The 131171-nt window shown below is 48.4% G+C and overlaps 2 protein-coding genes across 3 annotated transcripts in view; both read right to left on the bottom strand.

The window, feature by feature from the left end:
- Window positions 1-41843: 41843 nt before the first annotated feature.
- LOC142301950 (voltage-dependent calcium channel subunit alpha-2/delta-4-like) lies at window positions 41844-104514 on the bottom strand. The gene is made up of 28 exons (XM_075343012.1): window positions 104298-104514; window positions 94007-94088; window positions 86052-86168; window positions 85817-85876; window positions 83749-83911; window positions 82056-82187; window positions 81690-81750; window positions 68626-68776; window positions 68451-68525; window positions 68054-68143; window positions 67744-67857; window positions 65224-65302; window positions 64957-65090; window positions 64473-64490; window positions 63716-63793; window positions 59451-59531; window positions 59279-59353; window positions 59108-59194; window positions 57562-57633; window positions 57268-57329; window positions 56404-56471; window positions 55824-55869; window positions 55645-55742; window positions 53699-53792; window positions 53495-53587; window positions 53154-53281; window positions 42054-42134; window positions 41844-41917 (listed from the first exon to the last, which is right to left on the bottom strand). Exons 1-28 carry the CDS (start codon window positions 104396-104398, stop codon window positions 41844-41846), a joined length of 2514 nt encoding a protein of 837 aa, XP_075199127.1. The 5' UTR covers window positions 104399-104514.
- A 22199-nt stretch (window positions 104515-126713) lies between these two features.
- DCP1B (decapping mRNA 1B) overlaps window positions 126714-131171 on the bottom strand; it is a 12967-nt gene continuing 8509 nt past the window's right edge. Inside the window, exons 4-9 of one of the 2 annotated variants that reach the window (XM_075343604.1) lie at window positions 130350-130416; window positions 128755-128887; window positions 128419-128538; window positions 127643-128317; window positions 127324-127554; window positions 126714-127088 (exon numbers count right to left, since the gene is read on the bottom strand). In XM_075343604.1, coding sequence (XP_075199719.1) covers window positions 127005-127088; window positions 127324-127554; window positions 127643-128317; window positions 128419-128538; window positions 128755-128887; window positions 130350-130416 — 1310 coding nt within the window. In that variant the 3' untranslated portion in view covers window positions 126714-127004. The remainder of the gene's footprint in view (window positions 127089-127323; window positions 127555-127642; window positions 128318-128418; window positions 128539-128754; window positions 128888-130349; window positions 130417-131171) is intronic. The other variant, XM_075343605.1, reaches the window with a different exon arrangement.

Below are 131171 nucleotides of genomic sequence, written 5' to 3'. Positions count from 1 at the left end.
TGGTCGGGGTCCGTCACCAGTAAACCTGCCTCAACGCGCGTTTCACCGCTTCGGTTTCGTCAGGAGGCATAAGCCAACATAGCAGTATTGCAGGTGTATTGTTGGTTTAACTAGTCCTTCAGTACATCACCTGTACATGTTAACATATTCATGTGTGTCCTGGATCTAGTGTAACATTGGGTAGATATACCATTTTTTTCCCAGTGTAAATCTTGCACATACTTTATTGAATATTCATGCACAGCCTTTAAGTTAAAGCCAGGATTGAGGGTGTTTACATCTACATTGATAGTGTTACCATTAGACCATAACAGGTCGGTTGGCACACATGTATAATGATATCTGGGCACATAGGTTCAGTGTCTGAGATATTATTTCCCTGACAATTCTGCCGTGTGGTCTTAACTGGCAATTAATACATTGGTGGACTTATAAGGGTTCCTGCCTACTCGGGGTGCATCACCATAAACATTTAGTGTGGCTATACTATTTTCCCTCCATTTGTCACTAAACTATGGTCCTTTTGTGAAATGTCACCATTTAAAATGAAAATGTACTTTGTTTAATTAATAAAAACAATTGTTTCACTTTTTGCAAGCAATCTAGATTCCTGTGTCTTAATTGTAGGTATTAGTCTTGGATGGGAATCAATTTTTGAGATTTTAAAGGGGCTCCCTATTGGTTAAGATTATGATGATGAATTTATGGACACAAATAGCCGTATATCACGGTGGGGATCTCGTCCCTTTAAGAAAGATCAAGGGCATTCACACCATTAACCCTTTCACAGGAACAGACGTGCGATTATATAGGAGATTAAGCGCTCAGGATGACAGCACATTCTTGTTACCAAAGCAACTCGGGAGCCAGCGGCTCGTCATCTGTAGAGGTCACCGTGCACAGTCAGGCATCAGAGGGGCCGATAACGGCACAATGCCGGGTCACGCCATGCTACACCGGGGCCATCTCCCCAACTGGCACCGTCATCACCAACCCATCACCCACCGCAGCCGCCTGTATGCCTATATGTGACGAGCGCTAAATATTCCAATCACACAACCCCGGGCTCCGAACCGCCATCTAATAATGATTAATATGCACCGCACGTCTGACTGATGTCACCGAGACTTAAAGGGCAACCACACAATGATATTACTGCCACCGGGCAGCGACCATAGCCACATTACACAACAAAGACTGACTCTGATTAATACATAGGACAAGCCGAACGTCACTGACGGAGCGACCCCCCAACCAGCGAAGAGAACAGGACCCCCACTCCATCATCAGCACTGTCACCTGCCAGGCCCAAACACCTAATGCCAAGAAAAGCAAAGATATTTGTATTAAACCAGCACCGAAAACTATAATACTGCCCCACTAACTACTATAATACTGCCCCTATGTACAGGAATATAACTACTATAATACTGCCCCCTATGTACAGGAATATAACTACTATAATACTGCCCCTATGTACAAGAATATAACTACTATAATACTGCCCCTATGTACAAGAATATAACTACTATAATACTGCCCCCTATATACAAGAATATAACTACTATAATACTGCCCCTATATATAAGAATATAACTACTATAATACTGCCCCCTATGTACAAGAATATAACTACTATAATACTGCCCCTATGTACAAGAATATAACTACTATAATACTGCCCCTATGTACAAAAATATAACTACTATAATACTGCCCCCTATGTACAAGAATATAACTACTATAATACTGCCCCTATGTACAGGAATATAACTACTATAATACTGCTCCTATGTACAAGAATATAACTACTATAATACTGCTCCTATATACAAGAATATAACTACTATAATACTGCTCCTATATACAAGAATATAACTACTATAATACTGCTCCCTATATACAAGAATATAACTACTATAATACTGCCCCTATATACAAGAATAGAACTACTATAATACTGCCCCTATGTACAGGAATATAACTACTATAATACTGCTCCTATGTACAAGAATATAACTACTATAATACTGCCACTATATACAAGAATATAACTACTATAATACTGCTCCTATATACAAGAATATAACTACTATAATACTGCCCCTATGTACAAGAATATAACTACTATAATACTGCCCCTATATACAAGAATATAACTACTATAATACTGCTCCTATATACAAGAATATAACTACTATAATACTGCCCCCTATGTACAAGAATATAACTACTATAATACTGCCCCTATATACAAGAATATGACTACTATAATACTGCTCCTATGTACAAGAATATAACTACTATAATACTGCCCCTATATACAAGAATATAACTACTATAATACTGCTCCTATATACAAGAATATAACTACTATAATACTGCCCCCTATATACAAGAATATAACTACTATAATACTGCCCCTATATACAAGAATATAACTACTATAATACTGCCCCTATATACAAGAATATAACTACTATAATACTGCTCCTATGTACAAGAATATAACTACTATAATACTGCCCCTATATACAAGAATATAACTACTATAATACTGCTCCTATGTACAAGAATATAACTACTATAATACTGCCCCTATGTACAAGAATATAACTACTATAATACTGCCCCTATATACAAGAATATAACTACTATAATACTGCCCCTATGTACAAGAATATAACTACTATAATACTACCTCTATGTAAAAGAATATAACTACTATAATACTGCCCCCTATGTACAGGAATATAACTACTATAATACTGCTCCTATGTACAAGAATATAACTACTATAATACTGCCCCTATGTACAAGAATATAACTACTATAATACTGCCCCTATATACAAGAATATAACTACTATAATACTGCCCCTATGTACAAGAATATAACTACTATAATACTACCTCTATGTAAAAGAATATAACTACTATAATACTGCCCCCTATGTACAGGAATATAACTACTATAATACCGCCCCCTATGTACAAGAATATAACTACTATAATACTGCCCCCTATGTACAGGAATATAACTACTATAATACCGCCCCCTATGTACAAGAATATAACTACTATAATACTGTCCCTATGTACAAGAATATAACTACTATAATACTGTCCCTATGTACAAGAATATAACTACTATAATACTGCCCCCTATGTACAAGAATATAACTACTATAATACTACCTCTATGTAAAAGAATATAACTACTATAATACTGCCCCCTATGTACAGGAATATAACTACTATAATACCGCCCCCTATGTACAAGAATATAACTACTATAATACTGTCCCTATGTACAAGAATATAACTACTATAATACTGTCCCTATGTACAAGAATATAACTACTATAATACTGCCCCTATGTACAAGAATATAACTACTATAATACTGCCCCTATGTACAAGAAAATAACTACTATATTACTGCCCCCTATGTACAGGAATATAACTACTATAATACCGCCCCCTATGTACAAGAATATAACTACTATAATACTGCCCCCTATGAACAAGAATATAACTACTATAATACTGCCCCTATATACAGGAATATAACTACTATAATACTGCCCCTATGTACAGGAATATAACTACTATAATACCGCCCCCTATGTACAATATAACTACTATAATACCGCTCCTATGTAGAAGAATATAACTACTATAATACTGCCACCTATGTACAAGAATATAACTTCTATAATACTGCCCCTATGTACAAGAATATAACTACTATAATACCGCCCCTATATACAAGAACAGAACTACTATAATACTGCCCCTATGTACAGGAATATAACTACTATAACACTGCTCCTATGTACAAGAATATAACTACTATAATACTGCCCCTATATACAAGAATATAACTACTATAATACTGCTCCTATATACAAGAATATAACTACTATAATACTGCCCCTATGTACAAGAATATAACTACTATAATACCGCCCCTATATACAAGAATAGAACTACTATAATACTGCCCCTATGTACAGGAATATAACTACTATAATACTGCCCCCTATGTACAAGAATATAACTACTATAATACTGCCCCTATATACAAGAATATGACTACTATAATACTGCTCCTATGTACAAGAATATAACTACTATAATACTGCCCCTATATACAAGAATATAACTACTATAATACTGCTCCTATATACAAGAATATAACTACTATAATACTGCCCCCTATATACAAGAATATAACTACTATAATACTGCCCCTATATACAAGAATATAACTAATATAATACTGCCCCTATGTACAAGAATATAACTACTATAATACTGCTCCTATGTACAAGAATATAACTACTATAATACTGCCCCTATATACAAGAATATAACTACTATAATACTGCCCCTATGTACAAGAATATAACTACTATAATACTACCTCTATGTAAAAGAATATAACTACTATAATACTGCCCCCTATGTACAGGAATATAACTACTATAATACCGCCCCCTATGTACAAGAATATAACTACTATAATACTGTCCCTATGTACAAGAATATAACTACTATAATACTGTCCCTATGTACAAGAATATAACTACTATAATACTGCCCCCTATGTACAAGAATATAACTACTATAATACTACCTCTATGTAAAAGAATATAACTACTATAATACTGCCCCCTATGCAGGGCTGTGGAGTCGGTAAGCCAAACCTTCGACTCCGACTCCGACTCCGACTCCTCAAATTCTCTTGCACCGACTCCGACTCCGGCTCCGACTCCGACTCCTACATATATTGCTTATAGTTAGGTGAAAAATTTATTGTAGTACATGAATATGTGTATGTGAACATCAGACATTTAATAATTTTTATGATACAATAATCAAGATATTTGGATAGAACATAAAATATATTTATTGGAATACAACTTTAGAACACAAAAAACTGTAATAAATTGTAAATATGTAATACACTATGTAATATACAGTAGATTACATATATATCTTGTGTGTGTGTATATACACTGTATATATATATATATTATATATATTACATATTTACAATTTATTAGTTTTTTTGTGTTCTAAAGTTGTATTCCAATAAATATTTTATGTTCTATCCAAATATCTTGATTATTGTATCATAAAAACAATTAAATGTCTGATGTTCACATTGTACTACAATAAATTTTTCACTTAAATATAAGCATTATACTAAATGTTGTTATTTAGTAAAATATTCAGCACATTCTGCATTGCACTCCTGTCCCCAATTTATTATATATTTTAGGAGTCGGAGTCGGTGCATTTTATACCGACTCCGACTCCGACTCCGACTCCACCAAAATGAGCTCCGACTCCGACTCCGACTCCACAGCCCTGCCCCTATGTACAGGAATATAACTACTATAATACCGCCCCCTATGTACAAGAATATAACTACTATAATACTGTCCCTATGTACAAGAATATAACTACTATAATACTGTCCCTATGTACAAGAATATAACTACTATAATACTGCCCCTATGTACAAGAATATAACTACTATAATACCGCCCCCTATGTACAGGAATATAACTACTATAATACCGCCCCCTATGTACAAGAATATAACTACTATAATACTGACCCCTATGAACAAGAATATAACTACTATAATACTGCCCCTATATACAGGAATATAACTACTATAATACTGCCCCTATGTACAGGAATATAACTACTATAATACCGCCCCCTATGTACAATATAACTACTATAATACTGCTCCTATGTAGAAGAATATAACTACTATAATACTGCCCCCTATGTACAAGAATATAACTTCTATAATACTGCCCCTATGTACAAGAATATGACTACTATAATACTGCTCCTATGTAGAAGAATATAACTATTATAATACTGCCCCCTATGTACAAGAATATAACTACTATAATACTGCCCCTATATACAAGAATATAACTACTATAATACTGCCCCTATGTACAAGAATATAACTACTATAATACTGCCCCTATGTACAAGAATATAACTACTATAATATTGCTCCTATGTACAAGAATGCCCCCTATGTACAAGAATATAACTACTATAATACTGCCCCTATGTACAAGATTATAACTACTATAATACTGCTCCTATGCACAAGAATATAACTACTATAATACTGCTCCTATGTACAAGAATAAAACTACTATAATACTGCCCCTATGTACAAGAATAAAACTGTATAATACTGCCCCTATGTACAAGAAAATAACTACTATAATACTGCTTCTATGTACAAGAATATAACTACTATAACTATAATACTGCTCCTATGTACAAGAATATAACTACTATAATACTGCCTCTATGTACAAGAATATAACTACTATAACTATAATACTGCTCCTATGTACAAGAATATAACTACTATAATACTGCCCCCTATGTACAAGAATATAACTACTATAATACTGCCCCTATGTACAAGAATATAACTACTAAAATACTGACCACTATATACAAGAATATAACTACTATAATACTGCCCCTATGTACAAGAATATAACTACTATAATACTGCTCCTATGTACAGGAATATAACTACTATAATACTGACCACTATATACAAGAATATAACTACTATAATACTGCCTCTATGTACAAGAATATAACTTACTATAATACTGCCTCTATGTACAAGAATATAATTACTATAATACTGCTCCTATGTACAAGAATATAACTACTATAATACTGCCCCTATGTACAAGAATATAACTGCTATAATACTGCTCCTATGTACAAGAATATAACTGCTATAATACTGCCCCTATGCACAAGAATATAACTACTATAATATTGCCCCCTATGTACAAGAATATAACTACTATAATACTGCTCCTATGTACAAGAATATAACTACTATAATACTGTTCCCTATGTACAAGAATATAACTACTATAATACTGCTCCTATGTACAAGACTATAACTACTATAATACTGCTCCTATGTACAAGAATATAACTACTATAATACTGCCAACTATGTACAAGAATATAACTACTATAATACTGCTCCTATGTACAAGAATATAACTGCTATAATACTGCCCCTATGCACAAGAATATAACTACTATAATATTGCCCCCTATGTACAAGAATATAACTACTATAATACTGCTCCTATGTACAAGAATATAACTACTATAATACTGTTCCCTATGTACAGGAATATAACTACTATAATACTGCTCCTATGTACAAGACTATAACTACTATAATACTGCTCCTATGTACAAGAATATAACTACTATAATACTGCCCCCTATGTACAAGAATATAACTACTATAATACTACCTCTATGTACAAGAATATAACTGCTATAATACTGCCCCTATGCACAAGAATATAACTACTATAATATTGCCCCCTATGTACAAGAATATAACTACTATAATACTGCTCCTATGTACAAGAATATAACTACTATAATACTGCCCCCTATGTACAAGAATATAACTACTATAATACTACCTCTATGTACAAGAATATAACTGCTATAATACTGCCCCTATGCACAAGAATATAACTACTATAATATTGCCCCCTATATACAAGAATATAACTACTATAATACTGTTCCCTATGTACAGGAATATAACTACTATAATACTGCTCCTATGTACAAGACTATAACTACTATAATACTGCTCCTATGTACAAGACTATAACTACTATAATACTGCTCCTATGTACAAGACTATAACTACTATAATACTGCCCCCTATGTACAAGAATATAACTACTATAATACTGCCTCTATGTACAAGAATATAACTACTATAATACTGCCCCCTATGTACAAGACTATAACTACTATAATACTGCCCCTATGAACAAGAATATAACTACTATAATACTGCCCCTAGGTACAAGAATATAACTACTATAATACTGCACCCTATGTACAAGACTATAACTACTATAATACTGCCCCTATGAACAAGAATATAACTACTATAATACTGCCCCTATGTACAAGAATATAACTACTATAATACTGCCCCCTATGTACAAGAATATAACTACTATAATACTGCCCCTATGTACAAGAATATAACTACAATAATACTGCCCCTATGCACAAGAATTTAACTACTATAATACTGCTCCCTATGTACAAGAATATAACTACTATAATACTGCTCCTATGTACAAGAATATAACTACTATAATACTGCCTCTATGTACAAGAATATAACTACTATAATACTGCTCCTATGTACAAGAATATAACTACTATAATACTGCCCCTATATACAAGAATATAACTACTATAATACTGCCCCTATATACAAGAATATAACTACTATAATACTGCCTCTATGTACAAGAATATAACTACTATAATATTGCCCCCTATGTACAAGAATATAACTACTATAATACTGCTCCTATGTACAAGAATATAACTACTATAATACTGTTCCCTATGTACAAGAATATAACTACTATAATACTGCTCCTATGTACAAGACTATAACTACTATAATACTGCTCCTATGTACAAGAATATAACTACTATAATACTGCCAACTATGTACAAGAATATAACTACTATAATACTGCTCCTATGTACAAGAATATAACTGCTATAATACTGCCCCTATGCACAAGAATATAACTACTATAATATTGCCCCCTATGTACAAGAATATAACTACTATAATACTGCTCCTATGTACAAGAATATAACTACTATAATACTGTTCCCTATGTACAGGAATATAACTACTATAATACTGCTCCTATGTACAAGACTATAACTACTATAATACTGCTCCTATGTACAAGAATATAACTACTATAATACTGCCCCCTATGTACAAGAATATAACTACTATAATACTGCCTCTATGTACAAGAATATAACTGCTATAATACTGCCCCTATGCACAAGAATATAACTACTATAATATTGCCCCCTATGTACAAGAATATAACTACTATAATACTGCTCCTATGTACAAGAATATAACTACTATAATACTGTTCCCTATGTACAGGAATATAACTACTATAATACTGCTCCTATGTACAAGACTATAACTACTATAATACTGCTCCTATGTACAAGACTATAACTACTATAATACTGCTCCTATGTACAAGACTATAACTACTATAATACTGCCCCCTATGTACAAGAATATAACTACTATAATACTGCCTCTATGTACAAGAATATAACTACTATAATACTGCCCCCTATGTACAAGACTATAACTACTATAATACTGCCCCTATGAACAAGAATATAACTACTATAATACTGCCCCTATGTACAAGAATATAACTACTATAATACTGCACCCTATGTACAAGACTATAACTACTATAATACTGCCCCTATGAACAAGAATATAACTACTATAATACTGCCCCTATGTACAAGAATATAACTACTATAATACTGCCCCCTATGTACAAGAATATAACTACAATAATACTGCCCCTATGCACAAGAATTTAACTACTATAATACTGCTCCCTATGTACAAGAATATAACTACTATAATACTGCTCCTATGTACAAGAATATAACTACTATAATACTGCCTCTATGTACAAGAATATAACTACTATAATACTGCTCCTATGTACAAGAATATAACTACTATAATACTGCCCCTATATACAAGAATATAACTACTATAATACTGCCCCTATATACAAGAATATAACTACTATAATACTGCCTCTATGTACAAGAATATAACTACTATAATACTGCCCCTATGTACAAGAATATAACTACTATAATACTGCCCCTATGTACAAGAATATAACTACTATAATACTGCTCCTATGTACAAGAATATAACTACTATAATACTGCCTCTATGTACAAGAATATAACTACTATAATACTGCTCCTATGTACAAGAATATAACTACTATAATACTGCCCCTATATACAAGAATATAACTACTATAATACTGCCTCTATGTACAAGAATATAACTACTATAATACTGCCCCTATGTACAAGAATATAACTACTATAATACTGCCCCCTATGTACAAGAATATAACTACTATAATACTGCCCCTATGTACAAGAATATAACTACTATAATACTGCTCCTATGTACAAGACTATAACTACTATAATACTGTTCCCTATGTACAGGAATATAACTACTATAATACTGCTCCTATGTACAAGACTATAACTACTATAATACTGCTCCTATGTACAAGAATATAACTACTATAATACTGCCCCTATGTACAGGAATATAACTATTATAATACTGCTCCTATATACAAGAATATAACTACTATAATACTGCCCCTATGTACAAGAATATAACTACTATAATACTGCCCCCTATGTTCAAGACTATAACTACTATAATACTGCCCCTATGAACAAGAATATAACTACTATAATACTGCCCCTAGGTACAAGAATATAACTACTATAATACTGCCCCCTATGTACAAGACTATAACTACTATAATACTGCCCCTATGAACAAGAATATAACTACTATAATACTGCCCCCTATGTACAAGAATATAACTACTATAATACTGCCCCTATGTACAAGAATATAACTACTATAATACTGCCCCCTATGTACAAGAATATAACTACTATAATACTGCCCCTATGCACAAGAATTTAACTACTATAATACTGCTCCCTATGTACAAGAATATAACTACTATAATACTGCTCCTATGTACAAGAATATAACTACTATAATACTGCCCCCTATGTACAAGAATATAACTACTAAAATACTGCCCCCTATGTACAAGAATATAACTACTATAATACTGCCTCTATGTACAAGAATATAACTACTATAATACTGCTCCTATGTACAAGAATATAACTACTATAATACTGCCCCTATATACAAGAATATAACTACTATAATACTGCCTCTATGTACAAGAATATAACTACTATAATACTGCCCCTATGTACAAGAATATAACTACTATAATACTGCCCCTATGTACAAGAATATAACTACTATAATACTGCCCCTATGTACAGGAATATCACTACTATAATACTGCCCTTATGTACAAGAATATAACTACTATAATACTGCCCCCTATGTACAAGAATATAACTACTATAATACTGCCCCTATGAACAAGAATATAACTACTATAATACTGCCCCCTATGTACAAGAATATAACTACTATAATACTGCTCCTATGTACAAGACTATAACTACTATAATACTGTTCCCTATGTACAGGAATATAACTACTATAATACTGCTCCTATGTACAAGACTATAACTACTATAATACTGCTCCTATGTACAAGAATATAACTACTATAATACTGCCCCTAGGTACAAGAATATAACTACTATAATACTGCCCCCTATGTACAAGAATATAACTACTATAATACTGCCTCTATGTACAAGAATATAACTACTATAATACTGTTCCTATGTACAGGAATATAACTATTATAATACTGCTCCTATATACAAGAATATAACTACTATAATACTGCCCCTATGTACAAGAATATAACTACTATAATACTGCCCCCTATGTTCAAGACTATAACTACTATAATACTGCCCCTATGAACAAGAATATAACTACTATAATACTGCCCCTAGGTACAAGAATATAACTACTATAATACTGCCCCCTATGTACAAGACTATAACTACTATAATACTGCCCCTATGAACAAGAATATAACTACTATAATACTGCCCCCTATGTACAAGAATATAACTACTATAATACTGCCCCTATGTACAAGAATATAACTACTATAATACTGCCCCCTATGTACAAGAATATAACTACTATAATACTGCTCCCTATGTACAAGAATATAACTACTATAATACTGCTCCTATGTACAAGAATTTAACTACTATAATACTGCTCCCTATGTACAAGAATATAACTACTATAATACTGCCCCTATGCACAAGAATTTAACTACTATAATACTGCTCCCTATGTACAAGAATATAACTACTATAATACTGCTCCTATGTACAAGAATATAACTACTATAATACTGCCCCCTATGTACAAGAATATAACTACTAAAATACTGCCCCCTATGTACAAGAATATAACTACTATAATACTGCCTCTATGTACAAGAATATAACTACTATAATACTGCTCCTATGTACAAGAATATAACTACTATAATACTGCCCCTATATACAAGAATATAACTACTATAATACTGCCCCTATGTACAAGAATATAACTACTATAATACTGCTCCTATGTACAAGAATATAACTACTATAATACTGCCCCTATGTACAAGAATATAACTACTATAATACTGCCCCTATGTACAAGAATATAACTACTATAATACTGCCCCTATGTACAGGAATATCACTACTATAATACTGCCCTTATGTACAAGAATATAACTACTATAATACTGCCCCCTATGTACAAGAATATAACTACTATAATACTGCCCCTATGAACAAGAATATAACTACTATAATACTGCCCCCTATGTACAAGAATATAACTACTATAATACTGCTCCTATGTACAAGAATATAACTACTATAATACTGTTCCCTATGTACAAGAATATAACTACTATAATACTGCTCCTATGTACAAGACTATAACTACTATAATACTGCTCCTATGTACAAGAATATAACTACTATAATACTGCCAACTATGTACAAGAATATAACTACTATAATACTGCTCCTATGTACAAGAATATAACTGCTATAATACTGCCCCTATGCACAAGAATATAACTACTATAATATTGCCCCCTATGTACAAGAATATAACTACTATAATACTGCTCCTATGTACAAGAATATAACTACTATAATACTGTTCCCTATGTACAGGAATATAACTACTATAATACTGCTCCTATGTACAAGACTATAACTACTATAATACTGCTCCTATGTACAAGAATATAACTACTATAATACTGCCCCCTATGTACAAGAATATAACTACTATAATACTGCCTCTATGTACAAGAATATAACTGCTATAATACTGCCCCTATGCACAAGAATATAACTACTATAATATTGCCCCCTATGTACAAGAATATAACTACTATAATACTGCTCCTATGTACAAGAATATAACTACTATAATACTGTTCCCTATGTACAGGAATATAACTACTATAATACTGCTCCTATGTACAAGACTATAACTACTATAATACTGCTCCTATGTACAAGACTATAACTACTATAATACTGCTCCTATGTACAAGACTATAACTACTATAATACTGCCCCCTATGTACAAGAATATAACTACTATAATACTGCCTCTATGTACAAGAATATAACTACTATAATACTGCCCCCTATGTACAAGACTATAACTACTATAATACTGCCCCTATGAACAAGAATATAACTACTATAATACTGCCCCTATGTACAAGAATATAACTACTATAATACTGCACCCTATGTACAAGACTATAACTACTATAATACTGCCCCTATGAACAAGAATATAACTACTATAATACTGCCCCTATGTACAAGAATATAACTACTATAATACTGCCCCCTATGTACAAGAATATAACTACAATAATACTGCCCCTATGCACAAGAATTTAACTACTATAATACTGCTCCCTATGTACAAGAATATAACTACTATAATACTGCTCCTATGTACAAGAATATAACTACTATAATACTGCCTCTATGTACAAGAATATAACTACTATAATACTGCTCCTATGTACAAGAATATAACTACTATAATACTGCCCCTATATACAAGAATATAACTACTATAATACTGCCCCTATATACAAGAATATAACTACTATAATACTGCCTCTATGTACAAGAATATAACTACTATAATACTGCCCCTATGTACAAGAATATAACTACTATAATACTGCCCCTATGTACAAGAATATAACTACTATAATACTGCTCCTATGTACAAGAATATAACTACTATAATACTGCCTCTATGTACAAGAATATAACTACTATAATACTGCTCCTATGTACAAGAATATAACTACTATAATACTGCCCCTATATACAAGAATATAACTACTATAATACTGCCTCTATGTACAAGAATATAACTACTATAATACTGCCCCTATGTACAAGAATATAACTACTATAATACTGCCCCTATGTACAAGAATATAACTACTATAATACTGCCCCTATGTACAAGAATATAACTACTATAATACTGCTCCTATGTACAAGACTATAACTACTATAATACTGTTCCCTATGTACAGGAATATAACTACTATAATACTGCTCCTATGTACAAGACTATAACTACTATAATACTGCTCCTATGTACAAGAATATAACTACTATAATACTGCCCCTATGTACAGGAATATAACTATTATAATACTGCTCCTATATACAAGAATATAACTACTATAATACTGCCCCTATGTACAAGAATATAACTACTATAATACTGCCCCCTATGTTCAAGACTATAACTACTATAATACTGCCCCTATGAACAAGAATATAACTACTATAATACTGCCCCTAGGTACAAGAATATAACTACTATAATACTGCCCCCTATGTACAAGACTATAACTACTATAATACTGCCCCTATGAACAAGAATATAACTACTATAATACTGCCCCCTATGTACAAGAATATAACTACTATAATACTGCCCCTATGTACAAGAATATAACTACTATAATACTGCCCCCTATGTACAAGAATATAACTACTATAATACTGCCCCTATGCACAAGAATTTAACTACTATAATACTGCCCCTATGTACAAGAATATAACTACTATAATACTGCCCCCTATGTACAAGAATATAACTACTATAATACTGCCCCTATGCACAAGAATTTAACTACTATAATACTGCCCCTATGAACAAGAATATAACTACTATAATACTGCCCCCTATGTACAAGAATATAACTACTATAATACTGCCCCTATGTACAAGAATATAACTACTATAATACTGCCCCCTATGTACAAGAATATAACTACTATAATACTGCCCCTATGCACAAGAATTTAACTACTATAATACTGCTCCCTATGTACAAGAATATAACTACTATAATACTGCTCCTATGTACAAGAATATAACTACTATAATACTGCCCCCTATGTACAAGAATATAACTACTAAAATACTGCCCCCTATGTACAAGAATATAACTACTATAATACTGCCTCTATGTACAAGAATATAACTACTATAATACTGCTCCTATGTACAAGAATATAACTACTATAATACTGCCCCTATATACAAGAATATAACTACTATAATACTGCCTCTATGTACAAGAATATAACTACTATAATACTGCCCCTATGTACAAGAATATAACTACTATAATACTGCCCCTATGTACAAGAATATAACTACTATAATACTGCCCCTATGTACAGGAATATCACTACTATAATACTGCCCTTATGTACAAGAATATAACTACTATAATACTGCCCCCTATGTACAAGAATATAACTACTATAATACTGCCCCTATGAACAAGAATATAACTACTATAATACTGCCCCCTATGTACAAGAATATAACTACTATAATACTGCTCCTATGTACAAGACTATAACTACTATAATACTGTTCCCTATGTACAGGAATATAACTACTATAATACTGCTCCTATGTACAAGACTATAACTACTATAATACTGCTCCTATGTACAAGAATATAACTACTATAATACTGCCCCTAGGTACAAGAATATAACTACTATAATACTGCCCCCTATGTACAAGAATATAACTACTATAATACTGCCTCTATGTACAAGAATATAACTACTATAATACTGTTCCTATGTACAGGAATATAACTATTATAATACTGCTCCTATATACAAGAATATAACTACTATAATACTGCCCCTATGTACAAGAATATAACTACTATAATACTGCCCCCTATGTTCAAGACTATAACTACTATAATACTGCCCCTATGAACAAGAATATAACTACTATAATACTGCCCCTAGGTACAAGAATATAACTACTATAATACTGCCCCCTATGTACAAGACTATAACTACTATAATACTGCCCCTATGAACAAGAATATAACTACTATAATACTGCCCCCTATGTACAAGAATATAACTACTATAATACTGCCCCTATGTACAAGAATATAACTACTATAATACTGCCCCCTATGTACAAGAATATAACTACTATAATACTGCTCCCTATGTACAAGAATATAACTACTATAATACTGCTCCTATGTACAAGAATTTAACTACTATAATACTGCTCCCTATGTACAAGAATATAACTACTATAATACTGCCCCTATGCACAAGAATTTAACTACTATAATACTGCTCCCTATGTACAAGAATATAACTACTATAATACTGCTCCTATGTACAAGAATATAACTACTATAATACTGCCCCCTATGTACAAGAATATAACTACTAAAATACTGCCCCCTATGTACAAGAATATAACTACTATAATACTGCCTCTATGTACAAGAATATAACTACTATAATACTGCTCCTATGTACAAGAATATAACTACTATAATACTGCCCCTATATACAAGAATATAACTACTATAATACTGCCCCTATGTACAAGAATATAACTACTATAATACTGCTCCTATGTACAAGAATATAACTACTATAATACTGCCCCTATGTACAAGAATATAACTACTATAATACTGCCCCTATGTACAAGAATATAACTACTATAATACTGCCCCTATGTACAGGAATATCACTACTATAATACTGCCCTTATGTACAAGAATATAACTACTATAATACTGCCCCCTATGTACAAGAATATAACTACTATAATACTGCCCCTATGAACAAGAATATAACTACTATAATACTGCCCCCTATGTACAAGAATATAACTACTATAATACTGCTCCTATGTACAGGAATATCACTACTATAATACTGCCCCTATGTACAAGAATATAACTACTATAATACTGCCTCCTATGTACAAGAATATAACTACTAAAATACTGCCCCCTATGTACAAGAATATAACTACTATAATACTGCCTCTATGTACAAGAATATAACTACTATAATACTGCTCCTATGTACAAGAATATAACTACTATAATACTGCCCCTATATACAAGAATATAACTACTATAATACTGCCTCTATGTACAAGAATATAACTACTATAATACTGCCCCTATGTACAAGAATATAACTACTATAATACTGCCCCTATGTACAGGAATATCACTACTATAATACTGCCCTTATGTACAAGAATATAGCTACTATAATACTGCCCCCTATGTACAAGAATATAACTACTATAATACTGCCCCTATGAACAAGAATATAACTACTATAATACTGCTCCTATGTACAGGAATATCACTACTATAATTCTGCCCCTATGTACAAGAATATAACTACTATAATACTGCTCCTATGTACAAGAATATAACTACTATAATACTGCTCCCTATCTACAAGAATATAACTATTATAATACTGCTCCTATATACAAGAATATAACTACTATAATACTGCCCCCTATATACAAGAATATTACTACTATAATACTGCCCCCTATGTACAAGAATATAACTACTATAATACTGCCCCCTATGTACAAGAATACATAACAAGTCGTGACCTTGAGCATCAATTCCAGCTGACAAAGACACTTCCTGCTGGTCACAAGTGGCGTTATTGTCTGTGTAGGTCGGCGTCCCACTCTTCTTGAAGGGTAGACATCTGCGGTACAGAGTTACGACCTCTGCACGGCAGCTCTGCTGATCCCAAAGGTTTTCTATGGGGTTCAGGTCTGGAGAAAATGTGGCAGCTCTATTTGAGGTTCTCCAGTCTCCAGCAGCCATTTCCTAATGATGCGACCTCGATGAGCTGGAGCATAGTCCTCCATGAAGATGACATTAGCCCTGTATTGTTCCTCCAGAGGTGCAATGACTGGATTAATGATGATATCCCAGTAGTCGGTCACTGCACTATTCACACACACAGTGTAGGGCCATTCTGTAGTGATCGGCCCACACTGTAACACCAGCACCCCAAAGGCTCGTTTGGTGACAGCAGTGGTGGCCATAATTTCTGCTCAACGTGAATACACTTTCATCAGCGATCAGCACGAAGGCCCACTGATCGCTTATCCAGCGTAGATGACTGCTGTGCCTGGTGGTGTAGTTAGGTATGTAGATGACTCCTGTGCCTGGTGGTGCGGTCAGGTACATAGATGACTCCTGTGCCTGGTGGTGCGGTCAGGTACGTAGATGAATTCTGTGCCTGGTGGTACGGTCAGGTACGTGGATGACTCATGTGCCTGGTGGTATGGTCAGGTACGTAGATGAATTCTGTGCCTGGTGGTACGGTAAGGTACGTGGATGAATTCTGTGCCTGGTGGTATGGTCAGGTACGTAGATGAATTCTGTGCCTCGTGGTGCGGTCAGGTACGTAGAGGACGCCTGTGACTGGTGTTGTGGTCAGGTACGTAGATGAATCCTGTGCCTGGTGGTATGGTCAGGTACGTAGATGAATCCTGTGCCTGGTGGTATGGTCAGGTACGTAGATGAATTCTGTGACTGGTGGTATGGTCAGGTATATAGATGACTCCTGTGCCTGATGGTGTGGTCAGGTACGTGGATGACTCCTGTGCCTGGTGGTGTGGTCAGGTACGTAGAGGACTCCTGTGCCTGGTGGTGTGCTTAGGTACATAGATGACTCCTGTGCCTGGTGGTGTGGTCAGGTACGTAGATGACTCCTGTGCCTGGTGGTGTGGTCAGGTACGTAGATGAATTCTGTGCCTGGTGGTATGGTCAGGTACGTAGAGGACTCCTGTGCCTGGTGGTGTGGTCAGGTATGTAGATGACTTCTGTGCCTGGTGGTGTGGTCAGGTATGTAGATGACTCCTGTACCTGGTGGTGTGCTCAGGTACATAGATGACTCCTGTGCCTGGTGGTGTGCTTAGGTACATAGATGACTCCTGTGCCTGGTGGTGTGGTCAGGTACGGAGATGACTCCTGTGCCTGGTGGTGTGGTCAGGTACGTAGATGACGCCTGTGCCTGGTGGTGTGTGAGGTACCTTATATGTCGTCCAGTACACAGAGCACGCTAATGTAAACGCCATTAGATGCTCTGACGTGACACTTGGTACCTCCCTTAAATGTGCCTGGAGTTGTGACATTCATCATCCGGTTTTCCAGGGCACGGTTCACAGTGAAGAGGTCATCAGAGTGGGATGTGGCCAGAGCACGTCCCCTTCTCTGCCTTTGTGACTCTTCCAGTCTCTCTGTGTCTCTGTACAACCTGCGGGTGACGCTCTGTGACACTCTGAGCTCAGTGGCCTCTTCCGTCTGAGAACATGCTGCTTGAAGCCTCACAATGGCGCGGCGCTGCTGATCAATTGTTCGGAGTCCTCTGGGTCTCACGATGGGGAGGACATTTCATTCCAATTCTAATTGACCCCTAAAATGACTGTGTGATTCATGGATGGACCTGCTGCTGTGGAATCCACCATTAGGCTCCTTGTTACAGAGCAGCAAGTCCTGCAAAAAGTCCTGAAACAGTGAACAACTGGAGAAGAGCAGTCAGAAGCGTAGAAAGGTCACATTAAGGTCACCTGAGGTCAGAGGGCATATGGGGTCATCCTGAAATGTCACCGCGATATCCCTCACGTTTTGTGACTCGTGCGTTCACCTGCTTCCGCCGTTTCCTTTTTGCCTCGAGGAAGTCGCTGACATTTAGCGACAATTGTATATTTACAAATTGAGAACAGCTCGGTATATGGCGGCACACGGCCGGTGGGAGGGGGGGGTCACTGATCCCCAATGTAGAGGGGGCAGGAGCCATAATGCCGGGTGTCAGAGACCCCCCCACCATAACTGTGGCTATCACAGACCCCCCCACCATAACTGCGGCCATCACAGACCCCCTCACCATAACTGCGGCCGTCACAGACCCCCCACCATAACTGCGGCCATCACAGACCCCCCCACCATAACTGCGGCCATCACAGACCCCCCACCACAACTGCAGCCATCACAGACCCCCCCCACCATAACTGCGGCCATCACAGACCCCCTCACCATAACTGCGGCCGTCACAGACCCCCCACCATAACTGCGGCCATCACAGACCCCCCCACCATAACTGCGGCCATCACAGACCCCCCACCATAACTGCGGCTATCACAGACCCCCCACCATAACTGCGGCTATCACAGACCCCCCCCACCATAACTGCGGCCGTCACAGACCCCCCACCATAACTGCGGCCATCAGAGACCCCCCCACCATAACTGCGGCCATCACAGACCCCCCACCATAACTGCGGCCATCACAGACCACCCCACCATAACTGCGGCCATCACAGACCCCCTCACCATAACTGCGGCCGTCACAGACCCCCCACCATAACTGCGGCCATCACAGACCCCCCCACCATAACTGCGGCCATCACAGACCCCCCACCATAACTGCGACTATCACAGACCCCCCCCACCATAACTGCGGCCGTCACAGACCCCCCACCATAACTGCGGCCATCAGAGACCCCCCCACCATAACTGCGGCCATCACAGACCCCCCACCATAACTGCGGCCATCACAGACCCCCCCACCATAACTGCGACTATCACAGCCCCCCCACCATAACTGTGGCCATCACAGACCCCCTCACCATAACTGCGGCCATCACAGACCCCCTCACCATAACTGCGACCATCACAGACCCCCTCACCATAACTGCGGCCGTCACAGACCCCCCACCATAACTGCGGCCATCACAGACCCCCCCACCATAACTGCGGCCATCACAGACCCCCCACCATAACTGCGACTATCACAGACCCCCCCACCATAACTGCGGCCGTCACAGACCCCCCACCATAACTGCGGCCATCAGAGACCCCCCCACCATAACTGCGGCCATCACAGACCCCCCACCATAACTGCGGCCATCACAGACCCCCCCACCATAACTGCGGCCATCACAGCCCCCCCACCATAACTGTGGCCATCACAGACCCCCCACCATAACTGCGGCCATCACAGACCCCCTCACCATAACTGCGACCATCACAGACCCCCTCACCATAACTGCGGCCGTCACAGACCCCCCACCATAACTGCGGCCATCACAGACCCCCTCACCATAATTGCGGCCATCACAGACCCCCCCCACTATAACTGCAGCCATCACAGACACCCCCCACCATAACTGCGGCCATCAGAGACCCCCCCCACCATAACTGCAGCCATCACAGACCCCCTCACCATAACTGCGACCATCACAGACCCCCTCACCATAACTGCGGCCGTCACAGACCCCCCACCATAACTGCGGCCATCACAGACCCCCTCACCATAATTGCGGCCATCACAGACCCCCCCCACTATAACTGCAGCCATCACAGACACCCCCCACCATAACTGCGGCCATCAGAGACCCCCCCCCACCATAACTGCGGCCGTCACAGACCCCCCACCATAACTGCGGCCATCACAGACCCCCTCACCATAATTGCGGCCATCACAGACCCCCCCCACCATAACTGCAGCCATCACAGACCCCCTCACCATAACTGCGGCCATCAGAGACCCCCCCCACCATAACTGCGACCGTCACAGACCCCCTCACCATAACTGCGGCCATCACAGACCTCCCCACCATAACTGTGGCCATCACAGACCCCCCACCAAAGCACCTTATTGGGGGGGTGTCTCGGTCGTATACAGTATCTGGCCTGGTAATGGGGGGTCTCTGGGCCGTGTACAGTATCTGGCCCGGTAATGGGGGGTCTCTGGGCCGTGTACAGTATCTGGCCCCGGTAATGGGGGGTCTCTGGGCCGTGTACAGTATCTGGCCCCGGTAATGGGGGGTCTCTGGGCCGTGTACAGTATCTGGCCCCGGTAATGGGGGGTCTCTGGGCTGTGTACAGTATCTGGCCCCGGTAATGGGGGGTCTCTGGGCCGTGTACAGTATCTGGCCCCGGTAATGGGGGGGGTCTCTGGGCCGTGTACAGTATCTGGCCCCGGTAATGGGGGGTCTCTGGGCCGTGTACAGTAGCTGGCCCCGGTAATGGGGGGTCTCTGGGCCGTGTACAGTATCTGGCCTGGTAATGCGGGGTCTCTGGGCCGTGTACAGTATCTGGCCCGGTAATAGGGGGGTCTCTGGGCCGTGTACAGTATCTGGCCCTGGTAATGGGGGGTCTCTGGGCCGTGTACAGTATCTGGCCCCGGTAATGGGGGGTCTCTGGGCCGTGTACAGTATCTGGCCCCGGTAATGGGGGGTCTCTGGGCTGTGTACAGTATCTGGCCCCGGTAATGGGGGGTCTCTGGGCTGTGTACAGTATCTGGCCCTGGTAATGGGGGGTCTCTGGGCCGTGTACAGTATCTGGCCCCGGTAATGGGGGGTCTCTGGGCTGTGTACAGTATCTGGCCCCGGTAATGGGGGGTCTCTGGGCCGTGTACAGTATCTGGCCCTGGTAATGGGGGGGTCTCTGGGCCGTGTACAGTATCTAGCCCCGGTAATGGGGGGTCTCTGGGCCGTGTACAGTAGCTGGCCCCGGTAATGGGGGGTCTCTGGGCCGTGTACAGTATCTGGCCCCGGTAATGGGAGGTCTCTGGGCCGTGTACAGTATCTGGCCCCGGTAATGGGGGGTCTCTGGGCCGTGTACAGTAGCTGGCCCCGGTAATGGGGGGTCTCTGGGCCGTGTACAGTATCTGGCCCTGGTAATGGGGGGTCTCTGGGCCGTGTACAGTATCTGGCCCTGGTAATGGGGGGTCTCTGGGCCGTGTACAGTAGCTGGCCTCGGTAATGGGGGGTCTCTGGGCCGTGTACAGTATCTGGTCTGGTAATGCGGGGTCTCTGGGCCGTGTACAGTATCTGGCCCAGTAATAGGGGGTCTCTGGGCCGTGTACAGTATCTGGCCCGGTAATGGTGGTGGTCTCTGGGCCGTGTACAGTAGCTGGCCCCAGTAATGGAGGTCTCTGGGCCATGTACAGTTTCTGACCCGGTAATGGGGGTCTCTGGGCCGTGTACAGTATCTGGCCCGGTAATGGGGGTCTCTGGGCTATGTACAGTATCTGGCCCGGTAATGGGGGTCTCTGGGCCATGTACAGTATCTGGCTCGGTAATGGGGGGTCTCTGGGCCGTGTACAGTATCTGGCCCTGGTAATGGGGGGTCTCTGGGCCGTGTACAGTATCTGGCCCGGTAATGGGGGGGTCTCTGGGCCATGTACAGTATCTGGCCCGGTAATGGTGGTGGTCTCTGGGCCGTGTAGAGTAACTGGCCCGGTATTGGTGGTGGTCTCTGGGCCATGTACAGTATCTGGCCCGGTAATGGGGGGTCTCTGGGCCGTGTACAGTAACTGGCCCGGTAATGGTGGTGGTCTCTGGGCCGTGTACAGTATCTGGCCCGGTAATGGTGGTGGTCTCTGGGCCGTGTACAGTAACTGGCCCGGTAATGGTGGTGGTCTCTGGGCCATGTACAGTATCTGGCCCGGTAATGGGGGGTCTCTGGGCCATGTACAGTATCTGGCCCGGTAATGGTGGTGGTCTCTGGGCTGTGTACAGTATCTAGCCCGGTAATGGTGGTGGTCTCTGGGCCATGTACAGTATCTGGCCTGGTAATGGGGGGTCTCTGGGCCGTGTACAGTAACTGGCCCGGTAATGGTGGTGGTCTCTGGGCCGTGTACAGTATCTGGCCCGGTAATGGGGGGTCTCTGGGCCGTGTACAGTAACTGGCCCGGTAATGGTGGTGGTCTCTGGGCCATGTACAGTATCTGGCCCGGTAATGGGGGGTCTCTGGGCCATGTACAGTATCTGGCCCGGTAATGGTGGTGGTCTCTGGGCCGTGTACAGTATCTAGCCCGGTAATGGTGGTGGTCTCTGGGCCATGTACAGTATCTGGCCCGGTAATGGGGGGTCTCTGGGCCGTGTACAGTAACTGGCCCGGTAATGGTGGTGGTCTCTGGGCCGTGTACAGTATCTGGCCCGGTAATGGGGGGTCTCTGGGCCGTGTACAGTAACTGGCCCGGTAATGGTGGTGGTCTCTGGGCCGTGTACAGTAGCTGACCCCGATATACAGGACATTCTTCCGCCATCAGTGTCAGAGCCGCATCTTTCTGTTGAGGACGTGGACTTTATATGCATCAAACATGACGTGACGGACGACTGAGCCCAAAAGGAGCGTGGCTGCAGTGTAAAGCATGGGGTGTGACAATAGAACGATCCCGACCCCCTATCGAGGCTGGAGGAGCGGATTACATTAGTGCTGATTGGAGGATGGCGATCACTGACTGTAGATGAATGGAGGAGAGCGGAGAGGTCGGACCTCAGGTGTCTGAACAGTGGACAGCCCAGAAGGGGTTAACTCCGAAAAAGCCGGTGACACCAGGAAAGCCTGAAGAAAGCGACTCCGGCACAGGGGGCACGAGAAACCCATCACCATGGAAACGCAGCGACGGCCTTAATTCAGCCGTGCTGTGAAATAAGGGGGGACTCAGGGGAGATCCCGCGTCTAACGCTGAGTAATAGGAAGGAGGCAAAGGAAGCGGAAAACGGGGACCCACAAGAGACGAGGGGCGACAGGAGCATCACCCCCTAATACAGAGAGGGCAAAGGAAGCAGAAAGCAGGGACCCCCGAGAGACGAGGGGCGACAGGAGCATCACCCCCTAATACAGAGAGGGCAAAGGAAGCGGAAAACGGGGACCCCTGAGAGACGAGGGGCGACAGGAGCATCATCCCTAATACAGAGGGGGCAAAGGAAGCGGAAAACGGGGACCCCCGAGAGATGAGAGGTGACAGGAGCATCACCCCCTAATACAGAGAGGGCAAAGGAAGCGGAAAACGGGGACCCCCGAGAGGCGACAGAAGCATCCCCCCTAATACAGAGGGGGCAAAGGAAGCGGAAAACGGGGACCCCTGAGAGACGAGGGGCGACAGGAGCATCATCCCTAATACAGAGGGGGCAAAGGAAGCGGAAAACCGGGACCCCCGAGAGATGAGAGGTGACGGGAGCATCACCCCCTAATACAGAGGAGGCAAAGGAAGCCATCCCTCCTAATACACAGACATCAGGACCCCGACCTCTCCTCCTCCTAATACACAGACATCAGGACCCCGACCTCTCCACCTCCTAATACACAGACATCAGGACCCCGACCTCTCCACCTCCTAATACACAGACATCAGGACCCCGACCTCTCCTCCTCCTAATACACAGACATCAGGACCCCGACCTCTCCTCCTCCTAATACACAGACATCAGGACCCCGAGCTCTCCCCCTCCTAATACACAGACATCAGGACCCCGACCTCTCCCCCTCCTAATACACAGACATCAGGACCCCGACCTCTCCACCTCCTAATACACAGACATCAGGACCCCGACCTCTCCTCCTCCTAATACACAGACATCAGGACCCCGACCTCTCCCCCTCCTAATACACAGACATCAGGACCCCGACCTCTCCTCCTTCTAATACACAGACATCGGAACCCCGACCTCTCCTCCTCCTAATACACAGACATCAGGACCCCGACCTCTCCTCCTCCTAATACACAGACATCAGGACCCCGAGCTCTCCCCCTCCTAATACACAGACATCAGGACCCCGACCTCTCCCCCTCCTAATACACAGACATCAGGACCCCGACCTCTCCACCTCCTAATACACAGACATCAGGACCCCGACCTCTCCTCCTCCTAATACACAGACATCAGGACCCCGACCTCTCCCCCTCCTAATACACAGACATCAGGACCCCGACCTCTCCTCCTCCTAATACACAGACATCAGGACCCCGACCTCTCCTCCTCCTAATACACAGACATCGGGACCCCGACCTCTCCTCCTCCTAATACACAAACATCAGGACCCCGACCTCTCCTCCTCCTAATACACAGACATCAGGACCCCGACCTCTCCTCCTCCTAATACACAGACATCAGGACCCCGACCTATCCTCCTCCTAATACACAAACATCAGGACCCCGACCTCTCCTCCCCATAATACACAAACATCAGGACACCGACCTCTCCTCCACCTAATACACAGACATCAGGACCCCGACCTCTCCTCCTCCTAATACACAGACATCAGGACCCCGACCTCTCCTCCTCCTAATACACAAACATCAGGACCCCGACCTCTCCTCCTCCTAATACACAGACATCAGGACCCCGACCTCTCCTCCTCCTAATACACAGACATCAGGACCCCGACCTCTCCTCCTCCTAATACAAAAACATCAGGACCCCGACCTCTCCTCCTCCTAATACACAGACATCAGGACCCCGACCTCTCCTCCTCCTAATACACAGACATCAGGACCCCGACCTCTCCTCCTCCTAATACACAGACATCAGGACCCCGACCTCTCCACCTCCTAATACACAGACATCAGGACCCCGACCTCTCCTCCTCCTAATACACAGACATCAGGACCCCGACCTCTCCTCCTCCTAATACACAGACATCAGGACCCCGACCTCTCCTCCTCCTAATACACAGACACCAGGACCCCGACCTCTCCTCCTCCTAATACACAGACATCAGGACCCCGACCTCTCCTCCTCCTAATACACAGACATCAGGACCCCGACCTCTCCTCCTCCTAATACACAGACATCAGGACCCCGACCTCTCCTCCTCCTAATACACAGACACCAGGACCCCGACCTCTCCTCCTCCTAATACACAGACATCAGGACCCCGACCTCTCCTCCCCATAATACACAGACATCAGGACCCCGACCTCTCCCCCTCCTAATACACAGACACCAGGACCCCGACCTCTCCTCCTCCTAATACACAGACATCAGGACCCCGACCTCTCCCCCTCCTAATACACAGACATCAGGACCCCGACCTCTCCCCCTCCTAAAACACACACCAGGACCCCGACCTCCCCTCCTCCTAATACACAGACATTGGGACCCCGACCTCTCCTCCTCCTAATACACAGACATTGGGACCCCGACCTCTCCCCCTCCTAATACACAGACATCAGGACCCCGACCTCTCCCCCTCCTAATACACACACACCAGGACCCCGACCTCCCCTCCTCCTAATACACAGACATCAGGACCCCGACCTCTCCTCCTCCTAATACACAGACATTGGGACCCCGACCTCTCCTCCTCCTAATACACAGACATCAGGACCCCGACCTCTCCTCCTCCTAATACACAGACATCAGGACCCCGACCTCTCCTCCTCCTAATACACAGATATCAGGACCCCGACCTCTCCTCCTCCTAATACACAGACATTGGGACCCCGACCTCTCCTCCTCCTAATACACAGACATCAGGACCCCGACCTCTCCTCCTCCTAATACACAGACATCAGGACCCCGACCTCTCCTCCTCCTAATACACAGATATCAGGACCCCGACCTCTCCTCCTCCTAATACACAGACATCAGGACCCCAACCTCTCCCCCTCCTAATACACAGACATCAGGACCCCGACCTCTCCTCCTCCTAATACACAGACATTGGGACCCCGACCTCTCCTGCTCCTAATACACAGACACCAGGACCCCGACCTCTCCTCCTAATACACAGACATTGGGACCCCGACCTCTCCTCCTCCTAATACACAGACATTAGGACCCCGACCTCTCCTCCTCCTAATACACAGACATTGGGACCCCGACCTCTCCTCTCCTAATACACAGACATCACGACCCCGACCTCTCCTCCTCCTAATACACAGACATTAGGACCCCAACCTCTCCTCCTCCTAATACACAGACATTGGGACCCCGACCTCTCCTCCTCCTAATACACAGACATTGGGACCCCGACCTCTCCTCCCCATAATACACAGACATCGGGACCCCGACCTCTCCTCCCCCTAATACACAGACACCAGGACCCCGACCTCTCCTCCTCCTAATACACAGACATCAGGACCCCGACCTCTCCTCCTAATACACAGACATTGGGATCCCGACCTCTCCTCCTCCTAATACACAGACATTAGGACCCCGACCACCCCTCCTCCTAATACACAGACATTGGGACCCCGACCTCTCCTCCTCCTAATACACAGACATCAGGACCCCGACCTCTCCTCCTCCTAATACACAGACATCAGGACCCCGACCTCTCCTCCTCCTAATACACAGGACCCCGACCTCCCCTCCTCCTTATACACAGATATATTTGGCCCCTGCTTTGTCCGTTTTCCGTAACGCGGTATCGGTGATGGTGGACATGATGTCGCGGGCAATAAATCGGCATATAGATTGTGAGCAGCCGTGACTGTGAGGGGGAGACACGTGCCCGCGCCCGTCACCCCCATACCTGCACACAGTGTACAGTAGCAGCGGGTACTCCCCACTGAGAGTAACTATTGTCCCTGGAATACTGCGCCCACTCATCTTAAGAAAGTCCTGATCACTCGCGGCTCTTAACAAGCTTTTCTTAAACGTTTCCTCCGTCTAATTATTTTTATTGCTGTATGTGTGGGCCCCATTTTTCCAAAATGAGAGTCATTACTTTCTTACCCCCTCTTCCCCGTGCGCCATTAACTCCTTGTGCACGTTAAGAAATATCTTCTGCTATAAAGGAAAAATTGGGGGAATAGGGATCAAACAACCGCAGAAAACCAAGGAGCCCACCGGACGGGTCAGGGATAAAGAGGAGGAAAGCAGGGTTAGGTTATAGAAAACAGCCAAATCTCTGAACATCTCACAGAGCACTGCTCAATCCATCATCCAAAAATGGGAAGAGTACGGCACAAACACAAGCTACAGAGACCAAGACATGACGCCCACCGAAACTGTACAGCCGGTATAACCTGGGCATCTCCTGTATATAATTATATATGTACAGCTGGTATAACCTGGCATCTCCTGTATATAATTATATATGTACAGCTGGTATAACTGGGTATCTCCTGTATATAATTATATATGTACAGCTGGTATAACTGGGTATCTCCTGTATATAATTATATATGTACAGCCGGTGTAACCTGGGCATCTCCTGTATATAATTATATATGTACAGCCGGTATAACCCGGGCATCTCCTGTATATAATTATATATGTACAGCCGCTATAACCCGGGCATCTCCTGTATATAATTATATATGTGCAGCCGCTATAACCCGGGCATCTCCTGTATATAATTATATATGTACAGCCGGTATAACCTGGGTATGTCCTGTATATAATTATATATGTACAGCTGGTATAACCTGGGCATCTCCTGTATATAATTATATATGTACAGCTGGTATAACCTGGACATCTCCTGTATATAATTATATATGTACAGCTGGTATAACCTGGGCATCTCCTGTATATAATTATATATGTACAGCCGGTATAACCTGGGCATCTCCTGTATATAATTATATATGTACAGCTGGTATAACCTGGGCATCTCCTGTATATAATTATATATGTACAGCCGGTATAACCTGGGTATCTCCTGTATATAATTATATATGTACAGCCGCTATAACCCGGGCATCTCCTGTATATAATTATATATGTACAGCCGCTATAACCCGGGCATCTCCTGTATATAATTATATATGTACAGCTGGTATAACCTGGGCATCTCCTGTATATAATTATATATGTACAGCTGGTATAACCTGGGCATCTCCTGTATATAATTATATATGTACAGCCGGTATAACCTGGGCATCTCCTGTATATAATTATATATGTATAGCTGGTATAACCTGGACATCTCCTCTATATAATTATATATGTACAGCCGGTATAACCTGGGCATCTCCTGTATATAATTATATATGTACAGCTGGTATAACCTGGGCATCTCCTGTATAAAATTATATATGTACAGCCGGTGTAACCTGGGCATCTCCTGTATATAATTATATATGTACAGCCGGTGTAACCTGGGCATCTCCTGTATATAATTATATATGTACAGCCAGTATAAACTGGGCATCTCCTGTATATAATTATATATGTACAGCTGGTATAACTGGGTATCTCCTGTATATAATTATATATGTAGAGCTGGTATAACCTGGGCATCTCCTGTATATAATTATATATGTACAGCTGGTATAACCTGGGTATCTCCTGTATATAATTATATATGTACAGCCGGTATAACCTGGGCATCTCCAGTATATAATTATATATGTACAGCCGGTATAACCTGGGCATCTCCTGTATATAATTATATATGTACAGCCGGTATAACCTGGCATCTCCTGTATATAATTATATATGTACAGCTGGTATAACCAGGGTATATCCTGTATATAATTATATATGTACAGCCAGTATAACCTGGGTATATCCTGTATATAATTATATATGTACAGCCGGTATAACCCGGGCATCTCCTGTATATAATTATATATGTACAGCTGGTATAACCTGGGCATCTCCTGTATATAATTATATATGTACAGCTGGTATAACCTGGACATCTCCTGTATATAATTATATATGTACAGCTGATACAACCTGGACATCTCCTGTATATAATTATATTTGTACAGCCGGTATAACCTGGGCATCTCCTGTATATAATTATATATGTACAGCCGGTATAACCTGGGCATCTCCTGTATATAATTATATATGTACAGCCGGTATAACCTGGGCATCTCCTGTATATAATTATATATGTACAGCCGGTATAACCTGGGCATCTCCTGTATATAATTATATATGTACAGCTGGTATAACCTGGGCCTCTCCTGTATATAATAATATATGTACAGCCGCTATAACCTGGGCATCTCCTGTATATAATTATATATGTACAGCTGGTATAACCTGGGCCTCTCCTGTATATAATTATATATGTACAGCCGGTATAACCTGGGCATCTCCTGTATATAATTATATATGTACAGCTGGTATAACCTGGGCATCTCCTGTATATAATTATATATGTACAGCTGGTATAACCCGGGCATCTCCTGTATATAATTATATTTGTACAGCTGGTATAACCTGGGCATCTCCTGTATATAATTATATATGTACAGCTGGTATAACCTGGGCATCTCCTGTATATAATTATATATGTACAGCTGGTATAACCTGGGCATCTCCTGTATATAATTATATATGTACAGCTGGTATAACCTGGCATCTCCTGTATATAATTATATATGTACAGCCGGTATAACCTGGGCATCTCCTGCATATAATTATATATGTACAGCTGGTGTAACCTGGGCATCTCCTGTATATAATTATATCTGTACAGCTGGTATAACCTGGGCATCTCCTGTATATAATTATATATGTACAGCTGGTATAACCCGGACATCTCCTGTATATAATTATATATGTACAGCCGGTATAACCTGGGCATCTCCTGTTTTTAATTATATATGTACAGCCGGTATAACCTGGGCATCTCCTGTATATAATTATATATGTACAGCTGGTATAACCCGGACATCTCCTGTATATAATTAAATATATACAGCTGGTATAACCTGGACATCTCCTGTATATAATTATATATGTACAGCTGGTATAACCTGGGCATCTCCTGTATATAATTATATATGTACAGCCGGTATAACCTGGGCATCTCCTGTATATAATTAAATATGTACAGCCGGTATAACCTGGGCATCTCCTGTATATAATTATATATGTACAGCTGGTATAACCCGGGCATCTCCTGTATATAATTATATATGTACAGCCGGTATAACCTGGGCATCTCCTGTATATAATTATATATGTACAGCTGGTATAACCCGGGCAACTCCTGTATATAATTATATATGTACAGCCGGTATAACCTGGGCATCTCCTGTATATAATTATATATGTACAGCCGGTATAGCCTGGGAATCTACTGTATATAATTATATATGTACAGCTGGTATAGCCTGGGCATCTCCTGTATATAATTAAATATATACAGCTGGTATAACCTGGGCATCTCCTGTATATAATTATATATGTACAGCCGGTATAACCTGGACATCTCCTGTATATAATTAAATACGTACAGCCGGTATAACCTGGGCATCTCGTCTATATAATTATATATGTACAGCCGGTATAACCTGGGCATCTCCTGTATATAATTATATATGTACAGCCGGTATAACCTGGGCATCTCCTGTATATAATTATATATGTACAGCCGGTATAACCTGGACATCTCCTCTATATAATTATATATGTACAGCTGGTATAACCCGGGCATCTCCTGTATATAATTATATATGTACAGCCGGTATAACCTGGGCATCTCCTGTATATAATTATATATGTACAGCTGGTATAACCTGGGCATCTCCTGTATATAATTATATATGTACAGCCGGTATAACCTGGTCATCTCCTGTATATAATTATATATGTACAGCTGGTATAACCTGGCATCTCCTGTATATAATTATATATGTACAGCTGGTATAACCAGGGTATATCCTGTATATAATTATATATGTACAGCCGGTATAACCTGGGTATATCCTGTATATAATTATATATGTACAGCCGGTATAACCCGGGCATCTCCTGTATATAATTATATATGTACAGCTGGTATAACCTGGGCATCTCCTGTATATAATTATATATGTACAGCTGATATAACCTGGACATCTCCTGTATATAATTATATATGTACAGCTGATACAACCTGGACATCTCCTCTATATAATTATATATGTACAGCCGGTATAACCTGGGCATCTCCTGTATATAATTATATATGTACAGCCGGTATAACCTGGGCATCTCCTGTATATAATTATATATGTACAGCCGGTATAACCTGGGCATCTCCTGTATATAATTATATATGTACAGCCGCTATAACCTGGGCATCTCCTGTATATAATTATATATGTACAGCTGGTATAACCTGGGCCTCTCCTGTATATAATTATATATGTACAGCCGGTATAACCTGGGCATCTCCTGTATATAATTATATATGTACAGCCGGTATAACCTGGGCATCTCCTGTATATAATTATATATGTACAGCTGGTATAACCTGGGCATCTCCTGTATATAATTATATATGTACAGCCGGTATAACCTGGGCATCTCCTGTATATAATTATATATGTACAGCTGGTATAACCTGGGCATCTCCTGTATATAATTATATATGTACAGCCGGTATAACCTGGGCATCTCCTGTATATAATGATATAAGTACAGCCGGTATAGCCTGGGCATCTCCTGTATATAATTATATATGTACAGCCGGTATAACCTGGGCATCTCCTGTATATAATTAAATATATACAGCTGGTATAACCTGGACATCTCCTGTATATAATTATATATGTACAGCTGGTATAACCTGGGCATCTCCTGTATATAATTATATATGTACAGCTGGTATAACCTGGGCATCTCCTGTATATAATTATATATGTACAGCTGGTATAACCTGGGCATCTCCTGTATATAATTATATATGTACAGCTGGTATAACCTGGACATCTCCTGTATATAATTATATATGTACAGCCGGTATAACCTGGGCATCTCCTGTATATAATTATATATGTACAGCCGGTATAGCCTGGGAATCTACTGTATATAATTATATATGTACAGCTGGTATAACCTGGGCATCTCCTGTATATAATTATATATGTACAGCTGGTATAACCTGGCATCTCCTGTATATAATTATATATGTACAGCTGGTGTAACCTGGGCATCTCCTGTATATAATTATATCTGTACAGACGGTATAACCTGGGCATCTCCTGTATATAATTATATATGTACAGCTGGTATAACCTGGGCATCTCCTGTATATAATTATATATGTACAGCTGGTATAACCTGGGCATCTCCTGTATATAATTATATATGTACAGCCGGTATAACCTGGGCATCTCGTCTATATAATTATATATGTATAGCCGGTATAACCTGGGCATCTCCTGTATATAATTATATATGTACAGCCGGTATAACCTGGGCATCTCCTGTATATAATTATATATGTACAGCCGGTATAACCTGGACATCTCCTCTATATAATTATATATGTACAGCTGGTATAACCCGGGCATCTCCTGTATATAATTATATATGTACAGCCGGTATAACCTGGGCATCTCCTGTATATAATTATATATGTACAGCTGGTATAACCTGGGCATCTCCTGTATATAATTATATATGTACAGCCGGTATAACCTGGGCATCTCCTATATATAATTATATATGTACAGCCGGTATAACCTGGGCATCTCCTGTATATAATTATATATGTACAGCCGGTATAACCTGGGCATCTCCTGTATATAATTATATATGTACAGCCGGTATAACCTGGGCATCTCCTGTATATAATTATATATGTACAGCCGGTATAACCTGGGCATCTCCTGTATATAATTATATATGTACAGCCGGTATAACCTGGGCATCTCCTGTATATAATTATATATGTACAGCCGGTATAACCTGGGCATCTCCTGTATATAATTATATATGTACAGCCGCTATAACCTGGGCATCTCCTGTATATAATTATATATGTACAGCTGGTATAACCTGGGCCTCTCCTGTATATAATTATATATGTACAGCCGGTATAACCTGGGCATCTCCTGTATATAATTATATATGTACAGCCGGTATAACCTGGGCATCTCCTGTATATAATTATATATGTACAGCTGGTATAACCTGGGCATCTCCTGTATATAATTATATATGTACAGCCAGTATAACCTGGGTATCTCCTGTATATAATTATATATGTACAGCCGGTATATCCTGGGTATCTCCTGTATATAATTATATATGTACAGCCGGTATAACCTGGGCATCTCCTGTATATAATTATATATGTACAGCCGGCATAACCTGGGCATCTCCTGTATATAATTAAATATATACAGCTGGTATAACCTGGACATCTCCTGTATATAATTATATATGTACAGCCGGTATAACCTGGGAATCTACTGTATATAATTATATATGTACAGCCGGTATAACCTGGGCATCTCCTGTATATAATTATATATGTACAGCCGGTATAACCTGGCATCTCCTGTATATAATTATATATGTACAGCCGGTATAACCTGGACATCTCCTGTATATAATTATATATGTACAGCCGGTATAACCTGGGAATCTACTGTATATAATTATATATGTACAGCCGGTATAACCTGGGCATCTCCTGTATATAATTATATATGTACAGCCGGTATAACCTGGCATCTCCTGCATATAATTATATATGTACAGCCGGTGTAACCTGGGCATCTCTTGTATATAGTTATATTTGTACAGCTGGTATATCCTGGGCATCTCCTGTATATAATTATATATGTACAGCTGGTATAACCTGGGCACCTCCTGTATATAATTATATATGTACAGCCGGTATAACCTGGGCATCTCCTGCATATAATTATATATGTACAGCTGGTGTAACCTGGGCATCTCCTGTATATAATTATATCTGTACAGCCGGTATAACCTGGACATCTCCTGTATATAATTATATATGTACAGCCGGTATAACCTGGGCATCTCCTGTATATAATTATATATGTACAGCCGGTATAGCCTGGACATCTCCTGTATATAATTATATATGTACAGCTGGTATAACCTGGACATCTCCTGTATATAATTATATATGTACAGCCGGTATAACCTGGGTATCTCGTGTATATAATTATATATGTACAGCTGGTATACCCTGGGCATCTCCTGTATATAATTATATATGTACAGCCGGTATAACCTGGGCATCTCCTGTATATAATTATATATGTACAGCCGGTATAGCCTGGGCATCTCCTGTATATAATTATATATGTACAGCTGGTATAACCTGGGCATCTCCTGTATATAATTATATATGTACAGCCGGTATAACCTGGGTATATAACACATGCTCATGTCCCGGCGGGCACTGTAGGACGCGCAGTATACAGTACAGGTATGATGTGTGATGTGCGGCACTTTTTCTTGCTCCCCGTGTCGGATCTTTGCTCTCGCTCCCCGTCGGCCGCTGACATGACACGCAGCACACGCCGGGGATCACGTCTGATCGGAGGTGACAGGCCGCGCAGCCCGGAGCCAGGGACGAGCGCTCTCATCACATCCATGTGCCAGGCCGGGACGGCTTCAATCCACAGCAGCTGGGCATGGAGGGAACCCTGCCTGGGCAGCCATCCAAGCTCTGCACACGGAGGGGCGGCTCTGCCAGCCGGGCACCAACCATGCAAGGCTGTAGTAAAGCTGGGCACAGCCCGTGAAGCCGCAATGGCAGCTGTCACCCAGCTTTCTCAGAAGACTGAAAGAATTACACATTTAAAGTGACAGACACGCAACGTAAAGGGCTAATGTGCGAGACACGTTCTAAACGCGGCTGCCTGCAGGGTATTACATACAACACGCAAGGTCCTGCCTGCATCTGACAGCGCCAGAGCCTGACAGCGCCGTCACCGGTGACAGCCGCAGCGCTCCATCCTCGGTCACAGCCGCAAGACACATCTCCATCACTGTCAGGAGGCAGCGAGACGAGCGACGTACATGCTTCATGTGTCATCAGTCTCTGCACACATCCCCCCCCCCCGAGACCCTCTACACAATCTGACCCCGCTACATGATAGCCTTCTGTATACAGGGAGCTCCCCCTAGTGGTGGCTGCAGACAGGATCTTATCATGTATCTCTGTATACAGGGAGCTCCCCCTAGTGGTGACTGCAGACAGGATCTATCATGTATCTCTGTATACAGGGAGCTCCCCCTAGTGGTGACTGCAGACAGGATCTTATCATGTATCTGTATACAGGGAGCTCCCCCTAGTGGTGGCTGTAGACAGAATCTTATCATGTATCTCTGTATACAGGGAGCTCCCCCTAGTGGTGGCTGCAGACAGGATCTTACCATGTATCTCTGTATACAGGGAGCTCCACCTAGTGGTGGCTGCAGACAGGATCTTATCATGTATCTCTGTATACAGGGAGCTCCCCCTAGTGGTGGCTGCAGACAGGATCTTATCATGTATCTCTGTATACAGGGAGCTCCCCCTAGTGGTGACTGCAGACAGGATCTTATTATGTATCTGTATACAGGGAGCTCCCCCTAGTGGTGGCTGCAGACAGGATCTTATCATGTATCTCTGTATACAGGGAGCTCCCCCTAGTGGTGACTGCAGACAGGATCTTATTATGTATCTGTATACAGGGAGCTCCCCCTAGTGGTGGCTGCAGACAGGATCTTATCATGTATCTCTGTATACAGGGAGCTCCCCCTAGTGGTGGCTGTAGACAGGATCTTATCATGTATCTCTGTATACAGGGAGCTCCCCCTAGTGGTGGCTGCAGACAGGATCTTATCATGTATCTCTGTATACAGGGAGCTCCCCCTAGTGGTGGCTGCAGACAGGATCTTATCATGTATCTCTGTATACAGGGAGCTCCCCCTAGTGGTGTCTGCAGACAGGATCTTATCATGTATCTGTATACAGGGAGCTCCCCCTAGTGGTGGCTGTAGACAGGATCTTATCATGTATCTCTGTATACAGGGAGCTCCCCCTAGTGGTGTCTGCAGACAGGATCTTATCATGTATCTGTATACAGGGAGCTCCCCCTAGTGGTGGCTGTAGACAGGATCTTATCATGTATCTCTGTATACAGGGAGCTCCCCCTAGTGGTGGCTGTAGACAGGATCTTATCATGTATCTCTGTATACAGGGAGCTCCCCCTAGTGGTGGCTGCAGACAGGATCTTATCATGTATCTCTGTATACAGGGAGCTCCCCCTAGTGGTGGCTGCAGACAGGATCTTATCATGTATCTCTGTATACAGGGAGCTCCCCCTAGTGGTGTCTGCAGACAGGATCTTATCATGTATCTGTATACAGGGAGCTCCCCCTAGTGGTGGCTGTAGACAGGATCTTATCATGTATCTCTGTATACAGGGAGCTCCCCGTAGTGGTGGCTGCAGACAGGATCTTACCATGTATCTCTGTATACAGGGAGCTCCCCCTAGTGGTGGCTGCAGACAGGATCTTATCATGTATCTCTGTATACAGGGAGCTCCCCCTAGTGGTGACTGCAGACAGGATCTTATTATGTATCTCTGTATACAGGAAGCTCCCCCTAGTGGTGGCTGCAGACAGGATCTTATCATGTATCTCTGTATACAGGGAGCTCCCACTAGTGGTGGCTGTAGACAGGATCTTATCATGTATCTCTGTATACAGGGAGCTCCCCCTAGTGGTGGCTGCAGACAGGATCTTACCATGTATCTCTGTATACAGGGAGCTCCCCCTAGTGGTGGCTGCAGACAGGATCTTATCATGTATCTCTGTATACAGGGAGCTCCCCCTAGTGGTGACTGCAGACAGGATCTTATCATGTATCTCTGTATACAGGGAGCTCCCCCTAGTGGTGACTGCAGACAGGATCTTATCATGTATCTCTGTATACAGGGAGCTACCCCTAGTGGTGACTGCAGACAGGATCTTATTATGTATCTGTATACAGGGAGCTCCCCCTAGTGGTGGCTGCAGACAGGATCTTATCATGTATCTCTGTATACAGGGAGCTCCCCCTAGTGGTGACTGCAGACAGGATCTTATTATGTATCTGTATACAGGGAGCTCCCCCTAGTGGTGGCTGCAGACAGGATCTTATCATGTATCTCTGTATACAGGGAGCTCCCCCTAGTGGTGGCTGTAGACAGGATCTTATCATGTATCTCTGTATACAGGGAGCTCCCCCTAGTGGTGGCTGCAGACAGGATCTTACCATGTATCTCTGTATACAGGGAGCTCCACCTAGTGGTGGCTGCAGACAGGATCTTATCATGTATCTCTGTATACAGGGAGCTCCCCCTAGTGGTGTCTGCAGACAGGATCTTATCATGTATCTGTATACAGGGAGCTCCCCCTAGTGGTGGCTGTAGACAGGATCTTATCATGTATCTCTGTATACAGGGAGCTCCCCCTAGTGGTGGCTGCAGACAGGATCTTACCATGTATCTCTGTATACAGGGAGCTCCCCCTAGTGGTGGCTGCAGACAGGATGTTATCATGTATCTCTGTATACAGGGAGCTCCCCCTAGTGGTGACTGCAGACAGGATCTTATTATGTATCTCTGTATACAGGAAGCTCCCCCTAGTGGTGGCTGCAGACAGGATCTTATCATGTATCTCTGTATACAGGGAGCTCCCCCTAGTGGTGGCTGCAGACAGGATCTTATCATGTATCTCTGTATACAGGGAGCTCCCACTAGTGGTTGCTGCAGACAGGATCTTATCATGTATCTCTGTATACAGGGAGCTCCCCCTAGTGGTGGCTGCAGACAGGATCTTATCATGTATCTCTGTATACAGGGAGCTCCCCCTAGTGGTGGCTGCAGACAGGATCTTATCATGTATCTCTGTATACAGGGAGCTCCCCCTAGTGGTGACTGCAGACAGGATCTTATCATGTATCTCTGTATACAGGGAGCTCCCCCTAGTGGTGACTGCAGACAGGATCTTATCATGTATCTCTGTATACAGGGAGCTACCCCTAGTGGTGGCTGCAGACAGGATCTTATCATGTATCTCTGTATACAGGGAGCTCCCCTAGTGGTGGTTGCAGACAGGATGTTATCATGTATCTCTGTATACAGGGAGCTCCCCCTAGTGGTGGCTGCAGACAGGATCTTATCATGGATCTGTGTATACAGGGAGCTTCCCTTAGTGGTGGCTTCAGACAGGATCTTATCATGTATCTCTGTATACAGGGAGCTTCCCCTAGTGGTGGCTGCAGACAGGATCTTATCATGTATCTCTGTATACAGGGAGCTCCCCCTAGTGGTGGCTGCAGACAGGATCTTATGTATCTCTGTATACAGGGAGCTCCCCCTAGTGGTGGCTGCAGACAGGATCTTATGTATCTCTGTATACAGGGAGCTCCCCCTAGTGGTGGCTGCAGACAGGATCTTATCATGTATCTATGTATACAGGGAGCTCCCCCTAGTGGTGACTGCAGACAGGGTCTTATCATGTATCTCTGTATACAGGGAGCTCCCCCTAGTGGTGGCTGCAGACAGGATCTTATCATGTATCTCTGTATACAGGGAGCTCCCCCTAGTGGTGACTGCAGACAGGGTCTTATCATGTATCTCTGTATACAGGGATCCCCCCTAGTGGTGACTGCAGACAGGATGTTATGTATCTCTGTATACAGGGAGCTCCCTCTAGTGGTGGCTGCAGACAGGATCTTATCATGTATCTCTGTATACAGGGATCCCCCCTAGTGGTGACTGCAGACAGGATGTTATGTATCTCTGTATACAGGGAGCTCCCCCTAGTGGTGGCTGCAGACAGGATCTTATCATGTATCTCTGTATACAGGGAGCTCCCCCTAGTGGTGGCTGCAGACAGGATCTTATCATGTATCTCTGTATACAGGGAGCTCCCCCTAGTGGTGACTGCAGACAGGATCTTATCATGTATCTCTGTATACAGGGAGCTCCCCCTAGTGGTGACTGCAGACCGGATCTTATCATGTATCTCTGTATACAGGGAGCTACCCCTAGTGGTGGCTGCAGACAGGATCTTATCATGTATCTCTGTATACAGGGAGCTCCCCCTAGTGGTGGTTGCAGACAGGATGTTATCATGTATCTCTGTATACAGGGAGCTCCCCCTAGTGGTGGCTGCAGACAGGATCTTATCATGGATCTGTGTATACAGGGAGCTCCCCTTAGTGGTGGCTTCAGACAGGATCTTATCATGTATCTCTGTATACAGGGAGCTCCCCCTAGTGGTGGCTGCAGACAGGATCTTATCATGTATCTCTGTATACAGGGAGCTCCCCCTAGTGGTGGCTGCAGACAGGATCTTATGTATCTCTGTATACAGGGAGCTCCCCCTAGTGGTGGCTGCAGACAGGATCTTATGTATCTCTGTATACAGGGAGCTCCCCCTAGTGGTGGCTGCAGACAGGATCTTATCATGTATCTATGTATACAGGGAGCTCCCCCTAGTGGTGACTGCAGACAGGGTCTTATCATGTATCTCTGTATACAGGGAGCTCCCCCTAGTGGTGGCTGCAGACAGGATCTTATCATGTATCTCTGTATACAGGGAGCTCCCCCTAGTGGTGACTGCAGACAGGGTCTTATCATGTATCTCTGTATACAGGGATCCCCCCTAGTGGTGACTGCAGACAGGATGTTATGTATCTCTGTATACAGGGAGCTCCCTCTAGTGGTGGCTGCAGACAGGATCTTATCATGTATCTCTGTATACAGGGATCCCCCCCTAGTGGTGACTGCAGACAGGATCTTATGTATCTCTGTATACAGGGAGCTCCCTCTAGTGGTGGCTGCAGACAGGGTCTTATCATGTATCTCTGTATACAGGGAGCTCCCTCTAGTGGTGGCTGCAGACAGGATCTTATGTATCTCTGTATACAGGGAGCTCCCCCTAGTGGTGGCTGCAGACAGGATCTTATCATGTATCTCTGTATACAGGGAGCTCCCCCTAGTGGTGGCTGCAGACAGGATCTTATGTATCTCTGTATACAGGGAGCTCCCCCTAGTGGTGGCTGCAGACATGATCTTATGTATCTCTGTATACAGGGAGCTCCCCCTAGTGGTGGCTGCAGACAGGATCTTATGTATCTCTGTATACAGGGAGCGCCCCCTAGTGGTGGCTGCAGACAGGATCTTATCATGTATCTCTGTATACAGGGAGCTCCCCCTAGTGGTGGCTGCAGACAGGATCTTATGTATCTCTGTATGATCCAGTTACAGATATCTTATCTTATCGTTATTATTTTCAGATAATTGTATTTTTGACATTTTACAATCCATCATGAATACTGCAGAAATGATAAAAAATAAGATCAGACGTTTCTCTCTGAATATTGCACATTAAAAACTGAAAATAGTGAAGTCTTTTTAAAGCCTGAATCCCCCGTTACAGGTGACAGATGTGGGGGTCAGCTCCGGTCCTACCTGCAGCGATGGCGGTCTTGTTGTGGACGGTGACAGATACCGCGGTGCTGACGGTCACCACATTTGGTCTTTGTCCTCCATCTGTAATGACAGAAAAGACTAATAATACCGCGGAATAAGGGAGACATCGGCTCCGGAGTGAATATGAGGGGAGCGTCGGGCCCAGGCTCAGGCTTTATACAATTCATACAATAATATAGAGACAGTTATATTATTTGTTGGCTTTAATTTGATCAAAGATCATATAAAAAGCTGTAAATGTACTGCTAGGACGTATAGGGAAAGCCTGCGAGTCCCGCTTCCCCATACACCCATATAGAAAGCCTGCGAGTCCCGCTTCCCCATACACCCATATAGAAAGCCTGCGAGTCCCGCTTCCACATACACTCCTATAGAAAGCCTGCGAGTCCCGCTTCTACATACACCCATATAGAAAGCCTGCGAGTCCCGCTTCCCCATACACCCATATAGAAAGCCTGCGAGTCCCGCTTCACCATACACTCCTATAGAAAGCCTGCGAGTCCCGCTTCCACATACACCCATATAGAAAGCCTGCGAGTCCCGCTTCCCCATACACTCCTATAGAAAGCCTGCGAGTCCCGCTTCCCCAGACACTCCTATAGAAAGCCTGCGAGTCCCGCTTCCCCATACACTCCTATAGAAAGCCTGCGAGTCCCGCTTCCCCATACACTCCTATAGAAAGCCTGCGAGTCCCGCTTCCCCATACACCCCTATAGAAAGCCTGCGAGTCCCGCTTCCCCATACACTCCTATAGAAAGCCTGCGAGTCCCGCTTCCCCATACACTCCTATAGAAAGCCTGCGAGTCCCGCTTCCCCATACACTCCTATAGAAAGCCTGCGAGTCCCGCTTCCCCATACACTCCTATAGAAAGCCTGCGAGTCCCGCTTCCCCATACACTCCTATAGAAAGCCTGCGAGTCCCGCTTCCCCATACACTCCTATAGAAAGCCTGCGAGTCCCGCTTCCCCATACACTCCTATAGAAAGCCTGCGAGTCCCGCTTCCCCATACACTCCTATAGAAAGCCTGCGAGTCCCGCTTCCCCATAGACTCCTATAGAAAGCCTGCGAGTCCCGCTTCCCCATACACTCCTATAGAAAGCCTGCGAGTCCCGCTTCCCCATACACTCCTATAGAAAGCCTGCGAGTCCCGCTTCCCCATACACCCCTATAGAAAGCCTGCGAGTCCCGCTTCCCCATACACTCCTATAGAAAGCCTGCGAGTCCCGCTTCCCCATACACTCTATCTATAGAAAGCCTGCGAGTCCCGCTTCCCCATACACTCCTATAGAAAGCCTGCGAGTCCCGCTTCCCCATACACTCCTATAGAAAGCCTGCGAGTCCCGCTTCCCCATACACTCCTATAGAAAGCCTGCGAGTCCCGCTTCCCCATAGACTCCTATAGAAAGCCTGCGAGTCCCGCTTCCCCATACACTCCTATAGAAAGCCTGCGAGTCCCGCTTCCCCATACACTCCTATAGAAAGCCTGCGAGTCCCGCTTCCCCATACACTCCTATAGAAAGCCTGCGAGTCCCGCTTCCCCATACACTCCTATAGAAAGCCTGCGAGTCCCGCTTCTCCATACACTCCTATAGAAAGCCTGCGAGTCCCGCTTCCCCATACACCCCTATAGAAAGCCTGCGAGTCCCGCTTCCCCATACACTCCTATAGAAAGCCTGCGAGTCCCGCTTCCCCATACACTCCTATAGAAAGCCTGCGAGTCCCGCTTCCCCATACACTCCTATAGAAAGCCTGCGAGTCCCGCTTCCCCATACACTCCTATAGAAAGCCTGCGAGTCCCGCTTCCCCATAGACTCCTATAGAAAGCCTGCGAGTCCCGCTTCCCCATACACTCCTATAGAAAGCCTGCGAGTCCCGCTTCCCCATACACTCCTATAGAAAGCCTGCGAGTCCCGCTTCCCCATACACTCCTATAGAAAGCCTGCGAGTCCCGCTTCCCCATACACTCCTATAGAAAGCCTGCGAGTCCCGCTTCCCCATACACTCCTATAGAAAGCCTGCGAGTCCCGCTTCCCCATACACTCCTATAGAAAGCCTGCGAGTCCCGCTTCCCCATACACTCCTATAGAAAGCCTGCGAGTCCCGCTTCCCCAGACACTCCTATAGAAAGCCTGAGAGTCCCGCTTCCCCATACACTCCTATAGAAAGCCTGCGAGTCCCGCTTCCCCATACACTCCTATAGAAAGCCTGCGAGTCCCGCTTCCCCATACACTCCTATAGAAAGCCTGCGAGTCCCGCTTCCCCATACACTCCTATAGAAAGCCTGCGAGTCCCGCTTCCCCATACACTCCTATAGAAAGCCTGCGAGTCCCGCTTCCCCATACACTCCTCTATAGAAAGCCTGCGAGTCCCGCTTCCCCATACACTCCTATAGAAAGCCTGCGAGTCCCGCTTCCCCATACACTCCTATAGAAAGCCTGCGAGTCCCGCTTCCCCATACACTCCTATAGAAAGCCTGCGAGTCCCGCTTCCCCATACACCCATATAGAAAGCCTGCGAGTCCTGCTTCCCCATACACTCCTATAGAAAGCCTGCGAGTCCCGCTTCCCCATACACTCCTATAGAAAGCCTGCGAGTACCGCTTCCCCATACACTCCTATAGAAAGCCTGTGAGTCCCGCTTCCCCATACACTCCTATAGAAAGCCTGCGAGTCCCGCTTCCCCATATACTCCTATAGAAAGCCTGCGAGTCCTGCTTCCCCATACACTCCTATAGAAAGCCTGCGAGTCCCGCTTCCCCATACACTCCTATAGAAAGCCTGCGAGTCCTGCTTCCCCATACACTCCTATAGAAAGCCTGCGAGTCCCGCTTCCCCATACACTCCTATAGAAAGCCTGCGAGTCCCGCTTCCCCATACACTCCTATAGAAAGCCTGCGAGTCCCGCTTCCCCATAGACTCCTATAGAAAGCCTGCGAGTCCCGCTTCCCCATACACTCCTATAGAAAGCCTGCGAGTCCCGCTTCCCCATACACTCCTATAGAAAGCCTGCGAGTCCCGCTTCCCCATACACCCCTATAGAAAGCCTGCGAGTCCCGCTTCCCCATACACTCCTATAGAAAGCCTGCGAGTCCCGCTTCCCCATACACTCTATCTATAGAAAGCCTGCGAGTCCCGCTTCCCCATACACTCCTATAGAAAGCCTGCGAGTCCCGCTTCCCCATACACTCCTATAGAAAGCCTGCGAGTCCCGCTTCCCCATACACTCCTATAGAAAGCCTGCGAGTCCCGCTTCCCCATAGACTCCTATAGAAAGCCTGCGAGTCCCGCTTCCCCATACACTCCTATAGAAAGCCTGCGAGTCCCGCTTCCCCATACACTCCTATAGAAAGCCTGCGAGTCCCGCTTCCCCATACACTCCTATAGAAAGCCTGCGAGTCCCGCTTCCCCATACACTCCTATAGAAAGCCTGCGAGTCCCGCTTCTCCATACACTCCTATAGAAAGCCTGCGAGTCCCGCTTCCCCATACACCCCTATAGAAAGCCTGCGAGTCCCGCTTCCCCATACACTCCTATAGAAAGCCTGCGAGTCCCGCTTCCCCATACACTCCTATAGAAAGCCTGCGAGTCCCGCTTCCCCATACACTCCTATAGAAAGCCTGCGAGTCCCGCTTCCCCATACACTCCTATAGAAAGCCTGCGAGTCCCGCTTCCCCATAGACTCCTATAGAAAGCCTGCGAGTCCCGCTTCCCCATACACTCCTATAGAAAGCCTGCGAGTCCCGCTTCCCCATACACTCCTATAGAAAGCCTGCGAGTCCCGCTTCCCCATACACTCCTATAGAAAGCCTGCGAGTCCCGCTTCCCCATACACTCCTATAGAAAGCCTGCGAGTCCCGCTTCCCCATACACTCCTATAGAAAGCCTGCGAGTCCCGCTTCCCCATACACTCCTATAGAAAGCCTGCGAGTCCCGCTTCCCCATACACTCCTATAGAAAGCCTGCGAGTCCCGCTTCCCCAGACACTCCTATAGAAAGCCTGAGAGTCCCGCTTCCCCATACACTCCTATAGAAAGCCTGCGAGTCCCGCTTCCCCATACACTCCTATAGAAAGCCTGCGAGTCCCGCTTCCCCATACACTCCTATAGAAAGCCTGCGAGTCCCGCTTCCCCATACACTCCTATAGAAAGCCTGCGAGTCCCGCTTCCCCATACACTCCTATAGAAAGCCTGCGAGTCCCGCTTCCCCATACACTCCTCTATAGAAAGCCTGCGAGTCCCGCTTCCCCATACACTCCTATAGAAAGCCTGCGAGTCCCGCTTCCCCATACACTCCTATAGAAAGCCTGCGAGTCCCGCTTCCCCATACACTCCTATAGAAAGCCTGCGAGTCCCGCTTCCCCATACACCCATATAGAAAGCCTGCGAGTCCTGCTTCCCCATACACTCCTATAGAAAGCCTGCGAGTCCCGCTTCCCCATACACTCCTATAGAAAGCCTGCGAGTACCGCTTCCCCATACACTCCTATAGAAAGCCTGTGAGTCCCGCTTCCCCATACACTCCTATAGAAAGCCTGCGAGTCCCGCTTCCCCATATACTCCTATAGAAAGCCTGCGAGTCCTGCTTCCCCATACACTCCTATAGAAAGCCTGCGAGTCCCGCTTCCCCATACACTCCTATAGAAAGCCTGCGAGTCCTGCTTCCCCATACACTCCTATAGAAAGCCTGCGAGTCCCGCTTCCCCATACACTCCTATAGAAAGCCTGCGAGTCCCGCTTCCCCATACACTCCTATAGAAAGCCTGCGAGTCCCGCTTCCCCATACACTCCTATAGAAAGCCTGCGAGTCTATAAGAAAGCTGATAAAGCAGGACTCACAGGCTCTATAAGAGGGCGGTGGAAGCAGGACTCACAGGCTCTATAAGAGGGAGGAGGAAGCAGGACTCACAGGCTCTATAAGAGGGAGGAAGAAGCAGGACTCACAGGCTCTATAAGAGGGCGGAGGAAGCAGGACTCACAGGCTCTATAAGAGGGAGGAGGAAGCAGGACTCACAGGCTCTATAAGAGGGCGGAGGAAGCAGGACTCACAGGCTCTATAAGAGGGAGGAGGAAGCAGGACTCACAGGCTCTATAAGAGGGAGGAAGAAGCAGGACTCACAGGCTCTATACAAGGAAGGAGGAAGCAGGGCTCACAGGCTCTATAAGAGGGCAGAGGAAGCAGGACTGACAGGCTCTATAAGAGGGCGGAGGAAGCAGGACTCACAGGCTCTATACGAGGGAGGAGGAAGCAGGACTCACAGGCTCTATACGAGGGAGGAGGAAGCAGGACTCACAGGCTCTATAAGAGGGAGGAAGAAGCAGGACTCACAGGCTCTATAAGAGGGCGGAGGAAGCAGGACTCACAGGCTCTATACGAGGGAAGAGGAAGCAGGACTCACAGGCTCTATAAGAGGGCGGAGGAAGCAGGACTCACAGGCTCTATAAGAGAGAGGAGGAAGCAGGACTCACAAGGCTCTATAAGAGGGCGGAGGAAGCAGGACTCACAGGCTCTATACGAGCGAAGAGGAAGCAGGACTCACAGGCTCTATAAGAGGGTGGAGGAAGCAGGACTCACAGGCTCTATAAGAGGGCGGAGGAAGCAGGACTCACAGGCTCTATAAGAGGGCGGAGGAAGCAGGACTCACAGGCTCTATACGAGCGAAGAGGAAGCAGGACTCACAGGCTCTATAAAAGGGTGGAGGAAGCAGGACTCACAGGCTCTATAAGAGGATGGAGGAAGCAGGACTCACAGGCTCTATAAGAGGGTGGAGGGACCCTCAGGCTCTATAACAGGGTGGCGGGTCTCTCAGGGTTACCCTATGGCTCCTGGCAGCAGTATATACCCTTATTTTACCGCCTCCCCGCCATTATCGTTTGCTGCCATCAGACATATCTATCATACCTCACATACAGGTGCATTACATATGATTACTGTTCCTTTAAATGATGCAACACCCCACAGCCCCCAATGTTATGCCCCTCACCCAGCATGGAGGGGTCCGGCGGAGGTCAGGTTTCGGGTGCTGATGATATGTGATGTGTGGATGACGTATCCTCCGCTGTCAATATATGAGTATACAGCATCCGAGTGTGAATTGTGAGTAGCCTGTAATACCCTTATAATCTACCGGGGAGGATTCAGCCCCTTATAATACACAAGTGCAGATAATGGCCGTGTGTCACCGCCGGGGAGGATACAGCCCCTTATAATACACAAGTGCAGATAATGGCCGTGTGTCACCACCGGGGAGGATACAGCCCCTTATAATACACAAGTGCAGATAATGGCAGTGTGTCACCGCCGGGGAGGATACAGCCCCTTATAATACATAAGTGCAGATAATGGCCGTGTGTCACCGCCGGGGAGGATACAGCCCCTTATAATACACAAGTGCAGATAATGGCTGTGTGTCACCGCCGGGGAGGATACAGCCCCTTATAATACACAAGTGCAGATAATGGCCGTGTGTCACCGCCGGGGAGGATACAGCCCCTTATAATACACAAGTGCAGATAATGGCCGTGTGTCACCGCCGGGGAGGATACAGCCCCTATAATACACAAGTGCAGATAATGGCCGTGTGTCACCGCCGGGGAGGATACCGCCCCTTATAATACACAAGTGCAGATAATGGCCGTGTGTCACCGCCGGGGAGGTTACAGCCCCTATAATACACAAGTGCAGATAAAGGCCGTGTGTCACCGCCGGGGAGGATTCAGCCCCTTATAATACACAAGTGCAGATAATGGCCGTGTGTCACCGCCGGGGCGGATACAGCCCCTTATAATACACAAGCGCAGATAATGGCCGTGTGTCACCGCCGGGGAGGATACAGCCCCTTATAATACACAAGTGCAGATAATGGCCGTGTGTCACCGCCGGGGAGGATACAGCCCCTATAATACACAAGCGCAGATAATGGCCGTGTGTCACCGCCGGGGAGGATACAGCTCCTTATAATACACAAGTGCAGATAATGGCCGTGTGTCACCGCTGGGGAGGATACAGCCCCTTATAATACACAAGTGCAGATAATGGCCGTGTGTCACCGCCGGGGAGGATACAGCCCCTTATAATACACAAGTGCAGATAATGGCCGTGTGTCACCGCCGGGGAGGATACAGCCCCTTATAATACACAAGTGCAGATAATGGCCGTGTGTCACTGCCGGGGAGGATACAGCCCCTTATAATACACAAGTGCAGATAATGGCCGTGTGTGACCGCCGGGGAGGATACAGCCCCTATAATACACAAGCGCAGATAATGGCCGTGTGTCACCGCCGGGGAGGATACAGCTCCTTATAATACACAAGTGCAGATAATGGCCGTGTGTCACCGCTGGGGAGGATACAGCCCCTTATAATACACAAGTGCAGATAATGGCTGTGTGTCACCGCCGGGGAGGATACAGCCCCTTATAATACACAAGTGCAGATAATGGCTGTGTGTCACCGCCGGGGAGGATACAGCCCCTTATAATACACAAGTGCAGATAATGGCCGTGTGTCACTGCCGGGGAGGATACAGCCCCTTATAATACACAAGTGCAGATAATGGCCGTGTGTGACCGCCGGGGAGGATACAGCCCCTATAATACACAAGTGCAGATAATGGCCGTGTGTCACCGCCGGGGAGGATTCAGCCCCTTATAATACACAAGTGCAGATAATGGCCGTGTGTCACCGCCGGGGAGGATACAGCCCCTTATAATACATAAGTGCAGATAATGGCCGTGTGTCACCGCCGGGGAGGATACAGCCCCTTATAATACACAAGTGCAGATAATGGCTGTGTGTCACCGCCGGGGAGGATACAGCCCCTTATAATACACAAGTGCAGATAATGGCTGTGTGTCACCGCCGGGGAGGATACAGCCCCTTATAATACACAAGTGCAGATAATAGCTGTGTGTCACCGCCGGGGAGGATACAGCCCCTTATAATACACAAGTGCAGATAATGGCCGTGTGTCACCGCCGGGGAGGATACAGCCCCTTATAATACACAAGTGCAGATAATGGCTGTGTGTCACCGCCGGGGAGGATACAGCCCCTTATAATACACAAGTGCAGATAATGGCTGTGTGTCACCGCCGGGGAGGATACAGCCCCTTATAATACACAAGTGCAGATAATGGCCGTGTGTCACCGCCGGGGAGGATACAGCCCCTTATAATACACAAGTGCAGATAATGGCCGTGTGTCACCGCTGGGGAGGATACAGCCCCTTATAATACACAAGTGCAGATAATGGCTGTGTGTCACCGCCGGGGAGGATACAGCCCCTTATAATACACAAGTGCAGATAATGGCCGTGTGTCACCGCCGGGGAGGATACAGCCCCTAATAATACACAAGTGCAGATAATGGCCGTGTGTCACCGCCGGGGAGGATACAGCCCCTTATAATACACAAGTGCAGATAATGGCCGTGTGTCACCGCCGGGGAGGATACAGCCCCTATAATACACAAGCGCAGATAATGGCCATGTGTCACCGCCGTGCCGCCCCCCGCTCTTCATGGTGATATAATGTGCACACATCGGCGTGGCTTGTGTATTATAACATGGGTGAAGCTGGCGGAGGCCGGCGCGGGATGGCCGCCATGATTGTCGTCACACTGCTTTTTACTTTTTTTTTTGTTTTGCGCATTATTACTACCTGGAAACTGTCAGAATGCAGGGCGATTGCTGGTGACGGATCTCAGTATCTAGTTCTGTTACCTATCCATATTGTTTATAGGATATGTGTTTCATCACTGGGGACCCCCCACTGATCACGAGAATGGGGGGTCCTAAACTTCCCTGTGTGAATAAATCTGTAAAGAGCATGTGCGACCTCTGCTCCATCCTCCGTCTGTAAGAGGCTCGGATGCACGTCCTCACATGGGACCCCCGTTCTCATGATCTCAAAAGCTGGACTGTTGTTAATTTGTTAACAACTGTCAAAATGTTGTTATTTGCTAATATATCAGTCCGGAAGAAAGGTATCGCAAAAAAAAAAAACAACACATCGGATCCATCAACAGCAGCTTGTTGGCACTTTCCATACACCATGGTCAGATCAGAGCCGTCAACAGCAGCTTGTTGGCACTTTCCATACACCATGGTCAGATCAGAGCCGTCAACAGCAGCTTGTTGGCTGTTTCCATAAACCATGGTCAGATCCGTCAACAGCAGCTTGTTGGCACTTTCCATAAACCATGGTCAGATCAGATCCATTAACAGCAGCTTGTTGTCAGTTTCCACAAACCATGATCACAACAGATCCGTCAACAGCAGCTTGTTGGCAGTGTCTATAAACCACAGTCACATCAGTTCTGTCAACAGCAGCTTGTTGGCAGTTTAAATAAACCATGGTCATGTCAGATCCTTCAACAGCAGCTTATTGGCAGCTTCTATAAACCATGGTCAGATCAGATACGTCAACAGCAGCTTGTTGGCAGCTTACATACATCATGGTCAGATCGGATCTGTCAACAGCAGCTTGTTGGCACTTTCCATAAACCATGGTCATATCAGATCCATCAACAGCAGCTTGTTGGCAGTTTCCACAAACCATGGTCAGATCAGATCCATCAACAGCAGCTTGTTGGCAGTTTCCACAAACCATGGTCAGATCAGATCCATCAACAGCAGCTTGTTGGCAGTTTCCACGCAGGAAAATAAACAATGATAAAATATGGGAACCTCCAATAATAAAGGCCGACGCTTTTCACGACATCCTCCATCTCATGACTAATTAATGGCACACAATAAATCTATCTTTCTTTGTAGTGCGCTGTGATGAGACGTGGCGGGATGTGATGAGACGTGGCGGGATGTGATGAGACGTGGAGACGTGGCGGGATGTGATGAGACGTGGCGGGATGTGATGAGACGTGGCGGGATGTGATAAGTGTACATGGCGGGATGTGATAGATCCGTGCACGCGGAGAAGAAACACGATTTACCAATTCTTCAAAGCACGCGTTTGAGCTCGGTGACGGACGCTAATTGCCGCCATGTAGCAGTTTGTTCACCGTCAGGAGCGGCAAAAAAGGAGAAATGACGGAAAACCGGGGAACGAGGCAGAAGAAAGAGCGCAAGAACGATGGCAGCGGCAACAAGTACCAACCGCGGGGTGGAAGGACAGGCGGCCACCATTTTTGTTTTAAAGGGCCAGTGCTCAAAATAACTTGGAAGCAAGAAATAATGAGAATAGCGGAGCAGATAAAGCTGGAAACGCGTCAATCAATAGAGAAGAAACAGATTTCTACTTATTTTTTGGCTAAACTACAACCGAAAGGGAGTGGGTGATAAAGTTGGGGTCTTTTCCCCCCATTCACTTTATCTGGGGTGGTGTTGCAGCCCCCTGGTCCAGGTTTGATAAGACCTGTATTTGGCAGCCATGGCTCCTCGTTACTAACGGCCTCGGGTGACTTCATTCTAGGATGGCGGATAATGGGAATAATCAATATTAATTAGGGTGGGAGGACAGACCCCCTCGGAGGGCGAAAGGCGGCCGCTATTCCATGTAATCTGCCAGGGCAGCAGCCATGATGATGGTTTCAGGACTGGCAGCAGGGATGATCCCGCCTATGAGTGGGGTGTATGGTATAATGGGGGGCGGTGGTATGAAAAATGGCAGCGCTAGGGTCTGAAAGGGTAAAAGATGGCGGTAAAGGCCTGGTAAGTGATATTCAGGTACCCTCTGGGGTCCGCTCTTCCCATCCGCGCGGCTGGATGGCGGGGTCTCCGATGTCGTTGTCCCTAGGATTATGATCTGTAAGAGGGAAGTGAGGGAGGTAACACACAGATACAAGCAGGAGTGAAATACACCCCCACGCTGGTGTACGCAAATAGCCGAAAAAATAAATCATACTGTACATAGGGGAGAAAATGACGGCAGTTCATAATTCCCCCCAAAATCTAAATATTACATACAATGAGCGCAGTACTCATTTCTGCCAGCAGATGGCGCAGGCGCAGTATTTACCGAGAGTCTCATGTCTCTCTGCTGCCACCCGGAGGCAGTCAGGGTGAACTGCAGTCTATTAGGCCCATACAAGGGATAATACCCCCATTTATCCACCGTACCGTACCTGGGCTGTCGTCAGTCATGACGTGGTACACAAAGCTGCCGGTGAGATGTTCTGCAGCTCGTCTGTACCAGAGCGGGAAATGGTCCATAGTGAAAATACTCTCCTTCTCCTCGTAACGCAAAAACTTCCTAAAGAAAAGGACATCTCATGTATGACGGAGGCGGCAACGAGCAGGAAAAGAATAAAAAAATATTTAATTCTCGAACATTCTACAATGTGGATTTGTCAGAGGTAATTTTGTGTCACCTGCAGTTCCTCTAATCAACACTAGATGGCAATGTTGTCAATAAAATCACAAGAGTCCACCAGAGGGCGCTGTCCACACTTGTGCGGTAACTCACTTGTTTGACATCTGCTCGGGGCCAACAAACAGGTTTTTTCGGATGAGTCCAGCGCGGGTCCCCAGGAAGGCGATCTCCACCCCATTATACTCTCTACATGAGAAGGAAACACATGAGACATGGACGATCAGCTGCTCCACGCCGGAGACCCCCGTCCAATACGGACGCCAGACACAGAGGGGGGTGGGAATGGACTCTACTTACTTGGACATATTGAGAGCAAGCTGAGTCCAGTAAGCCTCCATAGGGGCCGTCACCACCGCATCAAACAGGACCTCCTTCACCAACTCCTCATCACCTGAAGAGGAAGAAGAGGACAAATACATTTACTGCACTGATCCTCCAGAGCTGCACTCACTATTCTGCTGGTGCAGTCACTGTGTACATACATTACTGATCCTGAGTTACCTCCTGTATTATACTCCAGAGCTGCACTCACTATTCTGCTGGTGCAGTCACTATCTACATACATTACATTACTGATCCTGAGTTACCTCCTGCATTACACTCCAGAGCTGCACTCACTATTCTGCTGGTGCAGTCACTGTGTACATACATTACATTACTGATCCTGAGTTACCTCCTGTATTATCTTCCAGAGCTGCACTCACTATTCTGCTGGTGCAGTCACTGTGTACATACATTACATTACTGATCCTGAGTTACCTCCTGTATTATACTCCAGAGCTGCACTCACTATTCTGCTGGTGCAGTCACTGTGTACATACATTACATTACTGATCCTGAGTTACCTCCTGTATTATCTTCCAGAGCTGCACTCACTATTCTGCTGGTGCAGTCACTGTGTACATACATTACTGATCCTGAGTTACCTCCTGTATTATACTCCAGAGCTGCACTCACTATTCTGCTGGTGCAGTCACTGTGTACATACATTACTGATCCTGAGTTACCTCCTGTATTATACTCCAGAGCTGCATTCATTATTCTGCTGGTGCAGTCACTGTGTACATATATTACTGATCCTGAGTTACCTCCAGTATTATACTCCAGACCTGCACTCACTATTCTGCTGGTGCAGTCACTGTGTACATACATTACATTACTGATCCTGAGTTACCTCCTGTATTATACACCAGAGCTGCACTCACTATTCTGCTGGTGCAGTCACTGTGTACATACATTACTGATCCTGAGTTACCTCCTGCATTACACTCCAGAGCTGCACTCACTATTATGCTGGTGCAGTCACTGTGTACATACATTACATTACTGATCCTGAGTTACCTCCTGTATTATACTCCAGAGCTGCACTCACTATTCTGCTGGTGCAGTCACTGTGTATATACATTACTGATCCTGAGTTACCTCCTGTATTATACTCCAGAGCTGCACTCACTATTCTGCTGGTGCAGTCACTGTGTACATACATTACATTACTGATCCTGAGTTACCTCCTGCATTATACTCCAGAGCTGCACTCACTATTCTGCTGGTGCAGTCACTGTGTACATACATTACATTACTGATCCTGAGTTACCTCCTGTATTATACTCCAGAGCTGCACTCACTATTCTGCTGGTGTAGTCACTGTGTACATACATTACTGATCCTGAGTTATCTCCTGTATTATACTCCAGAGCTGCACGCACTATTCTGCTGGTGCAGTCACTGTGTACATACATTACTGATCCTGAGTTCCCTCCTGTATTATACTCCAGAGCTGCACTCACTATTCTGCTGGTGCAGTCACTGTGTACATACATTACATTACTGATCCTGAGTTACCTCCTGTATTATACTCCAGAGCTGCACTCACTATTCTGCTGGTGCAGTCACTGTGTACATACATTACATTACTGACCCTGAGTTACCTCCTGTATTATACTCCAGAGCTGCACTCACTATTCTGCTGGTGCAGTCACTGTGTACATACATTACATTACTGATCCTGAGTTACCTCCTGTATTATACTCCAGAGCTGCACTCACTATTCTGCTGGTGCAGTCACTGTGTACATACATTACATTACTGATCCTGAGTTACCTCCTGCATTATACTCCAGAGCTGCACTCCCTGTTCTGCTGTACGAGTCGTCCTGAGTGTGTATGTGTCAGTGATAATAGTGTTCCCTGGTGTCCTGTGTGACGCGGGGGGCACGGTGCCCGTGTGATGATGGTGGCACTCACACTCCAGGTCGGGCTCCTCTCCGGTCAGGAAGCGGGTGACTGCCTGCAGCTGATTGAGCTTGCGGTGGTCGGGGTCGATGTCTGTGATGCAGTATATCCTGGGGGTGAGAGCACAGTCACGTGTTACCGCTGCGCACGGTGCGGAGCAGCTCCACGCGGCGCCGGGGCCAATCGCTCACCATTCATTGGCCACGCTGAGGTCCGGATGCAGCAGGTCGTGAAGCCCTGAAAATACCACAATCAGCAATCAACAAAACTCCGGCTCTCTGGTGTAACCACAGCAGTACATGCAGGCCCTGGTGTAGGAACGGCGCCCCCTGCTGGGGGAACAACACGGTGCCCCCATCATAAGAGCAGCCTCACAGTGCGGCCAGTGCCCTCCAAAATTCACTTTATAAAGTGGAGATAAAACTTTTTTATTATATTAAAATGTTTTTTGTGTCTTTTTTAATGATAAAGTGCTCTTTTCTTTTCCTCTGTTGCACGCCGGTTATTTTGACATACGACATGGCCTAGTTCGGGTCAATGGGTCAGACCAGCAGCCTGGTCATGTGATCTCTTAGTCAGCGATCACATGATCACAGGGACCAATAGAAAGCTGGGAAGGCAGAAATGGGAAAATAATGTTTCTGCGGTCTTTTTTTTATAATACCTCAGCGACCGCCATCATTGAATGGGTTTATGGTGATGTCCGTCGCCGTACAGGGGCCGTCTCTGGGGTATATATACTACAATGTGGGATGAGTGATGGGTCCTCACCTTCCTCCATGGACGTATTTCCTATGAGGATGTACTCTCCATGTCCACGGGTCAGCACCACCCCCAGACTGACAGCGAGGGAATAAGGCACAGACATTTATTTGTTACTGTTTTAGGAGAATCTGAGTCCTCCTCCCCCCTCCCCTCTACCCCTCACCCCCCCCAACCCTCCCCCACCCCTCCGCATCCCCCCACCCATCCCCTCCCCCTCCTCACCTCCCCCCCTCACCCTACCCCCTTCCTCACCCTACCCCCTTCCTCACCCTTCCCCCTACCCCTCCCCTCACCCTTCCCCACTCCCCCTCCCTCCACCCCCTCCCCCTCCACCCCTTCGCACCTTCCCCCCTCACCCTTCCCCCCTCCCCACCCTTCCTCCTCTAACCCTTTCCCTCCCCCCCTTCCTCCCCTCACCCTCTCACCATTCCCCTCCACCCCTCTTCCCCCCTCACCCCTCTCCACCCTCTTCCCTCACCACCCCCTCCCCCCTCCACCCCCCTTTCCCCTCCACCCCCCTTTCCCCTCCACCCCTCTCCCCCCTCCACCCCCCTTCCCCCCTCACCCCTCTCCCCCCTCCACCCCCCTTCACCCCTCACCCCTCTCCCCCCTCCACCCCCCTTCCCCCCTCACCCCTCTCCCCCTCCACCCCCTCCCTCCTCACCCCTCTCCCCCCTCCACCCCCTCACCCCTCTCCCTTTCACCCCTCACCCCCTCTTCCTTCTTCACCCCCTCCCTCCTCACCCCTCACCCCTCTCCCTTTCACCCCTCACCCCCTCTTCCCTCTTCACCCCTCTCCCCCCTCCACCCCCTCACCCCCTCCCTTTCACCCCTACCCCCCTCTTCCCTCTCCACCCCCTCCCCCCTCACCTGAACGGGGTCTCACTGATGTCTGTGTAGAAATAGTCGCTGGTCAGGAACAAGACTCGCTTCTGTAAGAGAGCAATGTCAGGATGGTGAGGAAGCGTCTGTGTGACGGCTCACATTACCAGGATTAGGCTGATCGCTGATGGGGCAGATCGGGAGTGTGACAAGCTCTGCTGCCGGCAAGAAGAAGAAAGCGGCAGCATCTAGGAGCCATGAGGAGAGATGGGAAATAGAGGACAAGTAGTGCGTGCATCTCTATAACGACACATGTATGATCCCAGGCGTCTGCGCACTCACCCCTTTATCAACAGTGACCTTCACCTCCATAGTGAGCGACCCGGTCTCTCCATTAATCATTGCAGTCCGGAGCTGTGTGCAAGGAAAGAAAGTGTGAGCGCATTATATATAGTATATACACACACTATGGAGAGAAAAGTACTCGCTCTCCGCCACAAGGTGTCACTGTTGCTACACACTGTTCCCTGTGGAGCAGCAGAGCTGAGCGCACACTTTCCCAGTGCAGCAAAGCGAAGCCTGCTCCTTCCAGTGCAGCAGAGCTGAGCGCACACTTTCCCAGTGCAGCAAAGCTAAGCCTGCTCCTTCCAGTGCAGCAGAGCTGAGCGCACATTTTCTAGTGCAGCAGAGCTGAGCGCACACTTTCCAGTGCAGCAGAGCTGACCAGACACTTTCCAGTGCAGCAGAGCTGAGCATGCACTTTCCAGTGCAGCAGAGCTGACCAGACACTTTCCAGTGCAGCAGAGCTGAGCATGCACTTTCCAGTGGAGCAGAGCTAAATGCACACTTTCCCAGTGCAGCAGAGCTGAGCGCACACTTTCCAGTGCAGCAGAGCTGAGCATGCACTTTCCAGTGCAGCAGAGCTGACCAGACACTTTCCAGTGCAGCAGAGCTGAGCATGCACTTTCCAGTGGAGCAGAGCTAAATGCACACTTTCCCAGTGCAGCAGAGCTGAGCGCACACTTTCCAGTGCAGCAGAGGTGAGCGCACACTTTCCAGTGCAGCAGAGCTGAGCGCACACTTTCCAGTGCAGCAGAGCTGAGCGCACACTTTCCAGTGCAGCAGAGCTGAGCGCACACTTTCCAGTGCAGCAGAGCTGAGCGCACACTTTCCAGTGCAGCAGAGCTGAGCGCACACTTTCCAGTGCAGCAGAGCTGAGCGCACACTTTCCAGTGCAGCAGAGCTGAGTGCACACTGTCCAGTGAAGCAGAGCTGAATGCACACTTTCCAGTGCAGCAGAGCTGAGCGCGCACTTTCCACTGCAGCAGAGCTGAGCATGCACTTTCCAGTGCAGCAGAGCTGAGCGCGCACTTTCCAGTGCAGCAGAGCTGAGCGCACACTTTCCAGTGTAGCAGAGCTGAGCATGCACTTTCCAGTGCAGCAGAGCTGAGAGCACACTTTCCAGTGCAGTAGAGCTGAGCGCGCACTTTCCAGTGCAGCAGAGCTGAGCGCGCACTTTCCAGTGCAGCAGAGCTGAGCGCACACTTTCCAGTGCAGCAGAGCTGAGCGCACACTTTCCCAGTGCAGCAGAGCTGAGCGCACACTTTGCAGTGCAGCAGAGCTGAGCGCACACTTTCCAGTGCAGCAGAGCTGAGCACACACTTTCCAGTGCAGCAGAGCTGAGCGCGCACTTTCCAGTGCAGCAGAGCTGAGCGCACACTTTCCAGTGCAGCAGAGCTGAGCACGCACTTTCCAGTGCAGCAGAGCTGAGCACGCACTTTCTCAGCACGACTTCACCAGGACAGAAATTGTCGTATTACATCTCTACATGTCAGAAACTGAACCCAGAACCTCGTCACGAGCGTCCGCTGTGGATTTTGTGACTCACTATCTCGTCCCGATCCTCCCACTCCACTTCGGAGAGATCCACGCTGTTGTAATTCGGCTTCGGCTTCAGTTTCTTTCCTTCTTTATACTGAAAAAAAAAATAACAAAGAAACCTGTGAGCGCAGCTCTGGATGTGACTGGAGCACAAGCCGCGATGTCACCGGAGACTCACCAGGGGGCGCAGGTCGGGGTGTGACAGTATGTAGCCGTTATTGGTGTTCAGGAAGGCGTACCCGTGCACCCCGAGCTGCAGAGACAAGAGAGGCGTAATTACACAGTGTGACCACTGGGGGCGCTGCGGGCACGTGTAATGCCGCCAGTATTTACATACGGTAATTCCTCACCTTGTACCTTGGGGCCAACTTCAACAGCTCCCGCAGGGGGACGTCAGACCCCACAACTCCCAACAGGATCCCCTCCGCTCTCTGCCCAGAAGAGACATTAATTATTACAGAAACACCAAGATCTGAGCGGTGACAGGACACAGGTCACAGCGAGAGCAGCCCCAAATATCAGGGGACACCCGTCCTACACCCCCATCACAGGAGCCTCAAATATCAGGGGACGCCCCTCCTACAGGAGCTCCAAATATCAGGGGACACCTGTCCTACACCCCCATCACAGGAGCCTCAAATATCAGGGGACGCCCCTCCTATACCCCCATCACAGCTAGAGCAGCCCCAAATATCAGGGGACACCTGTCGTACACCCCCATAACAGGAGCCCCTCCGCTCTCTGCATAGAAGAGACATTAATTATTACAGAAACACCAAGATCTGAGCGGTGAGAGGACACAGGTCACAGCGAGAGCAGCCCCAAATATCAGAGGACACCCGTCCTACACCCCCATCACAGGAGCCTCAAATATCAGGGGACGCCCCTCCTATACCCCCCATCACAGGAGCCCCAAATATTAGGGGACACCCCTCCTACAGGAGCCCCAAATATCAGGGGACACAGCTCCTACACCCCCATCACAGGAGCCCCAAATATCAGGGGACACCCCTCCTACACCCCCATCACAGGAGCCCCAAATATCAGGGGACACCTGTCCTACACCCCCATCACAGGAGCCCCAAATATCAGGGGACACCCCTCCTACACCCCCATCACAGGAGCCCCAAATATCAGGGAACACAGCTCCTACACCCCCATCACAGGAGCCCCAAATATCAGGGGACACAGCTCCTACACCCCCATCACAGGAGCCCCAAATATCAGGGGACACCCGTCCTACACCCCCATCACAGGAGCCCCAAATATCAGGGGACACCCCTCCTACACCCCCATCACAGGAGCCCCAAATATCAGGGAACACAGCTCCTACACCCCCATCACAGGAGCCCCAAATATCAGGGGACACAGCTCCTACACCCCCATCACAGGAGCCCCAAATATCAGGGGACACCCGTCCTACACCCCCATCACAGGAGCCCCAAATATCAGGGGACACAGCTCCTACACCCGAGCCTCAAATATCAGGGGACGCCCCTCCTATACCCCCATCACAGCTAGAGCAGCCCCAAATATCAGAAGACACCCGTCCTTCACCCCCCATCACAGCCAGAGCAGCCCCATATATAGGGGACGCCCGTCCTACACGCCCCATACGGGTCGAACAGAGATTACAGCGGCCCGCTGTGCTGGAGGAGCAGAGGACCTGACGCAGAATTTCCTACATGAGTGTATAAAAATGTCTTTTCTTAACTGGATAACCCCTTAAGAAAACTGGGGCGTCCCCCTGTGTGACCGCGCCCCATTCTCTCTCTCTCTGGTAATCTTGTTCTGGACATCTCATCCCCTCTTTCCCCGGCTGTCCCCTCTTTCCCCGGCTGTCAACTCCTTCCCCAGCTGTCAACTCCTTCCCCAGCTGTCCCCTCTTTCCCCGGCTGTCAACTCCTTCCCCAGCTGTCAACTCCTTCTGTCGCGGGCGGGGAGGAGGGTGTCAGCACACTACACTCTTCTGCTCGGGTCCGGCGAGACACGGACACCGTTTGTACGGTAAACCAAACAGCTGGTAGGATGGTCCCACAGACGGCTGCACCTGCACTCCCGGTAGGTGACGGTGATGTCCCTCTTCCTTGCACCTGTGTTTGACTGATGGTAGCGGTGGATTCCCTCCGGTTACCCGCTCCCCGACTGCAATCTGGGCCGGAGGAGCTCTACACTTTGCCCGCAGGCGCTGGCCCTGAGAAACTGGTGCCTTGGCGGTGGCGGTGTCTCTCTGCTTCAGGTTGGGCTGTTGCCTTCAATCGGGACTTGGTTGCTGGGGGATCTACGTCCCCTTTACTGACGGATTCAGCAAATCTGGCGACTCCTAGCCTTGCCGGGGTCCGAGAGGCCCCTGCCCTGGTGCTGACTGTCCTTCGGAACACTGCTCCAGACCACCGGGCACACAGCCAACGGGGTCCTTCCAGGAACTTCCAAACGGTCCCCCTCCGGACAGTCACCGCCGTCGCTGACCTTGCTGTTCTGGCCCTACACAAAGCTGGGCTCTCAGGCTTTGCACACTCTCTGCTCTGTCACCACTTCTTGCTTTCCTCCTTTTCCACTTTCCTTTCCTTCACTTTCCACTTGCTGTTTACTTTAGCCCTCCCTGGGCTACTCTTCACTCCTGCTCCTCCCTGAGCTTTCTGCCTGGTTTCTCCCGCCTCCAGAACTGTGATCTCCTCGGTGGGCGGAGCCAACCGCCTGGCCCACCCCCTGGTGTGAATCATCAGCCTCTGGAGGAAGGCAACAAGGATTTCTGGTTAGCTGTGATGTGCCTACCTGGAGTGTGGGGTGCGGTGGTGTTGTGACCTGTGACCCCTGGCTTGCCCAGGGCGACACACTTCCCCAGCTGTCCCCTCTTTCCCCGGCTGTTTCCTCTTTCCCCGACCGTTTCCTCTTTCCCCGACCGTTTCCTCTTTCCCCGGCTGTCCCCTCTTTCCCCGGCTGTCAACTCCTTCCCCAGCTGTCCCCTCTTTCCCCGGCTGTCCCCTCTTTCCCCGGCTGTCAACTCCTTCCCCAGCTGTCAACTCCTTCCCCAGCTGTCCCCTCTTTCCCCGGCCGTTTCCTCTTTCCCCGACCGTTTCCTCTTTCCCCGGCCGTTTCCTCTTTCCCCGGCCATCCCCTCTTTCCCCGGTCGTCCCCTCTTTCGCCGGCCGTTTCCTCTTTCCCCGGCCGTTTCCTCTTTCCCCGGCCGTTTCCTCTTTCCCCGGCCGTTTCCTCTTTCCCCGGCCGTCCCCTCTTTCCCCTGCCGTCCCCTCTTTCCCCGGCCGTTTCCTCTTTCCCCGGCTGTTTCCTCTCCCCTTTTTCCTCTGCAGTCTCATCCCTTCTTTCCCGGCCGTCCCATCCCCTCTTTCCCCGGCAGTTTCCTTATTCCCCGGCCGTCCCCTCTTTCCCCTGCCGTCCCCTCTTTCTCTGGCCGTCCTGTCCCCTTTTTCCTCTTCAGTCCCATCCCTTCTTTCCCCGGCCGTTTCCTCTTTCCCCGGCCATCTCCTCTTTTCCCGCCCATCCCGTCCCCTCTTTCCCCGGCCGTCCCCTGTTTCCCCGGCCGCTTCCTCTCCCCCTTTTTCCTCTGCAGTCTCATCCCTTCTTTCCCCGGCCGTCCCATCCCCTCTTTCCCCGGCTGTCCCCTCTTTTCCCGGCTGTCAACTCCTTCCCCAGCTGTCAACTCCTTCCCCAGCTGTCCCCTCTTTGCCCGGCTGTCCCCTCTTTCCCCGGCTGTCAACTCCTTCCCCAGCTGTCAACTCCTTCCCCGGCTGTCAACTCCTTCCCCAGCTGTCCCCTCTTTGCCCGGCTGTCAACTCCTTCCCCAGCTGTCAACTCCTTCCCCGGCTGTCCCATCTTTGCCCGGCTGTCCCCTCTTTCCCCGGCTGTCAACTCCTTCCCCAGCTGTCAACTCCTTCCCCGGCTGTCAACTCCTTCCCCAGCTGTCCCCTCTTTGCCCGGCTGTCAACTCCTTCCCCAGCTGTCAACTCCTTCCCCGGCTGTCCCCTCTTTGCCCGGCTGTCCCCTCTTTCCCCGGCTGTCAACTCCTTCCCCAGCTGTCAACTCCTTCCCCAGCTGTCAACTCCTTCCCCAGCTGTCCCCTCTTTCCCCGGCCGTTTCCTCTTTCCCCGGCCGTTTCCTCTTTCCCCGGCCGTCCCCTCTTTCGCCGGCCGTTTCCTCTTTCCCCGGCCGTTTCCTCTTTCCCCGGCCGTTTCCTCTTTCCCCGGCCATCCCCTCTTTCCCCTGCCGTCCCCTCTTTCCCCGGCCGTCCCCTCTTTCCCCGGCCGTTTCCTCTCCCCCTTTTTCCTCTGCAGTCTCATCCCTTCTTTCCCCGGCCGTCCCATCCCCTCTTTCCCCGGCCGTCCCATCCCCTCTTTCCCCGGCCGTCCCATCCCCTTCTTTCCCCGGCCGTCCTCTCCCCTTCTTTCCCCGGCCGTCCCGTCCCCTCTTTCCCCGGCCGTTTCCTCTTTCCCCGGCCGTCCCGTCCCCTCTTTCCCCGGCCGTTTCCTCTTTCCCCGGTCGTCCTCTCCCCTTTTTCCCCGGCCGTTTCCTCTTTCCCCGGCCGTCCTCTCCCCTTTTTCCTCTGCAGTCTCATCCCTTCTTTCCCGGCCGTCTCCTCGCTCTCGCTCTCTCTTACCGTCTCGTTCTTCTTGCTGAACACCGGCATGGCCACCGTGGTCATTAACAGCAGACTCTGGGCCTGGGAAGCAAAGAGCTGCGGAAAGACAGAAAAGTGTTCATTAGATGGATGCAGGCTGTGCGTCGCGGTGGGCGCCAGACGCTGCCCTCCAGAGGACGGGTCACCGCATGACGCCTTTCGTGCCCTCTAAGCAGCTCGGATGTTCAATATTCGCAGCAATCAATAAACGTCTCCCGACTCTCATATGATTTATGCTTCATTTCTTCACACTGCTTGCTGTCAGTGAATGGAAACATTCTCATCTTCCGTCTCCTTCTCTGATACAATGTATCCACCTGCGTGTGCACAATGCCAGGCGGCAGCTGGAGAGAGGTAAAGCTGTCAGGACTGTAGGGGGCGCCTCGGCAGGACAGATCTGCACCCTGTGATTGATATTAGTGATGATTCGCTTTGTGTCCGGTGATTGGGAGCAAAGTACCAAAGTCAACGCTGCCGATAAAAGCCTCTGCCGCCGGTTGCTGGGCACAGCCGCGGAGCTGCTTGTAGATTTCCCAGCAACTATCAGATCTTCTGGCGCTCGGCCGCCGGATAATCAAACATCTCCATCGATTAAACCCTAATGGTGTTTGTCACCCCCCGTCATGGAAGCCTTGAGTAAATATGTAACATGTTCACAAAACACGGACCACACGGACCACACGAGCACCACGGGGACACGGGGGGGACTCACAACACCGAAAACGGCACCCGTTACCTCTTCCGACTGCGGCAGCTGTGGCACGGGACGGATGATGGGAGTTATGGGTGCAATGGAACCAGATGGGAGGGAAAAAACGGGATGAGAATAAAATGAGAAATGAGACATGGAAACAGAAAAGTCCGACAAATTCCTCTAATCCGGCATCTGGTAATCCGGAATCCATATTCATGGCAGATTAAAGGAATTTACTGCATGGTCTATAGTGTATATGAATGGATAGAGTCAGGTCTGGGGGGGCCCGGTTCCCCCTATATTCCGAAATGGTAAATATGTGGGGGAGGGGATAATGAGTTGCTGGTATATGACGGGAGAGTCTAGAAGTGATTGATGGTTCATTATCAGCCAGGCCGGTGATAATGTGACTGAAAGACGCCCGCTGCCCCCATAATAAAACATAGGTTTATGTTAATTAGATATTTCGTGGATACGAGGGGCTTCTCTTTATAGGAAAAAGTCAATCATCGAGTGATCAACCTACCGCACTGTCCATGTAGGCTTCCGTCCAAATTATATCGTGGTCGTGGTTGATGACCATCGGCCGGCTCAGTACGTGTAGGTATTCCATCACATTCTCCTGGACATCGGCGAGCGTGCTGATTTGTGTATAATATCCTGCAAAAAAAGAAAGCCTAACTTCACTGTGCATGGACAAATACAAATAAAGCTTGTTGACACTACATGGATACTACACCCAGACCCCTCTCCACCATACACCATGGATGTGCCCTCAATCCATGTCTCATACCTTTGTTGCTACATGCGATCCATTTCACGTTTTGTGCAAACGTCACCTCTCGACCTATAAGGTATGTAAATATTCGAACCTAGAAACAAAAAATGATGTGCGATGTTAAAACGATGGAGCAGCACATGGAATCATGAAAGAATACATTTCAGGCCAAATAAGATCTAAGTACGGCCTAATACAGTCGCAATTTATTGAAATCAGAAAAAAAGGGTACCGTAACGGGCACCAAAATCGCCCATTATTAATTTTATTTCCATAAATTCTATACTTTGATCTGTATTCAGTTTACGGTTATAAGAAGTTTAGTCTATGAAGTAACAGATTTATGAGAATTCTCTTAAGAGAGATTGATACGTCTGAAAGCAAATGTCACCTTTCGACCTATAAGGTATGTAAATATTCGAACCTATAAACAAAAAAGTATGTGCGCTGTTAAAATGATGGAGCAGCACATGGAATCATGAAAGAATACATTTCAGGCCAAATAACTGTGAGCCCTCGCGGGCAGGGTCCTCTCTCCTCCTATACCAGTCTGTCTTGTACTGTTAATGATTGTTGTACGTATACCCTCTTTCACTTGTAAAGCGCCATGGAATAAATGGCGCTATAATAATAAATAATAATAATAATAATAAATAAGGTCTAAGTACGGCATGATACAGTCACAATTTATTGAAATCAGAAAAAAGGGTACCGTAATGGGCACTAAAATCACCCCTTATTAATTTTATTTCGATAAATTCTATACTTTGATCTGAATTCCGTTTACGGTTATAAGAAGTTTAGTCTATGAAGTGACAGATTTATGAGAATTCTCTTAAGAGAGATTGACACGTCTGAAAGCAAATGTCACCTTTCGACCTATAAGGTAAGTAAACAATCAAACCTAGAAACAAAATTATATGTGTGATTTTAAAATGATGAAGCAGTACATGGAGTCATGAACAATACATTTCGGGTCATATTAGGTCTAATTACAGCATGGTACAGTCGCAATTCATTGAAATCAGGAAAAAGGGTACCATAATGGGCACGAAAATCACCCTTTACTAATTTTATTTTGATAAATTCTTTACTTTTTTCTAAATTCCATTCACTGTTGTAAGAAGCTTAGTCTATGAAGTGACAAATTTATGAGAACTCTCTTAAGAGATTGACAGGTCTAAAAGCAAATGTCACCTTTCGACCTATAAAGGTATGTAAACAATCGAACCTAGAAGCAAAAAAATGATGTGCAATGTTAAAATGATGGAGACACGAAGGAATACATTTTGGGTCAAATGAGGTCTAATTACAGAATGATACAGTCGCAATTCATTGAAATCAGAAAAGAGGGTACCGTAATTGGCACCAAAATCACCCCTTATTAATTTTATTTTGATAAATTCTTTACTTTGATCTGAATTCCGTTCACTATTATAATAAGCTTAGCCTAAGAAGCAAGAGATTTATGAGAATTCTCTTAAGAGAGATTCATAGTTCGGAAAGCAAATGTCACCTCTCAATCTATGAGGTATGTAAACAATTGAACCTAAAAACAAAAAAAATCTTTGCTATGTTAAAATGATGGAGTAGCACATGGAGTCATTAAAGAATACATTTTGGGTAATTATAGCATGATACAGGAATTCAGAAAATTCACGGAAATCAGAAAAAAAAGGGTACCGCAATGGGCCCCAAAATCGCCCCTTATTAATTTTATTTCGATAGCTTTTTTAGTTTGCGGTGAATTTCATTCATTGTTATAAATAGCTTTGTCTATGAAGTGACAGATTTATGAGAATTCTCTTAAGAGAGATTGACACGTCTGAAAGCAAATGTCACTTTTTGACCTATTAAGGTATGTAATCGAACCTAGAAACAAAAAATTATGTGCGATGTTAAAATTATAAAGTCATGAAAGAATACATTTCGGGTCAAATGAGGTCTAATTACAGAATGATACAGTCGCAATTCATTGAAATCAGAAAAAAGGGTACCGTAATTGGCACCAAAATCACCCCTTATTAATTTTATTTTGATAAATTCTTTACTTTGATCTGAATTTCATTAACTGTTATAAGAAGCTTTGTCTATGAAGTGACAGATTAATGAGAATTCTCTTAAGAGAGAATCATAGTTCGGAAAGTAAATGTCACCTCTCAATCTATGAGGTATGTAAACAATTGAACCTAGAAACAAAAAATATTTTCTATGTTAAAATGATGGAGTAGCACATGTAGTCATTAAAGAATACATTTTGGGTAATTACAGCATGATACAGTTGCAATTCACTGAAATCAGAAAAAAGGGTACCGTAATGGGCACCAAAATCGCCCCTTATTAATTTTATTTTGCTAAATTCTTTACTTTGATCTGAATTCCATTGACTGTTATAAGAAGCTTTGTCTATGAAGTGACCGATTTATGAGAATTCTCTTAAGAGAGATTCACAGTTCCGATAATATATGTATGCGTGTCACAGGTCAAATAAGAAATATATGGCAGAGGAAATAGTTGGTAAAATTTAGATCTTACCTTTTTATCGGGCCAATTATATTTTTCAAACACATGCTCATAATCTTCCACGGCTCCGTCGGTGATTAACATGATCGCCTGGTTACAAAGACCGCCCTGACCAGCCTCACGGAACTACAGGAAAAAGAGGAACATTTCACTGTGCAGTTTAGGGTGGAAGGAGAAATCCACTTGGACCTCAAATGATTCAGAGAAAGAAGAGGCTGAGAGCACTTAGGCGCTGAAACAGCTGTGCCATATCACCCGGGAATGGACTATCCCTTTAAACGAAAAGGAGCCCTTAATACCCAGACCGAGGAGGGTACTGTACCTCTTTCAGGATTTTAAATGCCTCGATGAAAGCCTTGTTGACAGTGCCCACACCTTTGGCCTGTAATTCATCGACCAGCTGCTTGAAATGCTACAAATAAAAGGGAGATATATATATATATGTGGATATAGAAAATATAGAATAAAATTGGTATACAGCTCCCATGCAGAGCTATGCGTTTTCCTGGTAACAATCTCCAAGCCCTGTGCAGCCGGTGTATTACTCCTTTCCATACTTATACTGGGTAATTACACAAACTACGGGGAAAAAGAAACTGCAGGCTCAGACTACGCAGGGTTTGTTGTAGTCTGTTACCATGGAGACACATAAGTCTGCATAGGAGCTGTATACACAAAACGATTTTTATTTAGACGCCGAGGAAGAAGCAGGGACTTACCTCCCGATTATCGCGGTCCGCCTGCACCAAAATGCCCTTGAAGCAGGGCTCGATATAATGGACGTAGTCGTTGTACTGGAGAAAAGGACACAAAATGAGCGGCCGGACGTGAGAGCGGAGGACGGCGATGGCAAATGCCTAATTGCCGAATTTATAATCCCCCGCATGGACTTACAGCAATGATGTTCACAAAGTCGTTCTCGCCCAGAGTGTCCAGCAGCGTGTTAATGGTGTGCTTGGCGATGGTCATCCGCAGACCCTTCATGCTGCCGCTGATGTCCACCACAATCACAATGTCCTTGGGAGAAGTGGCTGCCTGGATGTACCTTTAATTAAAGGGGCACAGACCCTGTGATTTTATTAACTGCAGGGGGACTACAACTCCCAGCATTCACAGGACGTACAGTGATCCCTCACCTATCGCGGGAGTTACCTCACCTATCGTGGGAGTTACGTCACCTATCGCGGGAGTTACCTCACCTATCGCGGGAGTTACCTCACCTATCGCGGGAGTTACCTCACCTATCGTAGGAGTTACCTCACCTATCGTAGGAGTTACGTCACCTATCGCGGGAGTTACGTCACCTATCGCAGGAGTTACCTCACCTATCGCGGGAGTTACGTCACCTATCGGAGGAGTTACCTCACCTATCGTAGGAGTTACCTCACCTATCGTAGGAGTTACCTCACCTATCGTAGGAGTTACGTCACCTATCGGAGGAGTTACCTCACCTATCGCGGGAGTTACCTCACCTATCGCAGGAGTTACATCACCTATCGCGGGAGTTACCTCACCTATCGCGGGAGTTACCTCACCTATCGTAGGAGTTACGTCACCTATCGTAGGAGTTACGTCACCTATCGGAGGAGTTACGTCACCTATCGCAGGAGTTACGTCACCTATCGCAGGAGTTACGTCACCTATCGCAGGAGTTACGTCACCTATCGCAGGAGTTACCTCACCTATCGCGGGAGTTACCTCACCTATCGCGGGAGTTACGTCACCTATCGCGGGAGTTACGTCACCTATCGCGGGAGTTACGTCATCTATCGCGGGAGTTACGTCATCTATCGCGGGAGTTACGTCACCTATCGCGGGAGTTACGTCACCTATCGCGGGAGTTACCTCACCTATCGCAGGAGTTACCTCACCTATCGCGGGAGTTACGTCACTTATCACAGGAGTTACCTCACCTATCGCAGGAGTTACATCACCTATCGCTGGAGTTACTTCACCTATCGCGGGAGTTACCTCACCTATCACAGGAGTTACGTCACCTATCGCGGGAGTTACCTCACCTATCACAGGAGTTACGTCACCTATCGCGGGAGTTACGTCACCTATCGCGGGAGTTACGTCACCTATCGCGGGAGTTACATCACCTATCGCAGGGGTTACGTCACCTATCGCATGAGTTACCTCACCTATCGCGGGAGTTACCTCACCTATCGCAGGAGTTACGTCACCTATCGCGGGAGTTACGTCACCTATCGCGGGAGTTACGTCACCTATCGCAGGAGTTACGTCACCTATCGCGGGAGTTACGTCACCTATCGCGGGAGTTACGTCACCTATCGCAGGAGTTACCTCACCTATCGCGGGAGTTACCTCACCTATCGCGGGAGTTACGTCACCTATCGCGGGAGTTACGTCACCTATCGCAGGAGTTACCTCACCTATCGCAGGAGTTACCTCACCTATCGCGGGAGTTACGTCACCTATCGCAGGAGTTACGTCACCTATCGCGGGAGTTACGTCACCTATCGCGGGAGTTACGTCACCTATCGCGGGAGTTACGTCACCTATCGCGGGAGTTACGTCACCTATCGCGGGAGTTACGTCACCTATCGCGGGAGTTACGTCACCTATCGCAGGAGTTACGTCACCTATCACAGGAGTTACGTCACCTATCGCGGGAGTTACGTCACCTATCGCAAGAGTTACCTCACCTATCGCGGGAGTTACCTCACCTATCGCGGGAGTTACCTCACCTATCGCAGGAGTTACGTCACCTATCGCGGGAGTTACCTCACCTATCGCAGGAGTTACCTCACCTATCGCAGGAGTTACCTCACCTATCGCAGGAGTTACGTCACCTATCGCGGGAGTTACCTCACCTATCGCGGGAGTTACCTCACCTATCGCGGGAGTTACGTCACCTATCGCAGGAGTTACCTCACCTATCGCAGGAGTTACGTCACCTATCGCGGGAGTTACGTCACCTATCGCAGGGGTTACGTCACCTATCGCATGAGTTACCTCACCTATCGCGGGAGTTACCTCACCTATCGCAGGAGTTACGTCACCTATCGCGGGAGTTACGTCACCTATCGCGGGAGTTACGTCACCTATCGCAGGAGTTACGTCACCTATCGCGGGAGTTACGTCACCTATCGCGGGAGTTACGTCACCTATCGCAGGAGTTACCTCACCTATCGCAGGAGTTACGTCACCTATCGCGGGAGTTACCTCACCTATCGCAGGAGTTACCTCACCTATCGCAGGAGTTACCTCACCTATCGCAGGAGTTACCTCACCTATCGCAGGAGTTACGTCACCTATCGCGGGAGTTACGTCACCTATCGCAGGGGTTACGTCACCTATCGCATGAGTTACCTCACCTATCGCGGGAGTTACCTCACCTATCGCAGGAGTTACGTCACCTATCGCGGGAGTTACGTCACCTATCGCGGGAGTTACGTCACCTATCGCAGGAGTTACGTCACCTATCGCGGGAGTTACGTCACCTATCGCAGGAGTTACCTCACCTATCGCAGGAGTTACCTCACCTATCGCAGGAGTTACGTCACCTATCGCGGGAGTTACGTCACCTATCGCGGGAGTTACGTCACCTATCGCGGGAGTTACGCCACCTATCGCGGGAGTTACGTCACCTATCGCGGGAGTTACGTCACCTATCGCGGGAGTTACGTCACCTATCGCGGGAGTTACGTCACCTATCGCGGGAGTTACGTCACCTATCGCAAGAGTTACCTCACCTATCGCGGGAGTTACCTCACCTATCGCGGGAGTTACCTCACCTATCGCAGGAGTTACGTCACCTATCGCGGGAGTTACCTCACCTATCGCAGGAGTTACCTCACCTATCGCAGGAGTTACGTCACCTATCGCGGGAGTTACCTCACCTATCGCGGGAGTTACCTCACCTATCGCGGGAGTTACGTCACCTATCGCGGGAGTTACGTCACCTATCGCAGGAGTTACCTCACCTATCGCAGGAGTTACCTCACCTATCGCGGGAGTTCCGTCACCTATCGCGGGAGTTACGTCACCTATCGCGGGAGTTACTTCACCTATCGCGGGAGTTACGTCACCTATCGCGGGAGTTACGTAACCTATCGCGGGAGTTACGTCACCTATCGCGGGAGTTACGTCACCTATCGCAAGAGTTACCTCACCTATCGCGGGAGTTACCTCACCTATCGCGGGAGTTACCTCACCTATCGCAGGAGTTACGTCACCTATCGCGGGAGTTACCTCACCTATCGCGGGAGTTACCTCACCTATCGCGGGAGTTACGTCACCTATCGCGGGAGTTACGTCACCTATCGCAGGAGTTACCTCACCTATCGCAGGAGTTACCTCACCTATCGCGGGAGTTACGTCACCTATCGCGGGAGTTACGTCACCTATCGCGGGAGTTACGTCACCTATCGCGGGAGTTACGTCACCTATCGCGGGAGTTACGTCACCTATCGCGGGAGTTACGTCACCTATCGCAAGAGTTACCTCACCTATCGCGGGAGTTACCTCACCTATCGCGGGAGTTACCTCACCTATCGCAGGAGTTACGTCACCTATCGCGGGAGTTACCTCACCTATCGCAGGAGTTACCTCACCTATCGCAGGAGTTACGTCACCTATCGCGGGAGTTACCTCACCTATCGCGGGAGTTACCTCACCTATCGCGGGAGTTACGTCACCTATCGCGGGAGTTACGTCACCTATCGCAGGAGTTACCTCACCTATCGCAGGAGTTACCTCACCTATCGCGGGAATTACGTCACCTATCGCGGGAGTTACGTCACCTATCGCGGGAGTTACGTCACCTATCGCGGGAGTTACGTCACCTATCGCGGGAGTTACGTCACCTATCGCGGGAGTTACGTCACCTATCGCGGGAGTTACGTCACCTATCCCAGGAGTTACGTCACCTATCACGGGAGTTACGTCACCTATCACGGGAGTTACGTCACCTATCGCGGGAGTTACGTCACCTATCGCAGGAGTTACCTCACCTATCGCGGGAGTTACGTCACCTATCGCGGGAGTTACGTCACCTATCGCGGGAGTTACGTCACCTATCACAGGAGTTACGTCACCTATCACAGGAGTTACGTCACCTATCGCGGGAGTTACGTCACCTATCGCGGGAGTTACGTCACCTATCGCGGGAGTTACATCACCTATCACAGGAGTTACGTCACCTATCGCGGGAGTTACGTCACCTATCACAGGAGTTACGTCACCTATCACAGGAGTTACGTCACCTATCGCGGGAGTTACGTCACCTATCACAGGAGTTACGTCACCTATCGCGGGAGTTACGTCACCTATCGCGGGAGTTACGTCACCTATCGCAGGAGTTACGTCACCTATCACGGGAGTTACGTCACCTATCGCGGGAGTTACCTCACCTATCGCGGGAGTTACCTCACCTATCGCGGGAGTTACGTCACCTATCGCGGGAGTTACCTCACCTATCGCGGGAGTTACCTCACCTATCGCGGGAGTTACGTCACCTATCGCGGGAGTTACGTCACCTATCGCGGGAGTTACGTCACCTATCGCGGGAGTTACGTCACCTATCGCGGGAGTTACCTCACCTATCACAGGAGTTACGTCACCTATCACAGGAGTTACGTCACCTATCACAGGAGTTACGTCACCTATCGCGGGAGTTACGTCACCTATCGCGGGAGTTACGTCACCTATCACAGGAGTTACGTCACCTATCGCGGGAGTTACGTCACCTATCGCGGGAGTTACGTCACCTATCGCGGGAGTTACGTCACCTATCGCGGGAGTTACGTCACCTATCGCAGGAGTTACGTCATCTATCACAGGAGTTACGTCACCTATCGCGGGAGTTACGTCACCTATCACGGGAGTTACGTCACCTATCGCGGGAGTTACGTCACCTATCGCAGGAGTTACGTCACCTATCGCGGGAGTTACGTCACCTATCGCAGGAGTTACCTCACCTATCGCGGGAGTTACCTCACCTATCGCGGGAGTTACCTCACCTATCGCAGGAGTTACGTCACCTATCGCGGGAGTTACCTCACCTATCGCAGGAGTTACCTCACCTATCGCAGGAGTTACGTCACCTATCGCGGGAGTTACCTCACCTATCGCGGGAGTTACCTCACCTATCGCGGGAGTTACCTCACCTATCGCGGGAGTTACCTCACCTATCGCGGGAGTTACGTCACCTATCGCAGGAGTTACCTCACCTATCGCAGGAGTTACCTCACCTATCGCGGGAATTACGTCACCTATCGCGGGAGTTACGTCACCTATCGCGGGAGTTACGTCACCTATCGCGGGAGTTACGTCACCTATCGCGGGAGTTACGTCACCTATCGCGGGAGTTACGTCACCTATCACGGGAGTTACGTCACCTATCACGGGAGTTACCTCACCTATCACAGGAGTTACGTCACCTATCACGGGAGTTACGTCACCTATCACTGGAGTTACGTCACCTATCGCGGGAGTTACGTCACCTATCACGGGAGTTACGTCACCTATCACAGGAGTTACGTCACCTATCACAGGAGTTACGTCACCTATCGCGGGAGTTACGTCACCTATCGCGGGAGTTACGTCACCTATCGCGGGAGTTACGTCACCTATCACGGGAGTTACATCACCTATCGCGGGAGTTACCTCACCTATCACAGGAGTTACGTCACCTATCACAGGAGTTACGTCACCTATCACAGGAGTTACGTCACCTATCGCGGGAGTTACGTCACCTATCGCGGGAGTTACGTCACCTATCACAGGAGTTACGTCACCTATCGCGGGAGTTACGTCACCTATCGCGGGAGTTACGTCACCTATCGCGGGAGTTACGTCACCTATCGCGGGAGTTACGTCACCTATCGCGGGAGTTACGTCACCTATCGCAGGAGTTACGTCACCTATCACAGGAGTTACGTCACCTATCGCGGGAGTTACGTCACCTATCACAGGAGTTACGTCACCTATCGCGGGAGTTACGTCACCTATCACAGGAGTTACGTCACCTATCGCGGGAGTTACGTCACCTATCGCGGGAGTTACGTCACCTATCGCGGGAGTTACGTCACCTATCGCGGGAGTTACGTCACCTATCACAGGAGTTACGTCACCTATCACGGGAGTTACGTCACCTATCACAGGAGTTACGTCACCTATCGCGGGAGTTACGTCACCTATCGCGGGAGTTACGTCACCTATCGCGGGAGTTACGTCACCTATCGCGGGAGTTACGTCACCTATCACAGGAGTTACGTCACCTATCGCGGGAGTTACGTCACCTATCACAGGAGTTACGTCACCTATCGCGGGAGTTACGTCACCTATCACAGGAGTTACGTCACCTATCGCAGGAGTTACGTCACCTATAACGGGCGTTACGTCACCTATCGCGGGAGTTACCTCACCTATCACAGGAGTTACGTCACCTATCGCAGGAGTTACGTCACCTATCACGGGAGTTACGTCACCTATCGCGGGAGTTACGTCACCTATCGCGGGAGTTACGTCACCTATCACAGGAGTTACGTCACCTATCGCGGGAGTTACGTCACCTATCACAGGAGTTACGTCACCTATCACGGGAGTTACGTCACCTATCGCGGGAGTTACGTCACCTATCGCGGGAGTTACGTCACCTATCGCGGGAGTTACCTCACCTATCACAGGAGTTACGTCACCTATCACAGGAGTTACGTCACCTATCACAGGAGTTACGTCACCTATCGCGGGAGTTACGTCACCTATCGCGGGAGTTACGTCACCTATCACAGGAGTTACGTCACCTATCGCGGGAGTTACGTCACCTATCGCGGGAGTTACGTCACCTATCGCGGGAGTTACGTCACCTATCGCGGGAGTTACGTCACCTATCGCAGGAGTTACGTCACCTATCACAGGAGTTACGTCACCTATCGCGGGAGTTACGTCACCTATCATGGGAGTTACGTCACCTATCGCGGGAGTTACGTCACCTATCGCGGGAGTTACGTCACCTATCGCAGGAGTTACGTCACCTATCGCTGGAGTTACGTCACCTATCCCAGGAGTTACGTCACCTATCGCGGGAGTTACCTCACCTATCGCGGGAGTTACGTCACCTATCGCGGGAGTTACGTCATCTATCACAGGAGTTACGTCACCTATCGCATGAGTTACGTCACCTATCGCGGGAGTTACGTCATCTATCACAGGAGTTACGTCACCTATCGCATGAGTTACGTCACCTATCGCAGGAGTTACGTCACCTATCGCGGGAGTTACGTCACCTATCGCGGGAGTTACGTCACCTATCGCGGGAGTTACGTCACCTATCGCGGGAGTTACGTCACCTATCGCGGGAGTTACGTCACCTATCGCGGGAGTTACGTCACCTATCGCGGGAGTTACGTCACCTATCGCGGGAGTTACGTCACCTATCACAGGAGTTACGTCACCTATCACGGGAGTTACGTCACCTATCACGGGAGTTACGTCACCTATCGCGGGAGTTACGTCACCTATCGCGGGAGTTACGTCACCTATCACAGGAGTTACGTCACCTATCGCGAGAGTTACGTCACCTATCACAGGAGTTACGTCACCTATTGCGGGAGTTACCTCACCTATCACAGGAGTTACGTCACCTATCGCGGGAGTTACGTCACCTATCACAGGAGTTACGTCACCTATCGCGGGAGTTACGTCACCTATCACAGGAGTTACGTCACCTATCACAGGAGTTACGTCACCTATCGCGGGAGTTACCTCACCTATCACAGGAGTTACGTCACCTATCGCAGGAGTTACGTCACCTATCACGGGAGTTACGTCACCTATCGCGGGAGTTACCTCACCTATCGCGGGAGTTACCTCACCTATCGCGGGAGTTACCTCACCTATCGCGGGAGTTACGTCACCTATCGCAGGAGTTACGTCACCTATCGCGGGAGTTACGTCACCTATCACAGGAGTTACGTCACCTATCGCGGGAGTTACGTCACCTATCGCGGGAGTTACGTCACCTATCGCGGGAGTTACGTCACCTATCGCGGGAGTTACGTCACCTATCGCGGGAGTTACGTCACCTATCGCAGGAGTTACGTCACCTATCACAGGAGTTACGTCACCTATTGCGGGAGTTACGTCACCTATCGCAGGAGTTACGTCACCTATCGCAGGAGTTACGTCACCTATCGCGGGAGTTACGTCACCTATCGCGGGAGTTACGTCACCTATCGCGGGAGTTACCTCACCTATCGCGGGAGTTACGTCACCTATCACAGGAGTTACCTCACCTATCACAGGAGTTACGTCACCTATCGCGGGAGTTACGTCACCTATCGCGGGAGTTACGTCACCTATCGCAGGAGTTACGTCACCTATCGCAGGAGTTACGTCACCTATCGCGGGAGTTACGTCACCTATCGCGGGAGTTACCTCACCTATCGCGGGATTTACGTCACCTATCACAGGAGTTACGTCACCTATCGCGGGAGTTACGTCACCTATCGCTGGAGTTACGTCACCTATCGCGGGAGTTACATCACCTATCGCGGGAGTTACGTCACCTATCGCGGGAGTTACGTCACCTATCGCGGGAGTTACGTCACCTATCGCGGGAGTTACGTCACCTATCGCAGGAGTTACATCACCTATCACGGGAGTTACGTCACCTATCGCAGGAGTTACGTCACCTATCACAGGAGTTACGTCACCTATCGCGGGAGTTACGTCACCTATCATGGGAGTTACGTCACCTAATGCTGTGGGCTGCGGGCTGTGCTGTGGGTGGTGAGGCAGGGGCAATGCTGTGGACTGTGCTATTGGTGGTGAGGCAGGGGCAATGCTGTGGACTGTGCTGTGGGTGGGGAGGCTGGGGCAATGCTGTGGACTGTGCTGTGGGTGGGGAGGCAGGGGCAATGCTGTGGACTGTGCTATGGGTGGTGAGGCAGGGGCAATGCTGTGGACTGTGCTGTGGGTGGTGAGGCAGGGGCAATGCTGTGGACTGTGCTGTGGGTGGTGAGGCAGGGGCAATGCTGTGGACTGTGCTGTGGGTGGTGAGGCAGGGGCAATGCTGTGGACTGTGCTGTGGGTGGTGAGGCAGGGGCAATGCTGTGGACTGTGCTGTGGGTGGTGAGGCAGGGGAAATGCTGCGGGCTGTGGACTGTGCTATGGGTGGTGAGGCAGGGGCAATGCTGTGGACAGTGCTGTGGGTGGTGAGGCAGGGGCAATGCTGTGGACTGTGCTGTGGGTGGTGAGGCAGGGGCAATGCTGTGGGCTGTGCTGTGGGTGGTGAGGCAGGGGCAATGCTGCGGGCTGTGCTGTGGGTGGTGAGGCAGGGGCAATGCTGTGGACAGTGCTATTGGTGGTGAGGCAGGGGCAATGCTGTGGACTGTGCTGTGGGTGGTGAGGCAGGGGCAATGCTGCGGGCTGTGGACTGTGCTATGGGTGGTGATGCAGGGGCAATGCTGCGGACAGTGCTATGGGTGGTGAGGCAGGGGCAATGCTGTGGACTGTGCTGTGGGTGGTGAGGCAGGGGCAATGCTGCGGGCTGCGGACAGTGCTATGGTTGGTGAGGCAGGGGCAATGCTGCGGACTGTGCTGTGGGTGGTGAGGCAGGGGCAATGCTGCGGACTGTGCTGTGGGTGGTGAGGCAGGGGCAATGCTGCGGACTGTGCTGTGGGTGGTGAGGCAGGGGCAATGCTGTGGACTGTGCTGTGGGTGGGGAGGCAGGGGCAATGCTGCGGGCTGTGGACTGTGCTATTGGTGGTGAGGCAGGGGCAATGCTGAGGACTGTGCTGTGGGTGGTGAGGCAGGGGCAATGCTGTGCACTGTGCTATGGGTGGTGAGGCAGGGGCAATGCTGCGGACTGTGCTGTTGGTGGTGAGGCAGGGGCAATGCTGTGGACTGTGCTGTGGGTGGTGAGGCAGGGGCAATGCTGAGGACTGTGCTGTGGGTGGTGAGGCAGGGGCAATGCTGTGGACTGTGCTGTGGGTGTTGAGGCAGGGGCAATGCTGTGGGCTGTGCTGTGGGTGGTGAGGCAGGGGCAATGCTGTGGGCTGTGCTGTGGGTGGTGAGGCAGGGGCAATGCTGTGGACTGTGCTATGGGTGGTGAGGCAGGGGCAATGCTGTGGACTGTGCTGTGGGTGGTGAGGCAGGGGCAATGCTGTGGGCTGTGCTGTGGGTGGTGAGGCAGGGGCAATGCTGTGGGCTGTGCTGTGGGTGGTGAGGCAGGGGCAATGCTGTGGGCTGTGCTGTGGGTGGTGAGGCAGGGGCAATGCTGTGGACTGTGCTATGGGTGGTGAGGCAGGGGCAATGCTGTGGACTGTGCTATGGGTGGTGAGGCAGGGGCAATGCTGTGGGCTGTGCTGTGGGTGGTGAGGCAGGGGCAATGCTGTGGACTGTGCTGTGGGTGGTGAGGCAGGGGCAATGCTGTGGACTGTGCTGTGGGTGGTGAGGCAGGGGCAATGCTGTGGACTGTGCTATGGGTGGGGAGGCAGGGGCAATGCTGTGGACTGTGCTGTGGGTGGGGAGGCAGGGGCAATGCTGTGGACTGTGCTATGGGTGGTGAGGCAGGGGCAATGTTGTGGGCTGTGCTATGGGTGGTGAGGCAGGGGCAATGCTGTGGGCTGTGCTGTGGGTGGTGAGGCAGGGGCAGTGCTGTGGACTGTGCTGTGGGTGGTGAGGCAGGGGCAATGCTGTGGGCTGTGCTGTGGGTGGTGAGGCAGGGGCAATGCTGTGGGCTGTGCTGTGGGTGGTGAGGCAGGGGCAATGCTGTGGACTGTGCTGTGGGTGGGGAGGCAGGGGCAATGGTGTGGACTGTGCTGTGGGTGGTGAGGCAGGGGCAATGCTGTGGGCTGTGCTGTGGGTGGTGAGGCAGGGGCAATGCTGTGGGCTGGGCTGTGGGTGGTGAGGCAGGGGCAATGCTGTGGGCTGGGCTGTGGGTGGTGAGGCAGGGGCAATGCTGTGGGCTGTGCTGTGGGTGGTGAGGCAGGGGCAATGCTGTGGACTGTGCTGTGGGTGGGGAGGCTGGGGCAATGCTGTGGGCTGTGCTGTGGGTGGTGAGGCAGGGGTAATGCTGTGGACTGTGCTGTGGGTGGTGAGGCAGGGGCAATGCTGTGGGCTGTGCTGTGGGTGGTGAGGCAGGGGCAATGCTGTGGGCTGTGCTGTGGGTGGTGAGGCAGGGGCAATGCTGTGGACTGTGCTGTGGGTGGTGAGGCAGGGGCAATGCTGTGGGCTGTGCTGTGGGTGGTGAGGCAGGGGCAATGCTGTGGACTGTGCTGTGGGTGGGGAGGCAGGGGCAATGCTGTGGACTGTGCTGTGGGTAGTGAGGCAGGGGCAATGCTGTGGGCTGTGCTGTGGGTGGTGAGGCAGGGGCAATGCTGTGGACTGTGCTGTGGGTGGTGAGGCAGGGGCAATGCTGTGGACTGTGCTGTGGGTGGTGAGGCAGGGGCAATGCTGTGGACTGTGCTGTGGGTGGTGAGGCAGGGGCAATGCTGTGGGCTGTGCTGTGGGTGGTGAGGCAGGGGCAATGCTGTGGACTGTGCTGTGGGTGGTGAGGCAGGGGCAATGCTGTGGGCTGTGGACTGTGCTATGGGTGGTGAGGCAGGGGCAATGCTGTGGGCTGTGGACTGTGCTATTGGTGGTGAGGCAGGGGCAATGCTGTGGGCTGTGGACTGTGATATGGGTGGTGAGGCAGGGGCAATGGTGTGGACTGTGCTGTGGGTGGTGAGGCAGGGGCAATGCTGTGGACTGTGCTGTGGGTGGTGAGGCAGGGGCAATGCTGTGGGCTGTGCTGTGGGTGGTGAGGCAGGGGCAATGCTGTGGACTGTGCTGTGGGTGGTGAGGCAGGGGCAATGCTGTGGACTGTGCTGTGGGTGGTGAGGCAGGGGCAATGCTGTGGACTGTGCTGTGGGTGGGGAGGCAGGGGCAATGCTGTGGGCTGTGGACTGTGCTATGGGTGGTGAGGCAGGGGCAATGCTGTGGGCTGTGGACTGTGCTATTGGTGGTGAGGCAGGGGCAATGCTGTGGGCTGTGGACTGTGATATGGGTGGTGAGGCAGGGGCAATGGTGTGGACTGTGCTGTGGGTGGTGAGGCAGGGGCAATGCTGTGGACTGTGCTGTGGGTGGTGAGGCAGGGGCAATGCTGTGGGCTGTGCTGTGGGTGGGGAGGCAGGGGCAATGCTGTGGACTGTGCTGTGGGTGGTGAGGCAGGGGCAATGCTGTGGGCTGTGCTGTGGGTGGGGAGGCAGGGGCAATGCTGTGGACTGTGCTGTGGGTGGTGAGGCAGGGGCAATGCTGTGGGCTGTGCTGTGGGTGGTGAGGCAGGGGCAATGCTGTGGACTGTGCTGTGGGTGGTGAGGCAGGGGCAATGCTGTGGACTGTGCTGTGGGTGGGGAGGCAGGGGCAATGCTGTGGACTGTGCTGTGGGTGGGGAGGCAGGGGCAATGCTGTGGACTGTGCTGTGGAAGGTGATGGAGGCGCCAACCTAAAAAATGTCAGCAATGTGGGCTTCAAATAATGGCGCCTGCGTCGGTGGGTGGCAGATTGGGCTCTTAATATCTCGGTTTGTCATTGAGCCGGTAGCTCAATCTGCGCGCGCTGACTACGGGTGCCATGCCTTTGAAGTCCGCACCGTTGACAGCTTCTGAATATTGCCGCAAGGATCCGGCACACCCGCCGCACCGCCCGCCGCGCCGCCCGCCGCGCCGCCTCACTCCACCACCACTCCTACCTCCTGTGACTGCGCTCCACCACCGCTGCTGCCCCCTACCCCCGATAAGACACCACCGGATTATAAGAGGGACCCCATGCGTTTTTTTCTCTAAATTTGGGGTGCATCTTAGAAAACAAAAAAAAAACGCTATACAGTGAAGCCGCAAGAAGTGAACCATGATATAGTGGGGGACGACTGTATAGTCAGTGCGGGGAGACTTTGTGGTCGGTACGGCAGTCATGGTCGTAGCGATGATAACAGCCGTTTTACTCACCAGCCGCGATTTCTGCAGTCGAAGGAGATCACCCCGTTTTCATCCGGGGTCCATTTGATGCCTAAAAACCACAAAACATGTGAAAAAAATAAATTGTGCGACTTTCTAATAGACTTCGTGCTTCAGTTCTGCTTGCTGTCAGTGAATAAAAACATTCTTATTTACAAATGGAGACTGAAAGTCTGTGTTGACCGAAAGCTTCCCGCAGCTGAGGGTTTGTTACAATGGTATACCAGGAGAGGGCGACACAGGACTCGCTCTAGAAGAATGGGGGTTGGGGTTCCTCTACCCGAACATGTGAATGTGGGTGACCGTACACAATCTGATAATAAAGCCAGAAATCCCCCCAAAATTCATCCCGATTACCTGGATAGAGGCGAAAAAACCCGGTTGAGCTGCCGAAATACTGCCACGTGAGCGTGGGGTCCCTCAGGAAGTTGTCCACAAACACGGGGTTCAGCGCCTCGGACATGTACACCCCGTTCAGGATGTCTGGATCTAAACATGTAGGATTTGGAGGAATACATTAACTACTAGGGCAGGATCTATATGATCTATATGATTCACATCCTGCTGCGGGGCATTGGGGGAGTCGTGGAGCTCTCATTGCACTAAAGTAAAAACATATATATATATATATATATATACACACACACACACTGTATATATGTCTCTCACACTGTATATATGTCTCTCACACTGCACCGAGATCAACACATAAATCATCGTATAAAGATCTGGCAAAAAAAAATCACTTTTTTAGCTGCAAAAAAAAAAGGTGGCTCCTGTAATGCCCCTTGTGCCCAGCAGAGTGCAGTATGGAGCCAGGTGGTCCTGCCCTGCTCTGCTCCTCTCCTGCAGGGGGCGGTGACGCTCACCTTTCTTGTACACGTTGGTGGCAGGCGGTCCTGCCCCGCTCTGCTCCTCTCCTGCAGGGGGCGGCGGTGCTCACCTTTGTTGTACACGTTGGTGGCAGGCAGTCCTGTCCCGCTCTGCTCCTCTCCTGCAGGGGGCGGCGGTGCTCACCTTTGTTGTACACGTTGGTGGCAGGGTGTCCTGCCCCGCTCTGCTCCTCTCCTGCAGGGGGCGGTAACGCTCACCTTTGTTGTACACGTTGGTGGCAGGCGGTCCTGCCCCGCTCTGCTCCTCTCCTGCAGGGGGCGGTGCTCACCTTTGTTGTACACGTTGGTGGCAGGCAGTCCTGTCCCGCTCTGCTCCTCTCCTGCAGGGGGCGGCGGTGCTCACCTTTGTTGTACACGGTGGTGGCAGGCGGTCCTGCCTCGCTCTGCTCCTCTCCTGCAGGGGGCGGCGGTGCTCACCTTTGTTGTACACATTGGTGGCAGGCAGTCCTGTCCCGCTCTGCTCCTCTCCTGCAGGGGGCAGCGGTGCTCACCTTTGTTGTACACGTTGGTGGCAGGCGGTCCTGCCCCGCTCTGCTCCTCTCCTGCAGGGGGCAGCGGTGCTCACCTTTGTTGTACACGTTGGTGGCAGGCGGTCCTGCCCCGCTCTGCTCCTCTCCTGCAGGGGGCGGCAGCACTCACCTTTGTTGTACACATTGGTGGCAGGCAGTCCTGCCCCTTTCTGCTCCTCTCCTGCGTGGGGCGGCGATGCTCACCTTTGTTGTACTCATTGGTGGCAGGCGGTCCTTCCCAGCTCTGCTCCTCTCCTGCAGGAGACGGCGGTGCTCACCTTTGTTGTACACATTGGTGGCAGGCAGTCCTGCCCCGCTCTGCTCCTCTCCTGCAGGGGGCGGTAACGCTCACCTTTGTTGTACACATTGGTGGCAGGCAGTCCTGCCCCGCTCTGCTCCTCTCCTGCAGGGGGCGGTGACGCTCACCTTTGTTGTATACGTAGGTGGCAGGCGGTCCTGCCCCGCTCTGCTCCTCTCCTGCAGGGGGCGGCGGTGCTCACCTTTGTTTTACACATTGGTGGCAGGCGGTCCTGCCCCGCTCTGCTCCTCTCCTGCAGGGGGCAGCGGCGCTCACCTTTGTTGTACACATTGGTGGCAGGCAGTCCTGCCCCGCTCTGCTCCTCTCCTGCGGGGGGCGGCGGCGCTCACCTTTGTTGTACACGTTGGTCGGTAGCTGGATGTTGCTGAGCGTCGTGTTCACCCTCAGATTATTGAAGTGCTCGTTATGCTCCAGGATGAACTCGTTCCCCAGATCCACGTAATTATCGTTGTCGTCCTTCTCGTTAATCCGCACGGAATTATAGTACTCGAACTGCGACGAGATGAAAAGGCTGATTATAGGCAGGAAACCGCCGCTAGAATTACCAAAATGCATTAATAAGACACAGACGCCAGGAGGAAGTGACATCCAGGCTCCGCCCACTGCCCTCCCTCAGCTCCTCCTGGCAATCCATCCTTCCCATGCAGGGTGAAGTCAGTGAGGCAGGAAGTAGCTAGCTTCTCCGCCTACTCCTCTATAATCTATCTTGCTGAAAACTTCCCACTTTCTTCCCGGCAGAGAGGTGGCTGCTAACTATAGATTATTGGCAAGTCTTACTCTCGGGGGCGGTGATGAGTAACCCGGGGGATTCCTCATCTACTGAGAGACAGAGACTGTACGAGCAGCCCGTGGGTCTCCTGACCACAAACATGGCTGATTAGTAGGCATATACCACCAAAATATGTGAGGAAGGAAGGGGAAAGGGAAAGGGAAGCAAAAAGGGAAAGGAAATAAAAAGATAGGGAAAAAGTAAGGGAAAGGGAAACGGTAGGGAAAGGAAGGAAACGGTTAGGGAAAAAGTAGGGGTAAGGGAAGGGGTAGAAAAAGGAAGTGAAAGGGAAAGGAAAAGGAAAAGGAAAAGGGAAAGGGAACGGGAAAGGGAAAGGGAAAGGGAAAGGGAAAGGAAGGTAACGGTTATGAAAAAGTAGGGGTAAGGGAAGGGGTAGGAAAAGGAAGTGAAAGGGAAAGGAAAAGGAAAAGGAAAAGGGAAAGGGAAGCAAAAAGGGAAAGGAACTAAACGGTTAGGGAAAAAGTAAGGGAAAGGGAAACGGTAGGGAAAAAGTAAGGGTAAGGGAAGGGGTAGAGATAGAGACTGTACGAGCAGCCCGTGGGTCTCCTGACCACAAACGTGACTGATTAGTAGGCATATACCACCAAAATATGTGAGGAAGGAAGGAAAATGGAAAGGAAAGCAAAAAGGGAAAGGAAATAAACCGTTAGGGAAAAAGTAAGGGAAAGGGAAACGGTAGGGAAAGGAAGGAAACGGTTAGGGAAAAAGTAGGGGTAAGGGAAGGGGTAGGAAAAGAAAGGGAAAGAAAAGGGAAAGGGAAAGGGGAAAGAAGGGAAAGGAGAAGGAAGGGAAAGGGGAAGGAAGGGAAAGAAGGAAGGAAAAGGGGAAGGAAGGGAAAGGGGAAAGAAGGGAAAGCAGAAGGAAGTGAAAGGATTAGAAAAGGAAAGGATTGGAAAGGGAAAGGATTGGAAAGGAATGGGTCACAATGTTACTTAGGAATAGCTAGGGACAGGGGCTCCTATGCTGTTGCTTACGCTAGGGTACCCTAGGTTATCCCGCACGTCCGGAAAACTCCTAATGGTGGAGATGCCAGAGTCCCATGCCTTTCTATACTCCTGAGAAATACCAGGAACAGACAAAAGAGACTCAGGAGAAAAACATGAGCAGGATGGTAGCAACAAAAAGTCAACAAGGGTTAACTTCACAACCGCACACAGTAACAAATATCACACCAGATAGTTGGTCTGGAGAGGTGTGGTGATCCAGATTAAGAAACACTATATTTGGCATAGGTAGAAGCATTCAGCTAGCATAAACAGGAAAGGAGCAGACGTGATTGGCTCCCCCACAGCAGGTGATCAAAGGAGACTAACAGGCAGACTAGCCGAGATCACCTCTTGCTAGCCTGCCTATGACGTAACACTCAGCAGGTTGACGCCCGAGTCTGCCTGCGCTGATCACAGACACCAGAGGAGTTATCAGGCGGAGTGCCAGACTCTGAAGTCTGAACAGAACCCGACACCGCCATGACAGTCAGCGCAATTTGTGAAAATCTCAATGTGACAGGAGAAAGAAAGAAAGCAGCAAAATGTGCATATATTCTGTTTCTTTGGCTCCATGTGTGACAATATGGCCGACAGGAAGTGACGTCGCACAGGATCGCTCACCTCCAGGGATGAATTAAACTCGTGGCGTAAATCTGCTTCTTCTGCCGCCTCCACCAGTCTCTAGAGAGAAAAGAAAGAATTTACAGAAATCCTTCACATCCATGAGCCGAGAAGACTTTGTGCTGTAGATTAGGTGCATGGAGCACCCTGAGGAAATAAAAGATTGGGCAGATTAAAATCCAACATGCCCGATCATTCACAAACATGAGCAAGCAAAGGAGAAGAACGCCAGTACCTCCACCGCCTCCACCTTCCTCCGCAGCATACTCTCCATCTCCTCGGAGAACTTCCTGACCAGCTCCAGTCCGTCCACCTCCTCGATGCTCAGCGTGGGCTCCACATCCTTGTACTTCTGTCAGGAGCAAGAGCGGAGGCGTCAGACTGCTACCCCCGGCGGATGATTCCAGCAAGATAGCAGAACATCCACCCTTACATAGTGCATAGAAAAAGTCTACACACCCCTGGTGAAAGGCCAGCTTACTGTTATTCAGACTTTTTCACCTTAATGTATTGAGAAACAAACGGAAATCTTTTTGCAGGAGAAAAAAAAAACAACAATAAAATAATGTGGTTGCATAAGTGTGAGCACCCTCTTATATAGAGGTTGTGTTCAGCATTAGACAATGACATTTCCCCCATATTACATAATAGTCAGCGCCACCATCATTTACAAGAATTCACATTAACCCCATAGAAAGTGCCGCTGTTCTAAAGAGGATTTACTGACATGTTCTGGTCCATAAACAGCTGACAACACAGCAAAGGGACCTCACTGTGGAGAGGAACCAGTCAGGAAAAGGGACAAAATCATTGCCGCGTCTTTAGATCTATTATAGTAGTTATATTCTTGTACATAGGGGGCAGTATTATAGTAGTTATATTCTTTACATAGGGGCAGTATTATAGTAGTTATATTCTTGTATATAGGGGGCAGTATTATAGTAGTTATATTCCTGTACATAGGGGCAGTATTATAGTAGTTATATTCTTGTACATAGGAGCAGTATTATAGTAGTTATATTCTTGTACATAGGAGCAGTATTATAGTAGTTATCTTCTTGTACATAGGGGCAGTATTATAGTAGTTATATTCTTTACATAGGGGCAGTATTATAGTAGTTATATTCTTGTATATAGGGGGCAGTATTATAGTAGTTATATTCCTGTACATAGGGGCAGTATTATAGTAGTTATATTCTTGTACATAGGAGCAGTATTATAGTAGTTATATTCTTGTATATAGGGGGCAGTATTATAGTAGTTATATTCCTGTACATAGAGTCAGTATTATAGTAGTTATATTCTTGTACATAGGGGGCAGTATTATAGTAGTTATATTCTTGTATATAGGGGGCAGTATTATAGTAGTTATATTCCTGTACATAGGGGCAGTATTATAGTAGTTATATTCTTGTACATAGGGGCAGTATTATAGTAGTTATATTCTTGTACACAGGGGCAGTATTATAGTAGTTATATTCTTGTACATAGGGACAGTATTCTAGTAGTTATATTCTTGTACATAGGGGCAGTATTATAGTAGTTAAATTCTTGTACATAGGGGCAGTATTATAGTAGTTATATTCTTGTACATTGGGACAGTATTATAGTAGTTATATTCTTGTACATAGGGACAGTATTATAGTAGTTATATTCTTGTACATAGGGACAGTATTATAGTAGTTATATTCTTGTATATAGGGGCAGTATTATAGTAGTTATATTCTTGTACATAGGGGCAGTATTATAGTAGTTATATTCTTGTACATAAGGGGCAGTATTATAGTAGTTATATTCTTGTACATAAGGGGCAGTATTATAGTAGTTATATTCTTGTACATAGGAGCAGTATTATAGTAGTTATATTCTTGTACATAGGGGGCAGTATTATAGTAGTTATATTCTTGTACATTGGGACAGTATTATAGTAGTTATATTCTTGTACATAGGGGCAGTATTATAGTAGTTATATTCTTGTACATAGGGACAGTATTATAGTAGTTATATTCTTGTATATAGGGGCAGTATTATAGTAGTTATATTCTTGTACATAGGGGCAGTATTATAGTAGTTATATTCTTGTACATAGGGACAGTATTATAGTAGTTATATTCTTGTATATAGGGGCAGTATTATAGTAGTTATATTCTTGTACATAAGGGGCAGTATTATAGTAGTTATATTCTTGTACATAGGGACAGTATTATAGTAGTTATATTCTTGTATATAGGGGCAGTATTATAGTAGTTATATTCTTGTACATAGGGGCAGTATTATAGTAGTTATATTCTTGTACATAGGGACAGTATTATAGTAGTTATATTCTTGTATATAGGGGCAGTATTATAGTAGTTATATTCTTGTACATAGGGGCAGTATTATAGTAGTTATATTCTTGTACATAGGGGACAGTATTATAGTAGTTATATTCTTGTATATGAGGGGCAGTATTATAGTAGTTATATTCTTGTACATAGGGGGCAGTATTATAGTAGTTATATTCTTGTACATAGGGGCAGTATTATAGTAGTTATATTCTTGTACATAGGGGCAGTATTATAGTAGTTATATTCTTGTACATAGGGGCAGTATTATAGTAGTTATATTCTTGTACATAGGGGCAGTATTACAGTTGAATTATTCTTGAACAGGGTGTAGGGGATAGTATAGTAAATATACTGGGCAGAGATGGATGTGTTATGTTAGGGGTATGTCTCCATACGTATGATGGGGTGCACTCTGCATACAGCCGTGCGTCGTCCATCACTACTAGGGGCAGTTTCTTGCCTGTAGTTGGGGTCAGCAGCGGCTTATTGGACAGCACTTGGCAGGATCCCCCCGTGGAGATCATGTCCTGTCAGATTATGTGATTCTGTAGTGACCCCGTAATCCCCCCAGTATACAGCGCTGTATAGTGCATGATTGACTCATTTTCTGATTTTCGGGATTTTCTCTATTACAGGAATATTAATCTTAGTCCTCATCTGTCGGGGTCTTACAAATTTGATTAATTCAATTACATTTTTCTTTATTATCTGTTTTTGGAATATCTGGGTGAGATCTAATATGGCAGGCCTGAACCTAGGCACGCGGCATCGCGTCAGCTGCACCTAGGCACGCGGCATCGCGTCAGCTGCACCTAGGCACGCGGCATCGCGTCAGCTGCACCTAGGCACGCGGCATCGCGTCACCTGCACCTAGGCACGCGGCATCGCGTCACCTGCACCTAGGCACGCGGCATCGCGTCAGCTGCACCTAGGCACGCGGCATCGCGTCACCTGCACCTAGGCACGCGGCATCGCGTCAGCTGCACCTAGGCACGCGGCATCGCGTCAGCTGCACCTAGGCACGCGGCATCGCGTCACCTGCACCTAGGCACGCGGCATCGCGTCACCTGCACCTAGGCACGCGGCATCGCGTCAGCTGCACCTAGGCATCGCGTCAGCTGCACCTAGGCACGCGGCATCGCGTACCCTGCACCTAGGAACGCGGCATCGCGTCACCTGCACCTAGGCACGCGGGATCGCTTCACCTGCACCTAGGCACGCGGCATCACGTCAGCTGCACCTAGGCACGCGGCATCGCGTCAGCTGCACCTAGGCACGCGGCATCGCGTCAGCTGCACCTAGACACGCGGGACAATGTCAACTGCAACAGGCCACACAGCATTATGTCGCCTGCATCACATCGCCTGCACCCGGGCACACTCCGCAGCAGTATGGCTCATGGCACGTGTGTGTCACACTAATCCCATCCCTGGTTATTCTTAATCCGGCCGGCCTAGCTGTCCTCATAGAGGTCATATGACCACTTAATCCCGTGACACATCATCAGCGCTGTCTGCAGAATGTGGGGCACACGGCTGATTCTAGCCCGCCTGGGCCTATACAATTTTGTGCTGCAAGGCATACCACATAGAGGACACCATACAGCAAAATAACGGAGGTTTGGTATATACCTAAACTATATGGAGAATGTATGTGCCCCCGCCACATCCGCCTGCGCAGACATTGGTATGGAGTCCTGCTCTGCAGATGAAGCGGCTCCCGCTCTCCTGGGAAGGATTTCTATAAGGTTTTCAAAGTGTCTGTGGGAATTTGTGACCCTTGATTCAGAAAAGCATTTGTAACGTGACCCCAATATTGGTGGAGGCCTGATTATGCACCAATAGCCTTAAAAGAGGTATTGCCATGTCCATGATCCTATCCCAATATTTAGAAGGTGTAGTAATAATAATAATATTAGCAAATACCTCCAATTAGAAATGTAGCATAGTTCTCCTGATTAGCCATGTCGCTTACCTCATGTGCAGGGCATTGCAGCTTAGCCATCCATTGTTACGGCCACTCACATAGGGATAATTAGTTGCTCGTGGTCATAACCATGGATACCTGAGCTACTGCAATGCCCTGCACATGAAGTAAGCGACTGCTAATCAGGAGAACCATACTACATTTCTAATTGGAGGTATTTGCTAATATTATTATTACACCTAGATCATGTTGGGACAGGATCTTGGAGATGAGAATAACCTTTAACCCTCCTTCAAACTGTACAGCGGGCACAATGCAGTCAGGTGGGTAACGTTCTCTGGCATTTGGGCCGGAATGATATACACTGGTGGGTCAATGGGACCGGGACTATATACCATGAAGAGGCAAGGGGGCCAGAACATTATACACTGGGGGGATAAGCAATGCTGCCATAATTTATACACTGGAAGGGGGGAGGGAGAAGCAAGGGAGCCGGAATCCATAATGTTATACATTGGGGCCACAACGCTATACACTGGGGGGAACAATTGACTGACATGTTATACACTGGGTGGAAGGCAATGGGACCGGAGCGTTACACACTGGAGGAGCAATGTTATACAATAAGGGGGGGGGCATTGGGGCTGGAATGTTATACACTGGGGGGCAATGAGGTCAGTATTGGGGCCATAATGTCATACACTGTAGAAGACATGAGGCCAGAATGTTATACACTGGGGGGCAATGGGGACAAAAAGTTATACACTGGGGGGGCATTGAGGCCGGAATGTTATACACTGGGGGGCATTGAGGCCGGAATGTTATACACTGGGGGGCATTGAGGCCGGAATGTTATACACTGGGGGGGGCAATGGGGACACTGCACCAAGTACTCAGCAGTGAGGGACACTCACTTCAGGAGACTCTCCCATCTCTTCCCGGATTTCAGCTCCATGAAGGAGGAAGAGAAAATATATATCCTGCTGGGGGAAGAAGAGAGCGCAGTGGAGATAGCAGCGCAGTATGTGAGCGAATGTCATAGACTTCGAGAAAGAGAACTATGATAAGCCATGGACTTCCATAGCCCCCCATCCCAGATGTGGCCCCCCAATCCCCACCCTGGATATGCCCCATCCACCGTTACCACAGTCCCCACCGTGGATATGCCCCATCATAAGCCATGGACTTCCATAGCCCCCATCCTAGAAGTGCCCCCACAGTCCCCACCCTGGATGTGCCCCATCCATCCTTCCTACAATCCCCACCCACCATCCCCACAGCCCCAGGCCCTAATGTACACTTGCTTTGGCAAAACTAATTTGTATTTGGTCCTGCCAATAAAGCTTATTTGATTTGATTTGATTTGATTTGATATTATACACTGGGGGAGGGGGGGTATTGGGGCAGCAATGTCATACACTGTGGAAGACATGAGACCAGAATGTTATACACTGGGGGGGTAATGGGGACAAAAAGGTATACACTGGGGGGGCATTGAGGCCGGAATGTTATACACTGGGGGGCATTGAGGCCGGAATGTTATACACTGGGGGGCATTGAGGCCGGAATGTTATACACTGGGGGGCATTGAGGCTGGAATGTTATACACTGGGGGGGCAATGCGGCCGGAATGTTATATATTGGGGGGGCAATAGGGCAGGAACATTATACACTGGGGGGATACTTTGTAGCCGTAATGCTATATACTGGGAGGGGGCAATGGGGACAGAATGTTGTACAACGGGGGGGGGGAAGGGGGCAATGGAGCTGGAATTTTATATACTGGGGGGCATTGAGGCCGGAATGTTATATACCAGGGGAATAGGGCCGGAATGTTATATACCAGGGGAATAGGGCCGGAATGTTATATACCAGGGGAATAGGGCCGGAATGTTACAGTTAGGTCTAGAAATCTTTGGCCAGTGACACAATTTTGGCGAGTTGGGCTCTGCATGCCACCACATTGGATTTGAAATGAAACCTCTACAACAGAATTCAAGTGCAGATTGTAACGTTTAATTTGAAGGTTTGAACAAAAATATCTGATAGAAATTGTAGGAATTGTCACATTTCTTTACAAACACTCCACATTTTAGGAGGTCAAAAGTAATTGGACAAATAAACCAAACCCAAACAAAATATTTTTATTTTCAATATTTTGTTGCGAATCCTTTGGAGGCAATCACTGCCTTAAGTCTGGAACCCATGGACATCACCAAACGCTGGGTTTCCTCCTTCTTAATGCTTTGCCAGGCCTTTACAGCCGCAGCCTTCAGGTCTTGCTTGTTTGTGGGTCTTTCCGTCTTAAGTCTGGATTTGAGCAAGTGAAATGCATGCTCAATTGGGTTAAGATCTGGTGATTGACTTGGCCATTGCAGAATGTTCCACTTTTTTGCACTCATGAACTCCTGGGTAGCTTTGGCTGTATGCTTGGGGTCATTGTTCATCTGTACTATGAAGCGCCGTCCGATCAACTTTGCGGCATTTGGCTGAATCTGGGCTGAAAGTATATCCCGGTACACTTCAGAATTCATTCGGCTACTTTTGTCTGCTGTTATGTCATCAATAAACACAAGTGACCCAGTGCCATTGAAAGCCATGCATGCCCATGCCATCACGTTGCCTCCACCATGTTTTACAGAGGATGTGGTGTGCCTTGGATCATGTGCCGTTCCCTTTCTTCTCCAAACTTTTTTCTTCCCATCATTCTGGTACAGGTTGATCTTTGTCTCATCTGTCCATAGAATACTTTTCCAGAACTGAGCTGGCTTCATGAGGTGTTTTTCAGCAAATGTAACTCTGGCCTGTCTATTTTTGGAATTGATGAATGGTTTGCATCTAGATGTGAACCCTTTGTATTTACTTTCATGGAGTCTTCTCTTTACTGTTGACTTAGAGACAGATACACCTACTTCACTGAGAGTGTTCTGGACTTCAGTTGATGTTGTGAACGGGTTCTTCTTCACCAAAGAAAGTATGCGGCGATCATCCACCACTGTTGTCATCCGTGGACGCCCAGGCCTTTTTGAGTTCCCAAGCTCACCAGTCAATTCCTTTTTTCTCAGAATGTACCCGACTGTTGATTTTGCTACTCCAAGCATGTCTGCTATCTCTCTGATGGATTTTTTCTTTTTTTTCAGCCTCAGGATGTTCTGCTTCACCTCAATTGAGAGTTCCTTAGACCGCATGTTGTCTGGTCACAGCAACAGCTTCCAAATGCAAAACCACACACCTGTAATCAACCCCAGACCTTTTAACTACTTCATTGATTACAGGTTAACGAGGGAGACGCCTTCAGAGTTAATTACAGCCCTTAGAGTCCCTTGTCCAATTACTTTTGGTCCCTTTAAAAAGAGGAGGCTATGCATTACAGAGCTATGATTCCTAAACCCTTTCTCCGATTTGGATGTGAAAACTCTCATATTGCAGCTGGGAGTGTGCACTTTCAGCCCATATTATATATAGAATTGTATTTCTGAACATGTTTTTGTAAACAGCTAAAATAACAAAACTTGTGTCACTGTCCAAATATTTCTGGCCCTGACTGTATATACTGGTGGGGCACTGAGGTTTGAGTGTTATACATACACTGTTGAAGACATGAGGCCGGGATGTTATACACTGGGGGGTGCAATGGGACCAGAATGTTATATACCGGGGAGGGATTGGGTCCAGAACGTTATACACTGGGTGGGGAATTGAGGCCGGAATGTTATATACTGAGGGGGGGGGGGTATTGAGGTTGTAGTGTTATATACCAGGGATATTGAGGCCAGAGCATTATATACTGAGGGGTGACATTGCACCCACCCTCTCCTCCCCCCCGCAGCGATGCTGCACAGGACGTCAGGACAGAAACTCGCAGATTATCGTCCGCACGTGTCCCCTTCATATACATTGTAATATTGAGAGGTGTTACCCGTACACCAGCACTGACCTTCTGTAAGAGGAGGGACCCCGAATATTTCGTAACCAACGTGTACAACTCATTTCCAAGCATGTCTCCCCAAAGCTTCACCCTAAGAAGAAAGAAGACGTTGTTAATGACGCGACTCAACATCCCCAATAGGACCCCCAAGAGCAATTTACCAAAGACACATTATAAATAAAGTTTATTGAAGAAAGGAAAAGACGTGCTGACATACTAGGCCTCAGTTACCATGTGGCCTGGTGGCCCCTAGTAACCAATCAGCATTCAGCTTTCATTTTTGAAATGTAGTTTATACCATGAAAGCTAAGCTCTGATTGGTTGCCGAGCTCCTCTATAACCTGTGTACAAGTGATGAGAAGTGATGGAGGCGGCCGGTGGTCACTGAATACTGCGGAGATTTACATTTGTTTTTTTTCCTTTTTCACTTGTTATTTTGTTAATAAAAATACACCATTAACATGGCTATTAATGGAAGCTAGATTATACCGCCCCACACGGCACAGATCTGTGATACAGGCACGGGCTGTATGGCACCCCTGCCCTCGTGGCTGGTCGGGGAACCATGGGGTCCAGGAAGTGTCAGCTCCATCTCCGCTGTGGTTTCTCATGCTGCATTTCCATTCGTTTGTTCCAAGAAACAAAATGGCTGCAGAGATCGGTCTAATAAAGTTAGAGCTGACCATTCCCACAAGCTGAGTGATGGCCGCACCATGTCCGCCTGAGCTGGAGAATATAACATGGAGTAATGATATCTGGCCGAGGTAACGAGGTTACACTGGGGAAACCCTCATCCCAGTTATAGAAGGAAAGAACCGAAATAGAGGCCGCCGATCAATGGGAGACGCCATTAATGACATTACCAGCCCAGGAGATAATGGAAGATGAGGGAATGGAAACAATGACCCCAAGAGCAGCTGACTAAAGGCAACTTGCAGGTCTCTCACCATGGCAGCTACAGAGGGTCCCCTGCGGCTGGCACCTGAGGCAGACATGCTGCTGTAGGGGTCACCTGAGGGAGAGACACTGCTGTAGGGGTCACCTGAGGCAGACATGCTGCTGTGGGGGTCACCTGAGGGAGAGACGCTGTTGTGGGGGTTACCTGAGGGAGAGACACTGCTTTAGGGGGGGGGGTTACCTGAGGGAGAGAGGCTGCTGTGGGGGTCACCTGAGGGAGAGACACTGCTGTAGGGGTCACCTGAGGGAGAGACACAGCTGTGGGGGTCACCTGAGGGAGAAACGCTGCTGTGTGGGGGGTAACCTGAGGGAGAGACACTGCTGTGTGGGGGGTCACCTGAGGGAAAGATGCTGTTGTAGGGGGGTAACCTGAGGGAGAGAAGCTGCTGTGGGGGGGGGGGGTCACGTGAGGGAGAGAAGCTGCTGTGTGGGGGGTAGCCTGAGGGATAGACGCTGCTGTGGGGGGGGGGGGGGGTCACCTGAGGGAGAGACGCTGTTGTAGGGGGGTAACCTGAGGGAGAGAAGCTGCTGTGGAGGGGGGGGGGGTCACCTGAGGGAGAGAAGCTGCTGTGGGGGGTGCGGGTCACCTGATGGAGAGAAGCCGCTGTTGGGGTGGGTCACCTGAGGGAGAGACTCTGTTGTAGGGGGGGTCACCTGAGGGAGAGAAACTGCTGTGGGGGGGGTCACCTGAAGGAGAGAAATTTCTGAGGGGGGGTCACCTGAGGGAGAGAAGCTGCTGTAGGGGGGATCACCTGAGGGAGAGAAGCTGCTGTAGGTGCGGGTCACCTGAGGGAGAGAAACCGCTGTAGGGGCAGGTCACCTGAAGGAGAGACGCTGTTGTAGGGGGGTCACCTGAGGGAGAAACACTGCCAAGAGGGCGGGTCACCTGAGGGAGAGAAGCCGCTGTAGGGGCGAGTCACCTGAGGAAGTGACGCTGTTGTAAGGGGGTCACCTGAGGGAGAACCAGGGGGGGGGTCAATTGAGGGAGAAACACTGCCAAGGGGGGGTCACCTGAGGGAGAGAAGCCGCTGTAGGGGCGAGTCACCTGAGGAAGTGACGCTGTTGTAGGGGGGGTCACCTGAGGGAGAAACACTGCAAAGGGGGGGGTGGTGTCAATTTAGGGAGAAACACTGCCAAGGGGGGGGGGGGGGTCACCTGAGGGAGAGAGGCCGCTGTAGGGGCGAGTCACCTGAGGAAGTGACGCTGTTGTAGGGGGGTCACCTGAGGGAGAAACACTGCCAAGGGGGGGCTCACCTGAGGGAGAGACGCTGCCAAGGGGGGGTCACCTGAGGGAGAGACACTGCTGTGGGGGGGGTCACCTGAGGGAGAGACGCCGCTCTGGAGGGGGGGGGATCACCTGAGGGAGAGACGCTGCTGTGGAACGTCACTTGAGGGGGACACACTGCTGTCAGGGGGGGTTACCTGAGGGAGAGACGCTGCTGTGGAGGGGTCACCTGAGGGAGAGACACTGCTGTGGGGGAGGGGGGTTACCTGAGGGAGAGACGCTGCTGTAGGGGAGGGGGGTTACCTGAGGGAGACACACTGCTGTTAGGGGGGGTTACCTGAGGGAGAGACACTGCTGTGGGGGTCACCTGAGGGAGAGACACTGCTGTGGGGGTCACCTGAGGGAGAGACGCTGCTGTGGGGGGGGGTCACCTGTGGTAAACAAGCTGCTGCAACAAAGGTCACCAGCAGGTGATATGCTGCGACGAGGGTCACCTGAGGCTGACACGCTGCGAGGTGCTGGGGGGCACCTGAGACCCCTGTAGGGGACATGCGGCTGCCATATTTGCGAGCTTCAGACTTTTCCTCCCTCCAGATCCTCGGTATACAGTTTTCCACATCTCTGCTGTCAGTGAGTGAATGGACCAGGTTTGGTTCTGTACCGGGGGGCGCAGCAAGGGTCGCACCCTTCATTTTGGGAATCATTGCGCAGGGGACCGGAGATATCAATCATTTAAAGGGGGTAAACACTTGATCTGTCGGAAACCATCAGCATGGCGGGCTCCTTCCTGACCGCAGAGGAATAAGGGAAGACGGCGGTCCGGATGCACACGTTGCTATGCACGCCCGCATCCCCCCGTATGCCCCCGATATGTGTGCGTGCGCGCCAGTTTGTCTCTGTGCCTCGCACACCTCCCCGGCGCTCCGCGCAGAGCTGAGATTTCGCAGGGTGTAGGCAGTAAACAGCCGGTTCTCCCTCCAGAGCTGCCAAATTGTGTTTTTATCCTCAGATACATAAAAAAAAAAAAAAAAAATCCCATCTCACTGAAAAACAACTTAAGGAAACATCACATATGGGAGAAAAAGCGCTTACGGGGCGGCGCAGAAAGGGTTAACCCCGCGCCAGGTAAACAGCGTTAACCCTAGGATTGCTGGGATGGATATGGAAAAAGGTGAAATAGTCGCCCGACTCTCAGTGGGCCGCGACCGCTGCCATGATGGGGCTTGTAGTCCCACAACAGGTGCCAGAAGACGACATGACGTCCCTCTACTGCTCCCTCCTCATATCTGCCATCAATTAAAGGGTTAACCCGAGCTGTAAGTGGGAAGTGTTCTCCCCCACCATTAGCAGATTGGCACCAAGACGTGGCACAAATTAACTCCTTACTGACTGAGCAGGCATTTCTATAAAGGAGGAAATGGAGGGAAATGTAGATGGGGGAGGGGGGGTGGAAAGGGCCATTACCCAAAAGTTACCAGTGGTATAAAAGATGACAGGGCAGATATGGATGTAAATATACCCGGAGGGGAGGGGGGGGGGGCGGGAGGTTATACTCATCCCGACGAACAACATGATTCAGGGTGAGGTGGCTGATAACAGAGAGTAATGAATAGAGCAAGCACCACAGTCTCTTTAAAGGGGCACTGGCAAGGCCTGTGGGCAGCAACTGGGCAGAGAGGCGGGTGGCAGCAGAGCATAGACGTAGGTGTCTATATAGGTGGTGGCAAGTTAGGCAGAGAGGCAATAAAAGGCGTGAAGCCACACCAATATGGGCCACGGCTGGCAAAGGTAACAGCGCAACCACAGGTGGGCACAGCTACAAGGTGAAAGGCGCCACCACATGGCACAGCTACAAGGTAAAGGGCGCCTCCACATGGCACAGCTACAAGGTGAAAGGCGCCTCCACATGGCACAGCTACAAGGTGAAAGGCGCCTCCACATGGCACAGCTACAAGGTGAAAGGCGCCACCACATGGCACAGCTACAAGGTGAAAGGCGCCACCACATGGCACAGCTACAAGGTGAAAGGCGCCACCACATGGCACAGCTGCAAGTTGAAAGGCGCATTCACATGGCACAGCTACAAGGTGAAAGGTGCCACCACATGGCACAGCTACAAGGTGAAAGGTGCCACCACATCGCACAGCTACAAGGTGAAAGGTGCCACCACATGGCACAGCTGCAAGGTGAAAGGCGCCTCCACATGGCACAGCTACAAGGTGAAAGGTGCCACCACATGGTACAGCTACAAGGTAAAAGGCGTCTCCACATGGCACAGCTACAAGGTGAAAGGTGCCACCACATGGCACAGCTACAATGTGAAAGGCGCCATCACATGGCACAGCTACAAGGTGAAAGGCGCCATCACATGGCACAGCTACAAGGTAAAAAGCGCCTCCACATGGCACAGCTACAAGGTGAAAGGCGCATCCACATGGCACAGCTACAAGGTGAAAGGCGCCTCCACATGGCACAGCTGCAAGGTGAAAGGTGCCACCACATGGCACAGCTGCAAGGTGAAAGGCACCTCCACATGGCACAGCTGCAAGGTGAAAGGTGCCACCACATGGCACAGCTGCAAGGTGAAAGGCGCCTCCACATGGCACAGCTACAAGGTGAAAGGTGCCACCACATGGCACAGCTACAAGGTGAAAGGCGCCATCACATGGCACAGCTACAATGTGAAAGGCGCCTCCACATGGCACAGCTACAAGGTGAAAGGCGCCATCACATGGCACAGCTACAAGGTAAAAAGCGCCTCCACATGGCACAGCTGCAAGGTGAAAGGCGCATCCACATGGCACAGCTACAAGGTGAAAGGTGCCACCACATGGCACAGCTACAAGGTGAAAGGCGCCTCCACATGGCACAGCTACAAGGTGAAAGGCGCATCCACATGGCACAGCTACAAGGTGAAAGGCGCCACCACATGGCACAGCTACAAGGTGAAAGGTGCCACCACATGGCACAGCTACAAGGTGAAAGGCGCCTCCACATGGCACAGCTACAAGGTGAAAGGCGCATCCACATGGCACAGCTACAAGGTGAAAGGCGCCACCACATGGCACAGCTACAAGGTGAAAGGTGCCACCACATGGCACAGCTACAAGGTGAAAGGCGCCTCCACATGGCACAGCTACAAGGTGAAAGGCACCTCCACATGGCACAGCTGCAAGGTGAAAGGCGCCTCCACATGGCACAGCTACAAGGTAAAAGGCGCCTCCACATGGCACAGCTACAAGGTAAAAGGCGCCTCCACATGGCACAGCTGCAAGGTAAAAGGCGCCTCCACATGGCACAGCTGCAAGGTGAAAGGCGCCTCCACATGGCACAGCTACAAGGTGAAAGGCACCTCCACATGGCACAGCTGCAAGGTGAAAGGCACCTCCACATGGCACAGCTGCAAGGTGAAAGGCGCCTCCACATGGCACAGCTACAAGGTGAAAGGCACCTCCACATGGCACAGCTACAAGGTGAAAGGCACCTCCACATGGCACAGCTGCAAGGTGAAAGGCGCCTCCACATGGCACAGCTACAAGGTTAAAGGTGCCACCACATGGCACAGCTACAAGGTGAAAGGCGCCTCCACATGGCACAGCTACAAGGTGAAAGGCACCTCCACATGGCACAGCTACAAGGTGAAAGGCACCTCCACATGGCACAGCTACAAGGTAAAGGGCGCCTCCACATGGCACAGCTACAAGGTGAAAGGCACCTCCACATGGCACAGCTACAAGGTGAAAGGCACCTCCACATGGCACAGCTACAAGGTGAAAGGCGCCTCCACATGGCACAGCTACAAGGTGAAAGGCGCCTCCACATGGCACAGCTACAAGGTGAAAGGCGCCTCCACATGGCACAGCTACAAGGTGAAAGGCGCCTCCACATGGCACAGCTACAAGGTGAAAGGCACCTCCACATGGCACAGCTACAAGGTGAAAGGCGCCTCCACATGGCACAGCTACAAGGTGAAAGGCGCCTCCACATGGCACAGCTACAAGGTGAAAGGCACCTCCACATGGCACAGCTACAAGGTGAAAGGCGCCTCCACATGGCACAGCTACAAGGTAAAAGGCGCCTCCACATTGCACAGCTACAAGGTGAAAGGCGCCTCCACATGGCACAGCTGCAAGGTGAAAGGCGCCTCCACATGGCACAGCTACAAGGTGAAAGGCGCCTCCACATGGCACAGCTGCAAGGTGAAAGGCGCCTCCACATGGCACAGCTACAAGGTGAAAGGCGCCTCCACATGGCACAGCTACAAGGTAAAAGGCGCCTCCACATGGCACAGCTGCAAGGTGAAAGGCGCCTCCACATGGCACAGCTACAAGGTGAAAGGCGCCTCCACATGGCACAGCTGCAAGGTGAAAGGCGCCTCCACATGGCACAGCTACAAGGTAAAAGGCGCCTCCACATTGCACAGCTACAAGGTGAAAGGCGCCTCCACATGGCACAGCTGCAAGGTGAAAGGCACCTCCACATGGCACAGCTGCAAAAGTAAAAGCACCTCCACATGGCACAGCTGCAAAGGTAAAGGTGCCATGCTTGCAAACAGTTGGGTATCAACTGCAATACCAGACAAAGCCACAATCCAGGGTGGCGCTATTTCTGGAGGAAATTGAAAAAACATGCATCCTACTAATCTCATCCAGTCCATGTGCGGGGACAGGTCCGGAGCCATCCTGTGCCATGGCTGCCCACCCAGCATGTAACGCCCCTCTGGCACTATGCCACATACAAGCCGCACGTCATAGGAAGCAATATGGATGATCTGTGCCTGCAGAGCGTCTCTGGGGAAATGAAGTCATATCTTGGATGGCACACGGCTCCTGCTGGGCACCACATGGCACACGGAATTGTCTGGCACGGACTGTGGATCTAGAGACGTCTGGGTGTCAGAGGTTCAGGCAGAGCGGGATCTGCAGCAATCAGGGGCCACAACGGCCCCCGGGCCTGGCACTGCTGCCCCCCCTCCCCCCCCGGGCCTGACACTGCTGCCCCCCCTCCCCCTCCGGGCCTGACACTGCTGCCCCCCGGGTCTGGCACTGCTGCCCTCCCCGGGCCTGACACTGCTGCCCCCCCTCCCCCTCCGGGCCTGACACTGCTGCCCCCCGGGTCTGGCACTGATGCCCTCCCCGGGCCTGACACTGCGGCCCCCCCCGGGCCTGACACTGCTGCCCCCCCCTCCCCCTGCTGCCCCCCAGGTCTGGCACTGCTGCCCCCGGGCTTGACACTGCTGCCCCCCGGGCCTGACACTACTGCCCCCCCTCCCCGGGCCTGACACTGCTGCCCCCCCGGGCCTGACACTACTGCCCCCCCGGGCCTGACACTGCTGCCCCCCCGAGTCTGACACTGCTGCCCCCCCGAGTCTGACACTGCTGCCCCCCGGGTCTGGCACTGATGCCCTCCCCGGGCCTGACACTGCGGCCCCCCCGGGCCTGACACTGCTGCCCCCCCCCTCCCCCTGCTGCCCCCCAGGTCTGGCACTGCTGCCCCTGGGCTTGACACTGCTGCCCCCCGGGCCTGACACTACTGCCCCCCCTCCCCGGGCCTGACACTGCTGCCCCCCCGGGCCTGACACTACTGCCCCCCCGGGCCTGACACTGCTGCCCCCCCGAGTCTGACACTGCTGCCCCCACCGGGCCTGACACTGCTGCCCCCACCGGGCCTGACACTGCTGCCCCCCGGGTCTGACACTGCTGCCCCCACCGGGCCTGACACTGCTGCCCCCCCGGGCCTGACACTGCTGCCCCCCCCCCCCCCCGGGCCTGACACTGCTGCCCCCAGAGTCTGATACTGCTGCCCCCACCGGGCCTGACACTGCTGCCCCCACCGGGCCTGACACTGCTGCCCCCTCCGGGCCTGACACTGCTGCCCCCACCGGGCCTGACACTGCTGCTCCCTGCGCCTGGCACTGCTGCTCCCTGCGCCTGGCACTGCTGCTCCCCGGGCCTGACTCTGCTGCCCCCCTGCGCCTGGCACTGCTGCCCCCCGGGCCTGGCACTGCTGCCCCCCACGCCTGGCACTGCTGCCCCCCGGGCCTGGCACTGCTGCCCCCCACGCCTGGCACTGATGCCCCCCGGGCCTGGCACTGCTGCCCCCCACGCCTGGCACTGCTGCCCCCCGGGCCCGACACTGCTGCTGCCAACTGCTTCGCCTCAGCCATGAGTCTAGTAATAAAGGGTATATGAGAGCCTGAGGGGCCCCGGCACAGAGAGTAAATAATAAATAAACGGGGAGTGGGTGAAAAGTGGGTGGCAAAGGGGTAGAAAATGGGCGAAAAAGTGAATGGAAAGAGGAGAAGACAAGGTGGGCAAGAGACACTGGCAGAGGGAAGCTGGCGACATCCAAAGGGTACGCGGGGGGGTGGGCAAAAAGGCAGGACGGGGGGCAAGAAGATGGCAGAGGGTAGAGAAGAGCTGTGTGGGCAGAAAGCCACAGGGTACGGGGCAGACGGGCAAAGGCGCTTGTAGGGAATAAGGCAGGGGGGCACATGGGGGACTGGCACAGACAGGCGGCGGTACATGGGTGACTGGCACAGACAGGCGGCGGTACATGGGTGACTGGCACAGACAAGCGGGGGTACATGGGTGACTGGCACAGACAGGCGGGGGTACATGGGTGACTGGCACAGACAGGCAGGGGGTGCATGGGTGACTGGCACAGACAGGTGGGGGTACATGGGTGACTGGCACAGACAGGCTGGGGTATATGGGTGACTGGCACAGACAGGCGGGGGTACATGGGTGACTGGCACAGACAGGCGGGGGTACATGGGTGACTGGCACAGACAGGCGGGGGTATATGGGTGACTGGCACAGACAGGCTGGGGTATATGGGTGACTGGCACAGACAGGCGGGGGTACATGGGTTTATGGCACAGACAGGCGGGGGGTACATGGGTGACTGGCACAGACAGGCGGGAGCACATGGGTAACTGGCACAGACAGGCAGGGGTACATGGGTGACTGGCACAGACAGGAGGGAGCACATGGGTAACTGGCACAGACAGGCGGGGGGTACATGGGTGACTGGCACAGACAGGCGGGGGGCACATGGGTGACTGGCACGGACAGGCGGGGGGCACATGGGTGACTGGCACAGACAGGCAGGGGTATATGGGTAACTGGCACAGACAGGCGGGGGGTACATGGGTGACTGGCACAGACAGGCAGGGGTATATGGGTAACTGGCACAGACAGGCGAAGGGTACATGGGTGACTGGCACAGACAGGCGGGGGCACATGGGTGACTGGCACAGACAGGCGGGGGGCACATGGGTGACTGGCACAGACAGGCGGGGGTATATGGGTAACTGGCACAGACAGGCGGGGGGTACATGGGTGACTGGCACAGACAGGCAGGGGTATATGGGTAACTGGCACAGACAGGCGGGGGGTACATGGGTGACTGGCACAGACAGGCGGGGGCACATGGGTGACTGGCACAGACAGGCGGGGGGCACATGGGTGACTGGCACAGACAGGCGGGGGGCATTCACAGGAATGAGGAGGGGGCAGCTGCACACAGGGCACTTAAAGACAACATGGGCACGATGGCATAGGATGCCAGCACATAGGAAGGTGGCGACCGGTAAGAATAGGGGCAAAACGTTTAGCAGACAGCAGAGATAAAGCAGAGACAGTGGAGGAAGAGAAGAGGAGTGGGCAGAATCATAGGGTATAGGGGGCTGAAAGAGGGGGCACTACAGGGGGACATACAGAAGAGGGGGACTGGCACAGGACTGGGGCAAATAGCTGAGGAGCATCTGCAGGACACAAAGTGCAGGGGGGACACAGGAGGACACAGAGGGGGACACAGAGGGGGACACACAGGGGGACACACAGGGGGACACATATGGGGCACAGGGGAACACACAGGGGGACACACAGGGGGACACACAGGGGGACACACAGGGGGACACATATGGCGCACAGAGGGGGACACACAGGGGGACACACAGGGGGACACACAGGGGGACACACAGGGGGGGGCAAAGAGGGAGGGACACAGAGGAGGACACACAGGGACACATATGGGGCACAGGGGGACACACGGGAGGGGGCACACAGGGGGGGGGGGAACACAAGGGGGGCACAGAGGCACAGGGTCGCTCACGTGTCCGGGGGGATCTCCGTCCTCCGCTCCCGGTGTCTCGGCCCCGCACATCCCTGCAGCAGGAGCCCGAGCAGCAGCGCCCGACACCGACTGCCCCACATCTTCCCCGACTCTTCAGGCCATGGGTGGGCGACACTGGGCACCAGAGACCCGCACAAAACTTCTCTTCCTGCCGCTCCGACTCCGGCTGTGTCTGATCTCAGATAATCTGCACGATCCGATCCACGGATTACAGCCGACCAATCACCGCCGATCACCGCCCCCCGAGCGGCAGCTAGCGGCCCCTCATCTGCCTAATGGGATCTGCACCGACAGCTCCGGCACTAAAGAGTGCAGACATGTCACCACAATCGCGATATACGGAGTCTGCAACTAATCACAGGACAGAGCAAGACACACTGAGGAAAGCAGAACTCCCATCATCTGCCCTGCACAGCGACCACCCGGAGCGCCCCTCCTGACACTGCACAATACCCTCCATGTAATATCACCAACATGTGCCACCGAGATGTGCACAACTATGTAACCACTATAATACTGCCCCTATGTACAAGAATATAACTACTATAATACTGCCCCTATGTACAAGAATATAACTACTATAATACTGCCCCTATATACAAGAATATAACTACTATAATACTGCCCCTATGTACAAGAATATAACTACTATAATACTGCTCCTATGTACAAGATTATAACTACTATAATACTGCCCCTTATGTACAAGAATATAACTACTATAATACTGCCCCTATGTACAAGAATATAACTACTATAATACTGTCCCTATGTACAAGAATATAACTACTATAATACTGCCCCTATGTACAAGAATATAACTACTATAATACTGCCCCTATGTACAAGAATATAACTACTATAATACTGCCCCTATGTACAAGAATATAACTACTATAATACTGCCCCTATATACAAGAATATTACTACTATAATACTGCCCCTATGTACAAGAATATAACTACTATAATACTGTCCCTATGTACAAGAATATAACTACTATAATACTGCCTCTATGTACAAGAATATAACTACTATAATACTGCTCCTATGTACAAGAATATAACTACTATAATACTGCCCTATGTACAAGTATATAACTACTATAATACTGCCTCTATGTACAAGAATATAACTACTATAATACTGCTCCTATGTACAAGAATATAACTACTATAATACTGCCCCCTATGTACAAGAATATAACTACTATAATACTGCCCCCTATGTACAAGAATATAACTACTATAATACTGCCCCTATGTACAAGAATATAACTACTATAATACTACCCCTATGTACAAGAATATAACTACTATAATACTGCTCCCTATGTACAAGAATATAACCACTATAATACTGCCCCTATGTACAAGAATATAACTACTATAATACTGCCCCTATGTACAAGAATATAACTACTATAATACTGCTCCTATGTACAAGAATATAACTACTATAATACTGCCCCTATATACAAGAATATAACTACTATAATACTGCCCCATTGTACAAGAATATAACTACTATAATACTGCCCCTATGTACAAGAATATAACTACTATAATACTGCCCCCTATGTACAAGAATATAACTACTATAATACTGCCCCCTATGTACAAGAATATAACTACTATAATACTGCCCCTATGTACAAGAATATAACTACTATAATACTGCCCCTATGTACAAGAATATAACTACTATAATACTGCTCCTATGTACAAGAATATAACTACTATAATACTGCCCCTATGTACAAGAATATAACTACTATAATACTGCTCCCTATGTAAAAGAATATAACCACTATAATACTGCCCCTATGTACAAGAATATAACTACTATAATACTGCCCCTATGTACAAGAATATAACTACTATAATACTGCTCCTATGTACAAGAATATAACTACTATAATACTGCCCCTATATACAAGAATATAACTACTATAATGCTGCCCCATTGTACAAGAATATAACTACTATAATACTGCCCCTATGTACAAGAATATAACTACTATAATACTGCCCCTATGTACAAGAATATAACTACTATAATACTGCCCCTATGTACAAGAATATAACTACTATAATACTGCCCCTATGTACAAGAATATAACTACTATAATACTGCCCCTATATACAAGAATATAACTACTATAATACTGCCCCATTGTACAAGAATATAACTACTATAATACTGCCCCTATATACAAGAATATAACTACTATAATACTTCCCCATTGTACAAGAATATAACTACTATAATACTGCCCCTATGTACAAGAATATAACTACTATAATACTGCCCCTATGTACAAGAATATAACTACTATAATACTGCCCCTATATACAAGAATATAACTACTATAATACTGCCCCATTGTACAAGAATATAACTACTATAATACTGCCCCTATATACAAGAATATAACTACTATAATACTGCCCCCTATATACAAGAATATAACTACAATAATAATTTCCCCTATGTACAAGAATATAAATACTATAATACTGCCCCTATATACAAGAATATAACTACTATAATACTGCCCTCTATGAACAAGAATATAACTACTATAAGACTGCCCCCTATGTACAAGAATATAACTACTATAATACTGCCCCTATGTACAAGAATATAACTACTATAATACTGCCCCTATATACAAGAATATAACTACTATAATACTGCCCCATTGTACAAGAATATAACTACTATAATACTGCCCCTATGTACAAGAATATAACTACTATAATACTGCCCCTATGTACAAGAATATAACTACTATAATACTGCTCCTATGTACAAGAATATAACTACTATAATACTGCCCCTATGTACAAGAATATAACTACTATAATACTGCCCCTATGTACAAGAATATAACTACTATAATACTGCCCCCTATGTACAAGAATATAACTACTATAGTACTGCCACTATGTACAAGAATATAACTACTATAATACTGCCCCTATGTACAAGAATATAACTACTATAATACTGCTCCTATGTACAAGAATATAACTACTATAATACTGCCCCTATGTACAAGAATATAACTACTATAATACTGCTCCCTATGTACAAGAATATAACCACTATAATACTGCCCCTATGTATAAGAATATAACTACTATAATACTGCCCCTATGTACAAGAATATAACTACTATAATACTGCTCCTATGTACAAGAATATAACTACTATAATACTGCCCTCTATGAACAAGAATATAACTACTATAATACTGCCCCCTATGTACAAGAATATAACTACTATAATACTGCCCCTATGTACAAGAATATAACTACTATAATACTGCCCCTATATACAAGAATATAACTACTATAATACTGCCCCATTGTACAAGAATATAACTACTATAATACTGCCCCTATGTAAAAGAATATAACTACTATAATACTGCCCCTATGTACAAGAATATAACTACTATAATACTGCCCCTATGTACAAGAATATAACTACTATAATAATGCCCCTATGTACAAGAATATAACTACTATAATACTGCCCCTATATACAAGAATATAACTACTATAATACTGCCCCATTGTACAAGAATATAACTACTATAATACTGCCGCTATGTACAAGAATATAACTACTATAATACTGCCCCTGTGTACAAGAATATAACTACTATAATACTGCCCCTATGTACAAGAATATAACTACTATAATACTGTCCCTATGTACAAGAATATAACTACTATAATACTGCTCCTATGTACAAGAATATAACTACTATAATACTGCCGCTATGTACAAGAATATAACTACTATAATACTGCCCCCTATGTACAAGAATGTAACTACTATAGTACTGCCACTATGTACAAGAATATAACTACTATAATACTGCCCCTATGTACAAGAATATAACTACTATAATACTGCCCCCTATGTACAAGAATATAACTACTATAATACTGCCCCTATGTACAAGAATATAACTACTATAATACTGCCCCCTATGTACAAGAATATAACTACTATAGTACTGCCACTATGTACAAGAATATAACTACTATAATACTGCCCCTATGTACAAGAATATAACTACTATAGTACTGCCACTATGTACAAGTTTATAACTACTATAATACTGCCCCCTATGTACAAGAATATAACTACTATAATACTGCCCCTATGTACAAGAATATAACTACTATAATACTGCCCCTATGCACAAGAATATAACTACTATAATACTGCCCCTATGTACAAGAATATAACTACTATAATACTGACCCCTATGTACAAGAATATAACTACTATAATACTGCCCCTATGTAAAAAAATATAACTACTATAATACTGCCCCTATGTACAAGAATATAACTACTATAATACTGCTCCCATGTACAAGAATATAACTACTACAATACTGACCCTATGTACAAGAATATAACTACTGTAATATTGCCCCCTATGTACAAGAATATAACTACTATAATACTGCTCCTATGTACAAGAATATAACTACTATAATACTACCCACTATGTACAAGAATATAACTACTATAATACTGGCCCTATGTACAAGAATATAACTACTATAATACTGCCCCTATGTTCAAGAACTGCAACGTTATATTCTTGTACATAGGGGGCAGTATTACTGTATAGTAGTTATTTTCTTCTACATAAGGGCATTATATTCCTATACATAGGAGGTAGCATTATAATAGTTATAAACCTCTAGATAGGGACAGTATTATAGTAGTTATATTCCTGTACATAGGGGCAGTATTATAGTAGTTATATTCTTGTACATAGGGAGCAGTATTATAGTAGTTATATTCTTGTACATAGGGGCAGTATTATAGTAGTTATATTCTTATACATAGGGGGCAGTATTATAGTAGTTATATTCGTATATAGGGGGCAGTATTATAGCAGTTATATTCTTGTACATAGGAGCAGTATTATAGTGGTTATATTCTTGTACATAGGGGGCAGTATTATAGTAGTTATATTCTTGTACATAGGGGCAGTATTATAGTAGTTATATTCTTGTACATAGGGAGCAGTATTATAGTAGTTATATTCTTGTACATAGGGGCAGTATTATAGTAGTTATATTCTTGTACATAGGGGCAGTATTATAGTAGTTATATTCTTGTACATAGGGGCAGTATAATAGTAGTTATATTCTTGTACATAGGGAGCAGTATTATAGTAGTTATATTCTTGTACATAGGGGCAGTATTATAGTGGTTATATTCTTGTACATAGGGGTAGTATTATAGTAGTTATATTCTTGTACATAGGGGGCAGTATTATAGTAGATATATTCTTGTATATAGAGGCAGTATTATAGTAGTTATATTCTTGTACATAGGGGGCAGTATTATAGTAGTTATATTCTTGTACATAGGGGCAGTATTATAGTAGTTATATTCTTGTACATAGGGGGCAGTATTATAGTAGTTATATTCTTGTACATAGGAGCAGTATTACAGTAGTTATATTCTTGTACATAGGAGGCAGTATTATAGTAGATATTATCTTGTATATAGGGGCAGTATTATAGTAGTTATAGTCTTGTACATAGGGGGCAGTATTATAGTAGTTATATTCTTGTATATAGGAGCAGTATTACAGTAGTTATATTCTTGTACATAGGAGGCAGTATTATAGTAGTTATATTCTTGTACATAGGGGGCAGTATTATAGTAGTTATATTCTTGTACATAGGGAGCAGTATTATAGTAGTTATATTCTTGTACATAGGGAGCAGTATTATAGTAGTTATATTCTTATACATAGGGGGCAGTATTATAGTAGTTATATTCTTGTACATAGGGGGCAGTATTATAGTAGTTATATTCTTGTACATAGGGAGCAGTATTATACTAGTTATATTCTTATACATAGGGGGCAGTATTATAGTAGTTATATTCTTGTACATAGGGGGCAGTATTATAGTAGTTATATTCTTGGACATAGGGGGCAGTATTATAGTAGTTATATTCTTGTACATAGGGACAGTATTATAGTAGTTATATTCTTGTACATAGGGGCAGTATTATAGTAGTTATATTCTTGTACATAGGGGCAGTATTATAGTAGTTATATTCCTGTACATAGGGGCAGTATTATAGTAGTTATATTCTTGTACATAGGAGGCAGTATTATAGTAGTTATATTCTTATACATAGGGGGCAGTATTATAGCAGATATATTCTTGTATATAGGGGCAGTATTATAGTAGTTATAGTCTTGTACATAGGGGGCAGTATTATAGTAGTTATATTCTTGTACATAGGAGCAGTATTATAGTAGTTATATTCTTGTACATAGGGGGCAGTATTATAGTAGTTATATTCTTGTACATAGAGAGCAGTATTATAGTAGTTATATTCTTGTACATAGGGAGCAGTATTATAGTAGTTATATTCTTATACATAGGGGGCAGTATTATAGTAGTTATATTCTTGTACATAGGGGGCAGTATTATAGTAGTTATATTCTTGTACATAGGGGGCAGTATTATAGTAGTTATATTCTTGTACATAGGGACAGTATTATAGTAGTTATATTCTTGTACATAGGGGCAGAATTATAGTAGTTATATTCTTGTACATAGGGGCAGTATTATAGTAGTTATATTCTTGTACATAGGGGCAGTATTATAGTAGTTATATTCTTGTACATAGGGGCAGTATTATAGTAGTTATATTCTTGTATATAGGGGCAGTATTATAGTAGTTATATTCTTGTACATAGGGGCAGTATTATAGTAGTTATATTCCTGTACATAGGGGCAGTATTATAGTAGTTATATTCTTGTACATAGGGGGCAGTATTATAGTAGTTATATTCTTGTACATAGGGGCAGTATTATAGTAGATGTATTCTTGTACATAGGGGCAGTATTATAGTAGTTATATTCTTGTATATAGGGGCAGTATTATAGTAGTTATATTCTTGTACATAGGGGCAGTATTATAGTAGTTATATTCCTGTACATAGGGGCAGTATTATAGTAGTTATATTCTTGTACATAGGGGCAGTATTATAGTAGTTATATTCTTGTACATAGGGGCAGTATTATAGTAGTTATATTCTTGTACATAGGGGGCAGTATTATAGTATTATAGTAGTATAATGCTGCCCCTAACTGTTCTTGTCTGTTTATTAGAAGCGGTTTCTTTCCTGTCTTCTCGGCTTTTGCAGGAATTTTTCAGAGAGGATGATGGTTGCAGTCTCAGCTTTCTTCTTGCAGCCGTTGGACCGATCCATGAGGAGAAGACTCCCAGCATTTGAGGATCAGGACTCCCAGCATTTGAGGATCAGGACTCCCAGCATTTGAGGATCAGGACTCCCAGCATTTGAGGATCAGGACTCCCAGCGTTTGAGGATCAGGACTCCCAGCATTTGAGGATCAGGACTCCCAGCATTTGAGGATCAGGACTCCCAGCATTTGAGGATCAGGACTCCCAGCATTTGAGGATCAGGACTCCCAGCATTTGAGGATCAGACTCCCAGCATTTGAGGATCAGGACTCCCAGCATTTGAGGATCAGGACTCCCAGCATTTGAGGATCAGGACTCCCAGCGTTTGAGGATCAGGACTCCCAGCATTCTTGCTTGCACAGTGAGATATCAGTGAGGTTTTTCTGTGTCAGGTATAGTCATTAGGTCACACAGGACAGGTTTGGGCAGAAGAGCTGACAATCTCTGGTATCATCCTCGCCATCAGGGCATCATGGGCAGGCCTTGGATTGGGCAGAGCAGCACAGCGCCCCTAGTGGACAGGTGATCGCTCAGCATTTTCCGGGGGAGACGATTTTCCGTCATTTGAAGGTGAGAATCCTCTGGCGTCTCAGGTCCCATTTGTCTGATCGGTGCCTGTAAAGGGTTAATTCGGAGGCCATTATCATCGTCACCCGGAGATCAATGTGATCTGACAGTGATGGACACACAGCCGCGTCCCATCAGCAGCAGCGTCCACTCAGCACAACCGCCACACACTGCACATAAAACCACTGACATCTCCACTGACGGCCAGTAATGTGTGCGCATGATGGCGGCACTCCGACCACAGGGCCATAGATGTGGTGTGTATGGACGACCGCACCTGAGGAAGATCAGGGCGTCTGCAACTCCATCCTACTCTGCATGGGTGCGTTATGGCGGCACTATGTATGTGTACAATATAGCGGAACTACTTTACATGTGTGTATAATATAGCAGCACTATGTATTTATATGATATAGCAGAACTATGTACAGGTGAAACCCTTAGTTTCCTTTCCCTCTCCATAAAGAAACATCTGCAGGTTTTTCCCTCCCCTCTCTATACAGACACATCTGCAGGTTTTTCCCTCAGCTCCCTATACAGACACATCTGCAGGCTTTTCCCTCCGCTCTCTATACAGACACATCTGCAGGTTTTTCCCTCCCCTCTCTATACAGACACATCTGCAGGTTTTTCCCTCCATTCTCTATACAGACACATCTGCAGGATTTTCCCTCCGCTCTCTATACAGACACATCTGCAGGTTTTTCCCTCCATTCTCTATACAGACACATCTGCAGGTTTTTCCCTTCACTCTCTATAAAGACATATCTGCAGGTTTTTCCCTTCCCTCTCTATACAGACATATCTGTAGGTTGTCCCTCCACTCTCTATACAGACACATCTGCAGGTTTTTCCCTCCCCTCTCTATACAGACACATCTGCAGGTTTTTCCCTCCATTCTCTATACAGACACATCTGCAGGTTTTTCCCTTCCCTCTCTATACAGACACATCTGCAGGTTTTTGCCTTCCCTCTCTATACAGACACATCTGCAGGTTTTCCCCTCCTCTTTCTATAAAGACACTTCTGCAGCTTTTCCCTCCGCTCTCTATACAGACACATCTGCAGGTTTTCCCTCCTCTTTCTATACAGACACATCTGCAGGTTTTTCCCTCCGCTCTCTGTACAGACACATCTGCAGGTTTTCCCTCCGCTCTCTGTACAGACACATCTGCAGGTTTTCCCTCCTCTTTCTATACAGACACATCTGCAGGTTTTTTTCCTGTTAGGTGAATTAGGAATGTAAATTATTTCTATTTGCCAAATGCAGAATAATGAGAGAGAGAGAGAATGTTTTCAGGCATTTTATTACTTTCTGCACAATCAGACATTTCTATACACTGAGTACTGTGCCTTTAAACAATATGGGACCGCCCATATGATGATGTCATGGCTTTGGAAGCTTCTGATAGGTTTATTGGACACATCTGAGTTAATTAGACGCACCTGTGGATGTATTGTAATGCTAACCTGACACACACGGCTTCTTTGTGTAGCATCATGGGAAAGTCAAAATAAATCAGCCAAGATCTCAAGAGTCACGTTCATCCTTGGGTGCAATTTCCAGATACCTAAAGGTGCCTCATTCATCTGTACAAACCATTATACACAAGTACAAACAAGATGGGAATGTCCGGCCATCATACCGCTCAGGAGGAGACGGGTTCTGTGCACCAGAGATGAATGTGCTTTGGTCAGACGTGTGCAGATCAACCCAAGAACAAAAGGAAAAGACCTTGTGAAGATGCTGGCGGAGGCTGGTAACATTGTGTCATTATCCACAGTGAAGATGCTGGCGGAGGCTGGTAACATTGTGTCATTATCCACAGTGAAGATGCTGGCGGAAGCTGGTAACATTGTGTCATTATCCACAGTGAAGATGCTGGCGGAAGCTGGTAACATTGTGTCATTATCCACAGTGAAGATGCTGGCGGAAGCTGGTAACATTGTGTCATTATCCACAGTGACATGAGTCCTGTATTAACATGGGCTGAAAGGTGACTCTGCAGGAAGAAGCCATTACCCCAAAAGAAACAGGAAAAAAACAGATTAATGTTTGCAAATGCAACAGGAACAAAGACCTTAATTTTTGGAGACGTCCTGTGATCTGATGATGAGCAGTGATGGCCGGTGCCCCCCCAGCCCCCTCTGATGATGAGCAGTGATGGTCGGTGATGGCCGGTGCCCCCCCCAGCCCCCTCTGATGATGAGCAGTGATGGTCGGTGATGGCCGGTGCCCCCCCAGCCCCCTCTGATGATGAGCAGTGATGACCGGTGATGGCCGGTGCCCCCCCAGCCCCCTCTGATGATGAGCAGTGATGGCCGGTGATGACCAGTGTTCCCCCCCAGCCCCCTCTGATGATGAGCAGTGATGACCGGTGATGACCAGTGTTCCCCCCCAGCCCCCTCTGATGATGAGCAGTGATGACCGGTGATGACCAGTGTTCCCCCCCAGCCCCCTCTGATGATGAGCAGTGATGGCCGGTGATGGCCGGTGCCCCCCCAGCCCCCTCTGATGATGAGCAGTGATGACCGGTGATGACCAGTGTTCCCCCCCAGCCCCCTCTGATGATGAGCAGTGATGGCCGGTGATGGCCGGTGCCCCCCCAGCCCCCTCTGATGATGAGCAGTGATGGCCGGTGATGACCAGTGTTCCCCCCCAGCCCCCTCTGATGATGAGCAGTGATGACCGGTGATGACCAGTGTTCCCCCCCAGCCCCCTCTGATGATGAGCAGTGATGACCGGTGATGACCGGTGCCCCCCCAGCCCCCTCTGATGATGAGCAGTGATGGCCGGTGATGGCCGGTGCCCCCCCAGCCCCCTCTGATGATGAGCAGTGATGGCCGGTGATGGCCGGTGCCCCCCCAGCCCCCTCTGATGATGAGCAGTGATGGCCGGTGATGGCCGGTGCACCCCCAGCCCCCCTATGATGGGCGAGAGCCAATGTTTACTCTTCAATTATAAAAGCAAATATGATGGAGCGTAATAAGGCTCCCCGTCACACCGGCAGCTGCGCACACAGCGCGTGTACAGACGAGGCCGCGATGTTCCCCGCACAGCGACACCGACACTCAGGGGTCAGGAAAGCTGGGTGACCCCTCCGCGACCTGCCATAGTGAATGCATTGTCACCCAACTTTCCCAGGAGCAGACAGAGGAGATACGTGTCCTGTGCACAGATCTGAGGGTTATTACTCAACTGTAGAGTAATGGAGCCAAGAGCAGGAAAACAGAACGAGGAAGATGGCGACTGCGAGGAAGACGATGAGAGACGAGGAAGGAAAGAGCCGACATCCCGGAGAGGAAGGAAGAGAAATACCCGATACCGGGGCACAACCTGCGATACATGAGAAATGATCCTGTATGATACTGTGCTGAGCCGTGTATCTAATCCTCTCCTGTGTGATACTGTGCTGAGCCGTGTATCTAATCCTCTCCTGTGTGATACTGCCTGCTGAGCCGTGTATCTAATCCTCTCCTGTGTGATACTGCCTGCTGAGCCGTGTATCTAATCCTCTCCTGTGTGATACTGTCTGCTGAGCCGTGTATCTAATCCTCTCCTGTGTGATACTGTCTGCTGAGCTGTGTATCTAATCCTCTCCTGTGTGATACTGTCTGCTGAGCCGTGTATCTAATCCTCTCCTGAGTGATACTGTCTGCTGAGCTGTGTATCTAATCCTCTCCTGTGTGATACTGTCTGCTGAGCTGTGTATCTAATCCTCTCCTGAGTGATACTGTCTGCTGAGCCATGTATCTAATCCTCTCCTGTGTGATACTGTCTGTTGAGCTGTGTATCTAATCATCTCCTGTGTGATACTGTCTGCTGAGCCGTGTATCTAATCCTCTCCTGTGTGATACTGTCTGTTGAGCTGTGTATCTAATCATCTCCTGTGTGATACTGTCTGCTGAGCCATGTATCTAATCCTCTCCTGTGTGATACTGTCTGTTGAGCTGTGTATCTAATCATCTCCTGTGTGATACTGTCTGCTGAGCCGTGTATCTAATCCTCTCCTGTGTGATACTGTCTGTTGAGCTGTGTATCTAATCATCTCCTGTGTGATACTGTCTGCTGAGCCATGTATCTAATCCTCTCCTGTGTGATACTGTCTGTTGAGCTGTGTATCTAATCATCTCCTGTGTGATACTGTCTGCTGAGCCGTGTATCTAATCCTCTCCTGTGTGATACTGTCTGTTGAGCTGTGTATCTAATCATCTCCTGTGTGATACTGTCTGCTGAGCCATGTATCTAATTCTCTCCTGTGTGATACTGTCTGTTGAGCTGTGTATCTAATCATCTCCTGTGTGATACTGTCTGCTGAGCTGTGTATCTAATCCTCTCCTGTGTGATACTGTCTGCTGAGCTGTGTATCTAATCATATCCTGTGTGATACTGTGCTGAGAAGTGTATCTAATCCTCTCCTGTGTGATACTGTCTGCTGAGCTGTGTATATAATCCCATCCTGTGTGATACGTCTGCTGAGCCGTGTATCTAATCCTCTCCTGTGTGATAATGTCTGCTGAGAATTGTATCTAATTCCTGTGTGATACTGTCTGTTGAGCTGCATCTAATCCTATCCTGTGATACTGTCTGCTGAGCCGTGTATCTAATCCTCTCCTGTGTGATACTGTCTGCTGAGAATTGTATCTAATTCCTGTGTGATACTCTCTGTTGAGCTGCATCTAATACTCTCCTGTGTGATACTGTCTGCTGAGCTGTGTATCTAATCCTATCCTGTGTGATACTGTCTGCTGAGCTGTGTATCTAATCCTCTCCTGTGTGATACTGTCTGCTGAGCCATGTATCTAATCCTCCCCTGTGTAATAGTCTGCTGAGCTGTGTATCTAATCCTCTCCTGTGTGATACTGTCTGCTGAGCCATGTATCTAATCTTCTCCTGTGAGATACTGTCTGCTGAGAATTGTATCTAATCCTATCCTGTATGATAGTGTCTGCTGAGCCGTGTATGTAATCCTCTCCTGTGTGATACTGTTTGCTATGTATGTGATGCTGTCACGTCTGTTGCGTATCTAAGCCTGTGTGGTACCCTCTGTACCCCATCACGTTTCTAAACCTGTGTGGTACCCTCTCTACCCCATCAGGTATCTAAGCCTGTGTGGTACCCCCTGTACCCCATCATGTATCTAATCCTCTGTGGTACCCTCTGTAGCCCATCAGGTATCTAAGCCTCTGTGGTACCCTCTGTACCCCATCAGGTATCTAAGCCTGTGTGGTACCCTCTGTACCCCATCAGGTATCTAAGCCTGTGTGGTACCCTCTGTACCCCATCAGGTATCTAAGCCTGTGTGCTACCCCCTGTACCCCATCACGTATCTAAGCCTGTGTGGTACCCTCTGTACCCCATCACGTATCTAATCCTCTGTGGTACCCTCTGTACCCCATCAGGTATCTAAGCCTCTGTGGTACCCTCTGTACCCCATCAGGTATCTAAGCCTGTGTGGTACCCCCTGTACCCCATCACGTATCTAATCCTCTGTGGTACCCTCTGTACCCCATCACGTATCTAATCCTCTGTGGTACCCTCTGTACCCCATCAGGTATATAAGCCTGTGTGGTACCCTCTGTACCCCATCCCGCTCTGCGTTCTTCCGCAGTCACATATTTATGTTCTGGTAGAGCGGAGCATAACTCTCATTAAGCGCTCGTCCCCATCAGCGGAATTAATGGCGTCCATTGATTATTTGGGCACAGTCAGCAGCCCGGGCCCTAATGAACTCCTCTCCGCTCCTCCAGGAACGTCCGAGGGGAAATTAGTTTCTACAATTAGTTTTCCCTTAACCCTTTCCATCCTGGAGCATAGGAAGCGACTTGTCTGACACCAGGAGAGTGGGGTGACGGGGGGGGGGGGGGGGTCCTTCGTTTTAGGGAGACACTGCTCTATAACAGAAATCAGGACTAAACCCTCTCACTAATAGGACTAGGGAATGGGCCCCTGGGTCCTGGGTGTTCTCTGTCCTCCGGGACATGGAATTGGGGGATAAGAATTGGCACTAATTGGATAACACGGTATCCGTCAATGCCATGTTTACTGGCAAAAGTGGTCACTGGTGTGATGGACTATGGGGAAGGCTGCGGGGAGGGTCACGATGGCTGATGTGCGAAAGTCGCTGCTGTGACCACAGGGGAAGTGTGAGAGCTGCTGCTGTGACCACAGGGGAAGTGTGAGAGCTGCTGCTGTGACCACAGGGGAAGTGGAAGAACCGCTGCTGTGACCACAGGGGAAGTGTGAGAGCTGCTGCTGTGACCACAGGGGAAGTGTGAGAGCTGCTGCTGTGACCACAGGGGAAGTGTGAGAGCTGCTGCTGTGACCACAGGGGAAGTGTGAGAGCTGCTGCTGTGACCACAGGGGAAGTGTGAGAACCGCTGCTGTGACCACAGGGGAAGTGTGAGAGCTGCTGTGACCACAGGGGAAGTGTGAGAGCTGCTGTGACCACAGGGGAAGAGGGAGAGCCACTGCTGTGACCACAGGGGAAGTGTGAGAGCTGCTGCTGTGACCACAGGGGAAGTGTGAGAGCTGCTGCTGTGACCACAGGGGAAGTGTGAGAGCTGCTGCTGTGACCACAGGGGAAGTGTGAGAGCTACTGCTGTGACCACAGGGGAAGTGTGAGAGCTGCTGCTGTGACCACAGGGGAAGAGGGAGAGCCACTGCTGTGACCACAGGTAAACAGGGAGAGATGCTGCTGTGACCACAGGGGAAGTGTGAGAGCTGCTGCTGTGACCTCAGGGGAAGTGTGAGACCCGCTGCTGTGACCACAGGGGAAGTGTGAGAGCTGCTGCTGTGACCTCAGGGGAAGTGTGAGAGCTGCTGCTGTGACCACAGGGGAAGTGTGAGAGCTGCTGCTGTGACCTCAGGGGAAGTGTGAGAACCGCTGCTGTGACCACAGGGGAAGTGTGAGAGCTGCTGCTGTGACCTCAGGGGAAGTGTGAGAACCGCTGCTGTGACCTCAGGGGAAGTGTGAGAGCCGCTGCTGTGACCACAGGGGAAGTGTGAGAGCTGCTGCTGTGACCACAGGGGAAGTGTGAGAGCTGCTGCTGTGACCACAGGGGAAGTGTGAGAACCGCTGCTGTGACCACAGGGGAAGTGTGAGAGCTGCTGCTGTGACCTCAGGGGAAGTGTGAGAACCGCTGCTGTGACCACAGGGGAAGTGTGAGAGCTGCTGCTGTGACCACAGGGGAAGTGTGAGAACCGCTGCTGTGACCACAGGGGAAGTGTGAGAGCTGCTGCTGTGACCTCAGGGGAAGTGTGAGAACCGCTGCTGTGACCACAGGGGAAGTGTGAGAGCTGCTGCTGTGACCACAGGGGAAGTGTGAGAGCTGCTGCTGTGACCTCAGGGGAAGTGTGAGAACCGCTGCTGTGACCTCAGGGGAAGTGTGAGAGCCGCTGCTGTGACCACAGGGGAAGTGTGAGAGCTGCTGCTGTGACCTCAGGGGAAGTGTGAGAGCAGTCCTTCTACAGGCAGATCTCGGATGCAGCAATGGGTACACGGTTTTGGCCCTCTTTCGATAACCTCTTTGTGGGGTGGGGTGAGGGCGCATGTGTACACCTCGCCTCTGTATCAGGGGGTTTGTCTGTGGTTGGTGCCGGTACATCGATGATATCTTGTTCTTATGGACAGGCCTGGAAGATACGTGTCGGGAGCTCATCTCTTCACTTAACCAAAATTCGTTCAATCTATGGCTCACGTGGTGGATCTCCATGATGTCTATGGAGTTCTTGGATCAGAGGCTCACACTGCAGGACCAATGTCTATCTACCAGTTTATATCGCAAGGTAACCTCCCCGAATGGCTTCCTCCATTTTGACAGCTTTCATCCACAATATCTTAAGTGTTTTAAAGATTTTCTCCACTTTTGCGACTCACTACCTCCATCAGCACGGTAGTAGAATTCGGGATACAAGGATCCCCGGCTTGGATCACCTCCCGAGGGTGGAAACATCACATTACCTCTTCTTTGCCTGGAATCACGTTGGATCTATAAACTTGACTGTGGCATAAATTGAAACCTCTTATTTATGGGCTATTATAAGCAGTAGGGGTGGTCCGTATATTAGATTGGTGGTCTTACGCCCTTTTTGCTCTAGTTATTCCATCTGGGACACCTTTCTACTTCTGCATGGGCTTATCTGTCCCCTGGTGTCAAGAGTTATATGGAGACAGGCCAGGGGCCCCTAGGCTGGCCCTCAGACTTGTGACCCTGCGCTGTCCCTTATCGCAGAGGAAGGTTTGATAGTAGGCAGGTGCAAGCCCCCAGCGTGACCCTAACTCCTGTCCAAGCCCTGATCTTACTCCCCCTTTCCCTCACGATTGGAGTGGGCTGGAAAGCACAATAATAAAACCCCACAGAAGCAACACGGACAAGGTAGAACGAAAACTCATACACACAAAGGAGAGAATATGTGTACAGGGGAATAAGGAAAAGGGAAGGACGGAACACAGATCACCATAAACAGGATCACCACCAAGACCGGAATCGCTGGAGCTATGCTGAAGCTATAATCGGTGCTCAGTAGCAAGGTCCAGAATCTTATATAGGGAGGACACTGCTGTGATTGGTAATTAGCAATCTGAGCTCCTAGCAGATTTTCCCAATCAGCAGGAATTAACTCCTGCAAGACTGAGGAACAGAGCACATGAAACAGCCAACGCCTAGGACTGAGGAACAGCGCACATGATACAGTTGAGGACCAGGACTGAGGAACAGAGCCCCTGAAACAGCCGATGCCCAGGACTGAGGGACAGAGCACATGAAACAGCTAATGCCCAGGACTGAGGGACAGAGCACATGAAACAGCTGAGGCCCAGGATTGAGGACCAGAGCACATGAAACAGTCGATGCCAAAGACTGAGGAACACAGCACATGAAACAGCTGACACCCATGACTGAGAAACAGTGCACATGAAACAGCCAACGCCCAGGACTGAGGAACAGTGCACATGAAACAGCCGACGCCCAGGACTGAGGAACAGAGCAAATGAATCAGCCGACGCCCAGGACTGAGGAACAGTGCACATGAAACAGCTGACGCCCAGGACTGAGGAACAGTGCACATGAAACAGCCGACGCCCAGCACTGAGGAACAGTGCACATGAAACAGCCAACGCCCAGGACTGAGGAACAGTGCACATGAAACAGCCGACGCCCAGGACTGAGGAACAGTGCACATGAAACAGCCGACGCCCAGGACTGAGGAACAGTGCACATGAAACAGCCGATGCCCGACTCTGGCTGAACAACTAGGAGACATCAGATTGCCTCTCAGGCTCTGTAGTGTGAACTTCAGCAGCATGTGCCCCTATGCCTTTTCTGGCGGTGGGGGTGAACTTTGACACAATCACCACTGTGTAAATGTATGCCTATTGTTTCCTATGGCCTCTGAAACATCATATGGCAATTATTTTATGTTTTAGTCCATTCACACCTGCTTTGTATTTTAATCATGTATCTGCCTATATATAATCCTTAGCGTGCACCACGTTTACCCCTGAGGAAGCCATCCATTGGTGAAACACGTGGGGCTTCTTTCTCCCGCCCGGTCGCTCTCATTAATCCTTGGTTTGCTCTTCCTTTGATCACTTTACTCCTATTATCCGCTGTTTGTTATTCTATTATTGGAGTCTTCATACCTGGGGTGTTGTTGTGTTGTTGTATGAGCACCGGTCATGTCATTCCTTTGTTATATGATAGGACTGTGTATCTCCTGCCCCTATACCATGATGCCTATATATTATGTCACGGGACTGCCCCCCCCATGTGTGTTTGTAATAATGCTTGGTGTCTAATAAAAGGATGTGTATAATATTTATGCAGGTTGAGGACAATATTATAATATACAGTTCCTGTGCCCATATGCACTACCCCCTCCCAGTGGGAGAACCGCTGCTGTGACCTCAGGGGAAGTGGGAGAACTGCTGCTCTGACTACAGAGGAAATGGGAGAACGGCTGCTGTGACCGCAGAGGAAGGGGGAGAACGGCTGCTGTGACCGCAGAGGAAGGGGGAGAATGGCTGCTGTGACCGCAGAGGAAGGGGGAGATCGGCTGCTGTGACCGCAGAGGAAGTGGGAGAACGGCTGCTGTGACCACAGAGGAAGTGGGAGAACGGCTGCTGTGACCACAGAGGAAGTGAGAGATCGGCTGCTGAGACCTCAGGGGAAGTGGGAGAACGGCTGCTCTGACTACAGAGGAAGTGAGAGATCGGCTGCTGTGACCACAGAGGAAGGGGGGAGATCGGCTGCTGTGACCACAGAGGAAGGGGGAGAACGGCTGCTGTGACCGCAGAGGAAGGGGGAGAACGGCTGCTGTGACCACAGAGGAAGTGGGAGAACGGCTGCTGTGACCGCAGAGGAAGGGGGAGAACGGCTGCTGTGACCGCAGAGGAAGGGGGAGAACGGCTGCTGTGACCGCAGAGGAAGGGGGAGATCGGCTGCTGTGACCGCAGAGGAAGTGGGAGAACGGCTGCTGTGACCACAGAGGAAGTGAGAGATCGGCTGCTGTGACCGCAGAGGAAGTGGGAGAACGGCTGCTGTGACCACAGAGGAAGTGGGAGAACGGCTGCTGTGACCACAGAGGAAGTGGGAGAACGGCTGCTGAGACCTCAGGGGAAGTGGGAGAACGGCTGCTGTGACCACAGAGGAAGTGGGAGAACGGCTGCTGAGACCTCAGGGGAAGTGGGAGAACGGCTGCTGTGACCACAGAGGAAGCTGGAGAACGGCTGCTATGACCACAGAGGAAGCGGGAGAACGGCTGCTGTGACCACAGAGGAAGTGGGAGAACGGCTGCTGTGACCACAGAGGAAGTGGGAGAACGGCTGCTGTGACCACAGAGGAAGTGGGAGAACGGCTGCTGAGACCTCAGGGGAAGTGGGAGAACGGCTGCTGTGACCACAGAGGAAGCTGGAGAACGGCTGCTATGACCACAGAGGAAGCGGGAGAACGGCTGCTGTGACCACAGAGGAAGTGGGAGAACGGCTACTGTGACCACAGAGGAAGTGGGAGAACGGCTGCTGTGACCACAGAGGAAGTGGGAGAACGGCTGCTGAGACCTCAGGGGAAGTGGGAGAACGGCTGCTGTGACCACAGAGGAAGTGGGAGAACGGCTGCTGTGACCACAAAGGAAGTGAGAGATCGGCTGCTGAGACCACAGAGGAAGTGAGAGATCGGCTGCTGAGACCTCAGAGGAAGTGGGAGAACGGCTGCTGTGACCACAGAGGAAGTGGGAGAACGGCTGCTGTGACCACAGAGGAAGTGGGAGAACGGCTGCTGTGACCACAGAGGAAGTGGGAGAACGGCTGCTGAGACCACAGAGGAAGTGAGAGATCGGCTGCTGTGACCACAGAGGAAGTGAGAGATCGGCTGCTGAGACCACAGAGGAAGTGGGAGAACGGCTGCTGTGACCACAGAGGAAGTGAGAGATCGGCTGCTGAGACCACAGAGGAAGTGGGAGAACGGCTGCTGAGACCACAGTGGAAGTGAGAGATCGGCTGCTGAGACCTCAGAGGAAGTGGGAGAACGGCTGCTGTGACCACAGTGGAAGTGGGAGAACGGCTGCTGTGACCACAGAGGAAGTGGGAGAACCGCTGCTGTGACCACAGAGGAAGTGGGAGAACGGCTGCTGTGACCTCAGGGAAGGAGGGAGAACCCCAGTTGTTGTGCCCATAGAAGTAAAGGTAAGGTTAATAATAGTACTTTCACTACAGAATCTTCAGTTTTACTCAAAATTAGTTGATGCAAAAAATGAGTACACCCCACAATGAAAGACTACAACATCTAGCATTATATACGACCTCCATGATGTGTAAAGACTGCACTGAATCTTCTAGGCTTGGAATGAACAAGTTGACGACATATTTTAATATCTAGCTCTGTCCATTCTTCTAGAACCATCTCTTCTAGAGCCTGGGTGGAGAGTGATGACAACTTGTATCTTCAGAACTCCACAGAGGTGGTGTTTTGGTTGTCAGATCAGGAGACACTCGGTCCCTGAATTTGGTGCCCGTTCAGGTGGCCCGAGATGTTCGTGTTGTAGCATGTAGGAGACAAGCTTGACTACCAGGGGCCTGGAGTGATGGCGGCATCTTCTCTGTCCCTATAGAGCAGTACATCTGTGACTTCATGATCCCATCAATGACATATAACCCCTGACACCCGCAGCTCATGCGTCTTCCCTTCTCATCAGAAGACGCTCCTGTTTAGGTGGTAACATCCATGTCGGCTGGAAGACTGAGATGGTTGCAGCTCCATCTTCGTTAATTCTTTTGTATCACTTTTGCTCCAGTATCTGCCTGATAAGTAAACTTTTGCTGATCTCCTTGAAGCCTTCACCTTTCTTGTGTAAAGAAATTATTTTCTAAGATCTTGTGGCATTTCTCTTCCATGTGGTGCCATTGCTGACATTTCTCTTCCATGTGGTGCCATTGATGACATTTCTCTTCCATGTGGTGCCATTGCTGACATTTCTCTTCCATGTGGTGCCATTGATGACATTTATCTTCCATGTGGTACCATTGCTGACAGCAGGAAATGGGAAATTAAGTAATGACCTTCTATAGTCACCGTCTGACGGTTTAATGAAGAATCAGACTGAACTGTGGGTAATTCTTGATTAGAATTTTGTAGTCTTAATTCCAGCTTCTAAGGCTTTTATTGGGGTGCACTCCTCTTTGCAACATGGTCATGAATTTATTAGGAAAAGTGCGTTTTGGGGTGTAAAATAAATCATTTCGTAGGAATAAAAATGTGGATTCCGTAATTAAAGTTTTTTTCACAAATCTGTTGGGGTGTACTTATTTATGCTGAGCACTGTATATACACACACAACACACCTTGCCAGCGTCCACTGCGGTGTTTTCCTTAATCAGATCGGAGCAGTGAAGCTGGAGCGGCAGCAATTACAGCCGCACTTCTCCTCTAATTAATCTTCATTACCAGCCCTTTTCCCAGAGGACTACTACTCACATCAGCAGCCCCGGATGAACTACCTGATGTGAGTGCTGAGCCCGGGCCACCGGCGATCAGTCCCGAGAGGAGGCACGAGGCAGCGGTCCCTGGAGGGTAATAACCAGGGTTGGGTGGATCGGGGATACCCACATCCTCGGCAGTGGTGTCAGCAGCAGGTGGGGGGTGCGGACATTGAAGGACACAATGTATCCCCCGCCCGGATCATCTGCTCGTGACTCATGCACCAGGACCCCGCACGAGCAGCCGCCACCGGCCGCATAGAGATCGGGACGTCACTAAATAAATGATGTTGTAGAATGACGAGGGAGGAGAAGCAAGCTACTTCCTCCAGCTCCACAACAGATACCAGACAGGACAGGACGGGCTGATTGCCTGCCAGGAGTGTCTACCTGAGGGACAGGGAGGAGCCTCCAGTGACAGGAAATCAGCCTCATCAGGGCAGCTACAGCGGCTATCAGACAGTACGACCAGCAGGGGGCAGCCTTTCCCTCTGATGCCTGCAGAGTGACCCGACTGTCCGCCCGCAGGGACGTCAGCACCAGGCGGATCAGGATGAGCAATGGTTCAGGGGATCTCTTCTTCATACGATACACATAATGGATCCGGACGACATCGAGCAGCGGAATAAAGATCTCCGGCTCCATGACCGCAGAATAGGAATAGCCCCCCGCAAAATATAGCCTCCCGTACAACGACCGCCGAACATACACGCCTCCGGACCGCAACCCAGCCGGCCTCCACCCACACACTGCTGGCTGATAACAGGGAGCAATACACTATATTCTATTCACATTTCCTACATTAAGAGCCACCCCAAAGCCTGGAATGGCTGATAACAGAGAGTAATAGATTGTACTCACCTGTCCTAGTCTCCTCCCCCAGTAATGGCTGATAACAGGGAGTAATAGATTGTACAGGCAGTTGTAGCACAGGGAAGTATTTATAGTATTTTTCACTATAGCATCTATTACTCCCTGTTATCAGCCATTATTGGGGGAGGAGACTGTACTAATCTGTCTTACAATCTATTACTCCCTGTTATCAGCTATTACTGGGGGAGGAGACTGTAGGACAGATGGCTACAATCTATTACTCTCTATCATCAGCCATTACTAGGGGAGGAGACTATAGGACAGGTGAGGTACAAGCTATTACTCTCTGTCATCAGCCATTACTGGGGGAGCAGACTGTACCTCATCTATCTTACAATCTATTACTCCCTGTTATCAGCTATTACTGGGGGAGGAGACTGTAGGACAGGTGACTACAATATATTACTCCCTGTTATCAGCCATTACTGGGGGAGCAGACTGTAGGACAGGTGAGTGCAATCTATTACTCCCTGTTATCAGCCATTACTGGGGGAGGTGACTACTATCTATTGCTCCCTGTTATCAGCCATTACTGGGGACAGGTGAGTTACAATCTATTGCTCCCTGTTATCAGCCATCATGATCCGGCTTTGTATACATCTCTATATATGTGGCTTCCCCCATATCACAGTCCTAATCTCATGGCGCCATCTGGTGGGCGATAAATAAAATAACACTTTTCTTCTCAAGATTTGTATTTTTCTGCTTCACAAAATAAAACCATGAACATAAAATTAGGAATTTCTGAGAAAAATAGAAAATCCTCTAGAAAAAAAAAAAATATCTACATTAAAATCTCTCTGGGGATATTTTAACAGTTGAAAAAAAAAAAAAAAAAAAATCGGAATCGGAAAAAAATAATAATAAAATAATAATAATAATAATAATAATAATAATGATGATGTGCCGGACGTGAAACCAACAAACCCGAAGAGACTGGTAAAAAAAAAAATAAAAGATGGGGCCATGGTGACTGCGGTCAGTGTCCGTCCTCGGGGTCAGAACTTCCGGCCGCCGGCGCCCCCTCTGGTCAGGACGGAGAGGTACGCCTCATAGATCGTGTTCAGAAAGGTCTCATCGTTCTATGAAGGAAAGAAAAGAGGACAATGGTGATCAGCGCTGACTATATGAGACCCCGATACTCCGGCCCGGACCCCGACATGTAAACCTCTGAGCCCGGCAGCTGGTGAGGGATGGCAGCTGGTGAGGGATGGCAGCTGCGTGATACAGCCTTCATCCTGCGCCCCAGAGCTGGAGACCCCCCCAGAAGCTGCCGGGCCAAGGTCTGTCTACATGGCGGGGGTCCGGAGACCTTACCTGGATGAGGTGTAACAGCGCCCCCTGGAGCTGGCTCTTGGTGAGGACGCTGCTCTGGATATTGGGGGCGTCCTGCAATGACCGCGGGAGCAGCAGGCTGGACGTGGCCGCGTCCTTAGCGGGCGGAGGGGGGTTTTTGGCGTCACTCGCGCCGGCCTGGGTAAAGACGGCCGGAGACAGGAGGAGCGATGACGGGGACACGGTGGCCGGGATCCTCTGGGGGGAGATCACCTGGAGGGACAACAAACAGTCCTCAAGGTCAATGTGGGGTTAACAGGCGTAGAAGCGTCCCTGATGTGCGCCCCCCGGTGGTCACTACCTGGAGCAGCGGGTTTCCTTTCTCCCCCAGGGTCACGTTCTCAGCCCACGGCGGTTTCGGTGCACCCTGGGTAACGACCGGGAATTTGGCGGCCAGAGCCGGCCGGGGGTTCAGTTGTTGCTCCTGATGCGCTAGACTCAATTTTTGGAGGAGTTCCTGGGGGGACGAGGGCGGCTGTGAGGGGAGCGGCGCTGCGCCCACCGACAGAGGAGTCCTTTGGTTCTGCTGAGAGGCGTCGTAGTAATTGAGGGGTGCGGCCCCCACGACTTTCTGTGCCAAGGTAGGGGGTCCCCGATCCATGAAGGAATGTGAACCATGAAGTTTCTGCAGAAGGTAGTCCCCCCCGCACACATGGTCCGGGCCAGATAAGGGGGCGGGGTCTTCTAGCGGTAGGAAGAGGCTACTGAAGACGTCTCCGGGGGGGATGGAGGCGCCGTTGTGCTGGTTTTCGGGGACCTCGGAGACAGGATGTAGATCGGCCGCCCGCACCATCAGCTTCTGGATGGCGGGACACAGCTGCTTCTCCCCGGGGTCGCTGCACCGCGCCGGCTCCTCGTAGGATAAGGAGCGCACCACCGTCTGGCGCGCCGGGTCCCTCTGATCTGCACTTTCCGACAGCTCTTTTTCCGCTTTTCCAAAGAGGGTGGTGAGCGACAGATGCTGCGTCTCAGACGGCTGAAAAAAAAAAACAGAGTCAATCAGAAGCAGACCTACGTCCCCCACAATGCAGCGCGGCGGAGCACGGAACGGCAGCGCTGGGTGGCGGGACACGTCACCTTGCTCTGATGCGCGGTGGCCGCGTCGCTGGGCTTTACGGCGATGGGTTTGATGAGGTGCGGGTTGGTGTGGATGGCGGATGAGCCGGTCATCATCTTGGGCTCGGAGCACGGTTTACACTGTAACGAGGGATGGAGAGACATGAGCAGCGCGGATCACAGCGAGCGGTGCGGGGGGGACCAAAGGGGCTCTCCGGGGTTATGTATGCACGGGGCACATGCCCACAGAGTCTCACGTGACCCGTCCATGCAGAGCACACGGAGAACGTGACCCCCGGCGGATGGACCCCTACGACATCCCGGAGCGCTCCTTTAACCCCTTGCTCCTTCGCTCACCTTGGTGTACTCGTCCTTTGCCTTGTTCAGCATCTGCAGAATATCCACCTCCTTCCCCTCCGACTGCAGGGGCATCGGAGACCCCCCGACATTGGCCGACTGCTGCGCCTTCAGCTGCTCCTGCTGGGTGAAACTGCAGAGCGGCGACAGTTAGTGCCGGGGACTGATCGGGGGCATCCAGACCCCCACTGAGCGCTGAGAGGGGGCAACCGGGCTCCACTTATCCTGAGAGGAGTACGGACCGCTCAGGAGGGGGCAACAGAGGAGTACGGACCACTCACAGGGGCCAGCCGGGCTCCGCTTATCCTGAGAAGAGTACGGACCGCTCACAGGGGGCAGCCGGGCTCCACTTATCCTGAGAGGAGTGCGGACCGCTCACAGGGGGCAGCCACTTATCATGAGAGGAGTACGGACCGCTCAGAGCGGGCAGCCGGGCTCCACTTATCCTGAGAGGAGTACGGACCGCTCAGAGAGGGCTGCCGGGCTCCACTTATCCTGAGAGGAGTACGGACCGCTCAGAGCGGGCAGCCGGGCTCCACTTATCCTGAGAGGAGTACGGACCGCTCAGGAGGGGGCAACAGAGGAGTACGGACTGCTCAGAGGGGGCAACAGAGGAGTACGGACCACTCACAGGGGCCAGCCGGGCTCCGCTTATCCTGAGAAGAGTACGGACCGCTCACAGGGGGCAGCCGGGCTCCACTTATCCTGAGAGGAGTGCGGACCGCTCACAGGGGGCAGCCACTTATCATGAGAGGAGTACGGACCGCTCAGAGCGGGCAGCCGGGCTCCACTTATCCTGAGAGGAGTACGGACCGCTCAGAGAGGGCTGCCGGGCTCCACTTATCCTGAGAGGAGTACGGACCGCTCAGAGCGGGCAGCCGGGCTCCACTTATCCTGAGAGGAGTACGGACCGCTCAGAGAGGGCTGCCGGGCTCCACTTATCCTGAGAGGAGTACGGACCGCTCACAGGGGGCAGCCACTTATCATGAGAGGAGTACGGACCGCTCAGAGCGGGCAGCCGGGCTCCACTTATCCTGAGAGGAGTACGGACCGCTCAGAGGGGGCAGCCGGGCTCCACTTATCCTGAGGGGAGTACGGACCACTCACAGGGGGCAGCCGGGCTCCACTTATCCTGAGAGGAGTACGGACCGCTCACAGGGGGCAGCCGGGCTCCACTTATCCTGAGAGGAGTACGGACCGCTCACAGGGGGCAGCTGGGATCCACCTATCCTATAGACTTAGCACTGAGCTGGCGCTACAGGAAGGGCCAGGCGGTTCGGACCCCTTTGCTGAGCGCTCAGTGGGGGCACAAAACCAATTCTCTTAACCCCCCAGAACATAATAAAAACTGATCAATAATTTATATTTTCCCCAAAAAATCCAACGACAGAAGACTCATCAGCCGAAAATAACAGCAAAACAGCAGCGTGGGCTCGGCCCCGGATACGGGCAGGGTTCAGCGTCCAGCGGGGGGCGCCCCTGTGTGCGGCAGTCAGCCCTCACATCGCATGGTATATACCACTGTATACACCGGGGTAATCTCCTCACACACGTGCGGCTCAGACGTCCGCGCCGGGGGCCGGGAAGAGTCTTACTTTTTCATGAGTTCTGCGATCCTCTGACATTCGTCCTTACTGTAGAACCAGATCCCATAGATGAGAACTGCAAGAAACACAGAGAGAGGTCAGTCACCAACCAGCCGACACCAGGGGGGAAGGGGCGGGCGGCAGATGGCGCGGGAAAGGGGGCGGCCGTCACTATGGTAGGGGGGAAGGGGGCGGCCGTCACAGGGGGGAAAGGGAGCGGCCGTCACTATGGTAGGGGGGAAGGGGGCGGCCGTCACTATGGTAAGGGGGGAAGGGGGCGGCCGTCACTATGGTAGGGGGGAAGGGGGCGGCCGTCAGCAGGGGGGAAAGGGAGCGGCCGTCACTATGGTAGGGGGGAAGGGGGCGGCCGTCACTATGGTAAGGGGGGGAAGGGGGCGGCCGTCACTATGGTAAGGGGGCGGCCGTCACTATGGTAAGGGGGGAAGGGGGCAGCCGTCACTATGGTAGGGGGAAAGGGGGCGGCCGTCACTATGGTAGGGGGAAAGGGGGCGTCCATCACAGGCGGGAAAGGGGGCGGCCGTCACTATGGTAAGGGGGGAAGGGGGCGGCCGTCACTATGGTAAGGGGGCGGCCGTCACTATGGTAAGGGGGAAAGGGGGCGGCCGTCACTATGGTAAGGGGGGAAGGGGGCGGCCGTCACTATGGTAAGGGGGGAAGGGGGCGGCCGTCACTATGGTAAGGGGGGAAGGGGGCGGCCATCACAGGGGGGAAAGGGGGCGGCCGTCACTATGGTGGGAAGGAAGGGGGCGGCCGTCAGCAGGGGGGAAAGGGAGCGGCCGTCACTATGGTAGGGGGGAAGGGGGCGGCCGT

The sequence above is a fragment of the Anomaloglossus baeobatrachus genome, chromosome 4 (assembly GCF_048569485.1).
Source record: "Anomaloglossus baeobatrachus isolate aAnoBae1 chromosome 4, aAnoBae1.hap1, whole genome shotgun sequence".
NCBI lineage: Eukaryota > Metazoa > Chordata > Amphibia > Anura > Aromobatidae > Anomaloglossus > Anomaloglossus baeobatrachus.
Note: the sequence above shows the minus strand (reverse complement) of the source record. Positions and strands in the feature narration are given on the sequence as shown.

Excerpts from the sequence above, each read along its gene's own strand:
- LOC142301950 (XM_075343012.1), bottom strand. The coding sequence starts at position 104,398 with ATGTGGGGCAGTCGGTGTCGGGCGCTGCTGCTCGGGCTCCTGCTGCAG. Across the intron at positions 81,751-82,055 it reads GTTTTTTCGCCTCTATCCAG|GCATCAAATGGACCCCGGAT; the intron begins GTAATCGGGATG and ends TGTGGTTTTTAG. Across the intron at positions 59,532-63,715 it reads TCAGCAAGAAGAACGAGACG|AGAGCGGAGGGGATCCTGTT; the intron begins GTAAGAGAGAGC and ends TCTTCTGGGCAG.